Consider the following 143007-nt stretch of genomic DNA (forward strand, 5'->3'; position numbering starts at 1 on the left):
GCCTCCACAGCTCAGGCGGCGGAGCTGGGAATCAAACCCGGTTCCTCCAGATCAGAGTGCACCTGCTCTTAGCCACGGCTCTTAGCCACTACGCCACTGCTGCTCCTTTCCCCACCTTTTTTCCCCTCCCACCCCCACTCTTCTACCATCCCTCGTTGATTCCGGCTTCTCTCCTCTACGAATTCAATCCAAATCTTCATCATGTCCATTTGTTTTTCGTGCCATTACTTGGTTCCTTGCCATTATTTAGAACATGTCTCATTGTATTTGTTCCCATACATATTCTAGCCATTTCTGTATTGTCCGTATTTTTTTTGTCTTTCCATCCCAGCACAATTGCTGCGTGGGCTGCTCTTATCATCATTTTATAAAGTGTCTTTCTCCGCTGTTCTATAGTTTTATTTTCCATTCTACCCACGAACAGTAGATCTATATTTACCGATATCTTAACTTTTACAACCACTGCCCCACCGTGGCTCTCATCTCTAACGTCCATCTTTTCAGCGCTGGTGAAACGGCCATCAGATAGCATCATGGGAGATCTGAAGAAGCAAGCCTTTATTGGCATAGACAACAGTACAACAATAATAAAAAACGGATTAAAAAGCCTATACAATACAGGAAATAAATGTTAGGTCGAAGGAAATCTACTGGCGTTTGGTGATTTCCAGGAGAAAGTCTGCCACTATCACACAGAGAGAAGGATCAGGATTGTCCAACAAGTAGTGTAATCTAATTAAATCGGGAAGATGGGGTAAATGTAAAGGAGTAAGATTCACATACTTGGATCTGATTTCCTTGAATCTGAGACAGTGTAGTAATTGGTGGGCCAGAGATTCAACTGAGCTGTCGTTTCATGGGCACAATCTTTTAGCCTTTTCTTGCTTATTAAATCTGCCATGCAACAATGCAGAAGGCATAACATTAAACCTGGCGAGCATTATGGCTCTCCTTTGAACGGGGTTTAATAAGCAATACAGGTAGTGTGCCAAGTGGCCCCGTTCAAATGGGAGAGAAAAATACAGGCGGGAACACGTTTTCCTGGCTGCGGTGATTAGGGCAGAGAACTCTCTATCCAATAGTTGACCTTTTAATTCCCTATAAGCTTCTGAATAGGACAAGGGGCAAAGTGAATCCACTGACAGTCCAATAGAGGCCATTTTTTCTTCAATTATGGAAAAGCAGGGGTTGGAATGGGCACAGGAGATTTGGCGGCTGAAGAGCTATGATGTTCCCATAAGCATCTCCTTGTGCTCCCGAAGATCCTTCGATTGGATCTAGTGGGATTGAACCTGATAACTTTGGCATTCAACGCCGGCGTTCTGCCACTGAGCTACACATGCCCCTGACCGGCTTCAAAATGCTTCTTGTTTAAGCAGAGGCGTACCTAGGCAAACCTGAACCCTGGACAAAACCTGAGTTGGATGCCCCCCCAAGGGCAGCCACCCCACCACGACCCCCCAACATTTTTTTGCACCAGGTCATTTCTAAATCATCATCACATTCTAGAAAATGCCCCAACTCACAAATCTGAACACGGCAATGGTGAAACACACAGGTTCTTTGATAGAGACTGGTGAGATAAAAGGTACGAAAGGCTGAGAATCAATGAATTGCAGTACCTGAAAGGGATGAACCCAGTTCAGGGAGTTACATTATTAGTCGCAATTGCTATATGGAACCTTCATGTTCAAAGGCAGGATGCCTCTCGGGGAGGCGAGGGCGTGGAGACGGGAAAGCGGACCCAATTAGTCACCCCCTCTCGGCACACACAAATAATTAGTAACCCACTCTCGGGAACTGGTGAGAACCTGCTGGATCCTCTCTCTCTCTCTCTCTCTCTCTCTCTCTCTCTCTTTCTCTCTCTGTGTGTGTGTGTGTGTGTGTGTGCGTGCGTGCGTGCGTGCGTGTGTGTGTAAGGCTTGCTTTGCTACTGACCCATGACAACAAGTGGTTCACTAAAACAGAACAGTTCTGGTTTTATTACCACTAGGGTCATAGTTGGTTGCGTACTTATATTGCTCAGTGAAAAACACGCACAGGTATTTCTAACCTTGGCCACTCAATTGCTCTGGTTTTACCCCACAGTACCAAATCCAAGCATGTTACCTTTTTATTGACTGAATTATTTTCCTGAATGGACATTCTACATAGACGCGGTGACGGTTCTGCTGGCACAAGCAACAAACCCACAACAACACAAGTTTAAGTGTGTTGCCCATATTGTGTGCCAAATTCTACAGCCTGGTGGGGTGCCACTCACTGCAAGCTCCGAGGAGATGCTGCTGACGCAAACATCGCATTCTTCTGCAGCCAGATCTCACGCAGCCTGATGCTATCACCAGTGCAGAAAAGATGGACGTTAGAGATGAGAGCCACAGAGCGGGCCGGAATCTCCCACTTTGATCACAAACCCAACTGATGTAGCTTCCTGCCTCTAGAAAGGCGGGAGGCAGCTATAAAACCAGCTCGATGGAGCACCTGCTGTCGAAAACCGGCGTTCACCAAGGAAAGCTAGACGTCACAATGAAGAACGGCTACCAGCATCTTCTCCTGCTTCTGTTCTGTTGTGGCTTAGTCAAAACGGGTAAGGAACAGGAAAACGGGCCCCGGGATCTGCCTGTGTGTCAAGTATGCTATCTGTAGGATCGTGGGCGATGCCAGGAGAGCCGAAGCCCGGCAGGATGAGAGTGCAGGTCCCTCTAATCCAGCTTCTTGTTTCCAGTGATAGTCAGCAACGTGAATCTGGGACGTCTATGGGCAAATCTGAAGGCGGCACCTTTCCCCCAATGGGTTGTGGTGGGTTTTCTGGGCTGTGTGGCCGTGGTCTGGTGGATCTTGTTCCTAACGTTTCGCCTGCACCTGTGGCTGGCATCTTCAGAGGGGTATCACAGAGGGAAGTCTGTTGCACACTGTGTCCAGACCTTGTACAGACTTCCCTCTGTGACACACCTCTGAAGATGCCAGCCACAGGTGCAGGCGAAACGTTAGGAACAAGATCCACCAGTCCACAGCCACACAGCCCGGAAAACCCACCACAACCAGTTGAATCCGGCCGTGAAAGCCTTCGACAATACATTCCCCCCAATTGTTTGGGATGGCTATGCAAATAGAAAACCTCCATGACCAGTTGTAGTCTACCTCCCTGGCTTAGCTAATAGCAGCTGCAGATAGACCCACCCTCTGTGAAATAGCTAAGCCTTTTTTTCAAGTAATCTTAAATCAGCTGCTGCCGCCGCCCCTTGAGGTTCAGAGTTATAAAAATTATAAAAGTTTGTCAAGCATTGTGTAAAGGGAGATATTTGTTGGTAGTCCTGAACTCTTGCAGCCGAACGGACCCACCTGTCCGCCTCGAATTCTAGTGTAATGAGAGGGACAGCAGTGGCGTAGGAGGTTAAGAGCTCGTGTATCTAATCTGGAGGAACCGGGTTTGATTCCCAGCTCTGCCACCTGAGCTGTGGAGGCTTCTCTGGGGAATTCAGATTTGCCTGTGCACTCCCACACATGCCAGCTGGGTGACCTTGGGCTAGTCACAGCTTTTTGGAGCTCTCTCAGCCCCACCTACCTCACAGGGTGTTTGTTGTGAGGGGGGAAGGGCAAGGAGATTGTAAGCCCCTTTGAGTCTCCTGCAGGAGAGAAAGGGGGGATATAAATCCAAACTCCTCCTCCTCCTCCTCCTCCTCCTCCTCCTCCTCTTCTTCTTCTTCTTCTTCTTCTTCTTCTTCTTCTTCTTCTTCTTCTTCTTCTTCTTCTTCTTCTTCTTCTTCTTCTCTAATTATAATAGTCAAGTCAGGGCCACACTGACTATAAACAGGTCATTCTGCAAACTTAGAAAAACACAGGTTTGCAGAAAAATCTGAAAAAATAGTTGGGGAGATTTAAATTCCCCTCACCTCCAAAAATGTCTGCTTACACACAGACAGCATTTCGGGGAGTCAGCAACAGTAGCATTTTGGAGCAACTCTGGCCACATCAGAGTCCGGGAGCTGTTCAGGTTCTGGGCCCAGCAGCGGCAGAATCTGGGAGTGTGATCTGGGCTTGATGATTTGGGGGGGGGGGGGGGGGAATGAAATCCTCCCGGCAGCCGTGGTTTGGCCTCCCCGTTCCATAATATGTTCCAAATGTTTCCCTAGCCTTTAAGAAGAAGAAGAAGAGTTTGGATTTATATCCCCCCTTTCTCTCCTGCAGGAGACTCAAAGGGGCTTACAATCTCCTTGCCCTTCCCCCCTCACAACAAACACCCTGTGAGGTAGGTGGGGCTGAGAGAGCTCCGAGAAGCTGTGACTAGCCCAAGGTCACCCAGCTGGCATGTGTGGGAGTGCACAGGCTAATCTGAATTCCCCAGATAAGCCTCCACAGCTCAGGCGGCAGAGCTGGGAATCAAACCCGGTTCCTCCAGATTAGATACACGAGCTCTTAACCTCCTACGCCACTGCTGTTTCATTGCTCTTTTCGGACTTCTGAACGTCACGTGTTTTTGAATTGTTCGCATTTTCGTATCCTTTTGTGCTTGCATTATTGCTAGCGCCTTGGAGAACTTTGCAGAAAACTCCAGCTCCTGTATTATTGAGACACTTTAAAATTATTCCTTGCTGCCTGTGCTCCTATCAAGCAGCAGCTAGGGGGAAATAATCTCATCTTAATGCTGTGGTTTGTTTCTCTTTTATTTGCTCTTTGCCTTGGTTGGTATTGATTTCTTGCAAGCCACTGGGAGAACTTTGGGCCTTTGATATGAAGCTGCGAACGTGTATAGAGTGCTGTCAAACCTCAGCCTTGGGAGGTCTTCCAGGCAAGAGACATTCAGAGGTGGTTTGCCATTCCCTTCCTCTGCATAGAAACCCTGACTCCCCTTAGTGGTTTCCCACCCAAATATTAACCAGGAATGACCCACCTTCACTTCCTAGGGCTGATGGGATCAGGCTAGCCTGGCCCACCCGAGCCAGAGCAAAAGACATTCAGAGGTGGTTTGCCATAGCCTTCCTCTGCATAGAAACCCTGACTCCCCTTAGTGGTTTCCCATCCAAATATTAACCAGGAATGACCCACCTTAGCTTCCCAGGGCTGATGGGATCAGGCTAGCCTGGCCCACCCAAGCCAGAGCAAAAGACATTCAGAGGTGGTTTGCCATTCCCTTCCTCTGCATAGAAACCCTGAATTTCCTTAGTGGTTTCCCATCCAAATATTAACCAGGAATGACCCACCTTCGCTTCCCAGGGCTGATGGGATCAGGCTAGCCTGGCCCACCCAAGCCCGAGCAAAAGACATTCAGAGGTGGTTTGCCATAGCCTTCCTCTGCATTGAAACCCTGAATTTCCTTAGCGGTTTCCCATCCAAACACCAGCCAGAACTAACCCTGCTTAGCTCCCAAGAGCTGACGAGATCCAGGTCAGGGCAAATATGATATGAAGTTATATATTTTTAAATCCTGCCTTCCTTCCAAGAAGCTCGAAACGGCAGTCTTCCAGTCTCCATTTTCTCTTCAACAACACCCCTCTGGTGGTGTGTGATACAAAATGCTTACTTAACTTTAACTTTTATTTTTCTCCACCCTTGGCCCTCCTAGCCCAAAGGAGGAGCACGATAAAATCATGCAAATCATGCCCCAAATCCAGCTTCAGGGCCAGCTCCGGACTGCCTTATGGTCTCAGGGAAGAGCATAACAAGAGCATAACAAGTCATAGGTTAACCTACGACTGGTCACCTAACAAGTTTCACGGCAGAGAGCGGATTTTATCCCCGCACCCTAATCTCTTCACTATTGCAAGGGAGACCTGGGCTCAAATCCACACTCTCCCTGGGTATCCTGGGGCCAGACATTGTTCTCTCAGCCTGACCTACCCTACAGTGTTGTTGTAAGGACCACACACCCCTCAGAAGCAGCCTGGAATAATAATAATAAGAAGAAGAGTTTGGATTTACATCCCCCCTTTCTCTCCTGCAGGAGACTCAAAGGGGCTTACAATCTCCTTGCCCTTCCCCCCTCACAACAAACACCCTGTGAGGTGGGTGGGGCTGACAGAGCTCCAAGAAACTGTGACTAGCCCAAGGTCACCCAGCTGGCGTGTGTGGGAGTGTACAGGCTAATCTGAATTCCCCAGATAAGCCTCCACAGCTCAGGTGGCAGAGCTGGGAATCAAACCCGGTTCCTCCAGATTAGATACATGAGCTCTTAACCTCCTACGCCACTGCTGTATTCACTAAGATATAGTACTCTTCAGATGGGAATGAACCAGTAGAGCATAGGTCTGTGGTGGCGAACCTTTGGCACTCCAGATGTTATGGACTACAATTCCCATCAGCCCTTGCCAGCATGGCCAATTGGCCATGCTGACAGGGGCTGATGGGAATTGTAGTCCATAACATCTGGAGTGCCAAAGGTTCGCTTAACATTGAGAGGGATGATCCAAACTGTTGGGCCTCAGATACAGTGGATTACCAATTCCCATCACCCCCTGCCAGCATGATGCTGGCAGGGGGATGATGGGAACTGTAGTCCATAACATCTGGAGGGCCGTGAGTTTGACACCTGTGCAGTAGAGCAACTGATCTTGGACCTTGTCAACCTCTGGTTTTCCATAATTGAAGAAAAAATGGATTCACTTTGCCCTTTGTCCTATTCAGAAGCTTATAGGAAATTAAAAGGTCAACTATTGGATAGAGAGTTCTCTACCCTAATCACCGCCCAGCCAGGAAAACGCGTGTTCCCCCCTGTATTTTTTTCTCTCCCATTTTGAACAGCGGGGCCACTTGGCACACTACTCCGTGGCTGTTTGGAGCAACCCTGCTCAAAGGAGAGCCATAATGCTCACCAGGTTTAATGCTATGCCTTCTGCCTTGTTGCATGGCAGATTTAATAAGCAAGGAAAGGCTAAAAGATTGTGCCCATGTAACGCTCGCTCAGTTGAATCTCCTGGCCCACCACTACTACACTGTCTTCAGATTCAAATGAAATCAGATCCGAAGTAATATTGAATCTCATTCCTTTTACATTTACCCGATCTCCCCGATTTAATTCGATTACACTAATTCACGGTTGGATGCAACCCCGATCCTTCTCTCTGTGCCATGATAGTGGCAGACTTTCTCCTGGAAATTACCTTTAAATGCCAGTAGATTTCCTTCGGTCCCAACATGTATATCCTGTATTGTATATATGCTTTTAATCTGTTTTTATTATTGTTGTACTGCTGTCTATGCCAATAAAGGCTTGCTTCACAGACCTTGTCAACAAAGCTGAATTTGAATCCGATAGCATTTTAAAAAGTCTTGGAAGGCACAGTTCAAAAGCTTCCAGGCCATAGCCTTTTTATCCAATCCTTCCAACAGGGTCAAATCATGGTCTATGGTCTCCCATCGTTTATTTTATTTTATTTATTTTTATTTTATGTTCCTATTTATACCCCGCCCTTCCCAACTGGGCTCAGGGCGGCGAACGGCAATAAAATTACAAAAGTAAAACAACAATAAAAACATCAATCAAGCATCAAAACATTAAAACATCTGGCAGGTGGCACTAAAAAACCCATCCCACATCTCACAACTACACCCACGGGAGGCCAGTGTTGATGTGGAAGTCATCTGGACGTCCTTTGGATCTCCAGTAGGGACCTGGTGGGGCAATACGGGGAGAGGTGGTCCCGTAGGCATGTAGGTAGGTACATAAGAACATAAGAAGGAGCCTGCTGGATCAGACCAGAGTCCATCTAGTCCAGCACTCTGCTACTCGCAGTGGCCCACCAGGTGCCTTTGGGAGCTCATATGCAGGAAGTGAAAGCAATGGCCTTCTGCTGCTGCTGCTCCAGAGAACTTGGTCTGCAACCTCAGATCAAGAAGGATCAAGATTGGTAGCCAGAGATCGACTTCTCCTCCATAAATCTGTCCAAGCCCTTTTTAAAGCTATCCAGTAGGTATGTCCAAGACAGTAGGTATGTCCAAGACAGGTATTTCCAAGACAGCTCACAGCCTTAAATGTCAACACTAACACTTTGAACATGATCCGGTACTCGATCAGCAGCCAATGGAGTTGGTACGGGAACCAGAGTGACCTAGTCTCCACTTCGCGCTGGTCACAACAAGACTGTGAAGTGGGTTGGCGGAGAGAATGAGAAGCCCAAGAATGATACCTACAGAAGGGCGGCGAGTATTTGGCACTTCCAGATGTTATGGGATTACAATTCCCATCAGTTCCTGCCAGCATGGCCAATTGACCATGCTGGCAGGGGCTGATGGGAATTGCATTCCATAACATCTGGAGTACCAAAGGTTCGCCACCACAGATCTAATGTATGGTTGGCCAACCCCACATGGAGGGTAAAGTGCCCAATAATACCGCATACCAAACGCGGTAGAGCTTCTAAATCAGGGTAGGGAACCTGCGGCTCTTTCTCCAGATGTTAGGATCCAGCATTCCCCTCATCCCCTACCAGCCTGGCAAATTCGCCTTGCCTACAGAGGCTGATGGGAATTGTCGTTCCTGAACATCTGGAGAGCCGCAGGTTCCCTACCCCTGTTCTAAACGAATGTATGCAAGGGTGACATTCTGGAGCCAAGAGAGAGTCGGTGACTTTTCTTTTGCGATCCTGCAGGTCGTTTGCGAAGTCAGATAATCGGCGGCCAGGAAGCCAAGCCGCACTCCAGGCCTTACATGGCCGCCTTGAAGCTGGGAGATCAATTTGGCTGCGGTGGATTTCTGGTGGCGCCCCAATGGGTCATGACGGCAGCGCACTGCATGGAGTAAGTCTTGTCTGTTCCACCCAGGGAGCCATGTTCCACGCTGGGAAAGCCGCAGAGCTCCAAGAAGGTGGGTCTCCATTGAGAGAGGCCGGCCTTCCAGTTGGACCACCAGAAAGAGTTGTTTGGGGGCAAAAGACCTTTTTGAACCAGCTTTGGGCTGTGTTCCTATCAGGGTTTGTGGGCTTTATTTAAAGCTAGGGTTGCCAATCTCCAGGATGGGGAAACAAAGAAACAAAAAACAGGAGGGTACAGTGTACGATAACACAAAGAGAAAATAGACACCATACCTGGGCTGCCAAGTATCTAAAGTAGGGGTGGCCAACCTATGGTGCTCCAGATGTTCATGGACTACAATTCCCATCAGCCCCTGCCAATTCCCATCAGCAACATGATACTGCACAGTTTCCAAGACTGGGTTGGGTAGTTCCTGCAGATTTGAGAGGAGTCTGGCAAGAGAAGTTGGGGGATTGTTGATGGGAATTGTTGTCCGTGAACAACTGGAGCACCATAGGTTGGCCACCCCTGATCTAAACACTCAAAGCGAATCCTAGTTCCTGTTTGGGTGCCTCACATGCACACACTCAGGCTACCAGTAGGTGAATCCACCATAATAATCAAGGCAGGTGTACAACAAGTACTGTCACAAATATTACACCCATGCGTACTCCAACTCACTAGGTGAGTACAGTGGTGGGATCCAAAAATTTTAGTAACAGGTTCCCATGGTGGTGGGATTCAAACTGTGGCTTAGCGCCGATGGGGCTGGTAGGCGGCACTTAATGGGGGCGTATCGAGGCATTCAAGGCTGTGGCATAGCGACCGGCAGCTCGCTGCCGTCGCTTAAGGAAACGAATGCACGCGAAGCGGAAGGGCTATAGCCGCCACGCCATCACGCACCTCCTGCTAGACTGCTTCAAGTTCTGCGCGCTACTGCTGAGAGGAGGGGCGTAACTAAGGCAAAAACCACGTGGCAAAATCACCCATTAGTAACCCCCTCTCGGCACACGCAAATAATTAGTAACCTACTCTCGGGAACCTGTGAGAACCTGCTGGATCCCACCTCTGGGTGAGTATCATTTTAACATTATCTTACTATCACAAATATACAAAAAAAATTTAGTAAGTACACCGTCAGGTATGGCTATAAAACCTCTAGATTAGGTTTTTATTTCGGCAGTCCTTTGTCAAGCCAATCTGTAATGTACAAATACAAGTGTCAATTAGTCCTTTCATTTTCATATAATTAAACAAAAACCCAAAGAACCCTCCCAATACACTTACAATTGTTGTACAAAGTATTCTTTTTCTTACTCCTCTAGGAGCACAACTGTTTTTTCTTACACTATACAAAAAATAAAACATTCATATTATTCAATATTAAACCTACATTTTCATATAAATAATAATACAACATTTTTCACTGTAAAAATTCACCTAGATAGTTTCCAAACTGAATTTCAAGTTTCACTTCAATGGCTCTTCTTCTATAAGAGCAAACAAAAGGGGAGAAGAACGAAAAAGATGAGGAATAAATTCAAAGTATATTTGTTCTAAGCTGTTACAAAAGTAATCAAATACCAGTATATACTGTGGAAACTTCCTTGTATTGTGCTCTCACATGAGATCCTGATATCCAGAGAGAAGGACTATTTAGTAAGTGTACTTATATGATTGGAAAGGTATTGAAGAAGAAGAAGAAGAAGAAGAAGAAGAAGAAGAAGAAGAAGAAGAAGAAGAAGAAGAAGAAGAAGAAGAAGAAGAAGAAGAAGAAGAAGAAGAAGAAGAAGAAGAAGAAGAAGAGAAGTTTGGATTTATATCCCCCTTTTCTCTCCTGTAGGAGACTCAAAGGGGCTTACAATCTCCTTTCCCTCCCCCCCACACAGCAAACACTCTGTGAGGTAGGTGGGGCTGAGAGAGCTCTGAAGAACTGTGACTAGCGCAAGGTCACCCAGCTGGCATATGTTGGAGCGCACAAGCTAATCTGCTTCACCAGATAAGCCTCCACAGCTCAAGTGGCAGAGCAGGGAATCCAACCCGGTTCTCCAGATTAGAGTGCACCTGTTCTTAACTACTAGACCACGCCGGCTCTCATAGTCAGTGGGTTTTTCTTTCTAGTCTCCCCCCACCCCAAATCAAAGACAGAATTTCCACCGTAAAACTTAAACAGAAGACGTTTATCATTCATAGGGTCACCATAAGTCAGCAGTGACGTGATGGCACTTAACTAACACAGATTCAGGGCTGGTGGCAAATGAGGAATGGACTACAATTCATGGACTGCAATTCCCATCAGCCCAATTGGCCATGCTGACAGGGGCTGATGGGAATTGTAGCTGATTGCAAATGCCTTAGCAGACCAAGTGCTCAGGAGGAGCAGCAGCAGCAGGCCATTGCTTTCACATCCTGCAGGTGAGCTCCCAAAGGCACCTGGTGGGCCACTGCGAGTAGCAGAGAGCTGGACTAGATGGACTCTGGTCTGATCCAGCAGGCCAGTTCTTATGTTCTTATGAATGTTTCCAGGTGAAGGGAAAGGTTTTGAAACAGGGGGGGAAATCTTTCATGCAGTGAATTGCAGTTCTATTCCTTCAAGACTCTTCTGTCCTACCCTTCGTCCGAGGAGCATAGAACACCATCTACAGGGCTTTTAAAGTTCCTTTTCTCCTCCCTTTAACTGGGTTGAAAATAATCGGGGCAGACTTTTGCAGCCACCTGTACACCAGCTCCCATGCTCCAAAGCAGGAGCCATCAACAAACATACATGTAAGGGTAACCTCAGCTTGTGGGTTCTATGGGGCAGAACTTGGAATGAGTTTGCAACAACAATTTTTAAAGACAAAATGGTTTACTTTTTTAACATATAACATCAACATTTACATCACACTTCAAAGTCCTGTTCAGGTTGCATTTTCAAGTCCTTCTATTTACAGTCTACTGATACTGCCAAGTCCAATCCTTCTTTGCAAGTGGGTTGGCTCCTGAAGACTCCAAGGGCTTGGTGAACAGGCTTCAACATGAGGAAGGTTTCCAGGAGAACTCTCACCCATTACAACCACAAAAAGAAAACCCTGAAACAATAAACTCCAACATTTACAACATAGCAAAAATAAACAACTACCTTCCCACTAGTTCCCAACAACATTGCAGTTACCTTAACAAGGTGTTAAGGGCTTATACAAACCAAGGTCCGAGTCTGGTAGCCTTGTCTCCTCCAAACTACGTGAGCTCTGCAGCCTCCTCCTGCTTTGGGTCTCCACCCCTTATTGGGTCAACCCATTCTGAGCATGGGGGTTACATAAGCACCAGGAGGAAGTAGTTTTCACACTTTTCTGGTAGTTTTCACACTAGAACAGGGGTCTGCAACTAGTTCTCTCAGGGCTGTTCCTGGATCATAATTCTATCATACCACCGGCCGTATGACTGATGCTGATGGGAACTGGAGCCCTATGAAATATCTGGAGAGCCACAGGTTGGGTAAGACCCCGTTTAGAAGGTTCATTCACATTCTGATGAATGTAAGCACGGAGTGTAAATCAAGCTTCGACCCTCCAGATGTTATGGACTACAGTTCCCATCATTCCCTGCCAGCATCATGCTGGCAGGGGATGATGGGAGCTGTAGTCCACAACATCTGGAGGGCCGCGAGTTTGACACCTGTGATGTAAGGGAAGGGAGCCAACGGACAGATTTGCCGCCTAATTCTAACAGTTATGCATCAATGTTCCACTTCTAGTGACATGACGGTTATCTTGGGAGCCCACAATCTTTATGAGATCGAAAAGTCTCAACAGGTGATTGGGGTGGAATCATACCACATGCACCCAGAATACGACCAGTACACCACTTCGAACGATATACTTCTCCTGAAGGTAAAGTATCCAAGCCTTTGGTTGCTTCTGGAACCTCTCTCTCCTCGATGATCCCAAAGCTAAAGGCCAAAAGTCACCCCCAAATATAACACCTAGCATGCAATCCTCCCTCATTTTTCAGATGTTGCTTCCTGAATTACCAGCTTCGGGCTGGGAAATACCTGAAGATGTGGGGTGGGGCCTGAGGAAGGAGGAGAAGAGTTTGGATTTATACCCCCCTTATCTCTTGCAGGAGACTCAAAAGGCTTGCTAACTTCCTCTTCCTGTTCCCCGGAGGCTGAGATTCCGCAGAGGTGACTGTTCAAGGTCACCCAGATTTATTATTTATTTTATTTATTTTATTGATTTTTTTATGTATCACCAACCCCTGAGGGCTCTGGGCGGTGCACAACATTTGAAAACAGTATAATTAATAACATTTAAAGTGCTGTTTTGGTAAAATATCCTGCTACTAATATGTCCAAATCAACTATAAATTAAATTAAAAAATCCAAGAGGTGGCCCAGCGCCTTAACAATATAAAAAATCCTCCCTCCTCGCCGGCGAAGGAGGCGCATGAAGCCCCAATGTGATATTGATGGAGTTGTGGGCCCAGATGCTAAGGGGCCACAGACGGGCACCGTTAGCTGCTGATTCTCCGGCCCGCGAACAGTCTCCGCCTCATGCCTCGCCGGAAATTTTGACCGCAGGGCCCGGACAGCTGGAGGGAGAGCGTTCCACCAGGCCGGGGCCAGGGCTGTAAAAGATGGTGTATGTTGGAGTGCACAGGCTCATCTAGTTCCCCAGATAAGCCCCCACAGCTCAAGTGGCAGAGCAGGGAATCAAACCTGGTTCTCCAGATTAGAGTGCACCTGCTCTTAACCACTACGCCACTGCTGGCCCAAGGAGGGCAGGGCTTGGGAAGAGGAGGGGCTTCACAGGAATATAAAGCCATAGCATCCACCTTCCAAAGTGGCCATTTTCTCCAGAGGATGGAGAAAATCAGTTTTAATAGCGGTGGGAGATATCCAGATGCCAACTGGACAAGTAAAGCAACCACAGCTGTCCTCCATCCCATGCTGGCAGGGGCTGATGGGAATTGTAGTCCATGAACATCTGGAGCACCATAGGGTCTGTTAAGGCCTTTGCAATCTCAGATCGAAGAGGATCAAGATTGGTAGCCATCCATCGACTTCTCCTCCATCAATCTGTCCAAGCCCCTTTTGAAGCTATCCAGGTGAGTGGCCACCACCACCTCCTGGGGCAGCATATTCCAAACACCAATCACAAGTCGGCCATTAACCTTCCTCGCTTCTTTTTCCCCAGCTGACAGCAAAAGCCACCCTGAACAAGTTTGTCCAGCCGGTGCCCTTGCCCAAATCTAGCAGCGACCTCCCTGCGGGGGTGCCGTGCAGCTTGGCGGGATGGGGCCTGATCGACAAGGACGAAGCCACAGAAAAACTCTTCGAGAACAACATCACGATCGTCAGCCGCAAGCAGTGCATGCGGTTTTACCCAGAACTCAACGACGGAATGATCTGCGCGGGCAGCCACAACCAGATGCGGGATTCAAGCCAGGTCGGTGGCATGGGAAGCAGATCTTGGGTTTTTAGGGCATTTTAAAGAAAACCAGGTATTTGAGGTGGAAAATAATTCCCATCAGCTTGAACAAGATAACTCTGGCCTTAATAGACTTCAGCCCCCAAGTTTGCAGGTTGCTGATACCTTTCCTGGCGTGCAGTGGGCAGAACCAAGTGAAGAAGAAGAAGAAGAAGAAGAAGAAGAAGAAGAAGAAGAAGAAGAAGAAGAAGAAGAAGAAGAGTTTGGATTTATATCCCCCCTTTCTCTCCTGCAGGAGACTCAAAGGGGCTGACAATCTCCTTGCCCTTCCCCCCTCACAACAAACACCCTGTGAGGTAGGTGGGGCTGAGAGAGCTCCAAGAAGCTGTGACTCACCCAAGGTCACCCAGCTGGCATGTGTGGAAGTGCACAGGCTAGTCTGAATTCCCCAGATAAGCCTCCACCAGATAAGGTTCCTCCAGATTAGATACACGAGCTCTTAACCTCCTACGCCACTGGTGCTTTTCCTCACCCTGGCGTATTTAGGATGGGGCAAGTCGGATTGGATACCCTGGGCATTATTTGCCTAGGGGTGCCTAGGCAGGCCCTTTGCTAAGCAGGAAGCCTCCACGACTCAGAGGGCAGGTCTACCCACCAATCTTTTCCAGCCTCCGGGCACCTTTGGAATGTTGGGAGAGCTACAAAATGGCTGCCGCCGATTGCCTTCAGTCATACAATGAAGAGACTTATGCTGTGGAGGAGGCAGCTGCTGCCGAATGAACGTTTTAAAATCTATATGGCTCACCAGGTCTGCCTAATGACGTATAGAGCAGCCCTCCCCATGTTGGAAGGAATGAGAGGAAGCCAGGAGCAGCAGTGGCGTAGGAGGTTAAGAGCTCGTGTATCTAATCTGGAGGAACCGGGTTTGATTCCCAGCTCTGCTACCTGAGCTGTGGAGGCTTATCTGGGGAATTCAGATTAGCCTGTGCACTCCCACACACGCCAGCTGGGTGACCTTGGGCTAGTCACAGCTTCTCGGAGCTCTCTCAGCCCCACCCACCTCACAGGGTGTTTGTTGTGAGGGGGGAAGGGCAAGGAGATTGTCAGCCCCTTTGAGTCTCCTGCAGGAGAGAAAGGGGGGATATAAATCCAAACTCTTCTTCTTCTTCTTCTTCTTCTTCTTCTTCTTCTTCTTCTTCTTCTTCTTCTTCTTCTTCTTCTGACTCGCAGCTGAAAGGAATGGGTAGACCTGGCCACCAGAGAGATGGTTTCCAAAATGGGAAACATCTGTCAGATTGGGGCGGGGCAATTTCAGTGCTTGACCTGGGGAGCATTTTCTATAGATATGTCCCTATTTCCCCTGTAAGGCTTCTGATTGTCCAGTGGAGATTTGATGGGCTGTACAATTTGCCCAGGGGAGAAAGATACATCAAAAACAGAATCTTTCAGAAGCAAACAGGCAGGAGAAAGTCAAAGTTATCCTAATTTGCTGACTCGAGCCTACAAGTCCCCAGCCTGGGGTTCCAAATGTTCTCAGCAATGGCACTTGTGTCCTGTCTCTTTCCACAGGGGGATTCTGGTGGACCCATGGTATGCCACGGCGTGGTGCAAGGAATCGTCTCTTTCGGCAATCATTTCCCTCCTGGGGTTTATACCAGAATTGCCAACTACCTTCCCTGGATCAAGGAAACCATGGGAGCTGACCTGTGAGAAGAGGAATCCTCTCTGCTTTTCACAACGCCCCTTTTCTAAACTTCCTGTTCACTTAGCAACATGTGTGGCTTGCATTCCTCAGCTCCTCTTTCCCGACTGATGTAGCAAAAATTACAGAAATTACAAGAATCCTCTGTCGTCATTTTTTTTAAGTACCTACATCTCCATCTGCTCTGCAAACAAATTTCTCATTGTACTGTCGAAGGCTTTCATGGCCGGAATCCCTGGGGCGTTGTGTGGTTTCCGGGCTGTCTGGCCGTGTTCTAGCAGCATTTTCGCCCTATGTTTTTTTAATTATTTTTTTAATTATTTTTTTATTTGTTTGTTTGTTTGTTTGTTTGTTTTATATACTGTCCTCCCCCTGAAGGCTCAGGGCAGTTCACAACAGGTTAAAACAAACATTAAAACATAAATTAAATATCAATTATATAAAAACAGAACCCGTTTTAAAATGTGGATGGCGTCTGACTACTCCCCTCCCCCCCTTGTGCCCACGGGAGGCCAGATGACATGGTAGATAAGAACATAAGTACATAAGAACAAGCCAGCTGGATCAGACCAGAGTCCATCTAGTCCAGCTCTCTGCTACTCGCAGTGGCCCACCAGGTGCCTTTGGGAGCTCACCTGCAGGATGTGAGAGCAATGGCCTTCTGCGGCTGTTGCTCCCGAGCACCTGGACTGTTAAGGCGTTTGCAATCTCAGATCAAAGAGGATCAAGATTGGTAGCCATAGATCGACTTCTCCTCCATCAATCTGTCCAAGCCCCTTTTAAAGCTATCCAGGTGAGTGGCCATCACCACCTCCTGTGGCAGCATATTCCAAACACCAATCACACGTTGCGTGAAGAAGTGTTTCCTTTTATTAGTCCTAATTCTTCCCCCCAGCATTTTCAATGGATGCCCCCTGGTTCTAGTATTGTATTGTCGAAGGCTTTCATGGTCGGAATCACTGGGGTGCTGTGTGGTTTCCGGGCTGTCTGGCCGTGTTCTAGCAGCATTCTCTCCCTACATTTCGCCTGCATCTGTGGCTGGCATCTTCAGAGGGCCTGATGATAGTAAAGCAAATGGAGTATATAAACCAAGCTGGGCACCGAATATTATTTGAAAACACAGAAATTCTGGACCACGCTGACAACCACTATGTCAGACTACACACAGACGCCATTGATATCCACAAGCACATGGACAATTTCAACAGAAAGAAACCATGAAAATGAACAAAATTTGGCTACTAAGGAGCAGCAGTGGCGTAGGAGGTTAAGAGCTCGTGTATCTAATCTGGAGGAACCGGGTTTGATTCCCAGCTCTGCCGCCTGAGCTGTGGAGGCTTATCTGGGGAATTCAGATTAGCCTGTGCACCCCCACACACGCCAGCTGGGTGACCTTGGGCTAGTCACAGCTTCTCGGAGCTCTCTCAGCCCCACCTACCTCACAGGGTGTTTGTTGTGAGGGAAGAAGGGCAAGGACATTGTGAGCCCCTTTGAGTCTCCTTACAGGAGAGAAAGGGGGGATATAAATCCAAACTCCTCCTCCTCCTCCTCCTCCTCCTCCTCCTCCTCCTCCTCCTCCTCTTCTTCTTCTTCTTCTACTACTACTACTACTACTACTACTACTACTACTAGTAGTAGTAGTAGTAGTAGTAGTAGTAGTAGTAGTAGTAGTAGTAGTAGTAGTAGTACTGAAAAACACTAGAATCAAGACAGTGACTAATGAACACCACCCAGACACAGGATTTGTCCAGACAGTAAGCAATCAAAGGGAACAAAAGGCCAGGCTACTACAATGCAGATGCCCTCACTAATTGATTATGCTGTCTTCATGGTTACTCTCATGCTAAATGGGTGGATCCCACCCAACACGTGCAAATCAAGCTTGCTAATTGCACCCTTTACACTCGTTAACAGGCAAATGGTTCTTTCTCCCACCCTGGACATTCCACCGGTATATAGACTCCACTTGCTTTACTACCATCCGATCCTCTGAAGGTGCCAGCCACACATGCAGGCGAAACGTCAGGAGAAAATGTCTTGTGCCTGCTACAATTTATTTCACCTGCCCTGAACGTTCTCTCCATTCTGCTGTTCTTCCATATGTTTCTTAGTTTTAGTGATCGTTTAAAACTCGGCGTTGAGAGAAATTCAACATGCTGAACTCATTTTGGGGAAGAGAACTGTGCAAAGTTCTTCCCCAAAATGCTTTTTATGACACCTTAAAGACGTTATATTTGAGCTGTGCAGCTACCACCAGAGCATCTGGATCTTCACTGCGTGACTGAAGGTAATCGTCATAGTGAAGATCCACGTACTCTGGTGATTGCAGCTGCTAAAGCAACATTTTTAAAGATCTGCACCACCAATCCAATCTCCAATGGCCAATCAAAAGCCTTGCTTAGCAAAGCCCCACCCACTTTCTAAAAACACTTGGTGGGCACCTAAAAAGGTGTCTGCACGTGCCATATTGGAGACCCCTGTTTTAAAGCATTCACTGTGGAAGCCTGCTTTCTTGCAGAAGGCAGACTCAGAAGGGCTTTCCCCACTACAGAAGGGAGCTAAGGTCGACTCGGTTCCTTTCAGTGAAGGGCGATTCCAGGCTGTCCCCACAGCAACTGAGTTGGCCCCCTGGAACCGAGAGCTAGGAATGAAATTTGAGGATCATCCTATGGGTGCCTGTTTGACTCCTCGATCATTGATTGGCACTTGTGTTATGGCAGGGAAACAGAAGCATTCCTCTTTTTTTTTAACAGTTTTTACAATTTACGGTTACATGCGCTTTCTACTTACACCGACTCTCCCATTCTGCGCATGCCACAAAAGCGGCTCGTGATTGGTTGAACGGATGAGGTGTCGTTTCGATGCTTCCCCACTTCGAGCGGTATCGACCTTGTTCCGGCAGAAAAGTGTAGTTCATAACTGCGACAAGGATGTCACAGTTCTGAGGTGGGGGGGAACTGAGACAAAACAATGTTGAGCTCGGTGGCAGTGGGGATTCACTGAGGCGAACCTAGGTAGAAACCAGTTCAACTCTGTCAGTGGGGAAAGCCCCAGAGACAACCAAAGTCTGCTGTGGAAGGGTTTCCAGCCTGCCCTTCTCTAAGGAACAATCCTTATCTCCAAACATTCACTGCTTTAGGCCACTTACTTTCAAACCAGACTCTGAGACCACTCTCCCAGTCTCTCTCTGAAGACTCAAACCTTTGACTAGAGGTGAAAAAGTACTCCCCTGATCATATGGCTTACACAGGTATCAATGGGCCCTGACTGGCAGCTACACACTCAGCCAGTGTGTATCGGGCCTAAAAGGTGCCCGGGGGCATGATCGTCTCCCTGTGCCCCCCTTCCTGGCTCCCCCCTAGCAGCCCACTTATGGAAGCCTGCAGGAAGGCGGGGGCGGGACTTGGCAGGGGGTGGTTCGGGCGCATGCCGTTTCATCGTGGGGGGCACCTGTGACGAAGCGGCATGCGCTCAGGGACATGGGATACCCCTCAGCACACACATCAAGTAGGAATACTGGGGACTGGCAGAAAGGGGCAGGCCCTCTGCTCATCCACCACAGGGATTTAACTGTTTTCCCTATTGATAAGTACCCAACAGTGGGTTCCACACAGGCATTACTTCTGCTAGATTTAAAGGAGAACTATGGGAGTGAAGAAGTAGCAATCCAAGCAAGATCAAATAACAGTGTGATGGAATTGTGCTGTAGATCTAGCAGAATCACACATACGTTTTAAAAGGGTCTTTGATCTCCGAATGGGGAAACCAAAAGGCCATGGAAATTTACCCAGGACAAATTTACCCAGGACAGGAAGTCACAAACAGGACATGATTCCTAATAAACGTGATGAAGTCCCACGTTTATTATGAATATGTACTGTTCTGACAGCATCTGAGCAGCAGTGGCGTAGTGGCTAAGAGCAGGTGCATTCTGATCTGGAGGAATCGGGTTTTCCCCGCTCTGTCGCCTGAGCTGAGGAGGCTTATCTGGGGAATTCACTGGTATACAGCAGAATATATGTGGGACATATAATTATGTCATTTTCATTTCCCACTCAGGCAGAGTGGGAATTAAATAATTAAATATGTACAAGAAAAATGTATATTAGGCCAACTGCCTTTACAAGGAAAACACACAATAGGCAACAACACTGCTGGATTAGTTGTCATTTCACCAAGCTTATTCCTGAAAATAATAAATACACATTTTTTTAAAAAATCAGGTGTGCATATATTTGCCAGTCTGATGATCACAAACAACTATAATTCATACTTGCTTTGCCTGAGGCGTAAATCACTACATTCAAACCCTAGGATCACCCACATATTTTGTATTTTCATCCTGTAGATTTCAGGAGCAGAGTGGAGAGATTATTACCCTATGGAAATGTATATGGCAGGGGCCTCAACATAGTGTCCACCATGCAAGAGGGGCCAAGTATGATTTTTGCTCAGCTCATGTACACAGGTCAGATGCCTGAAAAATGAAGACAGATACTGACAGATGACTGTTTCTAACTCAACATGCATACTTACTTTAGGTGTACACAAGGAAACATTTTTCAACAATGTGTTCATCTGAAAAAGGGATCCTGTTACCCAGAGTTTCTGCCAGAAATGATGAAGGCTTACTAGGTTACGCACAACCCTACTGGCGGCAGCCATTTTGCGGCCAGCGGCTCTTGGTGCAGCAGCCATTTTGTGTTCAAATTCCAAAGGTGCCCACAGGTTCAAAAAGGTTGGAGACCCCTGTTGTAATGTATCCTTGGCTACCTTGTTCTAAAGCAGGGGTCTTCAAACTATGGCCCCCCAGATGTTCATGAACTACAATTCCCATCAGCCCTGCCACTTGGCCATGCTGGCAGGGGCTGATGGGAATTGTAGTCCATGAACATCTGGAGGGCCATAGTTTGAAGACCCCTGTTTTAAAGTATTGATGCAAGGAAGCTCTGCGTGGGCTGGTCTTGCTCCAGCGTTCTTTAAGCACATCTAGGATGTGGTACACAAGTCGAATCCCCCCCCCCTTTCAAAAAAATATTCTTCTGGCCACCAACTGAAGCTCTGTTTACATCCTGACATCCGAGCATTAACCGAGAAACCGAAAGCTTCCATGTGAGACAAAAATTAGCATAGCAATATATAATATGCATTAACTTCGCCCTTGCCTAAGTGGGACTTTTATCTGCCCTAGCTTCCTTTGGCGAAGTAACTGGCCACTTGTGTAGGTGTGCTCAAGGCATGCCGAAGGAGTCATATCCCAGCAGATGAAGAGGGAAAGGAAGCTGTAGTTTACACAGGAAGCCTGAAGTTCACGCTCCTGCCAGAAACAACGAACGGGCAAAGAAGCCACGATGTTGGCACGTGACACAGGATGTGGTCTGCCGTTTCACAGTTTATCATTTCACATCAAGCCCATTGCGGCTAAGAACCTCGCTTAGTGGTCCCAGAACAAAGAAACTGGCTGTATTAATACGATCTCACTCTGTCCACGGCTCTCCATCCTACCACTAGGATACTCAAGGGGGAAGACAACAGGTCTAGGAGTTGAGCAACACCAGTTTATCCTCCTACACCCCAAACACCTCCCGGCCACAGGCTGAGCAGCTGTGAACCCGTTCTGCGGCAGCCTCTGAACGCTGATCCTTTAAGACAGATTGAATTCATCCAGATAAATGGCCAAGACCACATCCTTGATGTCCTCAAAAACCGTGCTGATGTTCTGTGTGTCTGTGGCACAGGTGTAGTGAGGGTACAGGATCCTGGGCCCGCCTTTGGAAAGGGGCACCCCAGAACTGGGGTCAGGAGCGGAGCAGCGCTGGTAGGCCTCCATGTACATCCCTAGGATAAACTCCTTGGCAGCGTGAACGTCTTGCTTTGGGCCTGGAAATGCAGCAAACATATCACAAGTGATTATCCGTGTATTTTGCACTAATACAGAGATGTACATACAGAGATGTAGAAAATGTCGACAGAGAGACATTTCGCCCTCTTTCTCACAATACTAGAACCAGGGGGCATTCACTGAAAATGCTGGGGGGAAGAATTAGGACTAATAAAAGGAAACACTTCTTCACGCAACGTGTGATTGGTGTTTGGAATAGGCTGCCACCGGAGGTGGTGACGGCCACTAACCTGGATAGCTTTCAAAAGGGCTTGGACAGATTTATGGAGGAGAAGTCAATCTCTGGCTACCAATCTTGATCCTCCTTGATCTGAGATTGCAAATGTCTTCACAGACCAGGTGCTCAGGAGCAGCAGCAGCAGAAGGGCATTGCTTTCACGTCCTGCAGGTGAGCTCCCAAAGGCACCTGGTGGGCCACTGCGAGTAGCAGAGTGCTGGACTAGATGGACTCTGGTCTGATCCAGCAGGCTATGTTCTTATGTTCTTATGTACATTTTGCACTAACACAGGTTCTTTTTGTTTCAAAATCAATCCATTATTAACATCGTTGTAAGTTTTTCATACAGCTGCAATATAAACGACGTAGCACACATTACACGACGCTACTGCTATCCAACATTACTAATAAGAAAAACTTCAATAAAAAACTAACATTAAACTCTGCTTCCGGTTACCTTCATCAACTATCATCAATCTTATGTATCGTTATCTATTTCTAACATTATATTTATATTTGTAACATTACTCAGTCAACTACAATGTTATCATTCTTATAATCTCATACAATATCATCTACCCAGTGGCGGGATTCAGCCGGTTTGCACCACTTCGGCAGAACCAGTTGTTAAAATGGTGCTTGTAAGCAACCGGTTGTTAAATTATTTGAATCCCACCACCGGAACCGGTTGTTAAATTATTTAAATCCCACCACTGCATCTACCCATCCTGTCCAGTCTAATTTGAATTCCAGTTCCAGCACACCAGGGGAATAGCCGTAGACTCCGCCCCTTTGCACAGTCTTCACATCCCCAAACCCCTCTCCCCCCTCATGGGGCGATTCCGCACATGAGTAAAATAGGTTCGACCCAGTTCCCTGAGAACGGTACTGACATGGGTCGAAGCCATTGTTGTTCCCCACTGCAACCAGCTTGATCCCAGCTCGGAGGGCGGGATCATCCTGTGCCTCTTCACCGCTCCGTTCCGATTGGCTGCTGTTCTACGGCCACGTTCCGTCTATCCCCACACACATTATTAAAAAAACTGCCACAGGAATGGAGGGACGAAGGTGGCGTTTTTTGATTGGCCAGCTGTACGCATGCCCGAAACACTCATCTGTGATTGGCTGAATGGGGGACTCCTGGCACCAGAGATTCCACACTTTACTGGAATCGAGCTGAGTTCGAGCGGGGTTCCCTGAAAAAGTAGTCGTTCCCAACTGGAGTTGGAAATGTGACGGTTACACGGGGCGAAGCTGGTACAAAACCACGTCAATCCCAGTGGTTGGTCGGAGCACTTAGGTCAAATGCAGCTCGAACACAGGTCGATAACGCAAGTGCGGAATCGACCATGGAGTCTCTATTGGCTCAGTAGTAAGAGGCACATTACGTGGATAAGATTCGCAGAGGTGCCACTAATGTCTCTGTGGGGCAGTCTACGGATCTGAGCATCTGACAAATGGCCCCAGTGGGGCAGGAATGAACCAGGACTTCTCCCTGAACCTAGGTCAGGACTCGCCGGTCAGCGTGCACGGTGGTTTGCGTTACCTGGGAAACTGGGGAAATAATTGGCCAGATCGGAGCTTGCGATCTTCTCCTCCAGGATGTCCATTTTGTTGAGGAAGAGGATGATGGAGGTGTTTTGGAACCAAGGAAGCGCCAGGATTGTTCGGAAGAGATCAAGGCTCTCTCTCATGCGGTTCTAACGTAGGAAGGAAAGACGTGAAAGACAGAGTGCTTTGGGCGATGGTTAAGAACTGAGGCGGATTCCACATGGGCCAAAAACTGCGGTGTGAAAACGGTGTAAAAGGGTGTAAAAAGGGTTTACACCGTTTTCACACCGCTGTTTTTGGCCCATGCGGAATCCACCTCAGTATAAAAATATCAGTAATTAAAACTATTCCGTGAGCCTAATGTTCTGCCTTGCTGCACTCTTTAAGTCTTTTACCCATGCAAACCGAAATGCTGCAATGAACCAGCTCGTTCAAACATGGCCGTGGGTGGGCACAGCAGTGATCTCTGACCTGTGTGCAACAAGAGACCTGCCAGGGTGGAATAAATTAAACGATTAAAGCTTCCAGTGATCTCAAAGCAGCCATGCACAGAGGTTACCTGATGAGGCTCTGCATGAATCACTGCTCTGATCTTGCCTCTTTACAATTGACTTCTGCTGAAGGCAGATGATCCTGCCATGTCAACGTATGACCTTTGAGTGGGGCAAGCAACCCGCTGGAAAATTTCACCTCCCTGAGTATGCTGCCACCCCTAAGTAGGGAGGCTAGATCATTGACTTACACAGACAACAGACAGCCTGCTCCGATCTGATATTATCTCAGAAAAAGCAGACAAGTAATTCAAACACCCAATGTGGTAAAATTACCTGCACTCACTCAAGATGGCCACAAGGAAACAAGGCTGCATCAAGGACTTATTCAGGGAGGCAGCAGACAGTTTGTATAGCTTTATTGTATTTATAATGATGTTGTTTATGTTTGTGCTTTGTTGTAAACTGCCTTGAAACCGAAAAGGGAGGGGCAGTATAGAAAATTAATTGTTAATTGTTAATGGTTAATGGTTAATCGTCAATAATTAATGATTAATTATTAATTATTAATTATTAATTGTTATTATTACTGATTATTATCAATTATCAATTATTAATTATTATCAGTTATCAGTTATCAGTTATCAGTTATCAGTTATCAGTTATTAGTAGTTATTAGTTATTGATTAATTATTAATTGTCAATTGTCAATTGTCCATTAATTATTAATTGTCAATTGTCAATTGTCAATTGTTAACTGTTTATTATTAATTGTTTATTGTTAATTATTAGTAATCAGTTATCAATTAACAGTTATCAGTTATCAGTTATTAGTTATTAGTTAGCAGTTATTGATTAATTATCATTAATTATTAATTATTAATTATTAATTATTAATTATTAATTATTAATTATTATTTATTATTTATTAATTATTAATTGTTAATTGTTAATTATTAATTATTAATTATTAATTATTAATTATTAATAAACCCAGCATCCCCTTTGTTGCGAAGCAGGCTGGACATGGATGGGATCTCCACGAAGAAGGAGGCAAGCCAGCATTTGTGGAGCCAACCAGGGTTTGAATGCTCATCGGTGAGCGAGATCCCAGTCCCACAAACTGACTGTGGTTAAAATAAACCAGGGTTTTGTGCAATGAAGTCGCCCATCACTTTCGGGCTCGATGTCGCCTCCTCACCTCACAGGCATTCTCCTGCAGACACTGGTCATATTCACTCAGGGAGGCCAGATAGATTAAAGCAATCACTTTTTCAAAACAGTGGATCCATTTCCGGCGCTCTGACTTCTGCCCACCAACGTCGACTATTCTGATAAGAAAAGGGACGAGACCCCGTTACTAATGCAACACATGGAACCCCTTGATAAAAAATAAGCACCCCCCAATACAAAAATAAGCTCACTTAGAGTGCACCTGCTCTTTTCCTGGATAAAATGTTTGTTTTGGAGGGTGGACTGTATAGCATCACATCCCCACTGAAGTCCTTTTCCTCAAATCCTCAAATCTCCAGGAATTTCCCTATCTGGAGTTGGCAACCTTTCAGCAGCCTTACAAGAAAAAATACTGTTAGACCCGTACTGTGGATTGGGGAATATCTGCCAGCCAGGAGCAGCAGTGGCGTAGGAGGTTAAGAGCTCGTGTATCTAATCTGGAGGAACTGGGTTTGATTCCCAGCTCTGCCGCCTGAGCTGTGGAGGCTTATCTGGGGAATTCAGATTAGCCTGTGCACTCCCACACATGCCAGTTGGGTGACCTTGGGCTAGTCACAGCTTCTTGGAGCTCTCTCAGCCCCACCTACCTCACAGGGTGTTTGTTGTGAGGGGGGAAGGGCAAGGAGATTGTCAGCCCCTTTGAGTCTCCTGCAGGAGAGAAAAGGGGGATATAAATCCAAACTACTCCTCCTCCTCCTCCTCTTCTTCTTCTTCTTCTTCATGCAATTTAGGAGCAGCACTGGTGTAGTCGTCAAGAGCAGGTGCACTCTAAGAAAACGCCATGCATGCAGAAAACTAGCACGCAAGGGAGAAGAGCTAGTTTTCATCATGCAAGGCGTTCTTATAAAAAGAACAGGCAAGCAGTAAGCACACAAATATCTTCAGGGTTTTTGCTGACCACGTTGAGCTCAACCTTGAAATTGGTCTGGGCAGACTTTGATGCTGTACACGGGACTCACCTTAAAGTTATCTTCTGCACCAAGAAGCAATACTCATTAATACCAGTAGTGGGCACCCGGGTCCTCAGAATGTCCTGAGCGCTGGGAACATATCCTGCTGATGCAATCCGGTCCAGATTGGACAGGAAGCTGAAAAACACAGCAAAGCCAAAAAGAACATCTTTACTCGCTGCTCTATCTCCTAGAACGTAACCTTACTCCTTGACAGTTAGAAGAAGCAAGCCTTTATTGGCATAGACAACAGTACAACAGTAATAAAAAACAGATTAAAAAGCATATACAATACAGGTCGAAGGAAATCTACTGGCGTTTAGTAATTTCCAGGAGAAAGTCTGCCACTATCATACAGAGAGAAGGATCAGGGTTGTCCAACAAGTAGTGTAATCTAATTAAATCGGGGAGATCGGGTAAATGTAAAGGAGTAAGATTCACATACTTGGATCTGATTTCCTTGAATCTGAGACAGTGTAGTAATTGGTAGGCCAGAGATTCAACTGAGCCACCGTTACATGGGCACAATCTTTTAGCCTTTCCTTGCTTATTAAATCTGCCATGTAACAAGGCAGAAGGCATAACATTAAACCTGGCGAGCATTATGGCTCTCCTTTGAACAGGGTTTATTAAGCAATACAGGTAGTGTGCCAAGTGGCCCCGTTCAAATGGGAGAGAAAAATATAGGGGAGAGCAGCCATCTTTGTGGGTGCACCCACAACCCTGTGTCGGAATTCCAAATGTGCCCACAGCCTTGACAAGAAGATAGGGACCCTTGACCTAGACTTTGCCACAGAATTATTAAAGTTGCATACCCCCTCCCCAAATAAGCTGATCAGCTAACGCAGCAATCGTTGCAAGAGCTCTGCAAAATAAGCAAGAACTTTTAACCATACTGTACAAGCAGAGTATTCAGCCTCAGAGTAAAATAATTTGCTTCTAGAATAACCTTGGGAGTTTGGGATGGAGGCAAGATTTGAATCTGCAAGTTCCTCAGCTCCAGTGGCGTAGTGGTTAGGAGCAGGTGCATTCTAATCTGGAGGAACCAGGTTTGAATCCCCGCTCTGCTGCTTGAGCTGTGAAGGCTTATCTGGAGAACTCAGATTAGCTTGTTCACTCCAACACACGCCAACTGGGTGACCTTGGGCTAGTCACAGCTTATCGGAGCTCTCTCAGCCCCACCCACCTCACAGGGTGTTTGTTGTGAGGGGGAAGGGCAAGGAGATTGTAAGCCCCTTTGAGTCTCCTACAGGAGAAAAAGGGGGTGATATAGATCCAAACTCTTCTTCTTCTTCCTTAGCTACTATACTGTGCTAACTCGATTTCTCTGGAGAAGTGGCGGCCAGCCGAGGAGACAAGAGAGTAGAGACTTACTAAAAGGCAGAATCCAGCAAGTGGTATTCCCTACGCCTCTGGTAGCAGGTTCGAATCCCAGAGTCCTTCCACAGACTTTCCAGCATCCTTGCGTGGTGCGGCTCCAGCATGGTCACTTTGTAAGCGTCTACTTCCATGAGCAGCTGAGCGTTCCGCTAGAAGCAAGGGGGCATGGGTAGAGAAACTGATCTCAGAGACTTTGGCTGAATCCCCACTTGAAATTTGCACACAGATCCTAACCTGTTCTTTGTGAAACCAGGTCCTCTTCATTGGAGGTTCTCCCTCCCCACCGCAGTGAGCACACAGCAGACACACCCGGTTGCAGAACTCTTAGCAATCCCCACTACCAGGCGAGCTCGCTTCGCCAGTCTCCCCTGATTGGCTGGCATGCCTTGATGGGGCGGGACCTTTTCCCACTGTGGAAACGTACATTGTAGGGGCATGATAAAAAAACAGCGTGTAAAAGTTTAACGTTTAACTGTTTAACTGTGCAAACAGTTAATCGTTACCTGTGTAAACCATGAACGATTCAAAGTTACACGTTTGACTGTTTAACGTTTGCATCCCCTTCTGCTGGCCGATCGCAAAAGCGGAAACGAAACCAAGGAAAGGCTGCGCGTGCATCGCAGCGCTGATTGGCTGCCCGAATTCCGCGTCACACTCCAGGGCGGGAAACAAGTCAGGGTTTCATCCCTCATCCCTCCCCTCGGATCAGCTCTGAACCATGTTAATGGGGTCTATGCCACTTGCAACCAGGTCCTGCCGGAACGCGGATTAACGGGGAGAACGAGCGCCAGAAGCGGAATCTGCCACACAAGCAGTGGGGAAGTCGTCCTTCAAACCTGGTTAGTTTGTGTTCTGAAACCTGGCTAAGACGGTGGTGGGGATTCGATCTTTGTATACAGAAGGCAAGCCTGTCCTTGAGCCAATCTGAACACCCCCCTCTGAGGGATCAAGAAATTTCCCATTAGCCAGGTGTGCCACAAGTTGTTAGCCGCCCAAGCCCCTATGATGTCAGAAATAAGTATTAGGTTATTGAGGCTGGAGGGGGTCAAACTTCTGACAGACTGCCATGCAGGTTTTAGGCAGAGTCACAGCGGCTGCCTGGAAGTCCAAGAGTTGGACGTCCCCTCTGTTGGAATAAGCGACTTCTGCATGCCTGGGGGGTGCTGTGCATCTCACTCTAACTGTGTTGTTGCCTCTCTTGTTGTTGCCTCTCTCGCCCTGCCCCAGAACGCCCCCAGAACGCCATGCCATGTCCCCACCACACCCCCTCCATGACCCGGCCACGCCCCCTCCACTGCTCTGCCCGGGGCGTTGCGCCCCACCTGGCCCCGTTAGCGCTACGCCACTCGTTCATACTCACTCCCTCAGGGAGCAATTGTGCTTGGGGAGCTTTGTATCCTGTCGGGTGTTCAGAGAATCTGCGCACAACCTGTTGGGCGACCTGCTCAGAATCTTGGGTGGGCAGATTCTCCCTGACAGTGGACAGTGCAGAACCTAAAGTTCTAAAGGGCTATTTTGGTGGTTCTTTGGCTGGTGGTTCTTTGACGGTATGAATGCTCGGCTTCTCTTGGATAAGTACACAGAAATGTACACACCTCTTATATGTGGCGATGCGGTTCTATGCCAAATCAAGCCTGAACTGTCCCTAGGATGGCGAACCTATGGCACGGGTGTCAGAGGTGGCACTCGGAGCCTTCTCTGTGGGCACGCGCACAGAGTTTGTCATGTGGGGAGTGGAAAATCACCCCCCCACACACACACACATCTAGGTTGGCCTGGGCTGCTGAGCACAACGTGCACGCACCGCGGTGAGCAGGGAGGATTTGGCTGGTGGACCTGATGCCTGTGCTCCAAGTGGCTGCTGCCTGGGGGGGTGGGGGGCAGAGGAGGCAGAGATGCTGGAGAGACACAGAGAGACACAGAGCGATGCGCGTGGGATTTGCTGGAGGCTAGAGCAGGCTGGCCCCTGCTCAAGCAGGTGGGGCGGAGGAAGAGGGAGCCAACCGTTTTTTTCTAAACTAAAACCTCAGCATTCAGGTTAAATTGCCAGGTTGGCACTTTGCAATAATTGAGTGGGGTTTGGGCTGCAATTTGGGCACTCGGTCTCAAAAAGGTTCGCCATCACTGCCCTAGAAGCTAAAATGACTAAACTGAGATCATCATACTTTGGTCACGTCATGAGAAGGGACACTGGAAAAAACAATAATGCTTTGCAGTGGTCCAAGCTCTTCGAGGTTTGGAATTCCCTGGTTTTTATTTCATCAGCACTGTCCAACATTCATCAAGTCTTGGCTCTCCCAGGTTTTAACCCCCTTAACTTTGGCGGCTTCCCATGGGTGTAGTTTGGGGTTTTTTAGCACCATCTGTTGGCTGTTTTAATACTTTTAACATTGAATATTTTAACTATATGATTTGCTGTTTACGGCTGTTTTAGTTTTTATTTGTTTGATGTTTGCCGCCCTGAGCCCTGCTGGGAAAGGATGGGGTATAAATAGAAATATTAAATGAATGAATGAATGAATGAATGAATGAATGAATGAATGAATGAATGAATGAATGAATGAATGAATGAATGAATGAATGAATGAATGAATGAATGATAGGATTAGACAAGGCTGAAGTAAAAGGAAAGCAGGAAAACTCCCATTTCTCAAGTGCAGAATGGTTAGCTAGAGGGCCAAGATACTGCGCTGGGCGCCCTTTTGGTCAGATCCAGCCCAGCCGCCTTGACTTACCACGTTCTCCAATTCAGCATAAGAGATCTGAAGGGTCTCCATAGCCGCGATCATTGCCTGGATGGATGAAAAGATGTTCTGAAACACAACTTTGGCAAAACCTTTTCGGTCATCTTCTGAAAAGCCCACACCGTGGATTATCCGCATCTGTTTGATGAAGGTGCTTTTCCCGCTCTCTCCGGTGCCTAATGGAAAACACATAAGAAAATATACACACTCACTTAAGACCATAAGAACATCAGAACGAACCTGCTGGATCACACCAGAGTCCATCTAGTCCAGCGCTCTGCTACTCGCAGTGGCCCACCAGGTGCCTTTGGGAGCTCACCTGCAGGAGGTGAAAGCAATGGCCTGCTGCTGCTGCTGCTCCTGAGCACCTGGTCTGTTAAGGCATTTGCAATCTCAGATCAAGGAGGATCAAGATTGGTAGCCATAGATTGACTTCTCCTCCATAAATCTGTCCAAGCCCCTTTTAAAGCTATCCAGGTGAGCGGCCATCACCACCTCCTGTGGCAGCATATTCCAAACACCCATCACACGTTGCATGAAGAAGTGTTTCCTTTTATTAGTCCTAATTCTTCCCCCCAGCATTTTCAATGGATGCCCCCTGGTGCTCCAGGGAACCTCTATCTATCCAGGACAGCCCCTCGTTTTCTGGCATCTGACATCTGCCGCTGCTTTTTCTGCCTTTTCAGACCATGTTAACTGTGCGCTTAAGTTCTCATCCTTATTGTTGAGATCTTTGCCCAGTAGGGGCTAGAACAGGGATCCCCGAACATTTTCAGCCCACAGGCACCTTTAAAATTCTGACACAGGGTGGCGGGCGCAACTACAAAATGGCTGTCACCAGAGGCGGAACCAGAGGAGCAGCAGTGGCGTAGTGGCTAAGAGCAGGTGCACTCTGATCCGGAGGAACCGGGTTTGATTCCCAGCTCTGCCGCTTGAGTTGTGGAGGCTTATCTGGGGAATTCAGATTAGCCTGTGCACTCCCACACACGCCAGCTGGGTGACCCTGGGCTAGTCACAGCTTCTCGGAGCTCTCTCAGCCCCACTTACCTCACAGGGTGTTTGTTGTGAGGGGGGAAGGGCAAGGAGATTGTCAGCCCCTTTGAGTCTCCTACAGGAGAGAAAGGGGGGATATAAATCCAAACTCTTCTTCTTCTTCCATAAATGTCAGGAAGTGAGGGAGGTGGGGCTGAGAGAGTTCTGAAGAACTGTGACTAGCCCACAGGTCGCCCAGCAGGCTTCATGTGTAGGAACGGGGAAACACATCCAGCACACCAGATAAGAGTCTGCTGCTCATGTGGAGGAGGGAGAATCGAACCTGGTTCTCCAGACTGAAGTCCACCTGCTCTTAACCACTACACCGCTCTGGAGAAGTGTGAACAGCACAACCCCTTCCCTGGCACGGGATGGTAGCAAGCACCTTTTCATCCCTCCAAAGAGCTCAGAGCACAGACATGGTTCTTCCTTACCCATTTTCTTCTCACAACATGCCTGCAAGGTAGGCTAGGTGAAGAGTGTGACTGGTCCAAGTTAAACTTAATAAACAGTGAAGTTGCTGGCAGCATGGGAATTGGAACCCAGGCCTTTCATGCTAACTGCTGTACTACATGGACTTCATATGTGGTGCCCCGAGTGATCACTTCAGTCGTTGAGCTCTAAATCCAGTCCAGGATCTGGCTTTAGTGTAGGAATCTCACTGAGGAACCCCGGATAGCTGAATCCTCTCTGCTACCAAATCACACGCCCAGTTTTGGACGGCGGCCAAGTTGACTCCTTGGCTGTCTAAACACAGTGCATGTGGCTTCCCGCTCCTCTCCCTGCCCCTTCACCACCCAGCCAGAGAATAAACACAGCTAGATGCGTTTGGGGACACAGTCCTTGAGAAATATTAAACACTGGGTTAAAAAAAAGAAGTAAAAGGGGGAGGGGAGTTGACTGAACTTTTCTAAGAGTCAAACTGTACTGTCTCAGCCATGTCAGGAGTAACAGTGAATATACCTGTGTTTTCCCGAAAATAAGACAGGGTCTTATATTGATTTTTGCTCCAAAAGATGCGTTAGGCCGCAGTGGTGGCGAACCTTTGGCACTCCAGATGTTATGGACTACAATTCCCATCAGCCCCTGCCAGCATGGCCAATTGGGAATTGTAGTCCATAACATCTGGAGTGCCAAAGGTTCGCCACCACGGCATTAGGGCTTTGTGATGTAGTTGCATCCTGTAATTCCAACAGGCAACATCACACCAACATGACAGGTAGCTTTGATCTCCGGATGGAGAGACCAGAAAGGCTATGGAAATTTACCCAACACAGAAATAGGAGCCAAATGGGGCACTTCAAAGGGTTGGAGTGCCGTATGGCAAGGAGGGGAGTTTCCCTGAGGAGAAAAGACAAAGGGAAAGGAGGATTCAATCATGGACCTAGAACAGGGGTAGGGAACCTGCGGCTCTCCAGATGTTCAGGAACTACAATTCCCATCAGCCCCTACCAGCATAGCCAATTGGCCATGCTGGTAGGGGCTGATGGGAATTGTAGTTCCTGAACATCTGGAGAGCCGCAGGTTCCCTACCCCTGACCTAGAAGAAGAAGAAGAAGAGTTTGGATTTATATCCCCCTTTCTCTCCTGCAGGAGACTCAAAGGGGCTTACAATCTCCTTGCCCTTCCCCCCTAACAACAAACACCCTGTGAGGTGGGTGTGGCTAAGGGAGCTCCGAGAAGCTGTGACTAGCCCAAGGTCACCCAGCTGGCGTGCGTGGGAGTGCACAGGCTAATCTGAATTCCCCAGATAAGCCTCCACAGCTGAGAAGCATCTCTCTTGGCTTGGGGTCTAAACAAGAACAACAAGAATGTGCTTAGCTGAGAAATCTCTGTAACTGAAGTTTATTTTTTATTTCTTTTGAATTTTCACAATAAAATCCTTGAGAACTCAGCTGGTTTGGAGTTGTTGGAAGAAAGGACCCAGGTTTTACAGAAACAAGCATGGCTATCCCAGGCTCGATTTCGTCAGATAGTAGCTGCGATAAAGGAGTTGACCTCCACTGATCCTGACTATTCATCATAGGCTTATTTTCAGGGGATGTCTTATTTTTTTCCCATGATTTTGCACCCCCCCCCCCCCCCCCATGACCAGATCAGCTACACCGGGGAATCTGTAACTAGGGCTTATTTTTGGAGTAGGGCGTATATTTCAGGCATCCTCCAAAAATCTCAAAAAATCATGCTAGGACTTATTTTCAGGGTAGGAAGTGGTGGGATTCAGCCGGTTCGCATCACTTTGTTGTGAGGGGGGAAGGGCAAGGAGATTGTAAGCCCCTTTGAGTCTCCTGCAGGAGAGAAAGGGGGGATATAAATCCAAACTCTTCTTCTTCAAAGTGGAGAGCCCATTCTACGGGGCCTTTTTTCAAAATTCAAAAATCACATCAACCCAATTGCACAAGCTGGTCCTTGTTGTAAGATTATGCAAGAGCACTTCACAATATTTTTTGTAATGATGCAGGAACTCACCAGAGGTTAACCACATGTCACAGCCCACAGAAATCCGAGGAATCTGATAGGGCAAAGGAGATATCGATGTTGGCCAGGCGTTCTAAGTAGAGTTTGCAGGGTCCCCCCAGTCACTGTGAGGGATGGGGGAAGGGGGTTAGGGTTACCAGATCAAGGCTGGGAACCTCCTGGATATTTGAAGATGCAGCCTAGGAAGGACATAAAGGAGGAGGAGGAGGAGGAGGAGGAGGAGGAGGGTTTGGATTTATATCCCCCCTTTCTCTCCTGTAGGAGACTCAAAGGGGCTTACAATCTCCTTGCCCTTCCCCCCTCAACAAGCAAGCACCCTTGCTTGATGTGGAGTGCAGGGCTGAGAGAGTCTCCCGAGAAGCTGTGACTAGCCCAAGAGTCACCCCAGCTGAGGCGTGTGTTAGGAGTGTACAGGCTAATCTTGAATTCCCCAGATAAGCCTCCACAGCTCAAGTGACAGAGCAGGGAATCAAACCCGGTTCCTCCAGATCAGAGTACAGCTGCTCTTAACCACTATGCCATAAAGTCGCCCCTCCCAAGCATCTGTTTTCTTCGAAGGAACCGATCTCTGTGGTCTTGAGATGAGCTATAATCCCGGGGCATCCCTAGGTCCCACTTGGAGGCTGGCATCCCTAATTCTTGGTGACCATGGCAACTAGCCCATCACTCATGGCCAGAACTTCCTCTCTTGTGAAGATGTGAAGCTGTCTGATGTCCTTCCAGCTAATGTCAGACCTGCTCTTGACTGGCAAAGGCTACCCAAGGCAAAGTCCTTCCAAGACATCCACTACTTGAAATAGTTTCAGCTGGCAATGACAGGGATCGAACCTTCGGCACGCAGTGCAGGGGCCCTACCACTCCTCTGCAACCCCTCCTTGCCCCGCTCAGGCATCAAATACCCTGTTTCCCCGAATATAAGACATCCCCTAAAAATAAGACATAGTAGAGGTTTTGCCGAAGTGCGAAATATAAGGCATCCCCCGAAAGTAAGACATAGCAAAAGTTTTTGTGTTGGATTTTTTAGTAGGTGCGTCTCGACGGCAACAGAACACAGAAATATAAGACATCCCCTGAAAAGAAGACATAGCGCATCTCTGGGAGCAAAAATTAGTATAAGACACTGTCTTATATTCGGGGAAACACAGTACCTACCCAACAAAAGCAGCTTCAGCTCCCATCGCTCACGCTTCCGTTGCTCTTGAAGAAGCCGGTTGATTTCTTTATCGATGGCGACGGCGGTTTTCTCCTCTTCTGATAGGAAACAGGAGCACCAGACCATGGTGAACGTGAACGGCCGAGGCAGAAGGGAGGGAAGTATCTGGGACAGATGCTACAGATGTTCACTCCTCCCTGGAAGGTGGGGGGGGGGATCCAAACGAGAGATCAAGTTTCAGCAGCACAGGGAGTCGGAACACGGGAGCTCCCGAAGATGAATCCCAGAGACAGCCATAGCCTTGGACCGAGAAAACAAAATGTCCCAGCTGAGATAAGCCCTAATCGGAGTCAGCGTTCCCATTAGAACCCACCTCCCGGCAGACGAACCTTCCAATCCGCACTGCTCGCCCAAACTTCTGTACCCCCCCCCCACCCCCCCCCCGTCCCATTCATCAACACCCAAATCCATGAACTTTTGAAAGCAAGAAACTAGGAGTCCTTTTTTTGAAAATTTTATATACACGCCGCATGCATTTTCAAGGAGCAGCAGTGGCGGAGGAGGTTAAGAGCTCGTGTACCTAATCTGGAGGAACCGGGTTTGATTCTCCGCTCTGCCGTCAGCACTGGAGCTGTGGAGGCTTATCTGGGAATTCAGATTAGCCTCGTGCATGCCCACTGCGACGCCAGCTAGGGTGACCTTGGGCTAGTCACAGCTCTTCGGAGGTCCTCTCAGGCCCCACCTACTTCTACACAGGGGTGTTTGTTGTGAGGGGGGGAAGAGGGCAAGCGAGATTGTCCAGCCCCTTTGAGTCTCCTGCAGGAGGAGAGAAGGGGGGGATATAAATCCAAACTCCTCCTCCTTACTTCTTCTTATTGTTGTCTCTCTTCTTCTTCTCGGCCTTCGTCTTCTTCTTCAACTTCTTCTTTGTTGTCTTCTCTCTCTTTAATACGCCTCTCTTCTTCTTCCTTTCTTCTTCTTCTCTCTTCCTTTTGCTTGTCTCTCTCTCTTCTTTGTCGTCGTCAGTTTCCTTTCCTTTTGCTTCTTCTTTGTTGTCTTCTCTTCTCTTTCCTTTGCACTTCTTCTTCTTCTTCTTCTTCTTCTTTCTTCTCTTTCTCTTCTTTCTTCTCTTTCTTCTTCTCTCTCTTTTCTCTTCTCTCTTTGGCTACCTTTCTCTTTCTTTTTGCTTCTTTCTCTATCAGGAGACCCCAGTTTTCTTTTCAGTAGCTTTGAGTTCTGCCTGCCTCTCCCACCACCAAAGAAACCCTAAACCTTGTTTTCTCTCAGCTCAGTGGAATGGCTTCTTTTTTAAAAAAATCATGTAAGTGAAAGGGAGAATATAAAACCTCGGGCTGACCGTTCAAGCCAAGCTGCCAAAAATCGCCTCCAAAGCCTCAAGAAAGCCAGCTATGCCCTGGATCTGCCTCTGATATCATCCTTTGGGGGCTCTTTCAAGACCACCTCAGTTCCACCTTGCTGTCTGGTTGGTATTTTGCAAGTGTCTCTCCCAACTCAGTTATAAAAGGGTTAACTGTTTGTAGGTAAACAGGTTGCTGAAGTCAATATGACCTGATCTATTGAGCAGCAGTGGCGTAGGAGGTTAAGAGCAGGTGCACTCTGATCTGTAGGAACCGGGTTTGATTCCCAGCTCTGCCGCCTGAGCTGTGGAGGCTTCTCTGGGGAATTCAGATTAGCCTGTGCACTCCCACACATGGTAGCTGGGTGACCTTGGGCTAGTCACAGCTTCTCGGAGCTCTCTCAGTCCCACCTACCTCACAGGGTGTTTGTTGTGAGGGGGGAAGGGCAAGGAGATTGTCAGCCCCTTTGAGTCTCCTGCAGGAGAGAAAGGGGGATATAAGTCCAAACTCCTCCTCCTCCTCCTCCTCTTCTTCTTCTTCTTCATCTGTTGATTATATGTTAGTGAGCACGTACATCTGAAGCTATAAAATTAACTCTGTTTGTTTGAGCAGACACAACACCACAGAGGAGAAATGAGAGAGATTACCTCATGTGAGTCAGCAGATAGGTAGCAAGACATAACCAAATGCACAGTAATATAAATGTGTAACAGGAAATAAAGGATTTCTTATTTCGTATTGTCGAAGGCTTTCATGGCCGGATTCAACCGGTTGTTGGGGGTTTTCCAGGCTATGTGGCCGTGGTCTGGTGGATCTCGTTCCTAACGTTTTGCCTGCATCTGTGGCTGGCATCTTCAGAGGTGTATCACAGAGGGAAGTCTGTTACACACTGTGTACCACTTTGTTAAAAGTTAACAATATTTTAGAAGTTGTTCTCTGAGGCTCCTGTGTAACAGACTTCCCTCTGTGATACACCTCTGAAGATGCCAGCCACAGATGCAGGCGAAACGTTAGGAACAAGATCTACCAGACTACAGCCACACAGCCTGGAAAAGGAGAGGAGAAGAAGAAGAGTTTGGATTTATATCCCCCCTTTCTCTCCTGCAGGAGACTCAAAGGGGCTGACAATCTCCTTGCCCTTCCCCCCTCACAACAAACACCCTGTGAGGTGGGTGGGGCTGAGAGAGCTCCAAGAAGCTGTGACTAGCCCAAGGTCACCCAGCAGGCGTGTGTGGGAGTGCACAAACTAATCTGAATTCCCCAGAGAAGCCTCCACAGCTCAGGCGGCAGAGCTGGGAATCAAACCCAGTTCCTCCAGATTAGATACACGAGCTCTTAACCTGCTACGCCACTGCTGCTCCCACCATAACCCACCACAACCGATTTCTTATTTTATCTCCATGTAACCCTCCATTGTCGTTAGCAAACTCATTTATAAAAAAAACCAACCGGGAATCTGTCTCTTCTGTTCTACTCTGCTAATACGTACATATACTCAACATGTCCGCCCCCCTGCTCTTCACCTGGGAACACCTTTACCTCTCTCCTTCCTTCTGCAATCCCCATTCCGTTCCACAGGTCACACGTTGGAGACTCCTAAATCACTCCTGCCTGGTCTGGAGGAAAACCAAGATCTTCCCCAAGAGATCTGTCATCCCAAACACAATAGCTGTGCCAATGTGACCCTCTGAAGAGCAGGACAAAACTATCCTAAATCTGAAAAATCCACTCTGAGCACACCCCATACGCCCGCTTCCACATTAAGACTACTGGCCGTTCCTGGATGCCCACAGCAAAGTAGCCAAGGGCTTATCGGCATTAGCCCACTGCAGAAAAATACTTCGGCCTGGCAGCGGTCCGAGCAAATAGAAGAAGAAGAAGAAGAAGAAGAAGAAGAAGAAGAAGAAGAAGAAGAAGAAGAAGAAGAAGAAGAAGAAGAAGAAGAAGAGGAGGAGGAGGAGGAGGAGGAGGAGGAGGAGGAGGAGGAGGAGGAGGAGGAGGAGGAGGAGGGGAGGAGGAGGAGGAGGAGGAGGAGAAGGAGAAGGAGAAGGAGAAGGAGAAGGAGAAGGAGAAGAAGAAGAAGAAGAAGAAGAAGAAGAAGAAGAGGAGGAGGAGGAGCAGGAGGAGCAGGAGCAGGAGCAGGAGTTTGGATTTATATCCCCCCTTTCTCTCCCGTAGGAGACTCAAAGAGGCTTACAATCTCCTTGCTCTTCCCCCCTCACAACAAACACCCTGTGTGGTAGGTGGGGCTGAGAGAGCTCCGAGAAGCTGTGACTAGCCCAAGGTGACCCAGCTGGCGTGTGTGGGAGTGTACAGGCTAATCTGAATTCCCCAGAGAAGCCTCCACAGCTCAGGCGGCAGAGCTGGGAATCAAACCCGGTTCCTCCAGATTAGATACACGAGCTCTTAACCTCCTCCGCCACTGCTGGGCAGCCGGTGAAGCATTTGCAAGCAGAGACCAGACTGGGGTAATATGAAATGATGACAGCAACCAAAAGAGGAAGTTCCCATAAGGACAGGAAGGTCGGTGACCCAACAGAAAGGAGGCACGGAACCAGCCAAGCTACCGGCACTAAGAGAACAGTTCCCCGGACAAATCAAGAGTCAGGACTCGTCTGAACACAACCGGGAGCGACTTCTGTTTGAATCCTTTTGCGGCTGATACTCCTGGGGGCCTCTGCTCCGGGCTGTACAACACACCAAGCTTGGGAAGGCTCCCCACAATGGATCAGAGCCCAAAACCTAGGGGGAAACGTTTCCAGATCCTCGGTTCCTTCAGAGGAAATAGACCTCCAGGGCTCCTCTGCAGGGCATGCCAAGAGACTTCAGACTGATTCTACTGGCCTAAGCGGAGAGAAGAGCGCCCAAAAGTTGTCTACCATTCCAGTAAGTTTCCTCCCAGCCCCTCTCTTGTTTGCTTACCGACAGGACTCAGATGTACAAATAGGCCAAACTTCCTCTGCCCTCCGAGTGCCCAGAAGAGTTCTCCTTCCTCCGTCGACACCTAACAGAGTCCACCCATTTTTTTTACAGTTGCACACCCCCACACCCTCCCTTTACAGGAATGCCAGTGCACCGAAGCACACGGAAACGTTTGCTGCTCAATCATGCTTCTTTCTCAATCGCGAGACTCCCTGTCGGAGTCTCCAAGTCACCGAAAGGACGGAGTGGTGTTTCCACTGCAGTTTGGCCACTGTTGGCTCGCAACGTGAATCAATGGTGGATTTGATTTATTGATTGATTGATTGATTGATTGATTGATTGATTGATTGATTGATTGATTCTTTGGATTTTTATATCGCCCTATCCCCAAAGGGCTCCGGGCGGTGTACAGCATATAGACCAGTGATGGCGAACCTTTTTGAGACCGAGTGCCCAAAATGCAACCCAAAACCCACTTATTTATCGCAAAGTGCCAACACGGCAATTTAACCTGAATACTGAGGTTTTAGTTTAGAAAAAAACGGTTGGCTCCGAGGCGTGCGTTACTGGGGAGTAAGCTTGGTGCTAGTTGTTGGCTTTGCTTTGAAGCAACCGTGCAACCCTTCCAATGGGTGAATCACGACCCTAGGAGGGTTTACTCAGAAGCAAGCCCCATTGCCAGCAACCGAGCTTACTCCCAGGTAAAGGATCGCGCTTTAGTTCTTTGAATGAAAATCAGTGGGGTTTACCAGTGCTTAACAGGGTTACCTACACTGCTTCCCCAAAACTAGGTCTTAGGTTTAATGCTAATAATCAAGCCCAGCGGCCCAAGCCAGTCTAGATGTGTGTGTGTGGGGGGGGCGATTTCCCCCCCGCCCACATGATGAACTCTGTTTGTGCGTGCCCACAGAGAGGGCTCTGAGTGCCACCTCTGGCACCCGTGCCATAGGTTCGCCATCACTGATATAGACTAATGCAGTCATAAAATACTAAAACCATTTAAAAGCAGCAATAACAATAAAAAGACTAAATATAATAAATATAATAAACATAGGTATAAGTGGCGTCCGACAACCCCCATTTTCAAAATCTTCCCCAAAGGGGGGGGAGGGTCGGCAGGTCCCGTTAGATGACAGAGGCCCAGGTGTAAAGGGCCAAAAAAGAGGGGAGAAGGGGGGGCACCATCCGCAGCTGGATCCTCCAAAGGCCCGGCGGAACAGCTCCGTCTTGCAGGCCCTGCGGAACTCTCTGAGATCCCGCAGGGCCTGGACAGCTGGAGGAAGAGCGTTCCACCAGGCCGGGGCCAGAGCTGTAAAGGCCCTGGCCCGTGTGGAGGCCAGCCGCATCATTGAGGGGCCAGGGACCACCAATAGATTGGCCTCAACTGAACGAAGAGGCCTTACAGGGACATATGGGGTGATGCGGTCTCGAAGATACGATGCACAGAACAAATATAACGGCTTCAAGACGTTATAAAAACTGGGATGAGGGGGAGGGATTTGGCACAGGCCCCATTCCCCAAACGAGTTTGATCCATTTTATTCCTCTCAATCTGGGATTCTTGAAAATGGCTAAACCAGTGGTCCTTTTGCACAATCCCAAGTTCCAGGCAGTGGCGTAGTGCCCAGGGGACATGGGGGCGTCATGCCCCAGGCACGTGCCGGTGCAGGGGTGCGGCAGGGGGCAGGGGCACAGGGCACACACGTGCCCCAGGCACAGTTCCCCCTCGCTACGGCTCTGGTTGGAAGCACTCCCATGGGAGCACAGCAGGTAAGAGACACTTTACTTTCCTCCTTTCCACCCATTCACTTTAGGTTCCACTGCTGTCATCATTTCAGGGAGACTCCGCCCACCTGCCATTCTGTGCAGTTCACCCAGCACGCTGCAGGCAGATTCTCTGGGCACCCATCAGTTTACAAAGTCCCCCAAGCAATGGGGTGCTGTGTGGTTTCCGGGCTGTATGGCCGTGTTCTAGTAGCCTTCTCTCCTGACGTTTCACCTGCATCTGTGGCTGGCATCTTCAGAGGAACGAGTCAGGGTTTCAACCCTCATCCCTCCCCTCGGCTCTGAACCATGTTAATAGGGTCTGTGCCACTTGCAACCAGGTCCTGCCGGAACACGGATTGACGGGGAGAACAAGCACCAGAAACGGAATCTGCCATGCAAGCAATGGGGAAGTCGTCCCTCAAACCTGGTTAGTTTGTGTTCTGAAACCTGGCTAAGACGCTAGTGGGGATTTGACCATGGTCTCAAAGCTGGGGGAGCGTTTGCCCAGGGAGCGGCCTCAGACCTCTGGGAGTCAGCTCCATGCTCAACTGAATGTTTAGATGAAAGCGAATATGTCTTTGTGGGTTGTCAATTCTTCGTTGTAAAAAATCCTGGCAATATTGGGGGGGGGGGATGTTAGTGGGGTACCATGCCACAGAGTTATCTGGAGATGTTGTAATTCCAAGAGGTCTCCAAGTTCACTGGAAAGTTGGCCGCCTTGCACCTTTGCCATAAATCTCCTCCCCTCAAAAAAAACAAAACAAAACAACTCTATAGTTTTAGAGTGCCATGAACTCTGGAGTTCGTTGAGAATTCCCAAGAAGATAAACTCAGAAAACTTGGGAAGGGGGGTGGGAGGAAATCATCTCTATAGCCAAACTCACAAGCAAGCAAGCCGTGAATCGCAGGGTCCAAAATGTAAGGCCAAAAAAAAAAATCCTATGAAAAAGCATCGGAAAAAGATGAAGAGGAGCCATCCCTTTCCTCTGCTAAGCCACAAACCAATCTCTCGGCACCCTGGTTGTTTATAAAAAAGGCTTTGTGTTTAGAGAACTTGCGTTCCTAGTTGACAGAGCAAAGACAGCGAGGAAATCCAGATCCGTGCCACCCGTTACTGTTCAGGAGAGATAGAATTCCAGGGAAGGGGATTGCTGAAATCTCACCCACTGGCCACCCAGGGAGTACTTTTCCACACAGAAAGTTTAAAGCCTTTTCCGAGCTTACGCCCAAGAAAAGAGCTCTCTCTATGCACTTCCTCTGCACAGTTTATTATGTTTGAAGCCTTCACCACACTTTAAAAACAGTCAGCGACACTCATCGTCCTCAACTGAACCTTTAACCCCCACCAACAACCAAGAACAAACACACTGATTTTTTTAATTTATTTTTTGCCTTTTGTGGTATGCATGACTGTTATCTCTTTTTCTTTAAGAAGAAGAAGAGAAGAAGAAGAGTTTGGCTTTATATCCCCCCTTTCTCTCCTGTAGGAGACTCAAAGGGGCTGACAATCTCCTGGCCCTTCCCTCCTCACAACAAACACCCTGTGAGGTAGGTGGGGCTGAGAGAGCTCCGAGAAGCTGTGACTAGCCCAAGGTCCCCCAGCTGGCGTGTGCGGGAGTGCACAGGCTAACCTGAATTCCCCAGATAAGCCTCCACAGCTCAGGCGGCAGAGCTGGGAATCAAACCCGGCTCCTCCAGATTAGACACACGAGCTCTTAACCTCCTACGCCACTGCTGCTCCTGGGAAAGTGGAATAGGTTATAACAGTCTGGCTTTTTCTGAGACCTAAATCAAGGCACCTCTCTGTCGCGTTCTGAGATTACATTTATTATGGTTTCCCCTTGCCCTAGCATTCCCTACTAAGTTTTGCTGTTTGGGACCTCTTAGTTGGACCCAAAGAATAAAATGTCTTAATGATATTTGGTAAACTGACAGAACGTCATTATGTGGGGGTAACTCTGAAGAATCTTTAGGGGGAAACTTTAAGTAAAATAGTCATTTCTGTTAAACAGAAATCGAGTTTATTTAATGTATTGTCGAAGGCTTTCACGGACGGAATCACTGAGGTGTTGTGTGGTTTCCGGGCTGCATGGCCGTGTTCGAGTAGCATTTTCTCCTGACGTTTCGCCTGCATCTGTGGCTGGCCTCTTCAGAGGATCTGATGGTAGTAAAGCAAGTGGAGTCTATATACCTGTGGATTGTCCAGGGTGGGAGAAAGAACCATTTGCCTGTTAACAAATGCAAAGGGTGCAGTTAGCAAGTGTAACCTCTACTTGTGGGTTCTGTGGGGCAGAACTTGGAATGAGTTTGCAACAACAAATTTTAAAAACAAAATGGTTTACTTTCTTAACATATAACATCAACATTGAACATCACACTTCAAGGTCCTGTTCAGGTTGCATTTTCAAGTCCTTCTAGTTACAGTCTTCTGATACTGCCAAGTCCAATTCTTCTTTGCAAGTGGGTTGGCTCCTGAAGACTCCAAGGGTTTGATGAACAGGATGCAACATGAGGAAGGTTTCCAGGAGAACTCTCACCCATTACAAACATATTTAAAAAAAAACGCGGAAACAATAAACTCCAACATTTACAACATAGCAAAAATAAACAACTCCCTTCCCACTAGTTCCCAACAACGTTGCAGTTTCCTTAACAAGGTGTTAAGGGCTTGTACAAACCAAGGTCCGAGTCTGGTAGCCTTGTCTCCTCCAAACTACATGAGCTCTGCAGCCTCTTGCTGCTTTGAGTCTCCACCCCTTTCTGGGTCAACCCATTCTGAGCATGGGGGTTACACAAGCACTTGTTGAAGAGGGAGCACGCTGCCTCAGAGACTAGGACACAGAGAGGTGCAGGAAAAGATATTCCACCTGAACATTAGGAAGAACTTCCTGACTGTCAGGGTGTTAGGCCTGGCTCCCGCCTAGCCTGGCAATGTCCAGTCAGCACCGAGGTCACACCTGCACTTGCTGTTATTGATAGCGGAGTCAGAAATGAATTATTCCATTTCTGATCTTGCTGTTTAATAAAGGTGAAATTATGTTTTATTTCTTCATAAGTTAGATAGGAACAAGTTGTATTAGGTAGAATATAGGAACTACTGTTGTATCTTGTATTTGTGTCTGCGTGGAACCTCCTTTGCCCAAGGCAGGAATCCACCCCTGCTCAACCTGGGTATGTCCCTTTCGTTTGCAAAAACCATGAATGGACGTTTGACAAAAGGAACCCCGGAAAAAGTGCCTCCATCTGCCTTAATCCCACCAGCAGGCAGATAAGGGGGCCGTCGTCGTTAGGTTTCGATTCCTGGCCCTAAGCACCCATAGGATTCTTTTGTGTTTTTCCCGCCTGTGCCTACGTCATCGCCTCGCCCTGTTTCTGCCTTCAAGATTCAGGAAGGGACTGCCCTCCGGACTCTAATTGATTTTTTTCTCCACTTGATTTTTACATTGTGGACAAACCCGATCCTGGAGAGGGATGGATAAGTAACGACCCTTTGTAATGACTGATGGGAAGGTATTGGATCTGGCCCTTGTGATAATCCATCTCTGTTGGGGTTCAGTTAATAATTCAAGAGAGTCTCAATTATTGACTGGAGTAACAGACCCTTACACAGGGCTGTTCGGCAGTGGGATTCACTGCCTCGGAGAGTGGTGGAGTCTCCTTCTTTGGAGGTTTTTAAACAGAGGCTGGATGATCATATGTTGGGAGAGCTTTGATTGTGTGTTCCTGCATGGCAGGGGGTTGGACTTGATGGCCCTTGGGGTCTCTTCCAACTCTTATGATTCTATGACCACCAGGGGATTTTTTAAAATGTTTTTTCTTTACTGAATTTTTTGATATAACATTGTCATCATTCATATGTAAACACAGTAAGACAAATATACAAGATATAAATTAATGTTTCTTGAATATATTTCATTAATCCTAAAATTCAACTAAAGGCAACTTAGAACCAAATAATCAAATAAGATTATTTCTCATCTTATCATCCGACCTTTTCATATCTTTCTCATTACGTTACCTCAGCGTGCTGAAAGAGTAACTAAGGTTATTTATAGTATCATTTTCTACATATTATCTCATATTTATAAACATTATTAACCTTATCCAGAGGTGGGATCCAACCAGTTCTCACCACTTCTCTAGAAGAAGAAGAAGAAGAAGAAGAAGAAGAAGAAGAAGAAGAAGAAGAAGAAGAAGAAGAAGAAGAAGAAGAAGAAGAAGAAGAAGAAGAAGAAGAAGAAGAAGACAACAAAGAAGAAGAAGACGAAGAAGAGGAGGAGGAGGAGGAGTTTGGATTTATATCCCCCTTTCTCTCCTGCAGGAGACTCAAAGGGGCTTACTGACAGTGGTGGGATCCAAAAATTTTAATAACAGGTTCCGATGGTGATGGGATTCAAACAGTGGCGCCGCCACACACATGCACCTCCGGTCCCTATCGGGCAAGGAGGTTGCTTTAGTAACCCCTTCTCGGCACTTAGAAAAAATTAATAACCACTTCTAGAGAAGTGGTGAGAACTGGTTGGATCCCACCTCTGGGCTTACAATCTCCTTGCCCTTCCCCCCTCACAACAAACACCCTGTGAGGTAGGTGGGGCTGAGAGAGCTCCGAGAAGCTGTGACTAGCCCAAGGTCACCCAGCTGGCGCGTGTGGGAGTGCCCAGGCTAATCTGAATTCCCCAGAGAAGCCTCCACAGCTCAGGCGGCAGAGCTGGGAATCAAACCGGGTTCCTCCAGATTAGATACACGAGCTCTTAACCTCCTGCGCCACTGCTGCTCCTTGGCATTTATAACATTCCCACTGCTGCTACTAATTTTTTCTGAGTGCCGAGAAGGGGTTACTAAAGCAACCTCCCTGCCCAATAGGGACTGGAGGTGCGTGTGTGCTGCGGCGCCACTGTTTGACCCCCACCACCATCGGAACCTGTTACTAAAATTTTGGGATCCCACCACTGACCTTATCTTATTTTTGATGAAGCAACTGTGATAAATAATGGAGCCTGCATTAGGGGTAAAACTCTAGGAAGAAGAACTGTGTTAAAGAATGGAGATTCAGGAGTGAATGAACAATTGAGAGAAGTAGCCTCAAGTTGTCCTGAATAGAAGCTGGACAGGGCTCACACATAAATATTGGATTTTCTCATTTTCTTAATAGAAGCCACTGTATTGGTTTTTGGACATTGCGGTGGGGGGGGGGGGCTGTCAGGGAGGAGCACTAGTCACACAACCAGTGGTGGGATCCAAAAATTTTAGTAACAGGTTCCCATGGTGGTGGGATTCAAACTGTGGCGTAGCGCCAATGGGGCTGGCCGGGCATTCCGGGGGCGGGGCATTCCTGGGCGGGGCCGTGGCAAGGACGCAGCCGCTGCGCCGGTCCTTGGGCGGGAAACGCATGCACGCAGGCGCAGCTGCCACGCACGCCGGTGCACCTCCTGCTAGACTGCTTCAAGTTCTGGGCGCTACTGCTGAGAGGAGGGGCGTAACTAAGGCAAAAATCACGGGGCAAAATCACCAATTAGTAACCCCCTCTCGGCACACGCAAATAATTAGTAACCTACTCTTGGGAACCTGTGAGAACCTGCTGGATCCCACCTCTGCACATAACCCTTTGAGAAACACAACTCTGGCCAGCAACCCCCACATGGTCTGTTCAGTTCAGGATAGAAGGCAGGAGCCGACATATCGGCCCATTCAGGTTTTGTGGGAATGCGTGCGGCCTCTTACAAAAACCTACGTGTGGCAAATTGAGATATGCCCACTTAGCGACATCTGGTGGCCACACCTGGGAAACGGGCATTGCTGGTCACACATCTGTGGCAGGTGATCCAGTTAGTAGAACAGGGATGCAGAGGACACAGTTCCGAGCAAACAACGGCAATCCGCATCAGGCAACCTCCATTCGCCACAGCAAACCAAAGTTCGTCAGCGGCCACGACAGACTAGACACTTAGTCCCCTGAGATTTTGTTCTCCCGGAAAGCCACAGCCGGCGGGCGCTTGCGAAAACACAGATTCTGCGTTCGCATTTCGAAAAGCAGTCGCTTTCGTGCGACACAGGCAGGCAGGAGTCTGGCGGCATCTTCCGCTCGAAGTTTCTGCACAGTTTTTTTATTATTCGGTTATTTATAGTTCAACTTTCTCGTTGAGGCTTGCGACAGGTGACGTAGCGTCAGTCAAGCACAATTGACAGGAAGGGACAGTCAACCAACGGTACAACAGGGTCTGGCTGCAGAAATCTAAAAATAAGCAGAGATCTCAAGCAGAGCAATAAAGCGTGAGCTTCTAAATACGATACTTTTTATTATGACTTTTAAAAAAGACAAGACAAAAACAAAAATAACAGGTATTGTCGAAGGCTTTCACGGCCCGAATCACTGAGGAGTTGTGTGGTCCCCGGGCTGTACGGCCGTGTTCTAGTAGCGTAGGAGGTTAAGAGCTCGTGTATTTAATCTGGCGGAACCAGGTTTGATTCCCAGCTCTGCCGCCTGAGCTGTGGAGGCTTCTCTGGGGAATTCAGATTAGCCTGTGCACTCCCACACACGCCAGCTGGGTGACCTTGGGCTAGTCACAGCTTCTCGGAGCTCTCTCAGCCCCACCTACCTCACAGGGTGTTTGTTGTGAGGGGGAAAGGGCAAGGAGATTGTCAGCCCCTTTGAGTCTCCTGCAGGAGAGAAAGGGGGGATATAAATCCAAACTCCTCCTCCTCCTCCTCCTTCTTGTTCTTCTTCTTGTTCTTGTTGTTCTTGTTGTTCTTGTTCTTGTTCTTCTTCTATCTGTGCTTTTACATGGTATCCAATTAGGGTTCTCAGTCATTGGTCTGAATTGGAGACGGTTGAATCAGAGGTTCATTCCGCACATGCAGAATAATGCACTTTCAAACTGCTTTCAGTGCTCTTTGAAGCTGTGCGGAATAGCAAAATCCACCTGCAAACAGTTGTGAAAGTGGTTTGAAAACGCATTATTTTGCATGTGCGGAAGGGGCCTCAGTTCCTTCAAGCCATTGTATAAGTTCCCTGTTGTATTGCAAATTCAAAGACCCGGCTAGAGACAGGTATGGTGAGAATGGAAGCAAGAATTCAGCTGGTGTCTTTTTACCAGCGGCTTAAAATTAAATCGAAATCTGCCCCAGGCCTCTTACTGCTGATTGCACAAGATTCATTTCAGTCTAAATGGTTTCTTGCCGTTTGCCATAATTTGGAAAGATTGGGCTTTTCCCTATAGGATTTATTAAAATTAGGTAGAGATCATAAAAAGCAAATGCTTACACAGAGGGATGGAGAACAGCAAAGCCGCAATAGGATCGGCCAAGATCTCCCGGCTTTATGTCATCGTTGAAAACCAGGCGCACGCTGCCCCCTATCTTACATTAAAGGTAAATTTTCCCCTTCAGTCGTATCCGACCTTGGGGTACCACTGCAAGCAATGATTTTATAGGCAAGCCGCTTTTGTGGGGTAGTTTGCCATTGCTTTCCCCGGCTATTCTTTACCCCCTAGCTATCAGCTAGGTGCTCATTTACCGACCAAGAAATGGATGGATGGCTGAGTTGACCATGAGCCAGCTGCCAGGATATCTGACCATCAGGGGGCTCGAACTCCTGACAGTGTGAGTGGCAGTGCAAGCACTTAACCACTACGCCACACGGCTCCTATCTTACATTAACAGAGGTCAATAAGCTTAGAAAAGCCTTCAGTCTGGCCAAATGGAGGACATCTATTCTACGACTCCAACCTTAATAAGAATCTGCCCGTGTGTGCTTGGAGAAGTCAAAACTAAGGAACCAGTCTTTTTCACTGTCCTTTTTAAAATTAGTTGTGAACCAAGATCATTGCTCTGTTAGTAGGAAGATTTCTAGGACATCCTGATTAATTGTGCCTTGAAAAACTGCTGATGGATGAAAACCCAAAGATTTCAGGGCTAGTTGCTAAATGCTGTGCTGTTTAGCTTAGTGAGCTAAAGAACTAACATATTGGTAATGTTAAGAACATAAGAACAAGCCAGCTGGATCAGACTAGAGTCCATCTAGTCCAGCACTCTGCTACTCGCAGTGGCCCACCAGGTGCCTTTGGGAGCTCACATGCAGGATGTGAAAGCAATGGCCTTCTGTGGCTGTTGCTCCCAAGCACCTGGACTGTTAAGGCATTTGCAATCTCAGATCAAAGAGGATCATGTTGGCACTTAAATGTGAATTAAGGAGGAGGAGGAGCAGGAGGAGAAGGTGGAGGAGAAGAGGAAGAGGAGTTTGGATTTATATCCCCCCTTTCTCTCTTGTAGGGGCTTACAATCTCCTTCCCCCCCCCCCCACAACAAACACCCTGTGAGGTAGGTGGGGCTGAGAGAGCTCCAAAGAATTGTGACTAGCCCAAGGTCATTCAGCTGGCATGCGTTGGGAGTGCATAAGCTAATCTGGTTCACCAGATAAATCTCCACAGCTCAAGTGGCAGAGCAGGGAATCAAACCTGGTTCTCCAGATTAGAGTGCACCTGCTGTTAACCACTACACCATGCTGGCTCTCCAATGGTATTTTAATCTAATCTGTTTTGGGCAGCTGTAAATTTTATCTGCCGATTATTTTTAATCAAAGGGTCTCTTTTGTGTTTTGTAACAATGAAGTGTTTTCTGTTGGTCTAAGACCATAATAGATCTATGTTTAAGCTGGAGTTTTTTCCTTGTCAAAACAAAATCTGACACATCCTTCTACCTACGGCTGATTGTACACCGGTGCTCTGCCTCGCAGCGAGGGAATGTTTCCTTTGGGGCAGAGATTCCTGTACTGACGTGTTCTTTGTTATGGTGCCACAGACTGCAAAAAGTCCAAAAGTTAGTGAGAGCAGGGAAACCCTGAAGTTTCCCCTTGCTTTGTGTTTTCCGCTCCATCTGGTCTCCTCCCCACCCCCCTTCACGGGCCTCTCCGGGGGATCTACCGCTGGCTTTTGCAAAAAGCGCAGAAATATCAATATAACACAGAAATATCGCTATAAAAATTTAAAGGGCTTTAAAAACAAGCTGGCAATCTTGCAAGGACTGGGAGTGACCCAAAAGTCAGAGCAGACAAGCCACGCAGCAGGCAGGGGGCGCCTCCTCTTGTGCAAGCAGAGAAACGCTAGGCCAGGGGTCTGCAACCTGTGGCTCTCCAGATGATCATGGACTACAATTCCCATCAGCCCCCCATGGACTACAATTCCCATCAGGCAGGGGCTGATGGGAATTATAGTCCATAATCATCTAGAGAGCCACGGGTTGCAGACCCCTGCGCTAGGTGGCGCCACTCTGCCCCCCTGCAAAGCGAAGCACCCCGAGGTAAACACTCCATGCATAATAGGCCATTGTTTAAATAAAACATAATTTGCTAACACAGGTATTATTTGAAAGAAAAATAACATTCTAGGTGAAACATTCATCTTAAGCAGCAGTGGAGTAGAAGGTTAAGAGCTCATGTATTGATTCCCAGCTCTGCCGCCTGAGCTGTGGAGGCTTATCTGGGGAATTCAGATTAGCCTGTACACTCCCACACACACCAGCTGGGTGACCTTGGGCTAGTCACAGCTTCTTGGAGCTCTCTCAGCCCCACCTACCTCACAGGGTGTTTGTTGTGAGGGGGGAAGGGCAAGGAGATTGTAAGCCCCTTTGAGTCTCCTACAGGAGAGAAAGGGGGGATATAAATGCAAAACTCTTCTTCTTCTTAACCACAGATATCCTCCCAAGCAACAATGACTGCAGTTTGTTCCATCTTGACAAATCTTTTTTGACTTCAATCCATGTTTTGACATCATTATTTTGAAATAACTTACAGTTCGTATTTGTCAATGAAATGCCCAGATATGTCCCTCTTTTTCAACCTCAACACCCGTTTTGCCCATCGGGTCTTTTGATCACGTAATTTCATATTTAAAAACTTTTGTTCTCTTATTTAATTAAAAAACCCGCTAATGCACCAAATTCTTTCAGTTGCAACATTAAAAATTCAACTGAGGGTTTTTTAGAAAACCAACATGAAGCCATTTGCAAAGGCTCTTAATTTGTGGGCCTCTTAATTTTTATACCTTCAATCCTCCCATCATGTCTTATGTCTCTATTCCATAGGTGTCAAACTCGCGGCCCTCCAGATGTTAAGGACTACAGTTCCCATCATCCCCTGCCAGCATCGTGCTGGCAGGGGATGATGGGAACTGTAGTCCATAACATCTGGAGGGCCGCGAGTTTGACACCTGTGCTCTATTCAATACCTCAAGAACTAGAATAAATTAGAGAGGAGATAAGTGGACGTCTTGTTCCTTTCTGCATCTCACGTGATTTAGTTAAATCTCCATTAACAATTATTTGCACTGCGAAATATAAATCGATTCCGCACTTTTTATAAAATCATCCCCCAAAATCCATATTTTCTAAAACCTTACATCAAAAAGATCAGTTCAAATTGCGAAACGCTTTCTCTGCCACTAGAAAAAAATAAAGGGGCCTCCCACAGCTTTCCATTCTGTTTCTCCAGATATTCCAAAATATTCAATCCGATTTTAATATTGTTCTTTAATTTCAACAGCAGTCTCTTCTCTCTTTTCCCTTCATTTATAGGCTAACCATTCTCCTGGCTCGTTTGTAAATCCTAAATTCTTTTGCTTTGCAGACTTCGACTTTATTTCCATTTCTAGGGGTGGCTATTTGGCAAAGCTGAACAACCGCCCAATCCGGCAAAGATGAACAAAAAAAAAACCCTTATTGGGTTCTTTCCAGGTTTTTCCCACTTTAAAAAATGGCAGCGATATAAGGAGCTGAAAAAGCGGGTCCCAAAAAACGCCAGGGTTTCTGGGGGCATTTGGGGGGACACTTTGGCTTGGAGGTAGTAAAGAGGCCCCGCATTCTGCTGTCTTCTCTGCCCCTGAAGTCCACACTGGAGGTGCCACACAGCCGAATGTGGGGCTTGGTTGTCCCCCCGCCTCTGAAGTCTGTGTGGATTTCAGAACATAAGAACGAGCCTGCTGGATCAGACCAGAGTCCATCTAGTCCAGCACTCTGCTACTCGCAGTGGCCCACCAGGTGCCTTTGGGAGCTCACATGCAGGATGTGAAAGCAATGGCCTTCTGCTGCTGCTGCTCCTGAGCACCTGGTCTGCTAAGGCATTTGTAATCTCAGATCAAGGAGGATCAAGATTGGTAGCCATAAATCGACTTCTCCTCCATAAATCTGTACAAGCCCTTTTTAAAGCTATCCAGGTGAGTGGCCATCACCCCCTCCTGTGTCAGCATATTCCAAACACCAATCACACGTTGCGTGAAGAAGTGTTTCCTTTGGTTAGTCCTACTTCTTCCCCCCAGCATTTCCAATGAATGCCCCCTGGTTCTAGTATTGTGAGAAAGAGAGAAAAATTTCTCTCTGTCGACATTTTCTACCCCATGCATAATTTTATAGCCTTCAATCATATCCCCCCTCAGATGTCTCCTCTCCAAACTAAAGAGTCCCAAACGCTGCAACCTCTCCTCATAAGGAAGGTGCTCCAATCCTTCAGCGGTGGTGCAGAGCTGGGCTTGGCTGAGCTGAGTCTAGCATTCAGCTCACCCTCACTGCCTCCCAAGTCCACGTGAGTTTTGAAGGACACAAGCAGCAGCAGACGCGTAGCTGCCAGGGAGCAGGGGCGTCGTGCCCCGGGCGCGCCGGTGTGGGGGTGGACAGGGACAAGGCAGGGGCGCACTTGTGCCCTGGGCGCAACTCTCACTCGCTACGGCTCTGGGCAGCTGAGCTCCGTGCCACCTGCTCTAAGACCTACATGAGATCCAGAGGGTTGTAATGTTTCGCGATCAGGTTTAATAGAGCTGAGAAATTTGGGGGAAGCAAAAGAAAAACTGGGGAAACCCCCCGCACTGGTATGCAGGTTAAGCATTTTGGTATTTTTAAAAGAAATTTCCAGATAATTTAAAGCTGAACCCAAAAACACTTCTAAAAGGGGGGGGGGGCACAGCCCTACCCCTTTCGTCTGACTGTTAATGTTGCTGTGAAATGCTTATTTACTTCCAGACACTCTTTTCTTGGATTTTTTTTTAATTCTTCTCTTTTTTTCCCTCTTAACGTCCCCTAAAATACTTGGTATTTTCTCTTCACTTTTTTCTTAAGTTTCAAGTGGTGTTGTATCAAACGACCTCTAATAAAAAAAGCCTTACTGGCATCCCAAACCATTGTCAAGTCCATTCCCTTAATTATTAATTAAACTGAATTATTTTACATTTTTTCTTAGGAGCAGCAGTGGCGTAGGAGGTTAAGAGCTTGTGTATCTAATCTGGAGGAACCGGGTTTGATTCCCAACTCTGCCGCCTGAGCTGTGGAGGCTTATCGGGGGAATTCAGATTAGCCTGTGCACTCCCACACACGCCAGCTGGGTGACCTTGGGCTAGTCACAGTTCTTTGGAGCTCTCTCAGCCCCACCTACCTCACAGGGTGTTTGTTGTGAGGGGGGAAGGGCAAGGAGATTGTCAGCCCCTTTGAGTCTCCTGCAGGAGAGAAAGGGGGGATATAAATCCAAACTCTTCTTCTCTTCTTCTTCTTATAGTCCTGAACCATTATGCCCTTTTGAAGTAAGTCTTCATTTCATCTCCATCTCAAAATATTAGTGTTTTTTTCCCCACAAACCAGGTTTACGGGACGATGAACTGGAAAATGACTTTGGTAGAATTTCTACGTTAGTACCGTGTTTCCCCGAATATAAGACAGTGTCTTATATTAATTTTTGCTCCCAAAGATGCGCTATGTCTTATTTTCAGGGGATGTCTTATTTTTCTGTGTTCTGTTCGTCGGGCATGCTTCCAAACAAAAACTTTGCTATGTCTTACTTTTGGGGGATGCCTTATATTTCACACTTCAGCAAAACCTCTACTATGCCTTATTTTTAGGGGATGTCTTATATTCGGGGAAACAGGGTAGCTAGGTCTCTGGAAACCCAAATCGCATCTATTCTTTAAAAGCATCTACGATCTTCCGGGAAATAGGTGTACTCTCTTGAGTGCCCATTTTTTTCCTGTCTTCATATAGCAACCAAACAAGGGCAGAATTGGGGGGAATTATGCCCAGGACATGCGCACACCCTGTGCCTCTGCTGCAGCGCCGCCCGCCCCGGAATACCCCCGCCACACCTCCGCCGCGGTGCACGCTTGGGGCATCCCCCCCGCCCTGTTGGTGCTACGCCACTGCAACCAAACCCAGATGGTGTGTTCAGCATGGTACACTGACTTCCTTAGAACGTCCTTCACGGCAGCTCTTTGGCAAAGGATGGAGTAAAGGCTGTAACTTGTTGGCATTGTAATTCTTACCCTGTTTCCCTGAATATAAGACATCCCCCTGAGAATAAGACGTAGTAGAGTTTTTTGCTGAAGTGCTAAATCTAAAACATCCCCCCAAAGTAAGACGTAGCCAAGTTTTTGTTTGGAAGCATGCCCGTCGAACAGAACACCAGCTGTGGAGCGGAAAAATAAGACATCCCTTGAACATAAGACATAGCACATCTTTGGGAACAAAAATTAATATAAGACACTGTCTTATTTTCGGGGAAACATGGTAGGATGTGCTTCTTAAACATACGCTCGGAGTTTGTTTAGTTATTTGGTTTTTCTGGGAAGAAATTATTACTCGCATCAATTCTGTATTAGAACGTTCAATTGTTTTTGAGGATTCTTATGCACTTTTGAGCTATTTGTCCATCTGTTGGGAAGCTAAGCAATGGTCAACAAACATGGACCCTCCCGTGGCCTCAATATAAGAAGAGTTTGGATTGATATTCCCCTCCTTCTCTCCTGTTAGGAGGCTCAAAGGGGCTGACACAGTCCTTTCCCTTTCCCTTCCCATCCCAGACACCTTGCGAGGTAGGTGGGGCTGAGTGAGTTCAGAGAGAACATAAGAACAAGCCAGCTGGATCAGACCAGAGTCCATCTAGTCCAGCACTTTGCAACTCACAGTGGCCCACCAGGTGCCTTTGGGAGCTTACCTGCAGGATGTGAAAGCAATGGCCTTCTGTGGCTGTTGCTCCCGAGCACCCGGTCTGTTAAGGCCTTTGCAATCTCAGATCAAGGAGGATCAAGATTGGTAGCCATAAATCGACTTCTCCAACATAAATCTGTCCAAGCCCCTTTTAAAGCTATCCAGGTTAGTGGCCATCCCCACCTCCTGTGGCAGCATATTCCAAACACCAATCACACGTTGTGTGAAGAAGTGTTTCCTTGTATTCGTCCTAATTCTTCCCCCCAGCATTTTCAATGAATGCCCCCTGGTTCTAGTATTGTGAGAAAGAGAGAAAAATTTCTCTCTGTCAACATTTTCTACCCCATGCATAATTTTATAGACTTCAATCATATCCCCCTTCAGACGTCTCCTCTCCAAACTAAAGAGCCCCAAACGCTGCAGCCTCTCCTCATAAGGAAGGTGCTCCAGTCCCTCAATCATCCTCGTTGCCCTTCTCTGCACTTTCTCTCTCTTCGATATCCTTTTTGAGATGTGGCGACCAGAACTGGACACAGTACTCCAAGCGCTGCCTAATCCACAGCTTTATATAAGGGCATGACAATCTTTGCAGTTTTATTCTCAATTCCTTTCCTAATGATCCCCAGCATAGAGTTTGCATAGAGAACTGTGATGAGGCCAAGGTCACCCAGCAGGAATGTGCAGGAGTGGGGAAACAAATCCAGTTCACCAGATAAGAGTGTGCCGCTCATGTGGAAGAGTGGGGAATCGAGCCCAGTTCTCTAGAGTCCACCTGCTCTCAACCACTACACCATGCTGGCTCTCATGTTACAATGTAAAACCCACCTCCAATTAACCAACATGTTGGGGACTGCAAAGAACACGTAAAGAACATTGCAGGGGCGGAGAGAGGGGGAACTGCTCCCGGGGCATGTGCTCACCCCACTCCGGAAGGCCCTCACCACGCCCCTGGAACGTCCTTGCCACACCCCACAGGGGGCGCACCCGGTGCATTGCGCACCACTCCATCCCCTTGGTGCTACGCCACTGGGACACTGTCACCATGTGGGGAAGATCAGCTACTGCCTTGCCTCCCTTTCCTTCTCGCAACCACCACCTCAGATAAAATCCAGGCCCCTGCCTCTCTCTTGGGGTCACCTAAGGTCAACTCCAGAGCGTTGTATCAGTGTAGCCCAGCGGTTCTCAACCTGTGGGTCGCGATCCCTTTGGGGGTCGAACGACCCTTCCACAGGGGTCGCCTAAGACTCTCTGCATCAGTGTTCTCCATCTGTCAAATGGATCAATGTTAGGGTTGGGGGTCACCACAACACGAGGAACTGTATTAAAGGGTCACGGCATTGGGAAGGTTGAGAACCACTGCCTAAGACTCTCTGCATCAGTGTTCTCCATCTGTAAAATGGATAAATGTTAGGGTTGGGGGTCACCACAACATGAGGGACTGTATTAAAGGGTCGTGGCATTAGGAAGGTTCCGAGAGCCTTGCTTCCAGGGCTGCAATGGTGTTGCCATCTGCCGAAGTGGTTGAAATGTTAGGGTTAGGAGTCCACCACAACATGAGGGACTACATTAAAATTTCGTGGCATTAGGAAGGTTGAGAACCACTGCCCTAAAGAATACTGCATCAGTGTTCTCCATCACCATCCAAATGGATAAATGTTAGGGTTGGGGGTCACCACAACACGAGGGACTGTATTAAAGGGTCGCGGCATTAGGAAGGTTGAGAACCACTGCCTAGGACTCTATAATTAGGTGTTTCGCCATCCTGTCAAATGGATAAATGTTAGAGTTGAGGGTCACCACAACCCGCAGAGACTTCAGTAAAGAGATTGTGGCATTGGGAAGGGTTGAGAACCACTGCCTAAGACTCTCTGCATCAGTGTTAACCGCCATCATCAAAATGGATCAATATTAGGGTTGGGGGTCACCACAACCACGAGGAACTGTATGAAAGGGTCCATGACATTGCGGGAAGGTTGAGAACCACTGCCTAAGACTCTCTGCGTCAGTGTTCTCCATCTGTCAAATGGATAAATGTTAGGGTTGGGGGTCACCACAACACGAGGGACTGTATTAAAGGGTCGCGGCATTAGGAAGGTTGAGAACCACTGCCTAAGACTCTCTGCATCAGTGTTCTCCATCTGTCAAATGGATCAATGTTAGGGTTGGGGGTCCCCACAACACGAGGAACTGTATTAAAGGGTCACGGCATTGGGAAGGTTGAGAACCACTGACGTAGCCTGTCACTCAGCCAAGGCAAGTAGGTAGGTCATGTGCAGCCTCTCTCTAGTTAAATGGTTTTATTTCTACAAGGCACAAATCCAGGATCCCAAACAATAGATCTAGGTGCACTAAGTACCTACAAGTATTTCCAGCATCATTCTCTTCTGGCATCCTTCATGCACACAGGTAAGTCAGCCTCAGAAAGGGCACCCAACAGCTCCACTAGCACACCTACTATATTGCACCCGTGCATCTACACACACTCTCTCTCTAAATGGTGTGATCTAGAACAGACTTAGAGCGGTAGGCAGCAATACAGTAGCGTAGGTCACGGTCTCTTTCCCCTTCCTGGCGCATCTTTCCGACCATTTCAGTCCAGTCCTATTTAACCTGTGCAAAAAGCCCTCTCGAATGCCACTTTAGCTACTTGGTGGAAAGCCAAGAGAGTGGGAGCCTTTCCAACTTTGTAAGAGATCCCATTTCATAAGGTGGGGTCCTGGTGAGTGATTAGATGTGCCACAAGGTGACTGTTTATGGAATCTGGGGTGCCGATTTTGCTCACATCCAACTGCACATCAGAGATTCTGCCCTAAACCCCCCCCCCCCAAAACCCAATGGTGGGGCTCTCCATGAAAGAACAGCCACTCCCCACTCTTCCTATGCCCCCTCCCCCAGCACTTTTTGGCGGATGTGCCAAATGGGCAAACTCAAACCTCATAAAATATTGGCTGCATGTACATTTTCTAGTGGGCTCCGATAGCTATATTCCCTCTCTGTTATCAGATCACTTTATTTCAGAATGATATACTTTGATCTTTAGAAAGGTTGAAGCTATTGGTTTCCCCTTGGAATCACTCCTTATGGTCACAAAGGTGGAAGGAAGCCTTCAGACTAGTTAAGAATAGGCTCTTGGATCTTGATTTTCATAATTTGACTCATGCCGCCAAGACAACCTGTTCTCCGACTACATTATTAATCCCATGCGAGGGTGGAATTATGGCAGCATATCTTCGTCTGCTGATTAATCCCACCCAGAGGAGAGCCTCGGCTACTGCAAGATGTAATGTGCTACCATCAGCTCTGCTGGAGGGAAGATTTAAGAATATGGAACGTTCTAAAAGAGTTTGTTCATGTGATGACTACTGTTGAAACACTTGACCGTTCTTTGTTTCTATGCCTAAATAATACAATAAGACTAGCATGAAATACATGAATCCATTTTCTTTGCAATGTTCTCCAGTGGCAGGAGTGTTATAAGATATCCAATCTCCTGAACAGCTCTGATGTGCTCTTTTGTGAAACTGTTGCAAATTTTATACTGGAAATTAGTAATTTTAACTGCATTTCTTAACCTTGTTTTGTTTTAAAATTTTGTCCTGTTTTATATGCCAATAAAGGCTTGTGTTGTTGTTGTTGCAAACTCAAACCATTACTGCAGTTTTTCAAGGCTCCTTACCCCTGATTCATTAGATGCCAGGCATCAGCGGGGCCCTCCGTCTGCTCTCAAGGATGAGGCAAGTGCAGATCCAAGGGGCCGCCGCTCACCTGTACAGGTAAAATTTGCAGGGGAAAATTTCGTCATCCAATTGTGCCTGCAAAGGAGCTCTTCTCTTTGGATGCTTACAGACATAAAGGCTTGCAAACAGAAACTCTTGCCTTCGACCAAAAAAGAGGAAGGGGTGGATTACGCACACTAGGGCCCTGGTGGCGAACCTATGGCACTCCAGATGTTCATGAACTACAATTCCCATCAGCCCCGCCAGTCAATTGGCCATGCTGGCAGGGGCTGATGGGAATTGTAGTCCATGAACATCTGGAGTGCCATATATTTACCACCACTGCACTAAATGCTTCTCGATTCACCTAGGGGTCTGCAATCTGTGGCTCTCCAGATGTTCGTGGACTACAATTCCCATCAGCCTCTGCCAGCATGGCCATGCTGGCAGGGGATGAAATAGGAGATTACGAATCCATGAACATCCTGGAAAACACCCTAATTACAGGCTTCGCTGATTCCTACGGACATAATTTTTAAATACATTTTATTGAATTTTTAGACGGGTTTGGTTACTTGTAAGAAACGTGAGAATTTGGGTCGGTTGTAATAGGTTTCATGGATTTTAAACAAGATTATCGTTATAGTGTTCTATACTGTTTTTAGGATTAGCGATATTTTATCATTTTTATCTTGTGTTGTAACCCACCCTGAGACCTTTGGGTGTAAGGGCAGACTAAAAATCTAAATCAATCAACCAATCATTAATCACTGAAAATCCAATCAACCAATCATTAATCACTGAATATATCCAACCAGACGCAGTGATTGCTTCCACGCTGAAAGACAGACCATAGATAAGTGTGGCTTTTTTTTAAGGAACAAATTTTATTCCAATTTCAAACAATTTATTTCAGGAGAAAGATATGAAAATCAATTTCCATCAGGTACTTCTAACAATGAGGATCGGCACCCAGCAGGCGAGAGAACTGCGGCGCCCCAAGAACCCCCATTTCTGCCTCGCGGACTGGAGAGAGAGACAAGAAGGCGGGGAAAGCTCGATCCCAGGCCAAACCCTTTGGACCCCCCCCTCCCAGCCCCACCCACCCGCAGAACATCACATGCAGTTTCAAAATGACAAAAAGGTTTAAAAACAGCATTTTTATATAGTATTTTTTTCCTTCTTTCTTTAAATAGGATAATTGTTTAAATGGTTCCCTCCCCTTTTAACTCAGGATCTCTTATAATGTACAAGTATAACCAAATAAAATTTCCACCACACTGGCACTTGTAAAAGAGTCTCTGGTTCTAAAGAAAGAAAGGAGGGGACATTGGCACAAACTGGAACGCTTAAAAAAACACACGCCTTGCGCCTTGCATCACACATACACACCTAACGTCTTGTGGCATACGCACCTGCAAGCACTGAGAGTTACAGACTTTAACCTTTGTTGGACTCAAACACAACCTTTGTTTCTGTGAAGCGCAATACAATTAATGGCCGGCACGCACGCCAAACTAGAGCACATTTTCAAAATAGTAATAAAAACAAGTAAGAAAAAACAACAACAACACATACACACACAATTGAAGGCAATGACAGACCAAAGAATTAAATTCCAGGAGAGGGAAGACGTGTCCAAAAAAGGGGAGGGGGTAACTGCTCGGGATATTGGCCAATGGTTTCAAAGATCTGCAAGGAAATGGAATGATGCGTCTGGAAATCCTCTTCCTGTGCATGGCAAGGTGACCGTGCAGGTTTCGACAGCCGCAGGCACTGGCATCTTCCGCAGGGTGTTCTCGTTCCTTAAAGTGCACCGTGAACAGAACTTGGCCGACTGACCATTTCCCTCGCCTCGGGATTCCTCGACACACGTGAGTGTACTTTCAAAAATACCGGGCCTTGACTTCCAGCCACTCCAACTTTAACCAGTTTCCATCACCACAACGAGGAAAGGCGAAGTGGACTCGGTCTGTTTAGTTAGCGCCAGCGGCCAGCCACTGAAAAAGCCGACATGGGGTAGGAGGCTTCGAGAAACGAGGATCGCTCCCTGGGACGCACTCGCCAAATCGCCATCTTCTCCCCGTTCCGTTATCGAGGCTGCTCCATCCAACGGCCGTGGCTCGGAGCTGTGAGAACGTCCCCCTCTGTTGCGGACTGATGGCTTGTTCAACGATCGGAGCGATGCAATGTTATCGAGGCCTGGTGAGGCCGGGAGGCCTGTGCCTACAGTTCCAAGCAGCCGACTCTTTGGCGTCTGGCTCTACAGGTCTGATGCCCACGGCAGAGGCTGTGTAGACGGAGGCGGAAGGAGGGACTCGCACGCCGAGTGATTGGCGTTGAGAGGAAGTCATGGCACGGAACGGAACGAGCGACTTTTGTGGCAGAAACGTGATCGACGCACGGCCTTTGCGGGAAGTCCCTCCCCCTCCCTTAAAATCTTAGAACACGTATCAGGAATGTTGGTTAGTCTACCAAGCAGCAGCGACCCGCTCTGCGCCTTCCTCTTCATCAACCAAACAGGACCTCTCCCTGCTTGCTGGTATTGTCATTTGAAGAATGTAACCAAGCGCCAGTTGCTCGTGTGTTCAAAAGTCCCCAGGAATCCCCTTCTCGGCGTGGATCGCACCCGCTTGCTTCTGTAGTGTCCTGTGAAAGCCGATGGCTGCACCCCCCCCACCCCACCCAGAATGCTGCAGTTTCAGCGTGCAACCTAGATTTTTAGTGTTAAGAGACCGAAGCGTACCAAGGAAAAGGAGGGAGGGGGGGAGAAGAGGCATCCCAACGTGTCTTGTGCAAGGAAATTCATCTAGTGTTGCTTTACATGAGATAAAAGTGTATTTGATGCACGCCCTTTACCAGCCCACCAAGTAGCAGTTGGAATTAAACACAAAAACGGTAGAAGAAAATAATATGGGTCTGAAGCGCTCGTCTGGGGAACCGGCGGTTCATTGTCCTCGAATTACGTTGATGCGGCCTGAACGTCACAAGCTTAAGGGGCAGGATCCCTCCACGCAGATTTCTTTGCCCTGCTGCTGTTGATCTTCCTGGCGGATTAGCAGGAGGTTTTTGGCACCGACTCCTATTTGGCTTCAAGCGTGTTTTACAGGAAATCGTTTGGCACCGGCGATCCAGATCGGGAGCCTTTTTTGCGTCGCGCGCCGAAGCAACGTGGTCGCCATCTCAGCGGCTTCCCCGCCTTTCCAAAAAAAAAACAGATTCACTGGATCTGGATTCGGCCCAACAGGTGCTGCTCTCCGTGGGCCCGGAATAAATACTTGTGCAAATGCTTCTGCTAGAATAAACTCTTCCAAAGTTGGGGGGGAGAGAGAGAAGAGGGAGGGAACAGGATTCATGTAAGCTGTGGAATCGTGGTCTAAGATGGCTCCTTTTTGCTTCCACGCTGAAAAACTCGTGTCCCTTCCAAAAACTTGTTCACCAAAAGCGTTCCCCGGGGACCGGCTGCTCCGTCCTGAGGCAAGACAGGTTAAGGAGGAGACTGAAGAGCTAAGCCCTCTGTCTCCCTCTCGGACCAAAACCGGCAGCACGGATTCTTGTTTTACTGCTCGAGAGACCTCATCCCCTCCGGGATACTTTTGCCTCTCACGCTGGGTGAGGATTTTGTTGGAAGTGAGCTTACTTTTTTTTCTGAAAAGTTTTTAAAAAACACACAATCAGGCACTTCCCAAATTTCATTAGCTGGCCTTGGTTTGTAATCTATGCAGACAAAAATGCATGTAGCAGCAGACTATGTATAGCATGAGACAAAAAAAATCACAGTCAGCCTTGGCACTTTCAACCATTTGAAAAGGGGAAAAAGCTGAGAGAATCTGGGCTAGGCTGGGACAAAGGTGCAGGAATGGGGTTTGGGAGAGCAGGTAAAACAGATGGCTTGTTTTGCTTTGCGTGATTGTTGGGGAGCGCGTGTGCCTCCCGGGATGGTATCAGCAAAACCAGGAGCGGATCCTTCAGGAGGAGGCTTCCCCAGGGGAGAAAGCTGGCCGAGGGAGCAAACCGCACCCGAGAAACCCGATGGCACAAGATGGAAGTACCAGAACCCCGTCGTCCAGCCAAAAAAACGCAACCTCGGCTGAAAAGCCTGAGAATCTCTACCACTGGAACAGAAAGACTGGAAAGAGTTGGCCAGCGCAACGCGACCAAGATCCAGAGGATGGAAGCCGCTTTGGACTATTGGCAAGAAAGCGGGAAATTAAACAAGGTGTCAGAGAGTGCAAAACGTGTCCCCAGTTGAAGGTTTTAAACTGTGAAACAAAAGCAAATTCGTTAAAAAAATAATAATAAATCAGATATTACGTGGGGCAGACGTGAGACTCCCAAGAAAACAGCGAGCAAGAAGACCTTTGCCACTTCACAGATCAGACAATTTGCAATCATTACATCATTAAAAATTAAGATTTTGCTTTTTTCTGTACATTTTTTTCTTAATTTGTGGGGTTCTCTCGTCTTGCTTTCTTCACGACAAAAGCTCTCCCAAGGAGGCGGGAGAGAGAGGGAGGGCAGGCAAATCAACGTCAGACGAGGTTATATTCCTTCAAGTTGAGCTGCAAGATGGTGTCCTTGACGGCAGCAAAGACAAAACGGATGTTTTCCGTATCTGTGGCACATGTGAAGTGAGAGTAGATAATTTTATCGCTGTCGGGGTTTAGATCCACAAACATCTTGAGGATGAACTCCCGGGCCGCCTGCGCATCTCTTTGGGGACCTGCAGCAGACAAGGGGGTGGAAGAAAGACAATGTTGCACTTACTTGTAACTGTTGTTCATCGAGTGGCCTTCTGTGCAGGCACACCTGGGACTATGTGTGAGCAGACCTGCGGTGGAGAAGAGTGTCAAGCTTTCCTCTGCATTCCTGCATCTCCAGAGCGCTTCCTCCCCTTCCCCCATGAGCCAAGGTGGGAACGTTTCCAGCCAAAACGGTCACGAGGGGGGGAGGAAGTGATCCTCTCCGTTCTCCAACTGCTGCCGCGGACAAGCGCCTCAGGGAAATAAGCAAACCTATACAGATAAGTGCTAGAGTGTGAAGGAGCACTTCACAGCGGGGACCGGGGGGGGCGGGATGTGTGCCTGCACAGAAGACCACTCGATGAATAACAGTTGCAGGTAAGTGCGACCTTCTTTTTCATCTTGGTGGTCTTCTGTGCTGTCTCACATGGGACAGTTGCAAGCTACAATCCATCAATCAACTGATGCAACGTGCCTGACCATTCACAACAAAGAATTAACGATTGCATCAACCGCTAATTATGTGCAACAAACAACATGATAACAAGTGCAAATAGTGATACAAAATACAATATGTACAAGTCCTTAACACAGCAATAGTTCGTTTTAGATGCTCATATAGAACCAATGTTCTATGAACAGAATACGCGTTATACGCCGTTTCAGATTCTTCTTCTTCAGATATGATTCTCATCATTGTCCATCAGCCATTCTAGGGGTAAACATTCCAAGCGAGTTTGTCACTTCTGTACAGATCCCCATTCAATTATGAGAATCATATCTGAAGAATAATCGAAAACGGCGTATAACGCGTATTCCGTTCATAGAACATTGGTTCTATAAGAACATCTGAAACGAACTATTACTGATGGAAGGACTTTCTCGCCATATTTTACTCCACTAATACGCAAATGTTATCGATATTTACTTCGAACGCCAATAAGTGATTGATACAGCGCGTATTCTGTTGTCCATTGAACAATTAATAAACTAGCCACCATTGGAAATTGGAATAAGTCTGCGAACAAGGCCCATTTCACTGAAAAACAGACCCTGCGCAGGTGGAAACAGATAACGCTGCTTTACTACCAAGTTTGCTTATACAGGTTCTGAAATTCTGCTCTCCCGACAGCTGCCTCACCTCTAGAGTCTACAACGATAGCTTAGGGCTGGATAAATGTTGACAGACTGGACCATGTCGCTGCCCGACAGATGTCTCTGATACCCACATGCCAGCGAAACAGTTGTTGAAGCCCGAGCCCTTGCAGAGTGAGCGTGCCCAGTGATGAGATACTCTACTTGGGCTACAGCATAAACCTTCTGGATCCTCTTGGTCGCCCGTCTGGACAATGTTTGAGCAGATACATGGCGGCAAAACGGTGAATTTTAGTCCGCCTGACAGTCTCCTGCTGAGTACCGTAGAGAACAATAGTACTCTACCTGCGTCTCTCCAGCGATGTAAGGCTTTCTCCACATCTGATGAGGGATGGGGCAAAAAATACAAGAAGGAGCAGCAGTGGCATAGGAGGTTAAGAGCTCATGTATCTTATCTGCAGGAACTGGGGTTTGATTCCCAGCTCTGCCGCCTGAGCTGTGGAGGCTTATCTGGGGAATTCAGATTAACCTGTGCACTCCCACACACGCCAGCTGGGTGACCTTGGGCTAGTCATAGCTTCTCGGAGCTCTCTCAGCCCCACCCACCTCACAGGGTGTTTGTTGTGAGGGGGGAAGGGCAAGGAGATTGTAAGCCCCTTTTGAGTCTCCTACAGGAGAGAAAGGGGGGATATAAATCCAAACTCCTCCTCCTCCTGCTGCTGCTGCTGCTGCTTCTTCTTCTTTAGGGACATGCTCCTTGCTAGGGTGAACCACAACCTTGACAGAGATGAATTTGGTAAATGGCGGGTGACACGCCAAAGCCCTGCAAATCCCAAATCCTCCTTGCTGACAGAATGGCAACTGAGGATGTCACCGTATGGGACGGCTCAGTCAAGTCACATGACGTCAACGGTTTGATCGGTTTGCTGGTGGGGTTAGATAGTAGCAGGGAAAAGTTCCACTGAGGCACCAGATTCTTCTGAGGGAGACCGAGGTTGGCTAGGCCCTCTTGCTATAGAGGTAAGAAAAAAGAGAGGCAGACTCAAAGCCTAAATGATATGTAGAAAGGGCCGCCAAATGAACCCGAATGGATGCATTTGCTACGTCGGCCTCCTTTAATGAAATCAAAGATTCAGAAATTAGAGGCCATTGACATGAACACGGATCAACCCCACTCTTGATAGCCCACAAAGAGAACCGCTTCCACTTGGCCCTGTGCAACTTTCAGGTTGAGGCCTTACAAGAGTTCAGCAGGATCCTTGCCACCTCAGAGAGCAGCGGTGGCGTAGTGGTTAAGAGCAGGTGGACTCTAATCTGGAGGAATCGGGGAACCGCTCTGCCGCTTGAGCTGTGGAGGCTCATCTGGGGAATTCAGATTAACCTGTGCGCTCCAGCACACGCCAGCTGGGTGACCTTGGGATAGTCACAGTTCTTCCAAGCACTCTCAGCCCCGCCTACCTCACAGGGTGTTTGTTGTTTGGGGGGGAAGGGAAAGGAGTTTGTAAGCCCCTTTGAGTCTCCTGACAGGAGAGAAAAGGGGGATATAAATCCAACTACTCTTCTTCTTGTTGTTGTTCTTCTTGTGTTGTTCTTCTTCTTGTTCTTCTTCTTGTTCTTCTTCTTGTTGTTCTTCTTGTTGTTCTTGTTCTTCTTCTTCTCCAACCACCTTGTTAGAGAAGGATCAGCCAAGCTGCCAGGTAGAGTGACTGAATCTCTTGGCGGTCCTTGTTCCCTGTTGACAGTGGATCCTTGATGGGGGAAACAGTCTTCTCAGTCCTGAGTAATTCTCCACAGGGTCAGGAACCAATGTCTCCTGCTGGTGCAACTGGAATGTAGGGTGACTGGTCCACTTGCAACTTGACCACTACCCTGGGGAGAAGGAGGGATGGAGGAAACACATACAGCAATATCCCCTGCCATGAATACTGAAATTTGTCCTTTGGGGACCCCTGTACTATCCCTTTCCAGGAGCAGAATTGGCACCGCTTGGAGTTCTGGAACGAAGCGAACAGATCTATGATGGGATTTCTCCACATCTCGAACACCTCACCCAGATAATATGGATTCAGAGGCTACTTGTGATCAGAAAAACCCTCCCTGTTCAGAGCATCTGCAAAGACATGGGCCTTCCCTGCGATATGAAAAGCTGTCAGGGAACCTCTGTGCTCTACGGCCCACAACCAAAGGCGGGTGGCCTCTTTTTGCAGAGGCGAAGGGAACCCGTCCTCCCCTGTTTCAAGACGCAATATTGTGTTGCTGTGTCATCCATTACCATCTGCACACTCTTCCCAGACGCCATCACTGAAAAAGAGCCTGTCTCACCGCTCGCGATTCCGGCGTGTTAACGAGTCAACGAGATTCGGCATGAGACCGAACGCCTTCCACGGAACTGTCACCACAATGCACTCTCCAACCATGCAACAAGATGCAGGTAAATGGCAGAAGGTCAAAAGACAGGACTCCAAAGGAAAAAGGTTGGACTTTAGTCACGTGTACTTTCTTCGCTTGGCACTAGATGAGGAATTTGCCTTGGTTTTCATCGATTTGCAATAAGGTGCAGGGGGTTGTGGAGAAAAATCACCTGGACAAAGCTGTTGCAGGCCATGTCTGCAACTTGTTTAATGACAATGTCTTGCCCCATTTCAGACAAATCTTAAAGAGACGTCAGGAACAGACCTCTTTGGACAGCTTTCTGGTGCGACATTGGTCCACTGGCTCTGAAGCTGGTCCTAGTGTTATTGTTTGTTATTGTTTTCAGCATTAAACAGACCTCTTTGGACAGTTTTCTGGTGCGACATTGGTCCACTGGCTCTGAAGCTGGTCCTAGTGTTATTGTTTGTTATTGTTTTCAGCATTAAACACTATGGTTATTCACAAAAAAATGTGTTTTTGTTATGTTTTGTTATTGGAGTGCCTAGAATGGATTAATTGGATTTACATTGATTCTTATGGAAAAGTTTGCCTCGGTTTTCATCGGTTTCAATTTTCATCAATTCTTTTCGGATGAATTACCAATGAAAACCGAGGTTCCGCTGTAATCTATTCAGAGTATATTGTCGGATCATCATAAGGCAAAAACTCTGCAACGTGTCCACATTTGTCCTCAGCTGACGGATTCAAAGCTCCGTCAGAGTCCTCGCCCGAGGATCCGCTGAAATACAGACTAGTAAAACCAGACAGCCACAAGGTGAGTCCCGACTGTCCCAGCATCGGGAGGAATCCCGATGTCGCCAGGTGATGCTGAGGACTGGGTGACTCTTGGCTCCGAGGACTGATGGAAAGATGGTCCCGCTGACAGCATCAAGGACTGATAGAAAGATGATCCTGATGACAACGGTGAAGACTGGAAGCAGTGGCGTAGGAAGTTAAGAGCTCGTGTATCTAACCTGGAGGAACCGGGTTTGATTCCCCACTCTGCCGCCTGAGCTGTGGAGGCTTATCTGGGGAATTCAGATTAGCCTGTGCACTCCCACAACGCCAGCTGGGTGACCTTGGGCTAGTCACAGTTCTTCGGAGCTCTCTCAGCCCCACCTACCTCACAAGGTGTTTGTTGTGAGGGGGGAAAGGCAAGGAGATTGTAAGCCCCTTTGAGTCTCCTACAGGAGAGAAATCCAAACTCCTCCTCCTCCTCCTCCTCCTGCTGCTGCTGCTGCTGGCGGCATCAGGGACTGATGGAGATAGGGTCCCTTTCCTCAGCCAGCCAGGGCCTTTCCTACACTGATGGAACACGAGAACTCGGCGGCAAGGACACCTGGCTTGATGCCTGAAGCTCAGAGCGTGAGGAGGAACTGTTATCGCTGTTAGGAGATCTACGGGAGCTACTCTCACTTGAACGAATAAGCAGCGATGTTCAACACCAATCTTCCCAAATCCGCCCCAGACTATTTCCTTGGTGCAGAATGGGATTCAGACCAGTGAACTTTGGTCAAAGTTCCCGCTGGTTTTTCTCTCTTTCTCACAATACTAGAACCAGGGGGCATTCATTGAAGATGCTGGGGGGAAGAATTAGGACTAATCAAAGGAAACACTTCTTCACGCAACATGTGATTGGTGTTTGGAATATGCTGCCACAGGAGGTGGTGATGGCCACTAGCCTGGATAGCTTTAAAAGGGGCTTGGACAGATTGATGGAGGAGAAGTCAATCTGTGGCTACCAATCTTGCTCCTCCTTGATCTGAGATTGCAAAGGCCTGAGCAGACCAGGTGCTCAGGAGCAGCAGCAGCAGAAGACCATTGCTTTCACCTCCTGCAGGTGAGCTCCCAAAGGCACCTGGTGGGCCCGTGCGAGTAGCAGAGTGCTGGACTAGATGGACTCTGGTCTGATCCAGCAGGCTAGTTCTTATGTTCTTAAGTCATGAAGTGAGGGGAACGATCTCTCTCCGCTGGTTTGAATCTCTTCTTGGCATCTGACGAAGCGGGTACAGACAAGGCCCAGCCTGCCCCAAGCAGGACAGATGAGTGGTCGGAGCCAAGTCTACCAAGGGGGCTTCAGGCAACTTCCCCCCAGAATGGATGGAAGTCTCCAGAGCCAAGTTTCATTTGTACAGGACTGTCTTCAACCGCTATGCCCTGAGTTGAGAACAGGCCTTACAGGAGGACAGAATATGCCCCTCACCAAGGCACAAAAGACCTGGAATGGCCACTGTTATTAGCCGTCTTTGCTCAGCACTTGGAGCGTTTTAAAAAATACAGCTGACCCTTTCGTCTCCTTACCGAAGCTGAGAGAGAAGGAATAATTAGGCAGACAAAAGCAGGAAAGCAAGAACTCACGTCCTCTCAACATGGTGGTGGAAAGAGAACTGAGGGGACCACTCCCGCCCCCTCCGCCCTCAGGACTGTTTCGGCAGGACATCTTCCCACCTGCGGCTCAAGGGGGAGGGGCAGGGAGCGCTCTGGAGATTCAGGAATGCAGAGAAAAGCTTGTCACTCTTCCTTGCGGCAGGCCTGACCATAGTAGTCCCATGTGGAACTGCACGTAAGATCATAGAGACGAACCACGGTTAGAGATAGGAGATTCCTAGCAGGTCAGGAAAGCTGGGTGCTGATTGGATGGAGAAACAACACGTGCTTGCTGCTGGCTACTCCCCACACCCCCCATTAGCTGTGAGTCGCTCTGTGGCGACTGGGGAGTGCCGATCAGGCACACGCATCTAGACATTCCTACTGGGACTTAGAATGCCCAGACCTGGGAAGGTCCAATCCTGACAGGAGTCAGGTCACATGGACAAGCCCCTCCACCCCACACCTGTTTCCTAACCTGACATGGTTCCAGGGTTCCCCTCTTTGCTCTACAGCAGGGGCCTTCAAACTATGGCCCTCCAGATGTTCATAGACTACAATTCCCATGAGCCCTACCACTTGGCCATGCTGGCAGGGGCTGATGGGAATTGTAGTCCATGAACATCTGGAGGGCCATAGTTTGAAGACCCCTGCTCTACAGCGTCAGGTCAGGAAGGGGTGTGTGTGCCCTGACTCCCTTCTCTTCACACACAGAGCTGCCACACCAACCATTTGGGGGAAATGAGGACTGCAATGCACCTGAGGACTTTAGGGTCTGCCACTACCTGCCCACTCCTCAGCTACCTGCGGGTGCCCAGCCTTCCACCTGCCAACCAGGTAGTCAGTCTATTTCCTGCAGCCTTTCTCCGTCTCCGGAAAGAAGAATCTTAGGATTGGAGTCCTAGCAACGGCGGGAAAGCTGGCCCCTCGTCTCTCAGTGCAGTCCAAGACTACCCAAGCTACATAAGGAAGAGGGCTACAGGGCAGGGGTGTCGAACTCATTCCTTGCAAGGCCGGATATGATATAAATGTGACTTGTTTGGGCCGGGCCCAGGGGTGGTGGGGAGTGGCTGTTCGGCTGGCCCCTCAATGGCACGGGGTGGGGGGTGCCTGAACTGGTGAGCTTGGAGTTGGGTAGGGGGGCTGCCTTGAGAGAGCGCATCAGGCCTGCAGGAGCCTGGTAAGCCCCCCCCCCCCCATAGGGCCAGATTTGGCCCCTGGGCCTCTGCTGCCGTGAGTTCGGGTGGTGGTGAGGGGACCCTTCAACCCTTTCCGGAGAATACTTTCTTACCATCAAACTCTGGAAAATAATCCACCAGGTGAGAGTACATTATCTTGTCTTCCAACAGATCTTTCTTGTTGAGGAAAAGAATGACCGACGAGTTCTGGAACCAGGGATAGGTGATTATGGTCCGGAAAAGGGCTTTGCTCTCCTCCATTCGGTTCTGTTTGGGGAAAAAAAGAACATGATTTCGAGGCAACAGGAAGGGAGGAGGAAAAGGCCCTCCGGGAGGCCCAGACCTTTCGGGAGGGACAGTGTCTGGGCCAGGCTGAAGGCGCTATAGAGGAACACTTTGGAAGGTGCAAGGCCTTGAGGAGTCCTGTGGGGCTTGGCTACTTACAAGGCTGTTACTTCCAGGACTGCTTGCAAAAGCACAAAATTGCACACCTTGCACCTTCCGAAGGCAAACGAAGCAGGTTGAATTAGGAAAATTCACAAGGTTATCTGTGTGGCAAATATGGATCTGGAAATACAGACTGTGCGGGTGTGTGTGTTTTTCTCTCTCAATCCCCTGCAGTAAAATGTTGCCGGTTTTAACTTATCTTTTTCGTACTTAATTTCATTTCAAAAAGACTTGACAAAAAAAACCTTGCCCAAAACTGACATCACAAAAAGCGAGCAGGAGAAATGCAAGCCACGAACGGCTGCAAAAATTATGAGCGTCTGCCCAAGGATCGTTTTCCTTCCCAAGGATCGTTTTCCTTGTCCTTTCAAACAGAAAGCTCAGAAAACGATCCCTGGCTTGAAGACAGATTTAACAGGTCTAGGCTTCCTGTCCGCAGATATCTCCTTCACAGGAAGTGTGCAGCTGTGAAGGTCGTGTAGGGCAGGGAGGGGAGGGGTATCTTCAGAGCCAGAGGCCTCTAACCCGGTCTCCAAGCTTGGCCGTCAATATTACTCTTCGTTCGGGTGGGGAGCAAGCTGCTCTTAATCCAGTAGGTATTCCTGGAAACAAAGGAGAGGTGGCGGCAGAGATCGGCCACTTCACCGATGTCTTGGGGGCCCTCTCTTTTTAAGAACCAGGGGGCATACATTGAAACTGCTGGGGGGGGAGAATTGGGGCTAACCAAAGGAAACATTTCTTCACGCAACGCATGATTGGTGATTGGAATATGCTGCCACCGGAGGTGGTGATGGCCGCTAACCTGGATAGCTTTAAAAGAGGCTTGGACAGATTGATGGAGGAGAAGTCGATCTATGGGTACCTATCTTGATCCTCCTTGATCTGAGATAGCAAAGGTGCTCGGGAGCAGGAGCAGCAGCAGAAGGCCATTGCTTTCACCTCCTGCAGGTGAGCTCCCAAAGGCACCTGGTGGGCCACTGTGAGTAGCAGAGTGCTGGACTAGATGGACTCTGGTCTGATCCAGCAGGCTCTTTTTTTATGTTCTTAAGCTAGGAGGGACACTCATCAGATCAGAAGCAGATTTATGGAGGAGAAGTGTAGTAGTGCACTGCCGACCCAGCAGTGCCCGTGGCCAGTAGAGCGTTGGGGCTTGGCTAACGGACTCTGCGAGCCTTGCCGGTCGCATCAGCACCCCCACTCCTCATCCCCCCATGAGTCACGGGTGGTGGAACTGTCTGGCTTCAATCACCCGAGGCAAGGACAATGAGTGCTCGCTCCCCAGGTGAGGATTAGGCTCAGACAGCAGTACGCTCTTCTCATACCGCGACGTAGCCAGATGAGATCATGCATCACATGATGATCTCTCCCACGACCTCCCGCTCTCCCGGAACTCCCCCCCAGTCCTCCCTCCTACGCCCCGATAGAGTAACAATAAAAGGTGCCAGGAACCGGCAGGCGGGAGATTCGCTAGGGAACCACCCGGACTCTCCGGTCTCCCGCTGCTGGCGATCTCCACACCAGATGTTATCTCCAGCGTCTCGTCGTTCTTTAACGCTGACCAGCGTGGAGTCGAGCCTACAAGCTGGTGCGAAACCTCGGGAATCCCTCGAAGCCTCCACCCCTGCCTCACCGCCGCCTGGGGAAGGGCAGCGATACCGAAGTCCGGGCTGGATCGGGCGATCGCGAGGGACACGACACCGTTTCGGTATCCAGCCTCGTCACCTCTGGATCGAAGCGCGATCCAGAGACACCGCGGCGATCCTAGAGGACACTCTCTCGAATCCGACGGAACACGGTGAAAGTATAGGAGCTTGCAAAAGCAGGGCTTATGACAAGCACGTTGACGAACTGAAAGCGCTTTTGACGAAAATGCGGCAGGAGTCCCCGTAAAGAGAAGGGAGCTGGCGCCAAATTGGTTGAGGAGATTGAAGCTCAGTGTCCTATAGGTACCCAGAGGGGGGACATTAGAATCTCTAGGATTGGGAAAACATCGGGCGCACTCTTCGCAAGCATTTAAGAGCCTCTGCAGCAGCGCCCGATGTCGCCAAGCTACTGACAGTGGAGAACAATGTTTTGTCGCCATCAGCCTGCCAGGAACCTATGGCTCCCTTGCTGTAGGCCGCCCTCCTTTCGATCTTTTCACCTTCAATTTCCGGACCCGAATTTTCTCTATCCCACTAAATTGGACGCCCTGTCACTCCTTCTGCCCCCCCTCGCTCCTTCACCCATTTCCAAACTCTCCCGCTGGGCTCAGCCGCCCCCTCCCCTTGCTCCCGCCTTCGCTTTTCCGAAGCCACTGCACCTCCGTCGAAGCGCCAGCGTAATGCAGCGCGGCGGTTTGCAAAACTTTCTCGCCAGAACGATATTAGCCACGCATCTGCCAGAAGAAAGAAACCCTGACCCGGAGAGACGATGCCGATATTCTTGCATTGTGCCCCATCCACTTCACAGATACCGAGGGAGGGATGGCATAGATTCGGCCGGGTTGGTCGAAATTACCGCCTCGTTGAGCTATAATATCCTTACCGAGCTCCGCCAAAGCAATCGCGAGGAAGGCAGTAGGAGTCACACTAGCCCCTACGTGGAGAGGCATGCTGGGAAGCCATCGCCAAAGGAACCACCTAATGGTTCCAGATGATCTGGAAAACCACCTTTACGCATGATGCTCCTGAGCCCCGCGCAATTTGTGGTCTGGGGAAGAGTGAGTTCCGCCAGGCAATGCTTCAACAGAGCAGCCACCTCTGGCGGCGCCTACACCGCCAGCTCCAGCTTTACGGCTTCGATGCTTTTGCCCAAGCCCCAGCGATCAGATTGTTCTGCCTGGAGGCCACCCGCGCTCACGGTCAGCCTGCCTGGAGTGCGCCTATAAGGCATTTATCAAAGTCCCCAATGCCCGACCCAGCCAACCCAGAGTTTCTCCTCCATCTCGGCCAAAAGCCCGCAAAGGAGCCTTATGCTGAATTCTGTGAACCAGGCTCCAGGAAGCGGCTCAAGAGGCAGGTAGATGGCGAGGGAGGCCCAAAGCGAAGCTCCTCATGCGCCTGCAAAGGGAGAACGCTTCCATGGAAGGTGCCGCTAGCAGGGCAATCACGGGCCTAGGCAAAAAATCCTGGAACTGACGCCCGACATGCTTAAGGCTTGCCAGGACATTGGGTCCTCCGCCCACCAAGCTAGCCTCCCTACGCCGCAGCTTTACTCTCCACCGGCAGGAGACAGTCTCAGGATGACTGCTTTAACTGCGGCAGACCCAGGACACTTCCCGGAAGAGAGTGTAGGCAGCCCGGTGGGGGAGCCCTACAACCCCGATGGAGGAGGGTCACTCCCCCAGGAGGAGAAGGCCACCTATAAAACCCGGTGCCCACGTTGCCAGAAGGGCTTCCATTGGAGAAAGCTTGACTCGCCCGTCGGGAAACTCTCCCGCCGGGCGCCTCCTCCCCAGCCCAGGACCAAGGAGGAGGAGAGTACTAGAGGCAGACTCCAAAACGCCAAGGCTCCCCTGCCGAAACCACCCCCTTCTCGTGGCATCTGGCTGCATGCACCCAGCCCATCTCGCTTTAAAGTTCCCCCACGAGTGTTCTTGTCGCCCCAAGCCCAGTATGATTTCGAGCGGGCCATCCCTACCGGGACAATTGGGCTGGTGCTGCCAAAGGCCTTCTGCCGCTGAACAGGGACTGTTCAGTGCCGTCCCCCGAGTGATCGACTCCACGCACGCAAGGACCCATCCACCTCCAGGTCTGGACAAACATCCCACAGGAGCTGCCCGCGAACCAGCTGCGCATCAGCTGATTCTCTTGCCCCATCTGCTGGCTGCCGGGCTGCCGACTCCAATAAAGGCTACGAGCCCCAGCAGCCAACATAAAGGCGCCCAGCGCCTACACCCACCCGTCGCTTGGCGGTGGAAGACACCCTATCCGGGGAGCTCCCGTCCATATCTGGAGCTGCGCCATGTAGAAGGATGTAAGTTCAAGGGGCCTGAGTGGACACCGGGCGCTGATGTTACCGTCCATCAGAGCAGCCGAGTGAAAGCCCGACCAGTGGCCGACCGAGGCTTCGCCCGCACATCTGGGGGGGTGGGGGGGGGAGACAAAACAGCTGTGAGGCAGAGCATCCGCCCGCTCACGGTCAACAGCCCAGGAGCTTGAGCGGCAGCTCTGACAGTCCGCCTATGTCGTTCTAGACATCCATGTCGGAAATCTCTGGGGAAGAGACCTCTATGAGTCAGGTTAAAAGCGACTTCTGGTCTGGGATGGAGTAAAGCGCCGTCACGGATCATTGATTCCAATCGTGCCTTCAGAGGTTGCCTCCTAATTTCTCACAGGAAATCTGTTTCCCTCTCCCCTCCCCTTTTCTCCTTCTGTTTTTTCGACTAGTAAAGGCGGGAGGGCCAATTGGCTGACTGGCCCTCCCTGGATTAAAATCTGGGCCCGTCCTGATACCGCGAGGCACTGTCAGGACAGGCCCCAGTTTAAAAGGGGCTGCCGCCATTATACAGCGCCTAATCACCCAAACCCACGATTTGGGTTATGGTGTTTATGGCCAAAGCATGAACGGCTGTGGTCAGCTTTATCAATACCATGTTAAAGGCCAGGGAGGCTCAGCCGAAACCGCCTATAAGGGAAAGCCGGTCGTCGGGCGGACGGCAGTTCCCTCAAGATAATTCGATCCACAAAAATTTTAGCACCATCCAGCTTCCTGCATTAGCCACCAATTGCTGTCCGCCCGGTAAGTGCAACTCCCTTGCAAAGAAACCCCCCCTTCCTTTCTCCTCTTTGTGTGTCGCGAGGAATTTGCCTCTAATTGCCTGATTGCTTCATTCCCCGGATGCACTCCATCCCCCCAAGAAGGTGCTTCCAAAGCCCCGCTTTGTTGTTGCAGGTAGATTAAGCATGCATACCTGGCACAATCCCCCCAGGACTAGCTTCTGTTTCCCTCCCCTGGGAGGCTCGGACCCTGCGCCTTTGACAGCACCCTGATGGCTGGGCTCTGAAGCCAGAATTCCCACCAGGGTCAAAGCTGCACCTCCTGCCCTCCCCTGTCAAACAACTCAAAGAAAGAGGAGTGTAGGCGGCCCCCAGGAGGAGTTGCATTAAAGCAACCTTCACAGGCTGCAAAACAAAGCCTTCTTCCTTCCCATATTAAGAAATTCCTAAGAGCACTAAACTCACGATCCCAATCTCCCTAGCCATCCGGCTCTAGAACTGAGGCCTACCGGCGATTGACCCGGCCGTAACCTGGGAAGGGGTGTGTTTCAGTCCCTCTTCCTCACAGGTTCACCAAGTGGACTCCGATTAGCCATAGTGACAGGCCAACCCATGGAATGGCGCCAGGAAGAAACCAACCCCATCCCGAGGAGATGGAACAGCATCTCTCTAGAGGATCCATAGCTTGATCCCAGCAGGAACGCCGTGCGCCAAAGCGCCCAAAGATCCGAATGACCTGGGGAGGCGATCCAAGGCGACCACCAGCCAGGCCCTAGCTGCTGCTGCGCAGCAAAGACCACCCGAGACACCCGAGAACCTCTGTGCCGCTCTCGCTGCGATCATCACCACCAGCTCAGCGACCACCATCCCTTTGCCTGCTCTGCTTGCCTCCTGCCCGATGGCGATCTGGTACCCCTGGCAAGCTTTCACCAGACCAACATCTGGGAGCAGTTTGCTGCTGCAGCTGCCAGCGTCCTCATCTTTTTTCTGCACTTTTAGGGCCAGTACCTGGGGAGTGGGGAGCCTGCTAAGCTCCTGCCTGCTCCCGTCTGCCAAAGCACCGGAGACTTCCTAAGCGGAGTCTGGGCTGAAGCCCCTTCATGGAGATGCCTCATCCATCAGATATTCTATGAGCGCCGACTGGGGACCCGTCGTCCAACTTCCCTCCCGGCTGGCTCTCTGCCTTGTCACCAAGACGGTACGCTAACCACGAGTCCAACACCTGCGCCCAGCATCACCGGCCGCCATAGCCGAGGCAGGGAACCGGCCGGGCCCATTAAATCGACTTTCGGCCAGTAGTGGAACTGCACACACATGGAGGGACATTCCCCGTGTTGAGCAATCCTGCTCCCCAGGGGCTGGTTCTGGACCTCTTGAGGAGAGGGCGTTAACTACATTCCCGCCCGACTCCCTGCCGGAACTCTTTGCTGCCTCAGTCGCCTCACCATGTCGTCCCTACCCCAGGCTCCACCGGGGAGCCGGGCCGCCCGCCCGCCCGCCCAGCTCGCCCTGCCTTTCGACCCCTCTTGTAGCCGGAGCGTAGCGGTGCCCTCTCGAAGCGGAGTTACGTCTCCCTCGCCTTCCCTGAGTGGGAGTCCCCGGACTTCGCTTCTTACCACAATGCTAAGACTATTGGCCGGCTGGCCTCGTGCCGCTTCGCGAAAGTCCATCAACTCTACCTCCACGGCTCCTGGATGCCTATTGGCCTCCCGAGCAGCTAGGAACTCGATCAAAAGCGACCCTGAACAATCGTGCAGCTATTGATTATTTGTTGTTGTTTACATCACGCAAGGTTGTGAGAATGTACATAATATGTGTTGTTTCAATCTTTCTGATAATTCTCGAAGGTGTGATCCACTACCTTGAAAGTCGTTGAAGGCTGCAAGAAGTTGTTATCCTAATCCTGAAGTATGATGTTTTGCCCCATTGGTGGTCAGCCCTCCTCTGGAGCTGGCTGCGGGAGGATCGGTTGAGGTGCTATTGTCACCAGATCTGCATTGGTTGGTAATTGTGTGCCTTGTTATCGGATCTTGTTTCGTTCAATGCGTGTCTAATATTGCCTGTAGCGTGTGTAGAAACCCCTAGCATTTCCCTTACCCGCAACCAAGTTCTAATGTTGCACAAGCGGCTTGGTCAGCTTGACCAAGCGTGAGGAGGACACAAAGCGTCCCTTATTAAATGCAGCCCTTAAGCGTTTCGCCCCGTTTTTCTAAAATGTAAAAAAGGAGGGAGATGTAGTAGTGCACCGTGCTGACCAACAGTGCCAGCAGTGTATTAGTAGAAACGTTAGGGCGTAGCGGACCTGCTGACCTTACCCGGTCGCTTATCGCGACCATAACCACTCCCTCATCCCCCATGGAGTCACGAAGGTGCGTGATGACTGTCTGGCTCAATCACGAGGCGCCAAGGACAATGAGTGCTTGCCCCCCCAGGTGAGGATTAGGCTCAGGCCAGCGTGCGGCTCTTCTCCGCCTGCGTAGCCAGATGAGATCATGCATCACATTGATGATCTCCCGACCTCCAGCCTCCGTTCTCCCGGAGACTCCCCCCAGATCCTCTCCTCCTACGCGCATACCGATAGAGTTAACAATAAAAGGTGCCAGGAACCCGGCAGAAGCGGGAGACTTTAAGCTAGGAACACGGACCTCGGTCTCCAGCTGCTGTGATCTCCCGCAGATGTTATCTCCAGCGTGCCGTCTGCGTTCTTACAGCTGACAGCATTAGATTGCGACTACAGAGAAGTCTATGAATGGCTACCAATCTTGATCCTCCTTGATCTCAGATTGCAAATGCCTTAGCAGACCAGGTGCTCAGGAGCAGCAGCAGCAGCAGCAGCAGCAGCAGCAGCAGCAGCAGCAGCAGCAGCAGCAGGCCATTGCTTTCACCTCCTGCATGTGAGCTCCCAAAGGCACCTGGTGTGCCACTGCGAGTAGCAGAGTGCTGGACTAGATGGACTCTGGTCTGATCCAGCAGGCTAGTTCTTATGTTAAGCAGCCGGCACCTTTGAGTATGGCTTTGGGTCCAGAAGCACCATCTTCCAAAGTGGTGACAATTTGGTCTCCTAAGTGCCTACTCACCTGGCATCAGCAGCGAGAGCCACTGGGTTCTTTGGCAAAGCTGCTTGAGGGGCTACAACAAGAAAGGTCCCTCCGAGCACACCAAAGCTTTGGTGGAAGGTATGGGAGGCTGGCGTGGGCACTGCTGCAAGCAGGCATTCTAGCACATCAACAGCCAACCCGTGTGCCTGGTGGCCCTGTGCCACCTGAATGGATACGTTAGACAACTAGGAGGAAACAGAACTATGCAAAAAGGGGGTGGGAGGTGCTAAAAGACCGGCATCAGGGAGAGGGGCTTGGACAGATTTATGGAGGAGAAGTCGATTTATGGCTACCAATCTTGATCCTCTTTGATCTGAGATTGCAAAGGCCTTAACAGTCCAGGTGCTCGGGAGCAACAGCCGCAGAAGGCCATTGCTTTCACATCCTGCATGTGAGCTCCCAAAGGCACCTGGTGGGCCACTGCGAGTAGCAGAGAGCTGGACTAGATGGACTCTGGTCTGATCCAGCTGGCTTGTTCTTATGTTCTTATGAGGGGTTTAGAAGAGAGAGCAAGAAGGGCAGCAGGCTAGTTCCCCTGACTCTCATCCTGCAGACGCTAGTCTGCTTGGCCTGCTCCAACCCCCGCTGATTGGCCCATCAAAAGTCCCGCCCCCCAGTCCACAATTAACCCTTGGCTTACCTCATTATCAGACTCCACCAGAACTTGGTCATATTCACTAAGGGCTACTAAGAACATGATGGAAGTCACATTTTCAAAGCAGTGGATCCATTTCCTCCGTTCTGACCTCTGACCCCCGACATCCACCATTCTGAAAGCACAAAAAGAGGAGATCCGGGCTGCTCGCCTCTGCTCAGCGTTTCCAGACAAATTAAAAATGTGATACTGCCAGATATGCCTTCAAACCCAAATAATTAAATCCACATATGTCTCTTTTTAAAGAGGAAAGGATTGAGGGGCTGTGAAAAACGGGCACGCAGACCGTTTCCGGGGACTTGGGAAACTGGACCAAAATCCTCTCCAGCGATTACGGTCCTTTCTTCTCCATCGTGGAAGATCACATTATGAAGAACTTTACTATCAACATATAGGGCAGGTGAAGCCAGGAGGGGAAAGAGCTCCTCCCCAGACAAGGCACAATAGAGAGAAAAGGGTGCTCCCCTGTAGGGTTTCCACCCTGTGGGGAGCAGGACAGAACGGGCCTGAAAGGAACGACCCACAGGGGATACACTGAACTCCCAGCACACTCGTACACTGGGGGAGAGCCAGCCCACCCGAGTCCCCATTCAGAGCCAGCATGGTGTAGTGCCGTGGTGGCGAGACGCTTTCAACACTCAGATGTTATGGACTACAAGAATTCCCATCCAGCCCCTTCCAGCACTTAGTGGTGGGCTGATGGGAGTGCTCAGTCCTACCATCTGGAGAATGCAGAACCCTCCACCACTGGTCTTCAATAGTGGTTAAGAGCAGGTGGATTCTAATCTGGAGAACCAGGTTTGATTCCCCACTCCTCCATCTGAGAGGAAGAGGCTTATCTGGTGAACCAGATGGGTTTCCGCACTCCATCATTCCTGCTGGGTGACCTTGGCCTAGTCACAGTTCTCTCTTAACTCTCTCAGCCCCACCGAACTCAGAAGGCGTCTGTTGTGGGGAGAGGAAGGGAAAGGAGCTTGTAAGCCACCTTGCGTCTCCTTACAGGAGAGAAAGGTGGGGTACAAATCCAAACTCTTCCTCTTGTTGTGGGATTTGCATCTCCGTCGGGCAACACAGTGTGGCTAGGGAGTCATTGGTTTAGCGGGGGGGGGGGGGTTCTCTCTTTGGGAGGGCACCTCAGAGTCGGGAGGGAGCCATTGCACCCTGTTGCTGTTCTCTGGGTTGGGTGGGGACGGAGCAGCCCCTCACCTGCTCTCCACGCTCGCCCCCCCCCTTTCCTTTTTGGGGGGCACGCAGCTCTCCCCAGCAGGGCTCCTCCAAGCTTGGAAAGACGTGGGTGGGCTGAAGTGAGAAGTAGAGACTAGCCAGAACTCTTTACTATGGGATGGCCACGACATCCCCACTCAAGTGGAACCCAGGACACATGCCCTAGCTCACCCCACCCTCGTTCTGCGCCTGGGAGGAGAGGATGTGCAGAAATAGACCTGAGAAAGGATCAGGCGTCCTTGTAGGGAGGCATCTGTTGTAGGGAGAGGAAGGGAAATGAGTTTGTAAGCCACCTTGAGTCTCCTTACAGGAGAGACTCTCCTTACAGGAGAGAAAAGTGGAGTATAAATCCAAACTCCTCCTCCTCTTCTTCAGCAAGGGTTTTGGCATAGCGGCCTTCCCTGTCACAGAGCTGAGCCACACCACAACACTAGTCCAGTGCATACAGGAACTCAAAACAGCAAACGGGCAGCATGCCCTGCAGCAATAGGGAATCCCTAAGAGCTAGTGATGGTAAGCAAGCACTTCTTTTATATAACAAGTAACTAATCATAATGAAGAACAGCTGGCTGGTTTCAGCTGGTTCTGACAAGGTGCTGGGAGGAACAGCTGTCAGACTAGATCAATTTGATCTACTTGTCTGCTCTCAAGATGTGTACAGGTATTTTGGATACTGTAACATTCCCACCCCATTCCCTCAGTCCCTGGTGGAAAAAACCTCAACACTCTTACACGCATTTGCAAGCTACGCTATTTATTTATTCATTAGTCTTAATATCCCGCTCCCCCCATTTCGGTTTCGGGGCAGAGTACAACTATTGTAAAACAATAAAATATTTAAAGTATAGAAATACTACATCAGTAAATACAGTTACCAAGCAGCAACTGATTCCAGAACATCTCTAAACTGGGGCTTGCACGTCGAGGGGCAAACTGACGGTCACTAGTTGATTAAAGTTGGACAAAGTTGACAGGGGAGGCCTCCAGATGTTAACCACAGCTGCCTCAACCTGGTGGAACAGCTGTTTTGAACCGAGTGCTCCGGAGCACTAACTGCAGACACCTGGAACCATCTTATCACTTGGGCTATCATTACTGTACAAAGTTTCTCTTTGACAGCACCAGTGGCGTCTGCAGGTATGAATTTTTCCATGGGATCAGAACTAAAAAGGCCAGGGGAACCTAATTTCCTTGCCCGCGTAGTCTTTTCCTTTGCGCAGTGGCCTCCTTTTCAAAACTACGGCACTGCCCTGTTTGCTTTTGCTAAATGTGCAAATTACGTGACAACAGAAAGACGGTTCAAGCACCCGTTGGGCGATCTACATTAAAGCCTGACCCGCGAGCAGGAAAACGCCAGACCTTGCAGAGCGCGGCCATTTTACTTGGATCAGGCGGCAGGACTGCATCTTCTTCAGCCATATCCCCACCCTTCCTCCTAGCACAGGGGTCTGCAACCTGCGGCACTCCAGATGTTCATGGACTACAAAGGTTCCGAGTCGCCCTCTCCGTTCGACAGAGGCGAATTTACTGGTGGTCCCTTGCCCCTCTATGATGAGGCTAGCCCTGGCCCCTGCCTGGTGGAACGCTCTACCTCCAGATGTTAGGGCCCTGCGGGACCTTGGGGGGCCTGTAAAACCGAGCTGTTCCATCTGGCTTTTGGGGAGGCTGGCCGCTGAGTCTGACCCATTTCCCTATGTGTCATCGGCTTATATGAACATCTGCCAGTCCCCTCCCGGGGTTTAGTACCAGACGTCATCCATTTAATTAATTAATTAAGGAAAGGTTGTTGCTGCTACTGTTTTTATTGTATTTATTGTTTTTATTGGATTTATTCGATTGTTTAGTTGTGATGTATTGTGTTGGGTTGCCTTGTAAACTGCCCTGAGCCCTTTGGGGGAAGGGCAGTCTACTAAATTGAATTAATAATAATAATAATAATAATAATAATAATAATAATAATAATAATAATAATAATAATAATAATAATAATAATAATAATAATAATCCCATCAGCCCCTGCCAGCATGGCCAATTGGAACCTGCAGTCCATTAACATCTGGGGCTGATGGAACTTGCAGTCCATTAACATCTGGAGAGCCGCAGGTTGCAGACCCCTGTCCTAGCAGTTCAGCCAGTTGTCAACAATTCTCCCTTCCTCTTCAAAATAACCCTGCGAGACGCTTTAAGTCGGACTCTCCGGGATAAGTGGAGATTCGAAACATGTCTCTCTATTTGTAGGCTGGTGGTCCAAGCGCCGCACACGCCTCCACCCGACACAGACCACGAAGGAACCCACCTGAAGATGATGTTCTCTAGGTCAAAGGGGTACTCTATGATCCCAGTTGTTGGAACTCTGACCCGCAACACATCCTGCTGAGTTGGGAGGTATCCCTGCATGGAGATGCGATCCACATCTGTAAGGTAGCTGCAAGGAAGATAACGAAGAGAACTGGTCTGGGAAAGAGCTACGGCGTTGATCCACAACAACACAAGCCTTTATTGGCATATAAAACGGGACAAAGTTTTAAAACAAAACAAGGTTAAGAAATTCAGTTAAAATTGCTAAAATTACTAATTTCCAGTATAAAATTTGCAACAGTTTCACAAAAGAGCACATCAGAGCTGTTCAGGAGATTGGGTATCTTATAACACTCATGCCACTGAGAACATTGCAAGAAAATGGAATTCATGTATTTCATGCGTATCTTATTGTATTTAGGGCATAGAAACAAAGAATGGTCAAGTGTGTTTCAACCCGTGAGTCCTATCACATGAACAAACTCTTTTTAGAGCAGTTCCATGATACTTAAATCTTCCCCTCCAGCAGGGGAACTGATGGCAGCATTACATCTTGCAGTAGCCGAGGCTCTCCTCTGGGTGGGATTAATCAGCAGAGCGAAGATATGCCACCATCATTTCCACCTTTCATGGGATTAATAATGTAATGGTCGAGGAGAACAGGTTGTCTTGGCAGCCTGAGGTCAAATTATGAAAATCAAGATCAAGAGCCTATTCTTAGCAACTAGTCTGAAGGCTTCCACCTTTGTGAGCATAAGGAGTGATTCAAGGGAGAAACCAATATAGCTTCAACCTTTCTAATGATCCAAAGTTTTACCCATTCTGGAAATAAAGTGATCTGATAACAGAGAGGGAATATAGCTATTGGATCCCACTAGAAAATGTATATGCAGCCAATATTTTATGGCCTTTATCCATGCCAAGGTTTCTAGAGTTGTTTGGCCCATCTCAATGCACAACGCAGCATAAGGCACACATCTAGGGAGCCCCATTAGTTTCCGAAGGAATTTGGAATGTAATAAATTAAATGATTTATTTATTGCCGAAATCCAAATGGGGGAACCGTACAGTAGCAAGGAGCCAATCCTAGCCTCAAAAACCTTCAAAGCCGCAGGAATGTATTGATTGCCTTTACGGCGTTGATACAACGCATCGGGCTATTTTGCACAGTAAAATCCAGCTGCAAAGTGCATTGAAAGTGGATTGAAAGTCGGAGGGCAGCGTGGGTGTGTTTCTCCAGAGCGATGCTGACAGAAGAGGTGAGTGGAGGAGACGGGAAAAGCGGCGTCTTCCTGCCAGTGCTGTTCGCACCGCACCGTCAGGAAGATACCACTTTTCAAAAACCTCACTCTTGAACGAGGTTTGAAAGCGGCGCTTTTGCGCCGCTTGGAGGGTGCGAGGACGGCACTGCTATGATGCAGCAGCACCTCCTGTGCGAACAGCACTCTAGGGACAGCGTTTTTTCCGTCCCTAGGGCTCTGTTATTTGGCCGTGCAGAAACAGCCTCAGTCTCCTCTTCTCCAGACTGAACTACCCCAAGCCCAACTGCCCAGAAAGTTCTTGGACAATCAGGAATATAAGCAGGCGCCCCTGAAAGCCCTGGCTGGCAATTTTAATGTTTTAAATGAATCTGAAAGCCGCCCAGGCTCTGCCTATTCACTAACACCTACATGAGTAGAGAAAAGGGCAGAAGGCCCTCTCCTCACTCTCATAAACGGGTGAAAAGGCAGAGAAGGGCAACAAGGATGATTGAGGGACTGGAGCACCTTCCTTATGAGGAGAGGCTGCAGCGTTTGGGACTCTTTACTTTGGAGAGGAGACGTCTGAGGGGGGATATGATTGAAGTCTATAAAATTATGCATGGAGTAGAAAATGTTGACAGAGAGAAATTTTTCTCTCTTTCTCACAATACTAGAACCAGGGGGCATACATTGAAAATGCTGGGGGGAAGAATTAGGACTAATAAAAGGAAACACTTCTTCACGCAACGCGTGATTGGTGTTTGGAATATGCTGCCACAGGAGGTGGTGATGGCCACTAACCTGGATAGCTTTAAAAGGGGCTTGGACAGATTGATGGAGGAGAAGTCGATTTATGGCTACCAATCTTGATCCTCCTTGATCTCAGATTGCAAATGCCTTAGCAGGCCAGGTGCTCAGGAGCAGCAGCCGCAGAAGGCCATTGCTTTCACCTCCTGCATGTGAGCTCCCAAAGACATCTGGTGGGCCACTGCGAGTAGCAGAGAGCTGGACTAGATGGACTCTGGTCTGATCCAGCTGGCTTGTTCTTATGTTCTTATGAAAAGACTGGAGGAGATTTTCCCTTGGAAGTAGCAGCCAACACCTTAGCTGAGGCGGAATAGCCAGAGAAGCATCGCGTGGTGGGTGGCTTCTGCCCTCAGCTGCCCTGTAGGTGTCCAGGTGGGGCAAAAACCAAGCACAGCAAACCCAATCTGGGGACAACTCTGACAGTCTCTTCCGCAAGGGGAAATACTGGTCCTTCCTGTGCTCAGACATGGGATGCAGAGAAGAAAACCCCCGAACGCAGCTATTTCACACAACATTTGGAGGGAAATGGTACCGTGGAGGGCTCCAAAAACCCCACCCCCATCATACACACACTTAGGAAAGAGAATAATGGGGTCTGGGAGCTATACTGGATGCTTCTCATCTGGAAGTCTAGACTGAAACCCCACCCCAGGGTCCAGCTGCGAACCCTTCAGTTCTTAGAGGAAAAGGGAAGGATAAGATCTTACAGTGAATAAAAATTGACTCCCTTGATTTCCTGGCTATTCCCCCCGATTTGAAATTTCATCTTGAAACTAATTTTTTGAAATGAATTTGAATAAGGGAGAAGATTTAAATGTGGTTTGAGATGCCAGGAAAGCACTTATAAGGGTGTGTGTTTTTTTAATTCAGCAGAACAAATTAAACAGAAAGCTGACAGAACAGGAAATACAAAGTGTTTTGGATTTGATAAAAGAAAAAGACTTTTAAAAAATACCCAAATAACAGCGAAAGTGTCTATAGTATTAAGATATTGCAACAACAACTATCAATGTGGACTAGTAAAGAAATGCAAAGAACTGTCGAAAACTTTCACAGCCAGAATCCCTAGGATGTTGTGGGTTTTCCGGGTTGTATGGCCATATTCCAGTAGCATGCCAGCCACAGATGCAGGCAAAACGTCAGGAGAAAATGCTACTGGAACATCGCCATACAACCCGGAAAACCCACATCCTAAACGCAAAGAAACTTGAGTTTTCCTAAGCAAAATACTTTTGAATGTGCTAAGAAACCAGGGAAAAAGATGGCTGCCAAACTAAGGAAGATTAGGGAGAACCGATTTATTACAAAAATACAACGGAAAGGTGGTCTAACCAATAATGAACAGAAAATCAAAAAGGCATTCTTTAAATATTTTTTAAAAATTATTGGAAGGAGGGAGAAGAGATCGAGGACTACTTAAACCAGTGTTTCCCAACCTTTTCGAGGTCAGGGTACCCTTGACCTCACTCTTCATATCTCACGGTACCCCTGCCGCCGCCCCCCACCTTCCCCTTCCATTGCCCCTGCTTGCTACACCCCCACCTTCCCCTCCCAGGGTGAAGGGAAGAACTGGGGGGGTAGCTGCTGACCTTGCAGCAGGCCCTGCCCCATGGGCCAGCTCCATGTCCTTGCTGGCACCGGTGGGAGACACCATAAAAATGGGGGGGGGGGCGGTAGTGTTGCCACGGTACCCCTGGGGCATGCTCACGGCACCCCAGGGTACCACGGAACCCTGGTTGAGAATGGCTGATTTAAACCAAGCAAAAACTACCAATATTGACAAAAGAACAAAAAGAGATATGGAACCACCACCCGAGCCCACCCCTTCCTTCATGTGTGAAATCCGAAGAGGCTGCCACACAAAGGGCCCCGGCAGAGGAAGCTGCTTCTGGCCACCTTCAGAGTTCCCAGGCAGTTAGTCAAAGTCCAGTAGCTAAAGCTGATGTTGGAGCCATGCTTCCACCACCACCACCCCCCGCCCCACCCCACCAAATTTCAGCAAGCAGGTGACACCCCCCAGGGTGCCGGGAGAGCATCCCAGAAGCTCCGGAGGACATGTCCACTTACTATTTTGCTGAGTCAGAGAGCTGGTATTCCCGCCGCCGGTCGTAGCACTCCTGGATCCCTGGGTCATTCCACAATGTCTTAATGGCACTTATGTAAGGTTGCTCGAAGGAAGCAACCTTTTCTACATCCACTTCTCGGATCAGCAGTGCATTAGTCTGCAGCGGGGAGGGGCAAGGAGGGGCGGGAGAGAAAGAAAGGCAGGGTAAAGCTTCTTTTAAAGTCTGGCTATGCAGCAGTGGCGTAGGAGGTTAAGGGCTCGTGTATCTAATCTGGAGGAACCGGGTTTGATTCCGCGCTCTGCCGCCTGAGCTGTGGAGGCTTCTCTGGGGATTTCAGATTAGCCTGTGCACTCCCACACACGCCAGCTGGGTGACCTTGGGCGAGTCACAGCTTCTCGGAGCTCTCTCGGCCCCACCCACCTCACAGGGTGTTTGTTGTGAGGGGGGGAAGGGCGAGAAGATTGTCAGCCCCTTTGAGTCTCCTGCAGGAGAGAAAGGGGGGATACAAATCCAAACTCTTCTTCTTCTTCTTCCCAAGCTGGCAACGACTCGGCCTGTTGCCCTCCCCACCTCCCAGCTCCTGCACCCCATTGTGCTTTCCTCTGCTGCTCCGAGTGACAGCTAGAAATCCAGATCCGTCGCCCACTCCTCAGGATTTACACCCAAGCAAGCATACCCACCTGTAAATACATTGTTTTTACAAAAGAAAATTCATACAAACAAGCTGCTCTGGGGGGCTGTAGAGATATGCCCAAGCTACCTAGGAGTCAAGTCTAACCCAGCTCTGTTTGGGAAAACTTCGTCCCAAATGGGAGTTTCGGCCTAACATTCCAGCCTGTACCACCGCAAACAATACTGCCCCGGTTCCAGTAACCAAGAGGTTGACTCCGGAGTGCTGTTCTGTTTGTGGTGTGGTCACCCACACAATCAAAGCCACCCAACTGTGATTCCTGTCAATGATGGGATATTTATTTGCAGCAGTGGCGTAGTGGTTAACAGAAGGTGCATTCTAATCTGGAGGAACCGGGTTTGATTCCCCGCTCTGCCGCTTGAGCTGTAGAGGCTTATCTGGGGAACTAGATTAACCTGTGCACTCCAACACACCAGCTGGGTGACCTTGGGCTAGTAAGTCACAGTTCTTCTGAGCATTCTCAGCTCCACCTACTTCACAGGGTGTTTGTTGTGGTGGGGGGGGGGAGGGAGAGGAGTTTGTAATCCCCTTTGAGTCTCCTTACAGGAGAGAAAGAGGGGATATAAATCCAACTCTTCTTCTTCAAAGTGACTAACAGTTAAACAGCACAATTAAAATGCATCGTCACACCAATGAAAACCAGCACTATAATACATTTGAGAAGCAGAGAGCAACCAATGAAAACATAAGGCAGGAAAACGAGATCACTGAGGGAATGCCAGACAAAATCCGAGGACAATTTCATCTGCTACTGCAGCGGTTCTCAACCTGTGGGTCGCAACCCCTTTGGGGGGGTCAAACAACCCTTTCGCAGGTGTCGCCTAAGACTCTCTGCATCAGTGTTCTCCATCTGCGACCCCCAGGTTGAGCACCACTGCATTAGGGCTTATTTTCGGGGGAGGGCTTATTTTAGGGGAAATACGGTACCTTCACAATTCATTAAGGCGGGCTCTCGGCAGCCCCATTGCTTCCCTGTCACGTGTGATGCAGGCTTCATCCTCATTGGCAGGGAGCACCCTGCTGGATCACCCCATCCTGATCTGTAACTACCGGTAGGGCTTATTTTGGGAGTAGGGCTTATATTTTAAGCCTCCTCCAAAAATCCTGAAAAATCATGATAGGGCCTGTCATGGAAGATGCTATCGCTACAGTAAAGGGAAGTCACACATGACTGTGAAAAGCATCTTTGCCTTTTGATCTCCTGGAGGGAGGACAGGAAACTATGCAGAGGTGCTAGGATGAAACTTCAAAGGCCTAAGTTACCTCGTGGCCTGAACAGAGTTTTCCTGAGAAGGGGAAAACAAAGGTTTTTGAATTCCATCTTGAGACGTGGTCAGAGAAGCATCTCTGGGCCATGGGTTCCCGGAATGGGGACAAGGAACCAAAAGGAATGTGACCAGTTGAGCAATCCCTTACTGCATTTATGTTTTATTTCTTTGTTTTGGACTTTTACAATAAATCCTTGAACAATCAGCTGGTCTGGAGTCATTAGGAGGGAAAAGAACCCAAGACCGAGGTGAGATAAGAGTGGCTCTCCCAAGCTTAATCTCAGCCTCAGTCGTCATATGGTGGCAGCGGATTCTCCTATACTCCAGGGTGAACACCTTCTTGGCTTTGCAGCCGGCTTGTAGTAATGGAGCAAATTACTGGCAGCTGTTGCGGGGAAGAAGGGGAGGTGCGGATTGAGGACCATACAGTGGAGGTGCTTAATCTCAGCCTCAGTCGTCATAGGGCAGTGATAGCAAACCTTTTCAAGTCCAAGTGCCCAAATTGCAACTCAAAACCCACTTATTTATTGCAAAGTGCCAACATGGCAATTTAACCTGAATACTGAAGTTTTAGTTTAGAAAAAACTGTTGGCTCCGAGGCATGCGTTACTCGGGAATAAGCTTGGTGGTAGTCAGTGGCTTTGCTTTGAAGCAACCGTGCAACTCTTCCAACGGATGAATCACGACCCTAGGAGGATTTACACAGAAGCAAGCCCCATTGCCAGCAACCGAGCTCACTCCCAGGTAAAGGATCATGCTTTAGTTCTCCGCATGAAAATCAGTGGGGTTTAACAGCACTTAGCAGGGTTACCTACACTTCTTCCCCAAAACTAGGTCTTAGGTTTAATGCTAATAATCGAGCCCAGCAGCCCAGGCCAGCCTAGATGTGGGGGGGCGACTCTGTTTGCGTGTGCCCACAGAGAGGGCTCTGAGTGCCACCTCTGGCACCCATGCCATAGGTTCGCCACCACTGTCATAGGGCCTATTTTCGGGGTAGGTCTTATTTTCGGGGAAACATGGCAGCAGAAGCAAGGCCAAGGGCCCTGAGGCCCCATAACGGAGCCCACCTTGTTCTGTTCGTACTTGTACAGGATCTTCAAGGTCTCCATGGCTCGGATCATCGACTGCATGGCAGTGAAGATGTTCTGGTACACCAGCTTGGTGAAACCCTTTTTGTCCTCCTCTGAGTAGCCCGAGCCATGGATTATCCGCATCTGTTTGATGAACGTGCTCTTCCCGCTCTCCCCTGTACCTGGAGAAAGAAAAAGAGAAGAAGGTGGCAAGGAACTCCAAAGAACAGTGGCTGACGCACCCCCTGAGAGCCAGAATGTTGTAGGGGTTAACAGCAGGTGGACTCTATGATCTGGAGAACTGGGTTCGATTCCCCCACTTCTCCACATGAACGGTGGACTCTTATCTAGTGAACTGGATTTGTTTCCCTGCTCCTACACACGAAGCCTGCCGGGGTGACCTTTGACTAGTTACAGTTCATCAGAACTCTCTCAGTCCCGCCTACCTTGCAAGGTGTCAGTCGTGGGGAGAGGAAGGGAAAGGAGCTTGTCAGCCACCTTGAGACTCATTACAGGAGGGAAAAGGCGGGGTATAAACTCTTCCTCATTCTCTCTCTCTTCTAAGCCACAAGGAATTTTACCTGCTTGTCAGATCCTCAGTGATTGAAACAACACCCTGTAGAGAACAGAGGTTTATTCGTACATCCAGGGGACAGCTTGGAAAAGCCAGAGTTGACTTTTCCACGCGCAAACCACAGTAATAAGAAGTGAGGAAGCACTCCCCCCCATGTGAACAGACAGTGAAATATGTAGGCGGGTTTGATAAGAGCAAAAGTCAGTTGGAGCTGACCTTGGCCAGCACCTGGTGGAAAGAGCTGTAAGAAATGAAATGCAGAACAACACTCCCATCCCCCCAAAACCCAAAGTGCTAAGCAGCCCCAGCACCCACAAAACATCCTGACACCTGCACCCTAACCTGAGCCCCGAGGAAAGGTGGAATGCAAATTTTTAATAACATAAACGAGCAGATACTTGCAATGGTGGCAGTACCCTGCCTTCTTTACTGGTGGCTCTATGTTTTTATTATTATTATTATTATTATTATTATTATTATTATTATTATTATTATTATTATTATTATTATTAACCGCCCTCCCCCGGAGGGCTCAGGGCGGTGAACAAAACAGATAGATAGAGCACAAATAAAATCCATAATATCAAGATTTAAATAATCATTAAATAGTGGATCTATATGTTAAAAACCAACCCCATTAAAATGCAGCGTCCTAATATCAGATATACCGATGGCATCCTACTAATAAATCCCCTGAGAAGAAAGGGGAGGGGGGGACGGCAGGGTCCACAGATGTTAAAAAGGGGGAGGGGGGCCCATCAGCGGCCGGACTCCCCAAAGGCCCGGTGGAATAGCTCCGTCTTGCAGGCCCTCTGAGAATTCGGTAAGATCCCACTTGGAGACCCAGCGTGGCGCTGGAAGCAGAGCGTTCCACCAGGCAGGGGGCAGAGCTGTAAAGGCTCTGGCCCGGGTGGAGAAACCAACCGCATCATTGAGGGGCCAGGGATCACCAACCGTGGCCTCTATGCTGGCCAGCGAGGAGGCCTGGTTTGGGACATATAGAGCAGGAGACGGTCCTTGCATTATGGAGGTCCCAGGCCGCGCAAGGCCTTAAAGGGATTCGATTGGTGTTCTCTAAAATGCTTCCTGGCTGGAAAGACGAGAAGCTGTCTCTCCTATTGCCTTCCTTCCAGGAAGACAGTGATGTTTTACTCCTCGGTAGTCCATTAACATCTGGAGAGCCGCAGGTTGCAGACCCCTGGGCCAGTCAAATCCACTCAGCCTCAACCTACCGCATCACACCCTTGTTACAGCTGCACTATGGAGGAGGGGGACACTAGGCAAGCCACCCGGAACTCCGGGAAGAAAGGGCAGGATGAAAATAATGACAGAAACTTGCAGTCGCTGGAGGAGGAAGAGGAAGAAGAAGAGTTGGATTTATATCCCTCCTTTCTCTCCTGTAAGGAGACTCAAAGAGGCTTACAAACTCCTTTCCCTTCCCCGCTCACAACAAATACCCCGTGAGGTAGGTGGGGCTGAGAGAGCTCCGAGAAGCTGTGACTAGCCCAAGGTCACCCAGCTGGCGTGTGTGGGAGTGCACAGGCTAATCTGAATTCCCCAGATAAGCCTCCACAGCTCAAGCGGCAGAGCGGGGAATCAAACCCGGTTCCTCCAGACATCAAACCTGAAATTCTCAATGCAGCAACATGCTAGAAGCCGTTCTAGAGCTCAAGGGCTCTCGTCAACAGCCGGCAGCAGCAGCTAAAATGCAAGCTGGGAGGTCCCTGGTTCAAACCTTGCCTTCTCTATTGTGGCATGGAAAGGGATTTTTGAAGTACTGAGTTCAGGTACTAGATTGCAAGCCCCCCACCCCCACCCCCCACCCCCACTGATTTATACATTGTGCAAAATTCTCGCAAATTTCTATGGGTTCCTGCTCAAAACAAGAAAATGCAGCTGCAATTTAAGGAAGGTCTGGATCTAACAGCTGCACAGAAAGTTAGCAAGCCCGCTGACAATTGCTAAAAGAGCAAACGGATGGCCTTAACAGGGGCCAGGGCTTTCACGGCCCTGGCCCCTAGTCGGTGGAACAGGCGCCCGAGAGAAGTTAGGGTCCTGCAGGAATTCCGCAGGGCCTGTAAAACAATCCTGTTCGCCCAAGCTTTCCCACCTGGCCAGCCGGGGAGACTGTAAATATACCATCTATTGCCTCGGCCTCTCATGGGTTTACTTTATTGCATAGGTGTCAAACTCGTGGCCCTCCAGATGTTATGGACTGCAGTTCCCATCATCCCCTGCCAGCATCATGCTGGCAAGGGATGATGGGAACTATAGTCCATAACATCTGGAGGGCCGCGAGTTTGACACCTGTGCTTTAGGGGGTGGTGGTGAGTTTCTTGCCATCTGTTTTAATCTGTTTTATGTAGTATGGACCTTTTACCGAATTGTTTTATGCTGTTGTTATACTGTTGGTCCTCTTGTTGCCCGAAGCCCTGAGCCCTCTGGGGGAGGGCGGGTTATAAATACAAAACCAATATAAATACAAACCAACAAAACTACCAGCTCATAAAATTCTTTCTCGCTTTGCCCAGCTGGCCAACCATCCTCTCAAAAACCCTTATGTTTCTTCACCAACTTGGAAGACTGTTTGAGTAGAAGGTTAGCGCAGCCTCTATCCCTGCCCCTCTTTGCTCTGCTTTGCTCTGCTCCACTAGCCCAGGGGTCTGCAACCTGTGGCTCTCCAGATGTTCATGGACTACAATTCCCAGCAGCCCCTGCCAGCATGACCAATGGGAATTGTAGCCCATGAACATCTGGAGAGCAGCAGGTAGCAGACCCCTGCACTAGCCCCTTACCTTGTCTGTCTCCCACCCTCTCCTTTGTCCCCCCCCTTTCAATCCGCCCCAGAGTCTCTCCCCAGATAATGCCACCCAAGCCCACCGCTACCCCTCTGCCATCTTCCCGCCTCACCTCCAGCAAGGAGGTCCCTGCCGGCTCTCTCTTCTCCTGCCTCAGTCCTCTCGCCTCTAACGAGGGCCCCTTCCGCGCACGCAAAATAATGCGTTTTCAAACCACTTTCACAACTGTTTGCAAGTGGGTTTTGCTATACGTGTGCGGAATGAGCCTAGGATTTGGTCGCCAGAACAACTCGCTTGTCAGCCCTCAAGCCCTGCAGAGTCCCCGGTCCGCTCTGCTCGTTCCTCTCCACATCCAGCCCACCACCTGCAGCGTCACTCTCCTGCTCTCTCTTTCCACCCTTCTCTCCCTCCATCTTTGCACCTTCTGCCTCTTGCTGAATGCTCTTCACTGATTCAGAGCGGGGTGGGGGAGGACCTCTCTATTTCACTACCATATTATTTTTGCTACTATGCAATTTTTATTTTGGGAGCCAGCATGTTGCAGTGGTTAAGGGCTGGGTTCGACTTCCCCGCTCCCGCACATGAAGCCTGCTGGGGTGACCTTGGGCCAGTCACAGGCCTCCCGGAACTCTCTCAGCCCATGCAGAGGCAGGCAATGGCAAACCACCTTCGAACGTCTTTTCCCTTGAAGCCGCTTCAGGGCCGCTCCCGTGCCAGCAGGGGCTGATGGGAATTGTAGTCCATGAACTTCTGAAGCGCCAGGGGTTAGACACCCCTGCCTTACAGGATTGCCATAATTTGGCCATGACTCGACAACACTTTCCACCGCCAGCGGGATTTAGAATTGCCTTTTTAATTCATTTTATATTTGAAATGATGCTGGCCACCTCCAGGGACTTGTGGATAAAAGGGTTTAAGACTCTTGCTCTTCAGAACCGCCCCACTCATTCCCCCTTCTGCCCAGGACAGCAGTTTGTCATCAGTGCTTATTACGGTCTACGGAACCAGTTTATAAAGTTACACAAATTATACAGACTTCAATATACAGGGGAGCAGCAGTGGCGTACGAGGTTAAGAGCTCGTGTATCTAATCTGGAGGAACCGGGTTTGATTCCCAGCTCTGCCGCCTGAGCTGTGGAGGCTTCTCTGGGGAATTCAGATTAGCCTGTACACTCCCACACGCCAGCTGGGTGACCTTGGGCTAGTCACAGCTTCTCGGAGCTCTCTCAGCCCCACCTACCTCACAAGGTGTTTGTTGTGAGGGGGGAAGGGCAAGGAGATTGTCAGCCCCTTTGAGTCTCCTGCAGGAGACAAAGGGGGGATATAAATTCAAACTCTTCTTCTTCTTCTAAAATATTTCCAAAGGGAGCAAAAACAAATCGAAGAGATTACAAGATATTAAATAAAAACAACATAAAATGGTAATTACAAAATCAAAGAACGGCCGCTCAGCCTACAGTAGGAGCCGACAACTGACACTTAGACCTTGCCACTGGTGAGAGATTTTACCACTGACGTGGGAATCCTATCTTTTTTTTTTAATCTTCTAAAAGAACCCTGACAGGCAACTGGTGAGTCCTTAACTTCAAGGAACAAGCTTGGCCAAACCCCCCAAAAACTTGCCACACAACAGGAATTGCACAAGGAAGTGTGAATACCAACAGTGACTAAAGTGCATATATGCAATATTCACAAAATAACATAATCAGGAATGATTCCATGAGTCCATAAGGTTCTCCCTCTATAAATATTTCATTCACAGTCCAGTGGGAAACATGGAAAAGGCACCGGTTCAAGAGACAGCAACCTGCCGCCAATTTGTACAAGTTCAAAGGAGCAGCAAGGTTCAAAGAAGCAGCAGCATTTTTTTAAAATGTTTTTTTTCGGCGCGCTGAAGTGCGTTTTCGCTAATCTTCTTCAGTGTATGTGCGTCCTCTTCAGTGCATATGTATAGTATTAGTCCTTATTTCCATCATTCAAAAATTGTTATATGCTACCAAAGTATGTTGCAAATCATTCACTAGGTGTTCTTTCTAGGATTCTTAGTAACTTCAACAGTGGCCAGATTCTCAGTTGTTGCTCCCTGTTATAACATTCACACAAGAGAAGATTTTGTTCTGTCATCTCTGGTTACTTCTTATTATGGGGACAGCAGAGACTTCAGTGGTAAGGAAGTCTCTGAAACTTTACTTTTAGCTGTTCAGATGAAAATGAAATTAATCTGCCTGTGACCAATAACCAGCAATACTGTTGGACCACTAACGTATTTAAACACTTCTCTGGACAGATGGTTTTAAGATATCTAATGCCGAACACCGATGGAGAACAGAAGGAAGAGTTAGAGGCAGACCATAAATTCGCCAGAGTGATGTCCTGAGGTCTACGTAAAACAGACTACATTTGCCACAGGTAGCAGTGAGGGCTCACAGTGGAGCAGCAGTGGCACAGTGGTTAAGAGCAGGTGCATTCTAATCTGGAGGGGGTTTGATTCCCTGCTCTGCCACTTGAGCTGTGGAGGCTGATCTGGGGAATTCAGATTAGCCTGTGCACTCCAACATGCGTCAGCTGGGTGACCTTGGGCTAGTCACAGCTCTACGGAGCTCCCTCAGCCCCACCCACAGGGTGTTTGTTGTGAGGGGAGAAGAGCAAGGAGATTGTAAGCCCCTTTGAGTCTCCTGCAGGGGTGAAAGGGGGGATATAAATCCAAACTCTTCTTCTTCTTCCGATTAAGAATGCCTGAAGATTCCAAAGCCCTCCTTTGCCAGCTCTCAGTGCATGCCAGACAGTCCCTTTCCAAGACATGTATGACAAGAGACACCTGCTCAGTGGGGGCTTTCCATCCTCATATCCCTTAAGAACGTAAAAACGAGCCTGCTGGATCAGACCAGAGTCCATCTAGTCCAGCACTCTGCTACTCGCACGGGCCCACCAGGTGCCTTTGGGAGCTCACCTGCAGGATGTGAAAGCAATGGCCTTCTGCTGCTGCTGCTCCTGAGCACCTGGACTGTTAAGGCATTTGCAATCTCAGATCAAGGAGGATCAAGATTGGTAGCCAGAGATCGACTTCTCCTCCATCAATCTGTCCAAGCCCCTTTTAAAGCTATCCGGGTTAGTGGCCATCACCATCTCCTGTGGCAGCATATTCCAAACACCAATCACACGTTGCGTGAAGAAGTGTTTCCTTTGATTAGTCCTAATTCTTCCCCACAGCAGTTTCAATGTATGCTCCCTGGTTCTAGTATTGTGAGAAAGAGAAAAATGTCTCTCTGTTGACATTTTCTACCCCATGCATAATTTTACAGACTTCAATCACATCCCCCCCTCAGACGTCTCCTCTCCAAACTAAAGAGTCCCAAATGCTGCAGCCTCTCCTCATAAGGAAGGTGCTCCAATCCCTCAATCATCCTTGTTGCCCTTCTCTGCACTTTTTCTATCTCTTCGATATCCTTTCTGAGATGTGGCGACCAGAACTGAACACAGTACTCCAAGTGCGGTTGTTCCGCTGCTTTACATAAGGGCATGTCAATCTTTTCAGTTTTATTATCAATTACTTTCCTAACTATCCCCAGAGTAGAGTTTCCCTTCAGCTGCACCTTCAAAGCAAGCAGAAGAAAAACTATGCTGACTATAGATCATGTTTCAGCTCAGTGCCCAAACAAAACTGGGCTGCAGCATTCTGAATCAACCGGAGCATCTGAGTTAACCATAATGGGAGACCTATGTAGAGTCCATTACAGTAGCCTAGCCACAAGCTAATCATAGCATGGCTTCTCTGTAAAGAACCACTTATGCTAACAGCTCCCTGTAATCAAAAAGCAATAAATAGAGGTCCCCAAACGTTTTTGCTTGTTTGCGCTCTGTTCTCTTTATGATACTGTTGAACACTAGGTGGGAAATGCACATCACACCCCCTTGGCAGACACTCCACTGGTTGCTGATTGGTTCCCTGGCCCAGTTCAAGGTTCTAGTTATCACTGACAGCGTCCGTAAAGGCCTTGGATTCCCACACCTGCAGTACCTCCTCTGCTGCCACCCTCTGCCATGCAGCTTCACTCACCTGCACAAAACATTCTGAAGGTGCCGTCTGGCAAACAGGTAAGATTGGCAACTGACCATTCAGGCACGCTCTGTTGGGGTTCCCACCTTGAAGAATGACACACACACACCCCTTGGGAGGTCGGGAAGACCCTATGCTTCGCCATTTTGCAGACAGCATAAAACATAAAATATGATTGAAGTCTATAAAATTATGCATGGGGTAGAAAATGTCAACAGAGAGACATTTTTCTCTCTTTCTCACAATACTAGAACCAGGGGGCATTCATTGAAAATGCTGAGGGGAAGAATTAGGACTAATAAAAGGAAACACTTCTTCACGCAACGCGTGATTGGTGTTTGGAATATGCTGCCACAGGAGGTGATGACGGCCACTAACCTGGATAGCTTTAAAAGGGGCTTGGACAGATTGATGGAGGAGAAGTCGATTTATGTCTACCAATCTTGATCCTCTTTGATCTGAGATTGCAAATGCCTTAGCAGTCCAGGTGCTCAGGAGCAGCAGCAGCAGAAGGCCATTGCTTTCACATCCTGCCTGTGAGCTCCCAAAGGCACCTGGTGGGCCACTGCGAGTAGCAGAGGGCTGGACTAGATGGACTCTGGTCTGATCCAGGTGGCTTGTTCTTATGTTCTTACGTTCTTAAAAGAAACGAACTGCACTCAATGGAGCAGCTCAGACAGATACTTTTATAAGAGATCGGATTATCATCTATTGCGATATTTATTGGACGTATCGCCTCCTTTTGCTGCATTGTCTTCTTGCCTTTATAACCCACCTTCGCGTTATGATATGCAACGCCTTGGACAGGTTTTACTGCCCTCGGGGTTTTTTATTTTGTTTGCATTATTATCCCGTTCTGTAATCCAAGTCCTACTGCACTGTGTATTAGAGGTCTGCGCTGTTTGTTTGAACTGGGTTTTTTTTTCCATTCTGAGTTTCACATTCTGGTGAGAACTGCTGGTCCCCTCCCACCAAGCTCGCGAGAGGTTCAGCACGGCAGGGATCGCTCCGATCCCAACTGGGACACTAAAACAAGAACTGGGGAGTAAGGACCGAAAGAAACACGTGACGCACGTGTGCTGCTCTGTGGCTATATTCTATACAATTTGATACATATAAGCATACACATACAATATACAATACTGAGTGCTAATACACTTAAATGACAGGTGAGTCTCTTTGGGAGAAGTCGAACGATTGCCCTAATCAGCGCAAGGCTGTGCCATTCATAGTATTAAAGGATACAGTCTTATTGTTATTTCCATTCGCTTTATATCTTATATCCCATGTGGAATTCTTATTCTTTGAGTCTATGATCAATTTGCTGCTCTCAGGACATGTATGTGTTGATCATATCCACATCTCAAGCAATTCTGTGTTCTCCCTCCCAATATAAGATATACAGCGAATGGAAATAACAATTTCAAAGAACTGTTATCACTAATAGCTCTATGATATAACACAGACCTAACTGATTAAGACAATCGTTGACTTCTCCCAAAGACACCACCTAATCATTTAAGTGTAATAACACTCAATATATTCCTGTCTATTGTAATATATATAGCTATATATAATATCTTCGATCACTACTCCCCAGTTCTTAAAAGAGCGCCTTGCAGTACCTTTATTCATTATTCACACTAAAACAAGACCCAGCCTGCCTCGAAGGAAGGTCAGTGGAAAGCATTGATTCCGGATGAAATTTGTGGATAAATCTAACAAGTTTTTCACGTCCGTTCCCATCTCTCTAGCACCCAGGAGGTTAAGGATTTGCTGGAAGCAATAACAGCCGGCATCGGTGTCCTTCTCGAGGCGATGCATGCCATCCCCATAAAATCCTGTATTAATACCAGTGAATTCTAGAACATCATCAGCCTTTGTCACACTGTATTTCCAAACTGCCTCCTAAAAAGTTGATGCCAGCTAATATCCTTCTCTCGTGCGCTCTCTCTCCACCGTCCGCACATAAAACTGAATTGCTGCTCAGTTGCCAGCATCAGCTTCCAACGCTCCCAGGCACTGGGGAATTTCCCCCACCCTGCTGGACAGCCGGATTTCTGAGCCGAAGCTCAGCAAGATGACCAGGAAATGGTGCTCTCTGCTCCTGCCAACTTCGAACCTTACACTAAGCCAGGGAAAACGACTTCCTCTCTAGAAAACACAGCAAAGGATTCTGGGACAGTTTTACTCGACTTTGCCAATCCTCAGGAGGGAGATCTGCAACACAAAGAATTTCGGAACGGCCCTACGGATGCAGACTTCTGAATCCATCTTACGTGCTTTCCTTTTTTACTTCCTGAGCTCCTGATAGTAGAGAAGAGATCTGAAAGGATTCCTTCTTTCAACGACAGGACAGCTCAGTGAACGTTGCTTATGGCTGTTCTGCCCTCCCCTCTGGCCAGTGAACCAGAACTCAAGACTAGATCTCTCTGAGCAATGGGGACGTTTCAGGGATTTTTCCCTACCTGTTAGCCATGAGCTGTCTGCCTACAACTGGGGAATCTCAACACACCCCTTGCTCCGGGTTATCCCAGGCGGTACACTAGCAATGCTGAAAAACCCTCCTCTGCATTAGGGCACTGCGAGGATCAGGTTGCAATCAGCGTGGCGATTTAATTTTTGCATCTGCACTCCTGTCCAGCTTGTGGACCCCCAAAATAAATGAAGCCAAGGGCATGCAGAAGTAAGCAAGCATGCTCTGTGGCAGGCATCTGCCAACGATGGCTCTCCAGATGTTCATGGACTACAATTCCCATCAGCCCCTGCCAGCACAAGGGGCTAATGGGAATTGTAGTCCATGGACATCTGGAGAGCCATCGTTTGCAGACGCCTGCTCTATGGGATAAGCTGCATGCAATCGGAGAAAGAGCCCAAAATGCACAATCCCACCATGGCATTCTGGGTAACAAGCTTGCACTTCGCTTCACTAAGTCTGGGGAAGCTTCCAGAGTGAAAAAGAGATCTAGATCTATTTTCAACGTTTGTATCCCCCCAAAAAAGTGCAACTTGGTCAAACTGTTCCTAGCAGTTAGGGAAGCCTGGAGAGGCATCTGGCTCATTCAGGTAACCCAACAAGTCTGCTCTCCAATACCAACCAATCAGTCAATCAATCAAAAACCTTTACTAGGCATAAAAACCATCAGATATCAAAATTACAACAGAAAAGCGCTACTCCACATCATGAAAAACACGCCTTAAAAATGTGGCTACAGCTTCAGTTATTTCAATATTAGGGTGGTTCAATAACTTCGCCATTTTTGTTTTAGCTGAAAGCACTGCAAACCCTGTCGGTAATAAAACAGCCAAATCAGCTCTGATGTTATGTTTTGGGCAACAGAGCAAGACATGAGAAAGTAAAGGAGAAAGTAAAGGAGCAGCAGTGGCGTAGGAGGTTAAGAGCTCGTGTATCTAATCTGGAGGAACCGGGTTTGATTCCCAGCTCTGCCGCCTGAGCTGTGGAGGCTTATCTGGGGAATTCAGATTAGCCTGTGCACTCCCACACACGCCAGTTGGGCGACCTTGGGCTAGACACAGCTTTTCTGAGGTCTCTCATCCCCACCTACCTCACAGGGTGTTTGTTGTAAGGGGGGAAGGGCAAGGAGATCGTAAGCCCCTTTGAGTCTCCTGCAGGAGAGAAAGGGGGGATATAAATCCAAACTCTTCTTCTAAATCAGCTATGTGAGGGCAACTGAAACCCGGCAGCGATAAGCTCGTTAAAGTGGGATGCTCTCAGCCTACCCATCTCTAGCGGCCACCCCCAGGCACTGAGCTGCCCATAAAAGAAATAGCCCCTTCCTGTGTGACAAGACTAAAACCAAAACATGCCCCACCGAATAAACAATTCCAAGAACTGCCAGTTGGACAGACCAGGTAAGTAATAAGGAAATTTAAAAAGTCTGCGTGAGCTAGCCGGCAAGCGGAGCTAAAAAGAAGAAAATATAATAATGGGAATGACCAGACTGCCCATCTGTAGATTTCTGTGCTGCTAATTGCTAAAGAGCTTTTTTAAAATAGGTACTAATGGCTAGAAGAACCTTGTTGAGAAGCTTTAGACTGCAAGGAACTACTGCCTACTGGAAACCCCTTGCATGGGGTGTTGTGTGGCTTCCGGGCTGTATGGCCGCGTTCCAGTAGCCTTTTCTCCTGACGTTTCGCCTGCATCTGTGGCTGGCATCTACTGAAGATGCCAGCCACGAATCTCTGAAGTGCTTTCGTCAGGAAGAAAAAGCCACTGAATTATGACTTTCCTTAATGAAGCTCCCTAGCACCACCCAGTGATCCGACTCTCTTGAAAGCCCAACTTCGACAATACACTGAACACCTTGAATGCTTGGGGGAGGGTTGAACTTGGAAGAGAAACAGAGATCCAGCAAAGGAGACTTGTTTGCTTTCAGAGGAAGAGAGTGTTGCTTTAAAAAAGCGAGCACCATCTGTTGGCTGCTGCCCCTTAAGCTCTGCTCAGCAAATTGATTTACAGACATATTGGGAGAACATCAGATGCCCCAGATTCTCTCCCCCTTGAAGAAAAGTGTCCTGGCCTGCCACTCAAGGAAGTGGTCAGCGTCAAGTGGCACTAGCTAAAATATTCAGCCGGGTGGCCAAAAGAAGTGGTGGCTGTTCCAGGGGACGCTGGCCTGGAGACAGAAACCAACAGTGCAGCATCCAGCCCCAATCTGATCAATAACATTTCCAATTCAAAACAAAGGTGCAGTGTCAATGGTGGAGGGAAGAAGAAGAAGAAGAGTTTACAGTTTATATACACCCTTTCTCTCCCATAGGAGACTCCAAGGGAGGCGTACAATCTCCTTGCCCTTCCCCCTCACAACAAACACTTCCTGTGAGATTGGGTGGGGGGGGCTGGAGGAGGAGCTCCAAGAAACGCTGTGACCAGCCAGCCCAAGGTCACTTGGCCAGCTGGCGTGTTATTGGGAGTGTACAGGCTAATCTGAATTCCCCAGATAAGCCTCCACAGCTCAGGTGGCAGAGCTTGGGGAATCAAACCCGATTCCTCCAGATTAGATACACAAGCTCTTAACCTCCTACGCCACTGCTGCTCCTTATGAGGTAAACTCACCTTATGAGGTTTTTCCCTGGAGGAGGCAGCGATGAGGGACCCCCAAGAAATATACAGTCTAATTAAAACTAGACTACTTGATCAGAAGCAACAATATTCAATCAGCCATGCAACAATGTCATGCTCCCCATTACTCCTGGGTATCAATCCCGACACGGGTCAGATGGCCAATTATCTATTACAAATTTCAGATCCCAAACAACGCTGGGTTCTGACTAGAGCAGTGGTTCTCAACCTGTACAAGAATCCGGGACCCCTTTGGGGGGGTGAGCTGACCCCCCTTCCACAGGGAATTAAGCCTAAGACTCTCTGCATCCAGTGTTCTTCATCTGGTAAAATGGATAAATGTTAGGGTTGGGGGTCACCACAGCATGAGGAGCTGTATTAAAGGGTCGCGGCATTAGGAAGGTTGAGAACCACTGCCTAAGACTCTCTGCATCAGTGATCTCCATCTGCAAAATGGATAAATGTTAGGGTTGGGGGTCACCACAACATGAGGAGCTGTATTAAAGGGTTGGGAAGGTTGAGAAACACAGAGTATGCCCACATTGTCCTACCGCGGTGGAAACATTGGAGCATATTGTATGTTCTCCTTGCCCTTCCTTGCCCTTCCCCCCTCACAACAAACACCTTGTGAGGTAGTAGGGGCTGAGAGAGCTCCAAAGAACTGTGACTAGCCCAAGGTCACCCAGCTGGCATGTGTTGGAGTGTACAGGCTAATCTGAATTCCCCAGATAAGCCTCCACAGCTCAGGCGGCAGAGCTGGGAATCAAACCCGGTTCCTCCAGGTTAGACGATCCTGACTCTTAACCTGCCAACCTACGCCACTGCTGCTCCTACGCCACTGCTGCTCCCATGGGGCAGATATCTGGCAGCATCTCTTCAGGCTCCTGAGCAAAAGCCTCCTGATTCCACTTAAGCACCAGTGAAAACGTGTGGTGGTTAAAACAGAGTCAGCTCTAATCTAGGAGGGAACCGGGTTTGATTCACTTGCCATACAGCCTGGTGGGAGGCTTATCCCCTGGAGAATTCCAGATTAGCTTTCGTGCACTCCAACACCTTCTAACTGGGCTGACCTTGGAGGCTTATCCACAGGTTCTTGAGGAGCTCTGTCACCCACCTCACAGGGTGTTTGTTGTGAGGGGGGGAAAGGGAAAGGAGTTTGTCAGCCCCTTTGAGTCTCCTTGCAGGAGAGAAAGGGGGGATATAAATCCACCCTTCTTCTTCTTTTAGCCACTGCCACACACATGAAGTTGTTTTCAACTTAAACAGACCCTCAGCCCATCTTATTCAGACGGGTAGTAATTTTCGGGGGGGTCACAGACTGAGGGTTTTTTTATATATCACCTCCTGTCTGGTTCCTTTAACTGGAAATTCCAGGGGCTGACCTGGGGACCTTCTGCACGCAAAAAGAGAGGATCTCAGGCCCCGCCCCTCCCTCCCTCCGTGAAAAGAAATGAAACTGGAATCCTGTGTACACAGTAGTGTGTGCTCTGCCGCTTTGCCACATCCCCTCCCCTTCTCCAGGCTCGACTGTGCTGTGAGAAGCAAAGCAAAACAAGATGATGACTGGCACGGGCAGAAGACTTCTCCCTTGCGTTAGCGCTGCCAGCCGGGGGTCAGGGTGAAAAGACTCCCATGGGGCAGATATCTGCGGGGATGCCTGTGCTAAGACCTTCGAGCAGAAATACTGAACAGATCCCATTTCACTAAGCATCATTTCCTCCCCCAGAAGCGGTTTGTACTCTGCAAATGGCAGAGCGGAGACATCCTTTCACTCAAGCAGGGGTCTGCAACCTGCGGCTCTCCAGATGTTCATGGACTACAATTCCCATCAGCCCCTGCCAGCATGGCCAATTGGGAATTGTATTCCTGAACATCTGGAGAGCCGCAGGTTGCAGACTCCTGCACTAAAGGATTATTTCGCATTAATAAATGGAACGAGAGAAGAACCGTTCCCCACGTCAGTATGGGCAGAAGGTGTCTACAAAGACACTTCAAATATAGACGAGAAGAAATACCAGGGCACTGCAAAGAGAAAAGCTCATCTCCACACAAGAAGAAGAGTTTGGATTTATACCCCACCTTTCTCTCCTGTAAGGAGACTCAAGGTGGCTTACAAGCTCCTTTCCCTTCCTCTCCCCACAACAGACACCTTGTGAGGTAGGTGGGGCTGAGGGAGTTCCGAGAGAACTGTGACTGGCCCAGGGTCACCCAGCAGGAATGTAGGAGTGCGGAAACACATCTGGTTCGCCAGGTAAGCCTCTGCCACTCAGGTGGAGGAGTGGGGAATCAAACCCGGTTCTCTAGATTAGAATCCACCAGCTCTTAACCACTGCATCACTACACCACACTGGCAGAGACAGAGTTACCCTGTTTCCCCGAATATAAGACATCCCCAAAAAATAAGACATAGTAGAGGTTTTGCTGATGTGCAAAATATAAGGCATCCCCCAAAAGTAAGACATAGCAAAGTTTTTTGTTTGGAAGCATGCCCGACGAACAGAACCCAGAAAAACAAGACATCCCCTGAAAATAAGACATAGCGCATCTTCGGGAGCAAAAATTAGTATAAGACACTGTCTTATTTTCGGGGAAACATGGTAGAAACATCTTATGCAGATGTTCAGAACGCTCTTCGGCCCAATTCAGAAGTAGCAGCTACAGTTTCAAGCCTCCTCCATGAGAGTTTCTAAAGAAGGGATGCCGTCGCACCCCAAATGCCAGGTTAAGATGGAGAGTTGGGGAAGAAGGATCAAACTGCCATTGTACGTAGACATCTTGGTGAAAAAAATCACACAGAAAACACAAGAGGGTTCTAGGTAGTGAGTGGGGATTCCAGCCGGTTCGCACCACTTCGGCAGAACCGATTGTTAAAACGGTGCTTGTAAACAACCAGTTGTTAAATTGTTTGAATCCCGCCACTGGTTGCAGGATGAAATTTACAGGGCAGATACAAGAGATGATCCTTTGAGTGTGTTTTCAAAAAGCAGCAGCAATCCCTCTAGGTGTCCAAAGCAGCTGGACCTCAAAACACAACGTCGGCAGGAGAAAGAAATTACCAGGGAGGTCTTCACAACAGCACAGGGTGGGGCCTGATACTTTAAAATCTATGTCTGGTAAGATCTGCTCCCCCTCCCTCACAGATGAGGCAGAAAAGCCCTCAGTTTACTCAGTACAGAGCAGAAGACTTACATGCAAATTTGTTCCTAACACCAACCCCAAAAATTGTTCCGACGGTTTCACACAGAGCTCAGGGCCTCTGCTTCCTGAGGATGGCTCACCACACCCCTGATCTCACAAACCAGTACTCTTTTGACCGCCAAGAAGAGAAGAAGTGGGAATTACATGTATAGGATGTTGGTACCCTTTAGGTGCAGGGAGGAGAGCAGAAACTTAAGGGTAGGAAGTAGGATGGAAATTTGGTTTGTAAAAAAATTGCACTATAATCTGGGGTCTGGAACCGGCAGCTCTCCAGATGTTCATGAACTACAATCCCCATCAATTGGGAATTGCATGGGAATTGGCCGTGCTGGCAGGGGCAGATGGGAATTGTAGTCCATGAACATCTGGAGAGCCGCAGGTTGCAGACCCCTGCACTATATTCTCAGAGAATAAGCAATCCAAAAGGCTAAAACTGTTATAGGATTCAACAGGCAGATGCTTCCCAGAGGTATAAAATATCAGAACCGTGTTATACAAGACACACCCTAGAAACAAGCCGTTCTAGGAGATGACAGGGAAGCAGGAATATTTGTAAGGATGGCACCTAACTGGAAGAAAAATAAACTTACTGGATTTATAGAATATCATTTTTGAGATTAGTTGTTATTAAAGAAGAGAAAAGATGCATCAAAAGGGGCTTGAAACTGCCTTATCAGGAATGGGGTGCATGGGAAACAAGAAAATCAAATACAGGGCAACAGTTAGGTGTTGACCAGGAGTGGGGTGTATCTGTAAGCAGGGAGAGGGGGAACTGTTAGGTAAAAATTCACTTGCCAAGCAATTCAGTGTAATGGCTACAATTGGCCATGCTGGCAGGGACTGATGGGAATTGTAGTTCATGAACATCTGGAGAGCCGCAGGTTGCAGACTGCTGGGCTACAGTATCAGACTTGGGTTGGTGAGATCCAGGTTCAAATTCCCATTCTGCCAGGAAAGCTTGCTGGGTGATCCTGGGCCAATCACTTCCAGCCTGGTCTACCACCTCACAGGATTGGTTACGTTTTGAGAATGGATAAAGAGAATGGTATGTAAACTCCTCTAGGTTCCCCTTTGCAAGAGAAAAGTTGGGATATAAACAAATAAGCAACAAACTTGCAAAACTGAAAAAAAAACTTTCATTTTTATTGTTTGTTATTTAAGGAAGACCAAGAATTCAAGAATGGGGTATCCTTAAAAAGAGGAGCAAAAGCGAGAGGGGGGGGGAGGGAATCTCTTGAAAAGGGTGTAGATATGAACCACCAAAACTCATAATTATTTTATAAGATCAGGAAATGACGGAGAATGCATGAGCGTGGGAGGGGGGAACGTTATTAAAAGGGGCAGCAAAAACAAGGAAGGAAAAGTCTTACCTAGGAACCACAAGAAACTTGTGATTATTAATTGAATCCAATAACTAAAGAAAATCCAGAAAAGAGAAACGGGGCGTGACAGTGGAGAGGCATGTTCCTGTCTATATGAGAAAGGGTGGGCCATAAACCTTATAAAGAAGAGCAGAAATTGGGGGGTGGGAAGGAGAGAGAATCTCTGTGGCCTTGCCAATCAATTCAGAACTATTACTAGCAATAATAATAGCAACAGGTAGATTCAAGTCCAGGAGCGTCTGGGAGACCAGGCAAGACTCTTCAAAGCTCCTTCCCAAAAAATCTCATTGGTGTCCAAGGCATCCTGGCCTCGAACTCAGCTCTTCGGCAGCAGCCTCTGTGTTGGTTGAAGTCCAGGAGCACCTTAGGGAGCCAAGAAGTTTCCGAGGCAGGAGCTTCCAGACTCTGGGCACCATCTGACCCAGGCAGCTGGGACTCTGGAAAGTGCCTTGCCCAAAACCCTGTTCGCAATCTAAGACGCTCCTGAACTCGCACCCGGTTCTTCCACTGCAGACCCTCCCCACAGAAAAAAAGACCCCAACTACCTTGCAGGGGAGTTTCAAACCAAGAAGAGCTCTGGAAACCGGGAAGGGTCCAAGCAAGGCAGAGGAGGAGAGTTTCAGAGGAGGATCAGGAGTCTTGCGGGGAACCTCACAAGAGAGAGAAGTGGGGAGAGGGGAGGGAGGAGAAGACAGAAAGCCCCAGCAGCAGCTCAAGGAAGAGGTGGGAACAGTTGCCAGGGATGGGGTAGTGGAGCCACATGGGGAAGGACACACATGGGGAGACTACAGGAGAGGGAGCCACACTGGGGTGCAGGAGGGAGAAGGGGAGGCCACATGGGGGGGCATGCAAGAGGAAGACTGCGCTGGGGGGGGCTAGAGAAGCCACACTGGGGGGGTGCAGGAGGAAGAGCCACATTGAGAGGGATCACAGGAAGGGAGCCATGGGAGTGCAGGAGACATGATTGGAGGCCTATGAAGTGCTGGAGAGGAGATCATGGGGAGGCTTGGAAGAGGGGACCACACACAAAGGTCAAAGAGGAAAAGGAGGAGCTGGAGAAAGGGGGGCCAGTGGGGAGGGAGCCATGTGAAGAGGAGGAGCCACGCTGAGGAGTGGGGGGAGACATGTAGGAGAGAGGAGCTCTTGGGGAGGCTACAGGAACCTCATGGGGAAGCTTGGAGGAACCCACACTTGGGGGGGGGGTGCAGGAGGAGGGGAGCCACATGGGGGGGCTGAAATCACAAGAAGGAGGAGCCACTTGCCAGAGAGTGGGGGGGATGTAGGAGAGAGAGCTGTGCAGGAGGCCTAGAGAGGAAGAGAGGAAGGTTGAGAGGAACCACACACTTGGGGGGGTGCAGGAGGAGGGAGAACACGTTGGGGGGGGGGCATGTAAGAGGAGGGGGCCACATCGGGGGAGGGGCATGTAAGAGAGGAGGGGCTACTCCGGGGGGCATGTAGGAGGAGGGAGGCACTGTGCAGGAGGGAGGGCTAGAGAGGGAGCCTCATGAGGGAAGCTGGGAAAGAGGGCTCACTGGGGGTGCAGGAGGAGGGACCAAATGGGGGGGGATGTAAGAGGAGGAGCCACGCCAGAGGGGCATGTAGGAGGGGCTGAGAAGGGAGGCTAGAGGAGCCTCATGGGGAAGGTTGGAGGAACCACACTTGGGGGTGCAGGAGGAGGGGGCACGTTGGGGGGCATGTAAGAGGAGGGGGCCACATCGGGGGAGGGGCATGTAAGAGGAGGGGCTACTCCGGGGGGCATGTAAGAGGGGCTGTGCAGGGAGGCTAGAGGAGCCTCATGGGGAAGCTTGGAGGAACCACACTTGGGGGTGCAGGAGGAGGGGGCACGTTGGGGGGCATGTAAGAGGAGGGGCCACATCGGGGGAGGGGCATGTAAGAGGAGGGGAAGGCTACTCGGGGGGGGGCATGTAAGAGGGAGGCTGTGCAGGGGAGGCTAGAAGGGAGCCTCATGGGGAAGCTTAGGAGGAACCACACACTTAGGGGAGTGCAGGAGGAGAGCACGTTAGGGGGGGCATGCTTGAAGGGAGGGGAGCCACGCGCCGGGGGGAGGGGCATGTAGGAGGGAAGGAGGCTACTCCGGGGGGGCATGTAAGAGGGGCTGTGCAGGGAGGCTAGAGGAGCCTCATGGGGAAGCTTGGAGGAACCACACTTGGGGGTGCAGGAGGAGGGGGCACGTTGGGGGGCATGTAAGAGGAGGGGGCCACATCGGGGGAGGGGCATGTAAGAGGAGGGGCTACTCCGGGGGGCATGTAAGAGGGGCTGCGCAGGGAGGCTAGAGGGGCCTCATGGGGAAGATTGGAAGAGGCTCCCACACACTTGGGGGGTGCAGGAGGGGAGGGGAGCCGCGTTGGGGGGCATGTAAGAGGAGGGGGCCACATCGGGGGAGGGGCATGTAAGAGGAGGGAGGAACTACGCCAGAGAGGGGGGCATGTAGGAGGAACTGCATGGGGCACACTTAGGGGGGCTAGAGAGGGGCCTCATAGGGGTCAAAGGTGGAAGAACCACACCTTAGGGGAGTTGCAGGAGGAGGAGGGGGCACGTTGGGGGGCATGTAAGAGGAGGGGGCCACATCGGGGGAGGGGCATGTAAGAGGAGGGGCTACGCCGGGGGGGCATGTAGGAGGGGCTGCGCAGGGAGGCTAGAGGGGCCTCATGGGGAAGATTGGAAGAACCACACTTGGGGGTGCAGGAGGAGGGGGCACGTTGGGGGGCATGTAAGAGGAGGGGGCCACATCGGGGGAGGGGCATGTAAGAGGAGGGGCTACGCCGGGGGGGCATGTAGGAGGGGATGGGAGCTGCACCAGGGGGAGGCTAGAGAGGGGAGCCTCATGGGGAAAGGAGTTAAGGAGAAAAGGAACCCCCCACACTTGGGGGTGCAGGAGGAGGAGGGGCCACACCGGGGGGGGGGGTCAGGGGGGGGGGCCACACCGGGAGGGGCGCAGGGCGGGGGGAGGGGCGTTTGCGTCTCACTCCGTCTCGGCGCTGGAGGCGAGGCCGCCGGAGGGGAGGGGAGGGGCCCCTGCCTGCCTGCCTGCTCCCTCCCTCCCGGGGCCCGCGACTGACCGAGCAAGAGCAGCTTGAGCTCCCGGCGGGCGTCGCGCTTGTCCCTCCGCAGCTGCTTCTCGATCTCGGCGTTGATGCGCTTCGACTCCTTCACCTCGTCGCTGAGGCAACAGGCCATCATGGACTCCAGCGTCATGGCTGCTGCGGCGGGCGGGCGGGCGGGCTGGGCCTGGCCTGCCTCGGCCTCTTCCTGGAGCCTCGGGCTGCCGCCGGCTTCTCTCCCCTCAGCGCCGCCGACTCGGCCGGGAAGGAGGGAGGGAGGGAGGCAGGCCGGCCAACCAACCTACCCACCGCCCTACCTACCTTCCTCCTCCTCGGCGCAACCGAACCCGCCGCCCCCTCCTCCTCCCCCTCCCCGCTGGTTGCGGAGGATTGACGGCCGCCACGCCCAATACGGAACCCGAGACGCGCCCACTCGGGCCGGCAGGCGGCGCTCGAGCAGCCCTGCCGGAAAAGGATTGGCGGCGCGCCCACAGCTCGTCCAATGGGAACTAGGAAGGGCGGGGTTTGGGATCAATAGGTTCCGTGTGAGGTTGTTTTTTAAAGCGGCCCCGCCTTTTGCTCCACAAGGTTGGTTGAGACGAGGGAAGGTAGACGGGAGGGGAAAAAAAATCCGCGGGGTCGGGAGTGCGCGTGCGCGGGGCGGGCGGGCCCGCTGAGCATTGTGGGGCAATGGAGGACTTAAAGCGAACGAGACTGAGCGGGCTAGATGGGAACAAGGCCTGCGAATGTGTTTGGAATGTAATAATTGTTGTAATCTGCTGTGACTAATGTTGTTGTTTTCCCTTGTTTGTTTGGTTTTGGGGTTTTTTTTTTTACTGGCCTTTGGCCCTATTCAACTATTGATTGAATGTGTTTTGAAACTTAACTGTAAACCACTCTAAGGGAGGATGAGGTTATCTCTGGCCATGTACAAAGGGCCATTTCAGAATTTTTAAGAAGACTGATAGTATACTGTGAATGAAAAAATATAATGTCGAAGACTTTCTCTGGTTCCGAGCTGTATGGCCGTGTACTAGTAGCATTTTCTCCTGATATTTCACCTGCATCTGTGGCTGGCATCTTCAGAGGATCTGATGGTAGTAAAGCAAGTGGAGAATATATACCTGTGGACTGTCCAGGGTGGGAGAAAGAACCACTTGCCTGTTTTAACAAGTGTAAATGGTGCAATTAGAGCAGCAAGCTCGATTTGCATGTCTTGAGTGATCCAAATCAAGCTTGCTAATTGCATTCGAATTTGAAGAAAACAAAATTCGAACAAATCCAGAAACACTGTGAAAGAAAAGAACTGCAACACCAGAAGAAAGAACAGTACGTGCTCCAGAAACATCAAGAGATATAATAGTAGAACCGCCAGATGAAAAGGCCAGTACAGGAGAGGAAATAATACTGCCATCACCGGAAAAAGTAATCATGGAAACAACTGTTGAACTGACTGAAAGACAAAAAGAACTAAGTAAAAAGATCATGAGGAAAGACGACAGTTGCCAGCATTGAAAAAGGTGCCCAGAAAAGGCTTGGCACCCATAATGAGGGATGCGAACAAGGCACTGATGACAATTGAAATGACTTCCATCAAACAAACCAGTCAGCTCATGGACAGTATGGCTGTAGTGGTCACACGAGAACTGGGCATTGAAACACCTATACCCAAAATAAATCAAACGTCAAAAACAAAGTGAAAAATTTGACTGGAACAGAAGATGAAAAAACTGAGATCAGATGCCAGTAATCTGAAAGATATGTAGGAACAAAGATTAAAGAATGGCGAGATCGTGAAAAAAACGAATTAGAAAGAACTGGCTAGACACTAAAAAAATGGAAAACGCGTTGGAGATCATCAAACAACAAATAACAGCCACAGCGAGAAAAATTGAAAGATATGAAGCAAGAATCATCCAGTACAGAAAAAAAATCAGCAATTTCGATCAGACCAAGGGTGTTTCTACCAAAGGCTCAGCACAAGTATCAATGTCAGAAGCAAAAAATCCTGAGAAAATTGCAACTCTTCAGTTTTGGAAAGATCTGTGGGAAAACGAGAAGGATTACAATAAGAAGGCACAGTGAATAAAAGATTTTGAGAAACGGGTTGGCAAAAAACAAATGCAAGAATTGGAAATAATAACTGATATGATAAAACATCAAGTTGAGAAAGTGAAAAACTGGACATGATCAACTGTATGGCTTTTGGCTCAAATATCTGACCAGTTTACACCTGACAATGGCCAAGCAATTAAGTGAAACCATGCAAAAATGATGAAATTTATGAATGACTAATAACTGGGAAGACATACTTGATTCAGAAAGATACAGCCAAAGGGACAATACTTGAAAACTGCAGACCAATTACATGTTTGCCTACGATGTCCAACTGCTCATTGGCATAACAGCAGATAACATCATGGACTACTTGGAAGCGAATAACATCCTGCCAGTGGAGTAAAAAGGGAACAAAAGGAGGAGCAGGGGTACAAAAGATCAACTCCTGATACACAAAATGATATAATGGAGAACTGGAAGAATCGAACAATGAATTTGCATATGATCTGGATTAATTACAAGAAGGCATTCAACTCACTGACCCATCATGAAATGCTTGGAAATAAGTGGTGTCAGAAAAAAACATATCAATATTCACTGAAAAAGCATGAGACAGTGGAGAACTGAATTGACTGTCAGAAATGAAAACTATAGAACAGTCAACATCAAGCAAGGAATTTCCCAAGGTGAGTCACTATCGCCCTTACTGTTTACCATCACCATGATCCCACTAACAGTGATTTTAAAGAAAACAAAGTTGGGATATCAAATGTCCTAAGACTCAGAAAAAAAATCTCACATTTTTAAATTTGATTTGATGATTTGAAGCTGTACAGGAAATCAGACACAGAAATCCAGTCACTAGTGAACACAGTCCGAATATTCAGCACCGACATTTTGATGGAGTTTTGCCTGGAAAGGTGTGCCATTGTGGCGATAAAGAGGAGCAAGATCACTGAGAGTGATGGCATAGAAATGCCTGATGGCAAATAATCAAGTGCTCACATAAGAAAAGGGGGGGGTGCAACAGTCAACATCAATAACAATAGAACTACCACCACTGTTGCACTCTGGCTATAACCAATATTTCAAATACGTATATTTATAAGTTTATATACATGAGTTTATATCACTGTTCATACTTTTTACATATTTCATTGGTTGTAAATACAATCATTTCTTGTTGACTACATCCAACCGGTAAGTTCAACTTGTTTTTAACAATGATAACAAATAAATTCAGGGTCATCCGTATTAATTCAGGTAGGTAGGTATTTAGTTCATACTCTCCCATCAATTCAGCATCCTTAAGGTAAGTCTGTATGTATTAAATGATAAGTCCAAAATTGTACACAGACAGAAGTCCAAATTCTTTTAAACACTTTTAAACACAATGTGTACAATTTTGGACTTATCATTTAATACATACAGACTTACCTTAAGGATGCTGAATTGATGGGAGAGTATAAACTAAATACCTACCTACCTGAATTATCTGAGATGACCCTGAATTATTTGTTATCATTGTTAAAAATAAGTTGAACTTACCGGTTGGATGTAGTCGACAAGAAATGATTGTATTTACAACCAATGAAATATGTAAAAAGTATGAACAGTGATATAAACTCATGTATATAAACTTATAAATATACGTATTTGAAATATTGGTTAAAGCCAGAGTGCAACAGTGGTGGTAGTTCTATTGTTATAAATAATCAAGTGCTACCAAAAGAAAGCCTATAAATTCCTGGGTATTTTACAGCTGGTTAGCATCACAGGCAAGTAAAGACTATGGTGAGCAGAGAATACACCCAAAGGGTCAGGACAATTTTGAAATCCAAATTGAACGGTGGGCATACCCGTCATCAGGTACACCGCCGGAATCATAAACTAGGCGCAGGCTGATTTGGATGCATTGGATAGGAAAAACTCGAAAGCTTATCAGAATGCTCTATGCCTTACACCCACATAGTGATACTGATAGACTATACCAGTGATGACGAACCTTTTCGAGACCGAGTGCCCAAACTGCAACCCAAAACCCACTTATTTATCGCAAAGTGCCAACATGGCAATTTAACCTGAATACTGAGGTTTTAGTATAGAAAAAACGGTTGGCTCCAAGGCGCATGTTACTCGTGAGTAAGCTTGGTGGTAGTCGGTGCCTTTGCTTTGAAACAACCGTGCAACATTTCGAACGAGTGCATCAAGACCCTAGGAGGGTTTACTCAGAAGCAAGCCCCATTGCCAGCAACCGAGCTTACTCCCAGGTAAAGGATCACACTTCAGTTCTTTGCATGAAAATCAGTAGGGGTTAGCAGTGCTTAACAGGGTTACCTACACTGTTTCCCCAAAACTAGGTCTTAGGTTTAATGCTAATAATCTCCCTGAATTATTACACTATTATCACATGACAAACTGTGCCCACGTGCCCACAGAGAGGGCTCTGAGTACTACCTCTGGCACCTATGCCATAGGTTCGCCACCACTGGACTATACCTTCCCCGAAGATGTGGTGGCAGAGAGTTACTGCAAGTAAAGCAAACAGTGGAAAAGGAGATTATGTGAATGAATGTCAAGAACAGGCATTGGTTGAAGTGAAGAACAGGCATTTTCTGAGAGCCCAGAGAACCAAAGAGGAGTACAGGAAAAAAAGTTGATTAAAATGAAGACTGAAAGCTAGCACAACAAAGCATTGCATGGTCAATTTCTGGAGAAGATCAAGGACAAAGTAGACAATGAAAAGACCTGGCTGTGGTTAACAACTGGAACTCTGAAAAAGAAAACCAAATCACTGATTTTCACCGCTCAAAAGCAGGCCGTTAGGACAAATACGATCAAGGTCAGAATTGGAAAATCCTCAGATGATGCAAAGTGAAGATTGTGTAAGGGAGCAGATGAAACTGCAGATCGTGTACTCAGTTGCTGCAAAAAGATCACCCAGACTGAGTACGAACAGAGGCACAACTCAGTGGCCAAGATACTCCACTGGAATTTATGCAGGAATTACAACGTTAGGACAGCTAAAAACTGGTGGCAACATTGTTCAGAGAAAGTCACAGAAAACAAAAAGGTTAAGAGCTTGTGGGGTTTTCAAATCCAAAGTGTTGGCATATAACACACCAGACATCACAGTGATCGAGGATAAGAAAAGGACCATCACCAACAAATATCATGAGGTCCCAGTGGTAATTGGCATTCTGGGGGCCATTCCAAGAACACGAGGGGTACACTTGAAACATCTTCAATTTGACAAAATCCACATAGATTCAGAATGCAGCCCTGCTGGGATCCACATGAATACTATGTTGATACATTACAACATCCTAGGCCTCCAGGAGAGGCCATCACTCTGCTATCACTCTGATTTGGAGGAACCGGGTTTGGTTCCCCACTCTGCCGCTTGAGTGGTGGAGGCTTATCTGGGGAATTCAGATTAGCCTGCACGGTACCAATACAGCAGGCGCGTAGCTGCCAGGGGGTGGGGTGGGGCATCTTGCACTGGGCATGCACCAAAGCAGACTGGGGGTGTTCCAGGACGTGGCAGGGGTGGGCGGGGGCGTGACAGGGGCACAGGACACACACGTGCAACAGGCGCAGTTCCCCTTTGTTACGACTGTGCAATACGGTGACCGTGCAGCCACACAACTTACAGGGAATGTTGCTTGGGAGGCATTTCCATCGTCTGCTGCAGAGCTGGGTGAAATCATAAAGAAGAGACCTGTGGTCCAGCTTTCTTAGTGTGGTGATAACAAAGATGAAAGTTTGCAGAGGATGTGCCTGCCGCACCCAAACTGGTTTTGGCACTGAGATCTGCAAGTCCAGAAAAGCTCTTCTGTCTAATCCAGGGGTTTGCAACCTGTGGCTCTCCAGATGTTCATGGACTACAGTTCCCATGCTGGCAGGGGCTGATGGGATTTGTAGTCCACGAACATCTGGAGAGCTGCAGGTTGCAGACCCCTGGCCTAATCCCTTCCTTGTTGTGTTTTGCCATGGATTGAATCCAATCCTGTGATTTAGGGGGTTCACAAAATGCATCCCATGCTGGCAGGGGCTGATGGGATTTGTAGTCCATGAACATCTGGAGAGCCACAGGTTGCAGACCCCTGGTCTGATCCCTTCTTCATTGTGTTTTGCCTTGGGTTGAATCCAATCCTGTAGTTTAGGGGGTTCACAAAATGCATCTGTTATCTTTCTATTAAACACTGTAGGAAGAAAAGGGCACCGGGGAAATTGCGGTCCAGAGAAGGGCAGAAAGAACTCTAGATAGAAATTGACATGGCAGTTTTAAACGAGACAGGGAGTCGGGGTGGTTTAATGGTCGAGTGTCAGACTAAGATCTGGATACCCAAGTTTGAATCCGCACTCCGCCATGGAAGTTCACCGGAGGACCTTGGTCCACTCATGCACTCTTAACCTAATCGATATTGCAAGCTTGTAATGAGGATGAAGTGGAGAAGACAAAAAATTTGTAAGCTTTTGAGGGGGGCAGCATTGGGGGGGGAGAGGCAGGATGTAAGTGAAGTAGATAAATAAGTGAACTGAACTGCATCCTCTAAGGTCGATTCCGCACTTGCGTTATCAACCTAAGTTTGAGCTGCGTTCGGCCTAAGTGTTCCGCACAACCACTGGGATCAACGTGGTTTTGTACCAGCTTCGCCCCGTGTAACGGTCAAATTTCCGACTCCAGTTGGGAACTACTACTTTTTCAGGGAACCACGCTCGAACTCAGCTCGATTCCATTAAAGTGCGCAATCTCTGGTGCCAGGAGTCCCCCATTCAGCTAATCACAGCTGAGTGTTTTGGGCATGCGTACAGCTGGCCAATCAAAAAACGCCACCTTCGTCCCTCCATTCCTGTGGCAGTTTTTTTATAACGTTTGTGGGGATAGACGGAACATGGCCGTAGAACAGTAGCCAATCGGAACGGAGTGGCGAAGTGGCACAGGATGATTCCGCCCTCCGAGCTGGGATCAATCTGGTTGCAGTGGGGAACAACAATGACTTCGACCTAGGTTAGTACCCTTCTCAGGGAACTGGGTCGAACCTTTTTTACTCATGTGGGGAATCGCCCTAAGTTCCGCTGAAGACAATGAGAAAAGGGTAACCCAATTTGAACACCAATAGCAGCTTGAAGATCCACACAGTTTTTCGGGGTGCAACTGGTTTTGTGAGTGAAAGCCTACTTTGTCGGATAACTGATAATTGACTTATATCCCAGAAAATGTCGTTGGTATTTAAGGGACTCCTGGGGACAAATGCTGTTCTGCTCCTACAAACTAATGCAGCAACCTACCTGAAATGGTATTTGTAAGAAAGGGTTGTTTAGGATTGTACAGTGAGGCTCAGAAGAGGGAGAAAAACAGGAGGCACAGAGAAAGGGAAAAAATGAAGAAGAAAAGTCTGGAGATAAATCGAGACACAGGCCCGGGAGAAAGCCTGTTCTTGTAAAAGCATCTTTATGGAACCAAGTTCCACTTAGCTTGTGCGAACTCTCCGTGGCTTCAAACGGTGGCGGAGTCACACTTTGCACTCTGGCAGGCTGTAAAGCGGGCCTAGCGGACTTTCATCGCGGGGGTGGGGGATAGTTAGCACATACTTATTTGATTCCGCGGCATAATTCCAGTTTCTGTCCAGCTTTGGCTAATGGCTCCCGGGTGCCAGGAACAATTTCCCCTCTTATCTGTCACGGGCAGGTCCAGATTCCAAAACTCAAAAAGATATTGAGACTATCGGGTTGAAGGAATGGGCTCAAGTTTCTCTTTTCTACTTTGGAGTGCTCTTTGCATCAGGTCAGTCACCCCGTCTGCACTGAATGGCAAGTCTTGAACCTTAGGATCCGGCTGGCTCCCAAGGCCTAAGAGAGCTAAAAAAATTGACGGAAATAAGGAGAAAACATTTCCAGTGACTTGGTAAAACTCTCAAGTGGACACACTGGGCCTTTCCCCACTTACCTCTTTTTGGTTGCCAAAGGGCGTCTATCCTGCGTTTGTTGCACTCCGCAGCTTTTGAGCACAGAGAAATTGTTCCCCACTTCATTTTGCTATTCACGAAATAAAGCGGGGTCAGAATTGCAGCGTTCCCCAAGAGCACGTGTCCCGCCGCGGCAATCGCAGCCAGCGGAGGGCGGGTCTCTATTTTGATTGGCTGGCACGTGTACACGTCATCGACACGTGGCAATCGTGGCCAGCAGAGGGTGGGTCTCTATTTTGATTGGCTGGCACGTGTACACGTGCACACATCATTGACACGTGTACTTGTGTACACATCATCAAAACGTTTCATTTTCCACCGCCTATGTTCCCCGCAACCCAGTTTTCACTTTAAAAGCCAAGCCCGCGCGCTCAGCGGCACTCTGCCGTGAATGGCTGGGGCAAAGCTGTGGAGCTCGAGCAGTAAAAGCGATGTTGGAACGTCGCCCTGTGCACACGTCTCAACTTCCTTAAAAAATGGAGAAGCCTGTTGCCTGATTGGTCGGAAGGCTGCACGTCACAGAATCAACTTCGCGCAAACATGCCGAAGTTTGCTACCACCCCGCGGCAAGCACGGCATTTTGAGAAAAGTTGCTGTTTTAAGAGGAGCTAATTTGGCGCGCGCTAAGGAGGTGGGAGAGCAGCAGATTCGGGGCGGCTGCGCTGTGGCCGCTGGTGCAGTGGGGAGCGCAGAGGATCCCCGGGTCTTTTCACGAGGTTACCCCGCAGCATATGGTGAATGGGGAAAGGCTCACTGTTGCCCATTTGATGTAGATAGCCCTGAAGGGCTAAGAAAAATCCCCAAACAAAAGCTACAAATAAAAACGAGCACAGGTGCCAAGCGTTCTGACTCCATTCATTCCCTGGCACTCTAGTTTTCTAACAGCGAGGACTTTTAATTTGCAGGCACATTTTTTGAAAAGTGCAATATTCCCTTCTCTGCCATCAGAAGGGTGTTAGCAAATGGTCCCGTGGAACCTGTCCCTCAGCCCTCCTCCTTCCTCTCTTTTTGTTTGCAAAACTTCTGGGACCTCTAGCAGAGTGCTTCCGAGCATTTCTTTTCAGCAGAGGAAATGCATTGTCGAAAGCTTTCACGGCCGGAATCACTGGGGTGTTTTGTGGTTTCCGGGCTGTATGGCCGTGTTCTAGTAGCATGTTCTCCTGACGTTTCACCTGCGTCTGTGGCTGACCCAGTGGTGGGATCCAAAAATTTTAGTAACAGGTTCCCATGGTAGTGGGATTCAAACTGTGGCATAGCACCAATGGGGCTGGGCTGGGCAACACGGGGCATGGCCGGGCATTCTGGGGCGGGGCATTGCTGGGCGGGGCTGTGGCAAGGATGCAGCCGCTGCGCCGGTCCTTGGGTGGGAAACGAATGCACACAGGCACAGGCTGCCACGCACACCAGCGCACCTCCTGCTAGACTGCTTCAAGTTCTGCGCGCTACTGCTGAGGAGCGGAGGAGAGGTGTAACTAAGGCAAAAATCACATGGCAAAATCACCAATTAGTAATCCCCTCTCGGCACCCACAAATAATTAGTAACCTACTCTCGGGAACCTGTGAGAACCTGCTGGATTCCACCTCTGTCGCTGGCCAGAGGATCTGAGGACAGCCACGGATGCAGGCGAAACATCACGGCAATACAGCCCGGAAACCACACAACACCCCAAAGGAAATGTCATTTGCATCCTTTTTTAATGGTAACTAATACAACATAATTGTCTCCGGTCCTTTCGGCTGGAAGCAGTATTTTCATGTGTGTACACACAGACACAAACAACACAAGCTTCGGGGGCATGGGGAGGTCATTGTGGCTTTGGTCAGGAAAGGGCAGGGTAATAAACCAAAAAATAAATAAATTCTATAATAAGCAAACCTCTTCCCTTCCGGCCATTCCAGCGTTCTCACCTGCTGTTCTGTCTCCCCACTTCGTGTGTGTGCAATAAACAAAGTTTTTTTAAAAGTCCAGTGGCACCTTTAATGACTAGCATCACCCATTTGAATGTGAACTTCCGGTGAACCACAGTGCTTTTTAAAAACATACAGTGGGAACAACAGAGATCTTGTCCAGGCTGCAAACATGAGGAAGGGATAGGATAAAAGAAAGCCTCTTAATCTGAGCCCCATGAGGTTTCCTTTCCCAAGTACCTAGGTTTGCAAAAGAACTAGTCGTGCTCTTCAAGCTGCAGTTCTGCTTCTGTGCCAGCAGAGGGCGCTCGTACACCTTGTTCTAAACAATAACAATTCAATTTATAGGATTTTTAAAAAATGAGATTTTCCTCAAAGATTTTGCCTCAACACTGTCTTTCCCAGCCAGACCTTCATCCCCAGTCCCATGGATTTCCCCAGGAGGGCCGGCGGGGGGGGGGGGGGCGGTTAAGCTTTGGTAGAGCGGAGTTTTGGAAGGGGAGGAACCACCGGGCCTGTGGTTAAGGCAGTACAGCCTCACCAATTGCCCCCTTCCCTCTTCCCTTCCATTACCCCTTTCCCTTCTTTTTCCCTTTCTTCCCATCTTTTCCTATCCTTTCATCTTCTTTTATCTTGCCTCCTCTGTTCCTTTCCCTTCCATTGGATGTGCTGAAAGAATGGAAGTCAGATATGTGGCTGTTCAATTTGGGCGAGACCAGTTGGAAATGTTGCAAATGGAATAATATAAACGCCAAACTCTTGAATTCTTGTATTGAGACAGTCACCTAATGATTAGGCGAAAGTTTCTTTAACTGGTTTCAGCTGATTTATATTATTGATTTATGTGTATTGCACAATGAGTACTGTCTTTTATTATTTATGTTGTGAGCAAACCGTAAAGCCCGGCCTTTGGCTGGGGTAGGGTGGGATAAAAGTCAAATTAGTCAAGCTAAATCAGTGGAGTATAATGCCGTAGAATCTGCCTTCCAGCCGTGCAGCAGTGGCGTAGCAGGTGTACTCTAATCTGGAGGAACCGGGTTTAATTCCCCGCTCTGCCATTGGAGCTGTGGAGGCTTATTTGGGGAATTCAGATTAGCCTGTGCACCCCAATAAACGCCAGCTGGGTGACCTTGGGCTAGTCACAGTTCCTTGGAGCTCTCTCAGTCCCACCCACCTCACAGGGTGTTTGTTGTGTGCGGGGGGGGGGAGGGAAAGGAGATTGTAAGCCCCTTTGAGTCTTCTACAGGAGAGAAAGGGGGGCCATAAATCCTCCTCCTCCTCCTCCTCCTCCTCCTCCTCCTCCTGTTCTTCTTCTTCTTCTTCTTCTTCTTCTCCTCCTCCTCCTCCTCCTCCTCCTCCTCCTCCTCCTCCTCCTCAGCCTCAGCCCTGGCAAGTATGGGAATGAGAGACCTCCACAAAACACCAGGGGCACAATTCAGAGACAGACAGTGGGGCAAACCGCTTCTGAACCTCTCTTGCCTTGAAAAGAAGAAGAAGAAGAGTTTGGATTTATATCCCCCCTTTCTCTCCTGCAGGAGACTCAAAGGGGCTTACAATCTCCTTGCCCTTCCCCCCTCACAACAAACACCCTGTGAGGTAGGTGGGGCTGAGAGAGCTCTGAGAAGCTGTGACTAGCCCAAGGTCACCCAGCTGGCGTGTGTGGGAGTGCACAGGCTAATCTGAATTCCCCAGATAAACCTCCACAGCTCAGGCGGCAGAGCTGGGAATCGAACCAGGTTCCTCCAGATTAGATACATGAGCTCTTAACCTCCGACGCCACTGCTGCTCTGTATGGGGGTGCCACAAGTCAGCTGTGACTTGATGCCCCCCCCAAATTGAATTAATGACCTCTGAAAACAAAAATCTCATCATCTAACAAACCAGCATCTCAGGGGGGACGCAAGCCCTTTCCTGCTAGCTAGCTATATGCATGGAATTCCTCCCCCTTCCTCAAGCTTCCGTCCAAAAAGAGTACAGTCAGTCCAGACAAATTCACAATCTTGAGGAAGTGACCCTTTAGCTTCCTGTGGATTAGTGTTGTTTGCCTTGGGATCTTTTCCCTAGCAACACCACAACTGTAGCACGGCAAAGCCAGTTCTGCTCCCCCCACCCCCGCAATCTCCGCCACAACTAGGGATAAGCAAACCGTCCCCCTCCCCCACTCCCATGTTGTGCCTTCGGATTTTTGCCAGCGGTTTCAGGATGTTGGCTTTGTCGATTTGTTTCTCGCAGCACCGTGTGCGTTTCGAAGGTAACCAAATGTTGTTTGCACGGGCCACGGATGCAAAAGGGTGATTTGCTAAAAGATGTGTTCGTCTTCTGGGGGGGGGGGTAAACCTAGGAAGAGGTACCCCCTTGGGAGTCAGCAGCAAGAGAAACCGGATAATGCCCTTCTGTCACTGATAGCAGCTGATATCCCAGAGAAGGGGGAAGGGGTTCCTTATTCTTTGCAGTGGTGTATATCCAGCTTTTTGCAGGCCTTGGTTTTCAATCAACTCAGAGCACGGGGCTGAGCCCCAAGCATAAGGTGACCAGACGTCCCGCTTTTGGCGGGACAGTCCAGCGTTAAACCAATCTGTCCCGCGTCCCGTGGGTTTTTTTAACTGTCCCTATTTTGCCTTCTGAGGCGCTCCCCTGTGACAGGGTGGGAAACAGGGGAGCGCCCCAGAAGGCAGTGCGCTCCTGCGACCCCGCGCGCACGCTCCCGTCCCGGTTTAAAAAGGTGACAACCTGGTCACCTTACCCAAGCACCTAGGTCAGGGGTCTGCAACCTGTGGCTCTCCAGATGTTCATGGACTACAACTCCCATCAGTCCCTACGCCATGCTGGCAGGGGCTGATGGGAATTGTAATCCTTGAGCATCTGGAGAGCCACAGGTGGAAGCAATCGGCGAACAGGCTAAGAACGAGTCAAGAGGCACAGGGACCAACCGGCGTTGGCTTGCATACAGCCAGCAGTAGCCTCGAAGTCCCATATTGGCCGTCTTCCTTTTGCAAGCGGAACGTGCCGGCACAAGAACGTCTGCTTGTGCAACCCGAAAACTACAAAACCTACAGTGCAGTGTACCTTCGACCTGCCCTGAACCATCCCCCTCTATGTTACCGCCAGGAAAATAAACAAAATATTTTCCTGAAGTCAGGTTGCCTGGCTACACTGGCTCCACGCCCGGACACGGAGACTTGTGTGGTTCAGAAGCCTCTATAAGGTTCACAAAGAACGTATATGTGTGTTTGTGCCAATGTTATATGGTTTCCCTCTTGTTTATGCCATTCTAGGATGTAATAAAAGCCCTCTCTAGTTGAATGTACGATATGCCTGCCATTTAGGATTTTAGTTTAATAAGGTTCTTCAGTTAGTTTAAGGTTCTGTTATTGTCCATTTAGGAGAGTGTATGTGTTTATCCTTCTAAGGTTTCCCTAGCGTTTAAAGTTTAGAAATGTTATTTTTGAAATTTGTGTCTGATGGCCAAAGCAGTGGCCAGAAAAGGTTTGATATTAAGGGACAAGAAAGCTGGCTCTGGAATGCAGCTTAGACCAACGCCCAGCCGACACTTGGACAAAGACAAAGACCCTCTTTGGACTTGCAAATTGAATCTGTTGCCAGCACCCAAAGGTCCCCAGCCGTTGGAAGACGTGCAGGGACCACCATTGGACAGTTTGAACTTTCCTTTGTTACAGCGATGCGGGGCGGGAGCCCCAGGGTATTACTAAGGAGTACAGCTATCTGATAAGGGACTTAGCTGGGTGCGGCAACAAGCCCACCTGGAGTTTTCTGAATGAACGTTATCTGCTTTCCGTTCAGCACCCATGCGAGGTCTCGCGGGAAGACGCTTGACAGCGAGATTTGTAATCTCTTTCAAAAATTGTAAATGTATCCTGTTTGCGTGTTGTTTGTTTTGATTGGTGTTTGGGTGAGGGACTCGCCCCCTCACCTCCCAGATCCCTGCCCCTTTGCCCCCTTTTGAAGTTTGGGAATAAAAGTCCTTGCACCGCAGGTGCGATTCTCTCCTGACCAAGCTGTGACCACCACTGGCAATAAAATCCTTTTGCTTTGAAGAACACTTGCTTCCTGCGCCTCATTAAGTTGCTGAGCTGAAATCACTTATTATTACCTGACAAACAGCGGTAACAAATATGCTTTCGGCTCTGCCCCATCACAAACTCATGGCCAGCACTGCTCCCACCTGTCGAAAGCCACCCCCCATGCTCAGGAAATTTTTAAAATCACAAGGTGGCAGTCGCAGGCTTCCACCCCACCCCCCTTATCCAAAGCCGCCCCACCCCCAGGTCCCTAAGCACAAGACGTCGAGCATCCCAGGTCCCTAAGCATCAGACGCCCCTCACTCGTTCAAAGTGACCGGCCCACCTTTTACAGCGGAAGAGCGAGCATCAAATCACACGCCGCAGTTCCCAAAGGCAAGTTCCCTTTTTATGTTCTGGGCAACCTGCTGAGCTGGATGCCGAGAAGCGCGCGCTCTCGTTAAGAAGGGGAAATTTTTGCTCGCTTTGATACGGAGCTTCCCCGCCTCTCTCTGATTTCCATTTTTAAAAGAGAGGGAGGGAAAACCCCTGAACTGGTGTCCCCCCCCCCCACCTCTTCTGCGCTCTCTGGAGTTTGATCATCATCTCTTTCATGCCCAAACCGGTTTGGGGGTGGGTGGCGGTGAAGTGGGGGAGAGTACAAAGGGAGAAACGGTTCTGTGGGGTGTGTTTTATAAGGGTCAAACCTAGCCGGTGACCCAAAATGAATCCAGGGCTGGGATCAAGCTTAAGGCCACCTGAGAACTTACGTGTAAAGATTCAGGGGGGAACAGGCCCGGTGTCGGCTGACGGCCGTGATAGCTCGATGGAACCTCCACGAGGAGAAGAAGTCTATCTCTGAATACCTGAAGCTGGGTATAGTTAGCGATGGCTGTTCCACCTTGCTTTGGGGCTTACAAGAGTCTGGTCAGATCCAGCAGGACTCTTTTTATATGGGAAATGCAGGTTGAAACATAGAGGATGGGAGTGTGGGGGGCTTTTCTATCCCCACTACCCCCCCCCATTTCCCTAATGGCTGCTCCTGCTGATAAATCTTCTGGGAATCTCTGCCAGACCTCACAATGGAGATGGGAAGGAGGTTGCCGGCATCTTCCTCTTCCTCGGCTCCCCGCCTGCCTGTTGTGTTCCTCCCCACAAGGCCATGCTGTCCAAAACCAGGCGCTGGCACCTCACAGGTCGTCCCAGCCTTGGTGTTGCCAACCTCCAGGTGAGGCCTGGAGATCTCCTGGAGGAGCAGCAGTGGCGTAGGAGGTTAAGAGCTCGTGTATCTAATGTGGAGGAACCGGGTTTGATTCCCCGCTCTGCCGCCTGAGCTGTGGAGGCTTCTCTGGGGAATTCAGATTAGCCTGTGCACTCCCACACACGCCAGCTGGGTGCCCTTAGGCTAGTCACAGCTTCTCAGGGCTCTCTCAGCCCCACCTACCTCACAGGGTGCTTGTTGTGAGGGGGGAAGGGCAAGGAGATTATAAGCCCCTTTGAGTCTCCTGCAGGAGAGAAAGGGGGGATATAAATCCAAACTCCTCCTCCTCCTCCTCCTCCTCCTCCTCCTCCTCCTCCTCCTCCTCCTCCTCCTGGAATTACAACTCCTCTTCAGTTGAAAGAGATCAATTCCCCCAGAGAAAATGACTCCATAGAAGAGGCCCCTCCCGCCCCTAAACCTTCCGCTTCCCAAATTGTACACACAAATTCTCTAATCTGGCCAAACTATCTGTGTTTGGCCTGCTGTTGGCTCCAGTTGGTGAGGGAAGGGCCTGGCTTATGTTCTGAGCCAGACAGAGGGAATCTGAGGCCCGAGGAGAAGGGAGGAAGATGGTGGCCGTGCCTAGCATGGACACCATGGGTTCTAAACCATGGCTTGATCAAACTCTGGTTTGTTGTGCGACCAGAATGCAAACAGACTTTCAATCCAGTGATTCAAACTAGGGTTTGTGGCAGGTCTGTTTCCCCCCCATTTGTCCTAACTGTGGTTTGTGTTAGTCAGAGCTGTAGCGAATGGGAGCTGCGCCCGGGGCACGTGTGTGCCCTGCGCCCCTGCCACCCACCGGCCTGCCTCCGCCACACCCTGGAACGCCCCTGGAATGCCCCCACACCAGCTCCCGCCCAGTGCAAGCCGCCCCCCCTTGTCCCCTGGGTGCTACGCCACTGGTGGTAGTGTCTGAATACACATATCACGATTTGTTGAATGGGGCAGCTTCTGGTGTTTGTAGGGCTGCTGGGATAGGAGTCAAGGGAAAGGGTGGGAAGAAAGAGAGAGGACAGAAGCAGGACATTGTGACTTGCCTCTGGGGGACTGTGGCAGAAACAAACCACAGCTTGCCAAGACGCCCGAATACAGCCGCAACAGCATCATGAAGTACGCAAAGCATTCTGCGTCGGATTTCAAATCTTTACAGCACGCTGTGAGACCAGCCAACATTTGCACGGGCCAAGGGCCAGGGGAAAGGGAGCTGATCCAAAGATCGAACCGGCTCACAGCTGATGCTCCAAACCGCTAAAAAAGGAAATCACGGTTTATTGTTTTTGTCAGCTGGAAGTGGAGGGGGGGGGAAGACCTCACAGCTTCCTGTTGGGAGTGAGAAATGTTCTTCGCATCTCAGGCGGTAAATGGTGATAATTACAGCTTAATCAGCCAGCAATGCAAATATTCGGTACAAAAAGAGAGAGAGATGAAGGGGGGGGGGGACAACCAGGGGAGACATCTGCCACAAAAGACTTATACCGTTTAATTATTTCCAGTCCTGATAAGGGAAGAGGGCGGGGGAATGATTAGCGGGGATGGGCTGTAAGCACCCTCGCTGCCCCCCCCCACCTCAACTGTATTCCTTTCTGCTGATGCTTCATAGATACATTAATGGGAGAAAATGGCCCCGTGCTTCAAAGTGGGCCATTTTAAATTAGAGATGTTGGGTGGGTTTAATTTCCCCCCCCCTTTTAATGGCAGCAGCCAAAGCAGGTTCTTATTTATTTAGACGCCCATGGTAATAAAATGCTACTTAGGCACGGAGGGTTGATGAGACCCAAATATCGAGGAGTATTTTACAAGCCATGATTAATTAATTAAGCTTTTGAGAGGGAAGGAAGGGGGGGGGTTGAGAGTGAAAGATGTTGCGTTCTCTGCTGCCCTCTGCTGGATGGTGAGAGAATTGTGTGTCATCTTTCTTTTTTAATAACTAGCGGGCCCGGCCACGCGTTGCTGTGGCTCAGTCTGGTGAAGTGGAAAAGAAAGAAAAGGGGAAGTGAACGGTTCGAACATGTGTCATTGCACAATGCTTGCAAGGGAGGGGAGGTCACTCCCCTCCCTCTCTCCCGTTCCCTTGCATGGCACCAGCCCTGTCCCTCCCTAACGTTCCCCTTCCTCTGCTAGGGTGGGTGGGCCATGTCCCGGTGGCAGACCCTGTCTCTTTCACTCCCTTCCCTTGCAGGCAAATTACCTTGCTTAAAACACGCTGGGAGGCATGATCTACGTTGTGTTCAAATTTCAGAGCGTTTGGTCCAGCAAACCCCCGGACCCTCCCTCACCTTCCCCTTCCTCAGCTAGGGTGGGTGGGCCACGTCCAGATGGCAGGCCCCATCTTTTTCACTCCAGATGGCAGCGGTTTTCAAGGAAGCCATGGTTGTTTCCCTTGTATCAGAGGGTGTTGCTTTTACGGCCATCAGATGGCGTTGTTGCGGAACAGAACTGTGGTTCCAACTGTCACAGGTGTGGCATGTACACAATAATGGGCACAGTTGTGACATGTACACAATAGCAGGTGTGGAAACAGTATGGAAACCTGGCCGCACACAAATGCGACGTTGTGTGAAAATTTCAAAGCAATCAGTCCAGTAGTTTGGGAGATTACCTGTCAGCAGAAAAACGCAGATAGATTTTTATATACATAGATATGTTTATTAATTTCCATTAAGCAATCAAAATGTCCACGTGGACACAAACAAAACCGTTTATACAAACATTTCATTCTAACCTCATCCCCTCCTTTTCTATCTTGATCTCTCGATCTATAACAGTCCTACCTTATTTACACACATTTATTATAATATTCCCCTACTCTTACCCCTAATTCCAACTCCCACTTAACCCAACTGAACTAACTCTAACCATACAAAACTATACTACTCTGTCCCCTTAAATTTCCCCCTTCCCCCCTTAATTTCCTTAATCCTATATCCCTCCCTCTTACTCCCTCTAACTTAAAAACGTTCCACCTACTATAATCTAACAAACATATTTCTCTTTCCTTAAATCTAATATCTCTAGACATTATTCAACATTGTGTGTCATCTTGATCAGCCTGTATTTGAAGGTGGGAGAAACTTCTCTGGTGTGCTTTCAGTCCCCACCTTTTCCAACGAAAGACTGTAGGAAAGAAGTAGTGCGGAAGACCCCTCTTCAGAGGTGGGATCCAGCAGGTTCTCGCAGGTTCCCGAGAGTAGGTTACTAATTATTTGTGTGTGCCGAGAGGGAGCTACTAATGGGTGATTTTGCCACGTGGTTTTTGCCTTAGTTACGCCCCTCCTCTCAGCAGTAGCGCGCAGAACTTGAAGCAGTCTAGCAGGAGGTGCACCGGCGTGCATGGCAGCCCGTGCCTGCGTGCATTCGTTTCCCGCCCAAGGACCGGCGCAGCGGCTGTGTCCTTGCCACAGCCCCGCCCAGAAATGCCCTGCCCCAGGAATGCCTGGCCATGCCCCCATCGTGCCCCACCCAGCCCCATTGGCGCTACGCCACAGTTTGAATCCCACCACCATGGGAACCTGTGACTAAAATGTTTGGATCCCACCACTGCCCCTCTTTACCTGAAACCATGAACAGATTCTGTCAATACTGAGCTGGGGGCGGGGGGGACACCGTGCCCCTTGTACAAGGCACCTTCGAATGGAATTGTGTGCTGTTTTAAAATTATTGCTAGTTTTGCGTTGGCGTACCTACAGAAAATAGAGTCCGGGGCAAGGACTGATTTTGTGCCCTCCCCCCACGAGTATCCAGCACCCATCTTGCTGTGGGTGGTGGGAGGTTGGGAGGGCTTCCTGGGCGTGGGGGTGGGGGGGAAGAAGAGGAAGAGTTGGATTTATATCCCCCCTTTCTCTCCTGTAAGGAGACTCAAATGGGGCTTACAAATTTTCCCCCTCACAACAAACACCCTGTGAGGTAGGTGGGGTTGAGAGAGCTCCGAAGAACTGTGACTAGCCCAAGGTCACCCAGCTGGCATGCGTCGGAGTACACAAGCTAATCTAGTGCTCAAATTATTCACAATCAGCCACCTTCATTTCTGCCGGCAACGTATGCAGAAATTACCGTTTATGCAGCAGGAAGACCCCACAACCTATCACGCAGTGCAGATGAGAGCAAAACACGAGCTGTATTCTTAGACCGTTTCAAATGCGTGCCAGAATTTTTTGGAACAGGATTTGGCAATTCCCAGCCGGCAGTATTGTACCAGGAGATATTTTCCCTTCGAATTTCAGACTGCCGTGGTACGGTGGTTAGAGTGTTGAGCTGGGATCCACGTTCAAATCCCCGCTCTGTCATGGAAACCTGCTGGGTTGCCTGCCGCCAGTCACAAACTCTTAGCCTAACTTACCTGGCAGGGAGGCTGTGAGAATAAAATGGAGGAGAACCATCCAAAGGGTGGGGCACCTGGCCATCTGCTCCCGAAGGGGCTGTCCAGCAGTATGGGGGAGCTAAAAACTACAAATAAGTCTCATCACCTCTGGGAAGCCCCCGCTGGGCTTAATGGACTTACACCACTGAAAAGGTGGCGTCATTGTAAAACTGTGGCCAACACCGCAATGGGCATAATGGCTGGGAGGAAGCATCAGCTCCTGCTATAACACCTCTGCTATACTAGCAGCTGCAATGGGGGTGCAGGGATGCTGGCATGGCATTCAGCGCCGCATCCCACCACTGGGGAGGGCTGCAGTGGCCACGCACAGGTGGATTCGCCTCTCTGGGAAGGGCAAATCCACAAGCACAACTCCATGCCACTCAGTGGTGGGATCCAAAAATTTTAGTAACAGGTTCCCATGGTGGTGGGATTCAAACTGTGGCGTAGCGCCAATGGGGCTGGGTGGGGCACGACAGGGGCGTGGCGGGGCATTCCGGGGCGGGGCATTCCTGGGCAGGGCTGTGGCAAGACGCAGCCACTGCGTCGGTCCTTGGGCGGGAAACGAATGCACGCAGGCGCAGGCTGCCACGCACGCCGGGGCACCTCCTGCTAGACTGCTTCAAGTTCTGCGCGCTACTGCTGAGAGGAGGGGCGTAACTAAGGCAAAAATCAGCAATTAGTAACCCCCTCTCAGCACACGCAAATAATTAGTAACCTACTCTCGGGAACCTGTGAGAACCTGCTGGATCCCACCTCTGGTATAATGTCTCTTGCGATGAAAATCCTACAGAGTTGTCATACGTCAGCTGTGACTTGACAGCAACCACACACACACATGTGTTGAATGCTACATATAATTAAAGGGAGGGGGTGCACTTTGCACTGACTCAGAAGCATCCATGTTCCTAATGGAGCAGCAGTGGCGTAGGAGGTTAAGAGCTCATGTATCTAATCTGGAGGAACCAGGTTTGATTCCCAGCTCTGCCGCCTGAGTTGTGGAGGCTTATCTGGGGAATTCAGATTAGCCTGTACACTCCCACACACGCCAACTGGGTGACCTTGGGCTAGTCACAGCTCTTCTGAGCTCTCTCAGCCCCACCTACCTCACAGGGTGTTTGTTGTGAGGGGGGAAGGGCAAGGAGATTGTAAGCCCCTTTGAGTCTCCTACAAGAGAGAAAGGGGGGATATAAATCCAAACTCTTCTTCTCTTTTTCTTCTTTAAAAGCATCTATCTTCTTCTTCTTCTTCTTCTTCTTCTTCTTCTTCTTCTTCTTCTTCTTCTTCTTCTTCTTCTTCTTCTTCTTCTTCTTCTTCTTCTTCTTAACTATATACTTCTTCTTAGGCCCGCTTCTTCTTCGCTCTCCGGTTAAGAAAAAAATAGCTGGGGCTTACCCTTGAAATAGTAGTTTATTTTAAAATATTTGTACCCTGCCCATTGACAAAAACACTAAGGGGACTCACTTAAACCTCAGTAGCTTTTTAATTTTTTTTTAATGACAGTGGATCTCTCTCTATCCTTAGGTTAAAAAAAAACCCGTTCTCTCTTTCAAGCGCAGCACGGAAATCTCACATCCTATTTCTCAGGACTGGATGTTGCCGCCCCCCCCCCCCCCCCGCCCCCGTCCGGTTCGCGTAAGGGTTAATGCCCGGGCCTGCCTAATGAAGCTCCATCAAGATACTCTTTGTTCCTGAAAGGGAGAGTCTGAAGAGGCAGCCAAAAATAAATCCATTTTAATGAAGAGAGTTGGTAAATTATTCAGATTTTTTACATCCTGCAACTTGAGTGAGACGATCTGGAAAAGAGACTTCCTTATTCCTCTGTAGAGACGGGTGAATAAGAAGGGGGTGAAAATACATGAATGATAATGCCCCCCCCCCCCGCCACCCATCCGAATTAGAACCTCTAAAAATCTCTTGGCCAAAATTTATTTAAGGTTTATTTACTTAATTTATGCTACCGCTTTCTCAGTGGATATCCAAAGTATCTTATGGCCCCATCCAAAGGGAAGAATCCACTTCTGGGAGTGGCATCAGAGGTGGGATCCAGCAGATTCTCACAGATTCCCGAGAGTAGGTTACTAATTATTTGTGTGTGCCGAGAGGGGGTTACTAATTGGTGATTTTGCCACGTGATTTTTGCCTCAGTTACGCCCCTCCTCTCAGCAGTAGCGCGCAGAACTTGAAGCAGTCTAGCAGGAGGTGCACCGGCGTGCGTGGCAGCCTGCGCCTGCGTGCATTCGTTTCCCGCCCAAGGACCGGTGCAGTGGCTGTGTCCTTGCCACAGCCCCGCCCAGGAGTGCCCCGCCCCCGGAATGCCCGGTCCAGCCCCATTGGCGCTACGCCACAGTTTGAATCCCACCACCATGGGAACCTGTTACTAAAATTTTAGTAATTATATGTAGCATTCAACACATACGTTTAATTGTATGTAGCATTCAACACATACATGTGTGTGTGCTTGCTGTCAAGTCACAGCTGACTTATGACAACTCTGCAGGATTTTCATCGCAAGAGACATTATACGATGTATTGTCAAAGGCTTTCAGGGCCGGAATCACTAGCATGTTGTGGGTTTTCCGGGTTGTATGGCCGTGTTCCAGTATCATTTTCTCCTGATGTTTCGCCTGCATCTGAAGATCCTCTGAAGAGGCCAGCCACAGATGCAGGCGAAACGTCAGGAGAAAATGCTACTGGAACACGGCCACACAGCCCGGAACACCCACGACAACACCCATTATAAGATGGTTTGCCACTGCCTGCCCCACACACCCCTGATATTTCCTGGAGGTCTGCCATCCAAACACTTGCCAGGGTCAAGGCTGAGAGCGTGTGACAGGCCCAAACTATGGCATGAGTGAGGATTCAATTCTTCCCGCTTTTTCTGACACCACAATTTCTCCCCACGATTCTCACACCAACCCTCTAAAGTTGGCTAGAATTATTATAAATGGGTGGATGCAGTGGTGTGATCCAAAAATTTTAGTAACAGGTTCCTATGGTGGTGGGATTCAAACTGTGGCGTAGTGCCAATGGAGCTGGGCGGGGCATGACGGGGGTGTGGCCGGGCATTCCGGGGCGGGGCATTCCTGGGCGGGGCTGTGGCAAGGATGCAGCCGCTGCGCCAGTCCTTGGGCGGGAAACGAATGCACGCAGGCGTAGGCTGCCACGCACGTCGGTGCACCTCCTACTAGACCAGGGGTCGGGAACCTTTTCCCCTCAAAGAGCCATTTGGCTCACCCCCCCCTCACCCCCCCCACTCGCTGGCACGCCCCCCTCCGCTCCCCCGCCCACTTGCTGCTAAACAAAGCGCCCCCCTCCCCCCGCTCACACACACCCCCCCGCCTGCAGCGCAGGCGTAGATAAAGCCTGGCGGCTGCGGCCTTTGCCCGGCTGCAGAGCGGTGATCGCCAGCCCTGCTCCTTGCAGGCGGGTGGCGTGCCCGGCGGCTTGGCCGGGCCGGCCGCCGGGGGAACGATGCGCCCGCCCTGCTCCTCGCAGGGCGGGTGAAGAGGTGCCCGGCGGCTCGGCCTTGCCAGCCGCAGGGGGAACGATCAACGCCCGCCCTGCTCCCTGCCGCCATGGGAAGCGGGTGAAGCGATGACTGGCTGCTTTCGGCGAGGAGCCCGGCTGCTGGGGAACGATGCGCCCGCCCTGCTCACCGCATAGGCGGGTGAACGAGACAGCGGCTCAGCTGATGGAGCTGCAGAACAGCGGCGGAAGAGCCGCATGCGGCTTGCGAGCCACGGGTTCCCGACCCCTGTACTAGACTGCTTCAAGTTCTGCACGCAACTGCTGAGAGGAGGGCGTAACTAAAGCAAAAATCACCTGGCAAAATCACCAATTAGTAACCCCCTCTCGGCACATGCAAATAATTAGTAACCTACTCTCGGGAACCTGTGGGAACCTGCTGGATCCCACCTCTGGGTGGATGTAGTTGGAGGAGGTTGTAAATGGGGGACTGGGCTCGGCTCATGTTAAATAATAGCCCCACATGTTTCCACTGAGGGCTTTGTGGGTCTCCTCTCCTGGCTAAAACAGTGTAGCAGAGCCACAGTGACATCGGGGTTAGCGTACAAGCGGGGTTTGGGAGATCTGGGTTCAAAAGCCCCTTTCTGCCCTGAAGCATGCTGGGTAACCATGGGCCAATCACACCTCCTCAGCTTTAGCCTCCCTCAGAAAGTTATTGTGAGAATAACATGGGAGGGAAAGCCACATTTGCATGCCTTGGAGAGCAGTGGCCCTGAGCAGAAACCCTTAAATTATTCGTACTTGGAACAAGGCCATACAACCCGGAAAACAACACAAAAGAACACAAAACACAATACTGTGTTCCAGTAACATTTTCTCCTGACGTTTCGCCTGCATCTGTGGATGATCCTCTGAAGATGCCAGCCACAGATGCAGGCGGCGATCGGGAGAAGCATGTTACCTGGTGCTATGACCATACTAACCCGGAAAGTGGGAGAAAATGTAGCGCACTGGAACCACGCGACCCATACAACCCAGGCGTCCAGGAGAAAATGTTACTGGAACCATGGCCCATACAACCTTGTTGGAGCGTCAGGAGAAAATGTTACTGGAACCGATAGGCCATTACAACCCGGAGCGTCAGGAGAGAAAATGTTTACTGGAACCGCGGCCGCCTTACAACCCGGAACGTCAGGAGAAAATGTTACTGGAACACGGCCATACAACCCGGAACGTCAGGAGAAAATGTTACTGGAACACGGCCATACAACCCGGAACGTCAGGAGAAAATGTTACTGGAACACGGCCATACAACCCGGAACGTCAGGAGAAAATGTTACTGGAACACGGCCATACAACCCGGAACGTCAGGAGAAAATGTTACTGGAACACGGCCGTACAACCCGGATCGTCAGGAGAAAATGTTACTGGAACACGGCCGTACAACCCGGAACGTCAGGAGAAAATGTTACTGGAACACGGCCTTACAACCCGGAACGTCAGGAGAAAATGTTACTGGAACACGGCCATACAACCCGGAACGTCAGGAGAAAATGTTACTGGAACACGGCCATACAACCCGGAACGTCAGGAGAAAATGTTACTGGAACACGGCCGTACAACCCGGAACGTCAGGAGAAAATGTTACTGGAACACGGCCGTACAACCCGGATCGTCAGGAGAAAATGTTACTGGAACACGGCCGTACAACCCGGAACGTCAGGAGAAAATGTTACTGGAACACGGCCGTACAACCCGGAACGTCAGGAGAAAATGTTACTGGAACACGGCCATACAACCTGGAAAACCCACAACACCCTATTGATTCTGGCCATGAAAGCCTTCGACAAAGAATGTGTACTGTTTCCTCTGAATGGCTCCCTCCGTGCAGCAGACTAAGCTTTGCATTACACCAGGGTTGTCAAACGTGTGTCCCCTTGAGAAGGCAGATCTGTCCCCTTGAGAAGGCTTCTCAGGCCTACAAGCCAGATGAGGTAAACGCCCCCTGGCTCCCAATTTGGCCCTTTGTGCCACTCTGGACACACCAGCCAAGATAGCCACACACACTCATCCGGAACCCGGCACCATCAAATCGCACTGATGCCATATCCGGCCCTCGTAACTAATCACTTTGATACCCTTGCATTAGAAGCAGTGTATATGCACCTGAGGCACTCTGCACATGCTTGGGGTGCTGTTCATTATTTCGGGTTTGCTTTTGGGGGGCGGAGAAAGTTTCAAAGGAGAAGGGGGGATCCGAAACGGTTGGAGCGGCATCTGGCCGGACCAGGGGTCTGCAACCTGCGACTCTCCAGTTGTTTGTTTGTTTGTTTGTTTGTTTATTTTCTTGAACTTTTATACCGCCCCATCCCCGAAGGGCTCTGGGCGGTGTACAACGTAAAGGAACAATATAAAATAAAACATTTAAAAGCAGCGATAACCATAAAAAACTATTTCTAACAAATATATAATAAATCTCAATAAAATAAATGGCATTCAACAGTCTGTTTTTAAATTTCCCTCCCCTCCCCTGAAAGGGAGGAGTGGCATCCAGTATTCTAGCTTTAAAATGTTCATGGACTACAAATCCCATCAGCCCCTGCCAGACCCCTGGGGCTACTGGCTCACTGAGGCACGTCCGCATCAGCTCTGGTGTTTATCACACATGCAATTTAATAAAACAAGGGCACCCGCAGGCAATCTGTTAGCATAGAACCAGGCTGGCATTGCTCTGCTCTCCGGTGCCAAAGCTCCACGTTTGTGTTTCGGGCACCGATCCAACTGCCAACCGACCATTCTGAAGTGCAGCTAAGTAGCACAGCAGAGACCCGCAGCTCCCAAAACTGCGCCACAGTGGAAACGAATAAATCCAGCAGATCAAAAGCAGGCTCTCTGTTGCTTCTCTGTATGATTTACCACCCTTCCCTGCCCTCTCTTTCACCAGGGGGTTGCGCGCTTCTGCTGTGTGCCTGCATATGGGATGTGAGTGAATCGTTCAGTCATTCCCCCCGTGCGAAGAGTTGCCCGGCTGAAGAGGGGACTGCCTACTTCATCTCTGCATGAGTCTCTGCTCAGTACTTGCCTCCTGATGAGCGCTGAGCATATTCGTTCCCATCAGTTGGAGTGGGGAAATTGGCCTTCAAACTCCTGGAACAGAATTAAAGGCAGAGATTCAGGCAGCGGTGGCGGCGAAAGGGCACCCGTGGATATTTCCAATTATTCATCTCCTATCTGCTTGGATTTTTTTACACACACACACACACACACACCCAGTTAATGCTGCAAAAGGTCTTCCGAGCCACAGCCAACTTTGTCAGATGTATGACGTGTGATGTCGGATGGGAACATGTATATGCAAAGACAAAAGAGGAGGAGGAGGAGGAGGAGGAGGAGAAGAAGAGGAGGAGGAGGAGGAGGAGGAGTTTGGATTTATATCCCCCCTTTCTCTCCTGCAGCAGACTCAAAGGGGCTGACAATCTCCTTGCCCTTCCCCCCTCACAACAAACACCCTGTGAGGTGGGCGGGGCTGAGAGAGCTCTGAGAAGCTGTGACTAGCCCAAGGTCACCCAGCTGGCGTGTGTGGGAGTGCACAGGCTAATCTGAATTCCCCAGATAAGCCTCCACAGCTCAGGCGGCAGAGCTGGGAATCAAACCCGGTTCCTCCAGATTAGAGACATGAGCTCTTAACCTCCTACGCCACTGCTGCTCCTCTACACCACTGCTTGGAGGAGGAGGCGGTTCCATCAGAGCGGAGGCAGACCCCTCCTCACAGGCACAAGAAGAAGAAGAGGTACGTATTTTCTGCAATCGGACGAAAAGCTCCCAGTCCTACTGAAGAAGAAGTAGGATTTACAGTGTTTCTCCAAAAATAAGACAGTGTCTTATATTAATTTTTGCTCCCAAAGATGCGCTATGTCTTATTTTCAGGGGATGTCTTATTTTTCCGCTCCACAGCTGCATTCTCTGGTGTTCTGTTCGTCGGGCATGCTTCCAAACAAAAACTTCGCTACGTCTTACTTTCGGGGGATGTTTTATATTTAGCACTTCAGCAAAACTTCTACTACGTCTTATTCTCAGGGGACGTCTTATTTTAGGAGAAACAGGGTATATTCCTCCTTTCTCTCCTACAAGGGACTCAAAGGGGCTGACAACCTCCTTTCCCTTCCCGCCCCTCCACAACAAACACCCTGTGAGGTGGGTGGGGCTGAGAGAGCTCCAAAGAACTGTGACTAGCTCAAGGTCACCCAGCTGACATGTGTTGGAGTGCACAAGCTAATCTGGTTCACCGGATAAGCTTCCACAGCTCAAGCGGCAGAGCGGGGAATCAAACCTGGTTCCTCCAGATTAAAGTACTCCTTCTCCTTAACCACTACACCACTGCTGGTCCCGTGCTTCATAGCCTCAAATTTACTCAAGAATTCCAGACTGTCCCAGAACCTCTCTTTGAAACTATTTGGCAGCATTTTTAAAGTCTCATCACTGAGAAGATGAACTTCTCCTTGGGGGCTTTCCCCACTACAGAAGGGAGCTAAGGTCAACTCGGTTCCCTTCAGTGGAGGGCGATTCCAGGCTCTCCCCACAGCAACTGAGTTGGCCCCCTGGAACCAAGCTAAGTGGGCGGGATCATCTGGGTGCCTGTTTCGCTCCTCGATTGTGATTGGCGCTTGTGTTACCGTGGGAAACGGGAGCGTTCTTTTTTAAAATAGTTTTTACAGTTTACAGTTACATGCGCTTTCTGCCTGCCACGACTCTCCCGTTCTGCACATGCCACAAAAGCGGCTCGTGATTGGTTGAACGGATGAGGCGTCGTTTCGATGCTTCCCCACTTCGAAGCTTCGAAGCGGTATCAACCTTGTTCCGGCAGAAAAGTGTAGTTCATAACTGCGACAAGGATGTTGCAGTTCTGAGGGGAGGGGGGGAAGTGAGACAAAACAATGTTGAGCTCCGTGGCAGTGGGGATTCACTGAGGCGAACCTAGGTAGAAACCAGTTCAACCCTGTCAGTGGGGAAAGCCCCCTTGTCAGTTTTGTGTTCATTCCCTTGTTGAATGTCTCGCAACGTCTCTGAGAACCTGTGCAATGTGGCGGTCAGAGTGATGTAGGAGACTCGGGTTCAAATCGCGCCTCTGACACAGCAGGAGGCTGTCTTGAGTCTGACTTTGGCCGATTCACTCACGCACTCCAGCTAACTTACCCCACAGGTTGGTTGCAGTGGCATAGCCAGTGGTGGGATTCAGCCGGTTCGCACCACTTCGGCAGAACCGGTTGTTAAAATGGTGCTTTTAAACAACCAGTGGTTCAGTTCTGGTCGCCACATCTCAAAAAGGATATCGAATAGATAGAAAAAGTGCAGAGAAGGGCAACGAGGGTGATTGAGGGACTGGAGCACCTTCCTTATGAGGAGAGGCTGTAGCATTTAGGACTCTTTAGTTTGGAGAGGAGACGTCAGAGGGGGGATATGATTGAAGTCTATAAAATTATGCATGGGGTAGAAAATGTTGACAGAGAGAAGTTTTTCTCTCTTTCTCACAATACTAGAACCAGGGGGCATTCATTGAAAATGCTGGGGGAAGAATTAGGACTAATACAAGGAAACACTTCGTCACGCAACGTGTGATTGGTGTTTGGAATATGCTGCCACAGGAGGGGGTGATGGCCACTAACCTGGATAGCTTTAAAAGGGGCTTGGACAGATTTATGGAGGAGAAGTCGATCTCTGGCTCCCAATCTTGATCCTCCTTGATCTGAGATTGCAAAGGCCTTAGCAGACCAGGTTCTCGGGAGCAGCAGCAGCAGAAGGCCCTTGCTTTCACCTCCTGCATGGGAGCTCCCAAAGGCACCTGGTGGGCCACTGCGAGTAGCAGAGAGCTGGACTGGATGGACTCTGGTCTGATCCAGCAGGCTAGTTCTTATGTTCTTATGTTCTTAAGTTATTTGAACCCCACCACTGGGCATAGCGCCAAGGGGGTGGGGGTGCACAATGCACCGGGCACGCCAGTACGGGGACGTGGCGGGGCGAAGGGCTCATGCTTGCCCTGGGCGCAGCGTCCCCTCGCTCCGGCCCTAGGTGGTCGTGAAGATCAAGTGGGGAAGAGAAAAAGAACATCAGTCACTTTGGTTGGGGGAAAGGCGAGCTATCAATGAAGACAAACCGATAAATACATTTGCGTCAGCGTGTTTGCGTGCACAGAGACCCGGATGAGCATTGCTGGGCTTGGTAGCGTTGTTTATTTTATTTTATTTCTTTTTACTCCACCTGTTCCTGGCCTAAGCTGAGGTCAGTGTGGCGAACAACATGGAATTTACATCATGCATAAGTATAAATATGCACCGACCATACATAACCAAACCATGCTCATGCGAGCATAAAACGTCCCTGCTTAGCTTTCGAGAATAGTCAAGACCGGGCTAGACTGTCAACCTGACCACGTATTATTTCATACATTCGAAGATATGTGGAGAAATGAGCCAGTTGAGAGGGATGGTTTTGATGTCATTAGGTGCTGGGATAATATTCCTAGAGTAGATTTGGGGACAGTACTGGCAATAGGGTGTAGTGGTTAAGAGCAGGTGGATTCTAATCCGGGGAACCGGGTTTGATTCCCCGCTCCCCCTGAGTGGCAGAGGCTTATCTGGTGAAACAGATGTTTCTGCACTCCTTCATTCCTGCTGGGTGACCTTGGGCTAGTCACAGTTCTTTGGAACTCTCTCAGCCACACCTGCCTCACAAGGTGTCTGTTGTGGGGAGAGGAAGGGGAAGGAGCTTGTAAGCCACCTGGAGTCTCCTTACAGGAGAGAAAGGTGGGGTACAAATCCAAACTCTTCTTCTTCTTGTGGGATTTGCATCTCCATCGGACAACACAGTGTGGCTAGTGCAGTGATGGCGAACCTTTTCGAGACCGAGTGCCCAGATTGCAACCCAAAACCCACTGGTTTATTGCAAAGTGCCAACAAGGCAATTTAACCTGAATACTGAGGTTTTCGTTTAGGAAAAACCAGTTGGCTCTGAGGCGTGCGTTACTCGGATGTAAGCTTGGTGGTAGTCGGTGGCTCTGCTTTGAAGCAACCGTGCAACTCTTCCAACGGGTGAATTACGACCCTAAGAGGGTTTACTAAGAAGCAAGCCCCATTGCCAGCAACCGAGCTTGCTCCCAGGTAAAGGACCACACAGCACCCCAGTGATTCCGGCCGTGAAAGCCTTTGACAATACATAAAAATAAATATTTATTTGTATTGTTGATGGCTTTCACGGCCGGAATCACTGGACTGTTGTGTGGTTTCCGGGCTGTTTGGCTGTGTTCTAGTAGCATTTTCTCATGATGTTTCGCCTGCATCTGTGGCTGGCCTCTTTAGAGGATCTGATAGTAGGAATGGAAAGCAAGTGGAGTATTTTGACCTCACAGTACATATACTCCACTTGCTTTCCATTCCTACTATCAGATCCTCTGAAGAGGCCAGCCACAGATGCAGGTGAAACGTCAGGAGAAAATGCTACTAGAACATGGCCATACAGCCTGGAAACCACTCCAAATATTTATTTATTAACCAAGGCTATGCCATGATTCAGGCACAGGCAAGGAAGATGGCAGATTTAGGATTCCATCGATATCGACCCCCACCATGATCTCTGTCACAACCCCAGCTGTTGGGGAAACGTACAGAAAAGACTGGCCGGCTGGCCATTCTCTGCTTCTGCAAAGGCCGCAGGTGAAAGGGGAATATTTGAACACGCCGTCCTGGCAAAATTCAGACGAGGCGGCAGAGAGGTGAGCCAAGGGGCTCCTCTAATCGCACCAAATTGAATTCCGCTGATGCATTATTGACAGGAGCAGGAGCGGAGGGAATGGGTGGTGGCCGTGTTATGTGTCACCGTGCGTTGTGGCAAATTGATTATGTTCAAGACTGTTACTGTACGTTAATATAATACACAATTCTGCCTCACAGCAGCTGTGCGGGGGGGGGGGGCTCAGCCAGAGGGCATATCAAGTAGCATATCTTGTCCAGATTTGGGGACTTCCGGAAGTGGGAAAGAAACAGCAAATTGTGAAGAGGAAGGGGGCTTGAAGGGAATATTATTGAGGGGAAAATAGCATATTTCCAGCCCATGTGCAAATGTATACAGTGGAACCTCGGTTTTCATTGCCTTCGGTTTTCATCGGTTTCGGTTTTCATCGATTTTTTTCAGTGAAAAATTTGTCTCGGTTGTCATTGATTTGCCTCGGTTTTCATCGATTTGCAGTAAGATGCAGGGGTTTGTGGAGAAAAATCACCCGGACAAAGCTGTTGCAGGCCGTGTCTGCAACTTGTTTAATGACAACGTCTTGCCCCATTTCAGACAAATCTCAAAGAGGCGTCAGACAAATCTTAAAGAGAGCTGCCCTTTGGACAGCTTTCTGGTGCGACATTGGTCCACTGGCTCTGAAGCTGGTCCTGGTGTTATTGTTTGTTACCGTTTTCAGCATGAAACACTATGTTTATTCCCCCCCAAAAAATGTGTTTTTGGTATGTTTTTGGGAGTGCCGAGAACGGATGAATTGGATTTGCATTGATTCCTATGGAGAAGTTTGCCTCGGTTTTCATCGGTTTCGGTTTTCATCGATTCTTTTCGGACGGATTACCAACGAAAACCGAGGTTCCACTGTATTTTAACGGGGGGGGGGGGGGGGGGGAAATCCCTACCCGTGGGGTGTAAAAGGAAGCTTCGCCAAATAACATCTGGCTGTCAATGAATTGGTGTCCATTCCAGACTACATGGTGGATGCAGACCACCTTGGGGGTGGGAAATGCGTCTTGCAGGCAGGGAAATGATTTCAGCAGAATCGAGGACGGACATCAATTTGGGCAAAAATGGATCTATAACGAGAGGCCCTGTTTTTCATCCATGTGGGTCAAAGGAGTGGGAAGCCGGCTCGGCTGTCTCAGAAGAGATCTAGGGGGTCAGGACAAGATGCTCCTTTAGGACGCTTCAAGCTGGTGATGACCACCCTTGTTCTTTCTCATCAGAGGTAGACTGCCCCTGAGCATGGAGGTTCCGTTAAAGCATGGCGTCTCGCTAGCACTTGTGTTGCTTTCTACTTCTGCCATCCTGCTATGAGTTAATGACCTCTAAAACATCCTACAGTTCACAGGAGTTAGAATCATAGAATCATAGAGTTGGAAGAGACCACAAGGGTCATCCAGTCTAGCCCCCTGCCGTGCAGGAACACACAATCAAAGCACTCCCGACATATGTTCATCCAGCCTCTGTTTAAAAACCTCCAAAGAAGGAGACTCCACCACTCTCCGAGGCAGCGAATTCCACTGTCGAACAGCCCTGATAGTCAGGAAGTTCTTCCTAATGTTTAGGTGGAATCTCTTTTCCTGCACCTTGAATCGATAACTCCGGGTCCTAGTCTCTGAGTTTTGGGAGGGGCAATTGGCTGGGTGTGTGGGTGCGTGTGGGCTCTTTGTGGGTTCTTCTGTGGGAATTGCAGCTGCAACACTGCTTGGAGAAACTAGCTGCTACTGCCCCTGAGCTGCTCTTACGTGGCAGTAAGCGCTGTATGGGACTTATTTCCCAAACGTGTAATCCATTTTCCCTCTAGGTCAGTGGCGGTGAACCTATGGCATCCCAGATGTTCATGGACAGGGGCTGATGGGAATTGTAGTCCACGAACATCTGGAGCGCCGTAGGTTTGCCACCACGGCTCTAGGTGCTCTACCGAAGAGCCAGGGGAGATCTGCATAGTAGACTACCTCTGATTCCTCCCTGGTGATTTC

General features: G+C 49.0%; 3 protein-coding genes across 3 annotated transcripts; 1 reads left to right on the plus strand and 2 right to left on the minus strand.

Annotated features, from left to right (window-relative positions):
- The first annotated feature begins 2457 nt into the window (after positions 1–2457).
- Positions 2458–15980, plus strand: LOC125433220 (mast cell protease 1A-like). The gene is made up of 5 exons (XM_048497687.1): positions 2458–2587; positions 8586–8733; positions 12464–12599; positions 13905–14156; positions 15708–15980. Exons 1-5 carry the CDS (start codon positions 2473–2475, stop codon positions 15846–15848), a joined length of 792 nt encoding a protein of 263 aa, XP_048353644.1. The 5' UTR covers positions 2458–2472; the 3' UTR covers positions 15849–15980.
- A 3948-nt stretch (positions 15981–19928) lies between these two features.
- LOC125433920 (guanine nucleotide-binding protein subunit alpha-15-like) lies at positions 19929–35266 on the minus strand. The gene is made up of 7 exons (XM_048498856.1): positions 34971–35266; positions 30300–30484; positions 27559–27713; positions 26194–26322; positions 25203–25332; positions 23506–23659; positions 19929–21720 (listed from the first exon to the last, which is right to left on the minus strand). Exons 1-7 carry the CDS (start codon positions 35095–35097, stop codon positions 21485–21487), a joined length of 1116 nt encoding a protein of 371 aa, XP_048354813.1. The 5' UTR covers positions 35098–35266; the 3' UTR covers positions 19929–21484.
- A 27237-nt stretch (positions 35267–62503) lies between these two features.
- GNA11 (G protein subunit alpha 11) lies at positions 62504–110599 on the minus strand. Its single transcript, XM_048497671.1, has 7 exons — positions 110219–110599; positions 90044–90228; positions 87019–87173; positions 82902–83030; positions 79367–79496; positions 70595–70748; positions 62504–63410 (listed from the first exon to the last, which is right to left on the minus strand). Exons 1-7 carry the CDS (start codon positions 110352–110354, stop codon positions 63220–63222), a joined length of 1080 nt encoding a protein of 359 aa, XP_048353628.1. The 5' UTR covers positions 110355–110599; the 3' UTR covers positions 62504–63219.
- Between the last annotated feature and the right edge of the window lie 32408 nt (positions 110600–143007).

Source organism: Sphaerodactylus townsendi, linkage group LG05, assembly GCF_021028975.2.
Source record: "Sphaerodactylus townsendi isolate TG3544 linkage group LG05, MPM_Stown_v2.3, whole genome shotgun sequence".
In the NCBI taxonomy this organism is placed as follows: Eukaryota; Metazoa; Chordata; class Lepidosauria; order Squamata; family Sphaerodactylidae; genus Sphaerodactylus; species Sphaerodactylus townsendi.

Bases quoted from the DNA above. Each gene is read 5' to 3' on its own strand.
- LOC125433920 (XM_048498856.1), bottom strand. From the start codon at position 35,097: ATGGTCTGGTGCTCCTGTTTCCTATCAGAAGAGGAGAAAACCGCCGTC. The intron at 26,323-27,558 runs GTAAGTCTCTAC...TGTGTTTTTCAG, and splicing joins TTGCTGGATTCTGCCTTTTA to CTTCCTGTCCAATCTGGACC. The intron at 25,333-26,193 runs GTGAGTCCCGTG...TTTTCTTATCAG, and splicing joins GTGCAGAAGATAACTTTAAG to AATAGTCGACGTTGGTGGGC.
- GNA11 (XM_048497671.1), bottom strand. From the start codon at position 110,354: ATGACGCTGGAGTCCATGATGGCCTGTTGCCTCAGCGACGAGGTGAAG. The intron at 90,229-110,218 runs GTCAGTCGCGGG...TTCTTTCTCCAG, and splicing joins GCTCAAGCTGCTCTTGCTCG to GTACAGGGGAGAGCGGGAAG. The intron at 70,749-79,366 runs GTAAGCCAAGGG...TTCCCCAAACAG, and splicing joins TGGTGGAGTCTGATAATGAG to AACCGAATGGAGGAGAGCAA.
- LOC125433220 (XM_048497687.1), top strand. From the start codon at position 2,473: ATGGAGCACCTGCTGTCGAAAACCGGCGTTCACCAAGGAAAGCTAGAC. The intron at 8,734-12,463 runs GTAAGTCTTGTC...TTCCACTTCTAG, and splicing joins ACGGCAGCGCACTGCATGGA to TGACATGACGGTTATCTTGG. The intron at 12,600-13,904 runs GTAAAGTATCCA...CTTTTTCCCCAG, and splicing joins ACGATATACTTCTCCTGAAG to CTGACAGCAAAAGCCACCCT.